Genomic DNA, 143,417 nt, shown 5'->3' with positions numbered 1-143,417 from the left:
AATGCTGTAGTCTACAGTTGACATCCCATAATAAGCGGGTGCAAACTTTTTCCCCTACTTTCCTCTCAGTGAAGCTGACACTGTCACAGAGCAGGACTGACATCTGAAAATGATGGGGGAAAGGGTGTGCGTATGGCACCTTTCTGCTTAGGACAGTAATTCCCGTCACACCTCTCTCTCCCCCTCCACTCAGCCTTTGTTTCGAACAACTCATACTGAGAGAGAGAGAGGGGGGGGGGTAGAGAGGGATAGAGAGGCAGAGGCAGCGGAAGAGGCAAGTTGCAAAGAAAGGAAGATAAAGAGAGATACGGTCATGTGAGCTCCTAGCTCAAGGAGTGACCAACAGACTCCCATGTCACTGTCCGTTTGGCAGGGGATGAACGTGGTGTTTCTGGTCTCACTAACGTCATGGTTTTACCTCTCTGACAAACTCTACATTTGGGACTCGTTATCTGGATTCTTCTTTCCTGGGTTTTCTGGAAAGATGAATTTGCCTTTAGACAGTGATCTAAGTAAGGTCACTTGTATGTTGTTGCCCACCCTAATGCCTGAGGGCAACTTCACTCAAAGTGTGTTTCTTTGTTCATGTGTGCAGTGGTCTCTGCAGCTAGAGCGTATTGCCCTCTGCTGGTCAGGTATGGGACATGTCGGGCGGGAGGGCATGAGTTGAATGGGAGGTTAAAGGCCTTATTTCCCCATCAATAAACTGGAACACAATGTAATGAGGGCAATACCTACCACTTACATTTCACAAGTCGATCATGCACTATAGAAATCGATAACTACTTATTGATAATGGCGCATCAAGCCCACAAGAAAAACTACCCAATCAAAATGGGTTAAAAGAGGTCAGAGGATTCAATGGAACATTCTAAACATAGTTCTCATAAACCCTGAAACAAATTCCAAATATTAGATGCATCCAATTCATCAATCAAATCCAGACTTTGTCATACCACTAGCCTGTGATGGATGAAGTCTTGTCCACTGCCTCAAACCAGGACTTGATTTCCTGAGAACATTTAGTTGAAAACGGACCAGAACTCATTAAACCATTACAAACACAACAAACTGTTTTGGCCATGGTGTAATGGAACAGGTGAGGACAAAACATTGTCTGCTGGCAATAACTCGTTATGTAATGAAGTGGGCTGGTGATTTCCAGAATAAAACCATTCAAACTGATTCATTCAGTAATGAACCGTTCCACTGTGACTCTCTTTCCAAGGCTGAGGACATGGGAGCTCGTTGGGTTGTTGTCGGGGTTACAGGCCCTGTATCTCTGATGTCATCTGTGATTTGGGTATTATGATGAGGTAATAAACCAGGCTTTCCACTCTCTCAGCTATGTGCTATTACCTTTGATCTCTCTCTCTCTCTCTCTCTCTCTCTCTCTCTCTCTCTCTCTCTCTCTCTCTCTCTCTCTCTCTCTCTCTCTCTCTCTCTCTCTCTCTCTCTCTCTCTCTCAATTCAATTCAATTCAAGGGGTTTATTGGCATGGGAAACATATGTTTACATTACTAAAGCAAGTGAAATAGACAATGAACAAAAGTAAAATAAACAATAAAAAATGAACACTAAACATTACACTCACAAGAAGTTCCAACGGAGTAGAGACATTTATAATGTCATATTATGTATATATACAGTGTTGTAACGATGTGCAAATAGTTTAAGTACAAAAAGGAAAATAAATTAACATAAATATGGGTTGTATTTACAATGGTGTTCGTTATTCACTAGTTGCCCTTTTCTTGTGGTAACAGGTCACCAATCTTGCTGCTGTGATGTCACACGGTTGTATTTCATCCAATAGATATGGGAGTTTATCAAAATTGGATTTGTTTTCAAATTCTTTTTGGGTCTGTGTAATCTGAGGAAAATATGTGTCTCTAATATGGTCATACGTTTGGCATGAGGTTAGGAAGTGCAGCTCAGTTTCCACTTTATTTTGTGGGCAGTGTGCACATACTGTTGCCTGTCTTCTGTTGAGAGCCAGGTCTGCCTATGGCAGTGTTTGTGAACAGAGCCCCAGGACCAGCTTGCTTAGGGGACATCTCCAAGTTCATCTCTCTGTAGGTGATGGCTTTGTTATGGAAGGTTTGGGAATCGCTTCCTTTTAGGTGGATGTAGAGTTTAATGTCTATTTTCTGGATTTTGATAATTATCTGCCTAATTCTGCTCTGCATGCATTATTTTGTAGTTTACGTTGTACACTGAGGATATCTCTCTCTCACGCTCTCCCTCCCTCTCTCTCTCAATTCAATTCAATTTCAATTTAAGGGCATAATTGTTACGGGAAACATATGTTAACATTGCCAAAGCAAGTGAACTAGATACTAAACAAAAGTGAAATAAACAATAAAAAGTAACAGTAAACATTACACCCCCCCCCTCTCTCTCTCCCTCCCTCTCTCTCTCTCTCTCTCTCTCTCTCTCTCTCTCTCTCTCTCTCTCTCTCTCTCTCTCTCTCTCTCTCTCCCTCCCTACCTACCTACCTACCTCCCTCCCTCCCTCCATCCCTCTCTCTCTCTCCCTTTCTCTCTCCTTCCCTCTCTCGCTCCTCTTCCCTCCCTCCTTCCATCCCTCCCTCTCGCTCGCTCTCTCTCTCTCCCTCCCTCCCCCTCTCTTTCCCTCCCTCCATCCCTCTCTCTCTCACACACTCCCTCCCTCCCCCTGTCTCTCTCTCTCTCTCTCCCTACCTCCCTCCCTCCATCTCTCTCTCTCCCTTTCTCTCTCCTTCCCTTCCCCTCCCTCTCCCTCCCTCCCGCTCTCGCTCCTCTTCCCTCCCTCCATCCCTCCCCCTCTCTCTCTCTTTCTCTCGCTCCCCCCTCTCCCTCCTCTCCCCCTCCCTCCCTCCCTCCCTCCCTCTCTCTCTCTCTCTCTCTCTCTCTTCTCTCCCCCCTTCTCCCCCTCTCCCCCCTCCCTCCCTCTCTCTCTCTCTCTCTCTCTCTCTTTCTCTCCCCCTTCTCCCCCTCCCTCCCTGCCTCTCACACACACTCCCTCCCCCCTCTCTCTATCACTCTCTCTTCCTCTCTCCCTCTCTCTCTCTCCCTCCCTCCCTCCAGCCCTCCCCCTCTCTCTCTCCCTCTCTCCCTCCTCTTCCCCCCCTCTCTCCCTCTCTCTCACTCTCCGTCCCTCCCGCCCTCTCTCACTCCCTCCCTCCCCCTTTCTATCTCTCTCTTTCTCTCCCTCCCCCCCTCCCTCTCCCCCCCCCCTCTCTCTCTCTCTCTCTCTCTCTCTCTCTCTCTCTCTCTCTCTCTCCCTCCCTACCTACCTACCTACCTACCTACCGCCCTCCCTCCCTCCCTCCCTCCATCCCTCTCTCTCTCTCCCTTTCTCTCTCCTTCCCTCTCTCGCTCCTCTTCCCTCCCTCCTTCCATCCCTCCCTCTCGCTCGCTCTCTCTCTCTCCCTCCCTCCCCCTCTCTTTCCCTCCCTCCATCCCTCTCTCTCTCACACACTCCCTCCCTCCCCCTGTCTCTCTTTCTCTCTCCCCCTCCCTCCCTCCCTCCATCCCCCTCTCTCTCCCTTTCTCTCTCCTTCCCTTCCCCTCCCTCTCCCTCCCTCTCTCTCTCCTCTTCCCTCCCTCCATCCCTCCCCCTCTCTCTCTCTTTCTCTCGCTCCCCCTCTCCCTCCTCTCTCTCCCCCTCCCTCCCTCCCTCCCTCCCTCCCTCCCTCCCTCCCTCCCTCCCTCTCTCTCTCTCTCTCTCTCTCTCTCTTTCTCTCCCCCCTTCTCCCCCTCTCCCCCCCTCCCTCCCTCTCTCTCGCTCTCTCTCTCTCTCTCTCTTCTCTCCCCCTTCTCCCCCTCCCTCCCTGCCTCTCACACACACTCCCTCCCCCCTCTCTCTATCACTCTCTCTTCCTCTCTCCCTCTCTCTCTCTCCCTCCCTCCCTCCAGCCCTCCCCCTCTCTCTCTCCCTCTCTCCCTCCTCTTCCCCCCCTCTCTCCCTCTCTCTCACTCTCCGTCCCTCCCGCCCTCTCTCACTCCCTCCCTCCCCCTTTCTATCTCTCTCTTTCTCTCCCCCCCTCTCTCTCTCCCCCTCCCTCTCTCCCTCCCCCTCACCCCCTCTTGTGATATTTCCACCCTCCTCCATTATATTAGACTCCTGATTACACATTAACAGACCCTATGACTAGTGGGTTCTTCTGACCAAGGTAAAGGTGTGTCTTTATCTAGATGGGGACTTGCATAAAGTCCTCTCCCTGCTGCCCAGGTTACTGATTTGATTTGACAGAGTGAGTTGTGAGACCGGTTAGTAAAGGAGAGAGGGAACATGTTGATGATGATGCTGGGTCTGGGGTCTGTTGGATTGGTTCTGTTATCTCTGGCTGTCCAGAGTGGACATGGAGCCCAGGACAGGTGAGTCTAGGAGGGATACTGCAACTCTACTACTGTTAGTCTCCTATGAAGGATGACTTAACAAGTCAGACTAACAGGAATTTTATTCAAAATTCATACATCGGTAGCTGATTTACAACCAATTTCTAACCACCAAACCAAGATGTATTAATTTGATGTGCATACAGTATACAGTACGTGTGTGTCAATGTACAGTGCTGTCTGGAGTAGAGAGGAGACGACTGAGAGGAATTACTACACCAGGTACCACAATATGTCAGAGGTGAGAGAGAATACACACACACACACACACACACACACACACACACACACACACACACACACACACACACACACACACACACACACACACACACACACACACACACACACACACACACACACACACACACACACACACACACAGACACACAAAGAATGACTGAGTCCTCACTGCATAGAGACACTGGTACCTCTCCCTATAGATTACAGCATGGATGGAGCAGATGAAGAGGGAGAACCCAGATGTTGTGTCCTCCAGGGTCTACGGTCAAACCTATGAGAGGAGGAACATCACCTTACTGAAGGTTCTCCTCTCTCTCTCTCTCTCTCTCTCTCTCTCTCTCTCCCTCCCTCTCTCTCCATTCACTCTTCAGAGTTCCTGGAAAGCCAGGGTGGTGGAACATACCTGACCCTCTCTATAGACTCCAGGGGAGTTCCTCTAGTCCTAATATACTGTACGGTATCAGACGCACAATAGATGTCTCCTGGGAGACAAACAAAGGAGATGATGGCCACCACTCAGTTACTGAAAGATATAGAGCTTAGATGTACTTATCTCCTATTGGTTGTTGTGTTGCAGATTTTAGATGTACTTACCTCCTATTGGTTGTTGTGTTGCAGATTTTAGATGTACTTATCTCCTATTGGTTGTTGTGTTGCAGATTTTAGATGTACTTACCTCCTATTGGTTGTTGTGTTGCAGATTGGTCTGAGTTCTACTGGGAGGAAGAAGGCTATCTGGATGGACTGTGGGATCCACGCCAGAGAATGGATCGCTCCTGCTTTCTGCCAGTACTTTGTCAGAGAGGTGTGTGTCCCCATTACAGTGAACATATCCTTGTTTCTGTCAGTACTGTGTCTAAGGGAGTGAGTACCAATCATGGAAACCCCCTCCTTGATTTCTACCAACAGATCCTGAGAACGTACAAAACCGACACCAAGGTGAATGAGATGATGAAAAATCTGGATTTCTATATCACACCAGTCCTAAACGTTGATGGCTACATCTACTCTTGGCATAATGAAAGCGTAAGTACTGATTAATGCTACTTCAGACCAACTTTGACACATTCTGGGAAACTACTGGAGATATGACAAATTGTGTCTTTAATTGTGTCACATCTCTGCCAGGTGTTATCAGTACAGTCCATAGTCCACAATAGACCTAGACATGCTGGTACAATATGAGTAGACTTTACAAGTAACAAGAGCGCCATCTATTGGCTTGGATGACATATTGTAACAGAAATATTATTGATGACAGTATTATACATTTACATTTACATTTAAGTCATTTAGCAGACGCTCTTATCCAGAGCGACTTACAAATTGGAATTATCATTCCAGTTAGTGACTAGTGGTTCTTATCTCTGTAGACTCGACTGTGGAGGAAGTCCAGATCTCCAGGAACAGGAGGCTGTACCTGCTATGGAACAGACCTCAATCGTAACTTCTACGCTAACTGGGGCAGTGAGTATGGATCTTACTCTGAACCACACTCACTCACACACACCAGGGTTGGGGTCAATTCCATTGAATTCAGATAGTACACTGAAAATCCAATTCTCAATGCTTTTCAACATTTGGAATTGAAATGTGGTTTACTTTCTGAATTGGCTGGAACTGAGATGAAATTGACCCCAACCCTGACACACACACACTAACTGTGTTTTCCTCTCCTGTCTGTGCAGTGGTTGGTGTCTCGACAGACTGCTGCTCTCAGACCTACTGCGGCACCAAGGCTCTCTCTGAGTCGGAGGCCTGGGCCGTCACAGACATGTTGGGGAAGATGAGGGAAGACATCCTGGCTTTCCTCACCATCCACTCCTATGGCCAGCTAATCCTGGTGCCCTACGGACACCCCAACATCTCAGCACCTAACTACGATGAGCTGGTACGCCTGTTCCACACACAAGTAGACCAGCGTTTTTCAATTCTGCTTTTGGAGACGCACAGGGGTGCGTTTTCTTTTACCCTAATAACGTATGTCTCTGTGTTGCCAGATGGAGGTGGGGCTGGGAGCAGCCACGGCTATAAAGGCTGTTCATGGGATGGACTACACTGTAGGCACCTCACCTGATGTGTTGTGTAAGTAGTGAGGCTGAGAGGATATTGTGAATTCTAAGTGGCTATAGTTACATGAATATCCTGTGCACTGTTTACAATTCAACAAATCCTTTCTTGTGTTTCTATATTATTACATCCACTGGCCTATACTCTGTCTCCAGATGCCAACTCGGGATCGTCTCGTGACTTCGCCAGGCTGATCGGCATCCCGTTGTCTTTCACCTTTGAGCTGAGGGACAAGGGCGAACACGGCTTCGAGCTCCCAGAGGACCAGATCCAGCCCACCTGTGAGGAGGCCTACGCCGGAGCACATCACATCATCACCTACGCACACGACAAGGTCTTCTACAGCTATGCTGCTACCGTCACGGCAACACTGTGGACCACACTGCTGGCAGCCTGGGTCTCTAGCGCCATCCTGCTGTAAACTGGGAGAACTGCAGGAGTCAGGCCAGGAGATGGTGGCAGTTTATCACTATATTCAGAAATGAGACTTTGGACAAAAGTGATAAACTGTCAGATAGACTTTATTAATCTGTTCAATCACTTATTTTATCAACTGTGCTTTGTTATTTGTTTCTCTACAATTCTGCTGTAAAATTTAATGGTCGTTAAAAGTGACAAAACACAAACACGTTTGTACAGTAGTATATTTTGAATGAACATTTCAGTGATATAAATATACTCAACTGCTATGTAATGTTGTCGTAACGTCCTGCTTCTGTTATTGAGCCCCATGAGTTCAGTAAAGGTCCAGTTCAGCATTAGATCAACCTCTGCTCCGGATGAAAGATTGTACTGTTTAACTTGATTAGATCCAACAGCACCATTGTGTCCAGTTGCTTTCACCTCTGTCAGGTTTCTAGTTTTTAATGTCACGTGCCCAAGTACAGTGAAATGCCTTTCTTGTTTGCTCATTCCCAACAATGTGCTAATCAATATCAGTAGTCCTATCATTTGTTTGTATAAAAAAGGTAAAGTAGAAGAAAAACACACTGTTCCTGTGTAGCAGAAGGTTACATTGACCCCCTCTCCCCTGTCCATGTGGAGCTGAGGACCATTAAAGGTGCTGCATGGTCAATCTGTTGTCTGCATTGGCCATGCAGTATTTACGGTGATACAGCCTCTGCAGAAGTCAGGGCATTCATACTTATTGCACTTCGCAGAGCTGTTGTGAGGGAAGTTGTCAAGGAAGCGAGCTTGTGTTCATACAGGACCTCCCACCCCCACCTACCGTCAACCAATCATGTTAATGAATGAGAGCTATATGAAGCTATACGGAGCTATACGGACCCCTCCGCATCATTACAACATTTGGGAGGTGCACAGTGATGTGGTACAGAGCTCAATTTGGCTTCTGTTTAGTTTAGTTTATTAATTTGACCCTTTTAAAAAACAAGCACACATTAAACTTAAAAAGCCATACATGCACTTGAGTGAAATCATGGAGGATAACACCCAATAAAGTCTGGGACTTATTTCCATTGTGGTCCTCTTGAGACAAGATGGCTAGGCAACATCGAACACAGTTAAACACAGTATGGCATTGAGATAATCAAACATAAAAACAAAGAAGAAGAACATCTATCTCATCATTGTCGTTACATCATAGGGGTTATTCATATGGGCACAGAAGACATCAAACATATGTTTACTTTATGTTTAAAGCTGCCCAGAGAGGACGTCGTTTTTATGGGCAGAGGCAACTCATTCCATTCTGAGGCTCCAGTATACAAGAAAGTACCTTTCCCAGCATTACTCCTGAACCTGTATAAGCACACATTAGCAACACCTGATCTGGTGCTGTGATTATGTGCATCCCTAACACGGGGCAAGTAATCACTTAGATATCTGTGGGCAGAACCATAAATACTCCTGTAAACCAAACCCAGTCTAATCTGGGACACCCTAGTCTCAACAGGCAGCCAGTTTCTGAAGCAGCTCCTGCCTATGGGAGTACGTGGACTCACCTTCAATACTACCCTGATCAGCTTATTCTGGTCTATCTGGAGCTTCCCCTTCATAAGCTTAGATAAGCCCCCAAACCAGGAAGTACTAGCGTAGTCAAAATGGCATTGATTGAGGGCAGTGGCTAGCACTTTCATGGAGTCCTTATCAACATATCTCCAGATGCTCCGCAATTTGCATCACACCCTCTATACAGAACTTCCTAACATTCTTTTGGATCAAGCATAAATTGTCTTTTCGTGCTTCTGAGATAATCACAGTCATCAGACTAGTGAGTTCTTCTGATCAAGGTGAAGGTGTGGCTTTAAATATTGATTTTATGACCACTAGATCAGCGCCATTCTATCTTTCTTCTCTCTTTCTTGTAATGACATAACAGAGATAACAGAGATAACAGAGATAACAGTTTCTTACATCATGTCTTTATCTAGATGTGGGGCTACACGTGTCTTCATCTAGATGGGGACTTGTATAAAGTCCTCTCCCTGCTGCCCAGGTGACTGATTTGACAGCTGGAAGACACAGTGAGTTGTGAGACCTGTTAGTAAAGGAGAGAGGGACATTGTTGATGATGATGCTGGGTCTGGGGTCAGTTGGATTGGTTCTGTTATCTCTGGCTGTCCAGAGTGGACATGGAGCCCAGGACAGGTGAGTCTGGGAGGGATACTGCAACTCTACTACGGTTAGTCTCTTATGAAGGATGACTTAACAAGTCAGACTAACAGGAATTGTATTAAAAATTCATACATCGGTAGCTGATTTACAACCAATTTCTAACCACCAAACCAAGATGTATTCGTTTGATGTGCATACAGTATACAGTACGTGTGTGTCAATGTACAGTGCTGTCTGGAGTAGAGAGGAGACGACTGAGAGGAATTACTACACCAGGTACCACAATATGTCAGAGGTGAGAGAGAATACACACACACACACACACACACACACACACACACACACACACACACACACACACACACACACACACACACACACACACACACACACACACACACACACACACACACACACACACAAAGAATGACTGAGTCCTCACTGCATAGAGACACTGGTACCTCTCCCTATAGATTACAGCATGGATGGAGCAGATGAAGAGGGAGAACCCAGATGTTGTGTCCTCCAGGGTCTACGGTCAAACCTATGAGAGGAGGAACATCACCTTACTGAAGGTTCTCCTCTCTCTCTCTCTCTGCATTCACTGTCTTCAGCATGCCTGGCCCTGGCTAGGTCAGTCTTACAGGGAAACCACTAAGTAGCTTTCATCACTAGTGTTCTTCTGCTTTGACTAGACCCAAGAGGCCAATGTCTGCAGCTCAATGGAGATCTCCTGTTGGTTGTTATGTTGCAGATTGGTCTGAGTTCTACTGGGAGGAAGAAGGCTATCTGGATGGACTGTGGGATACACGCCAGAGAATGGATCGCTCCTGCTTTCTGCCAGTACTTCGTTAAAGAGGTGTGGACGTGTTTAACTATTCTTGTGGGGACCAGAAGTAAACGAACAAGAATAGTAAACGAATTCTGTTGGTCCCCACGAGGTCATATGCTATTTCTAGGGGGTTTAGTAACCCTAGTAACCCTAACCCTAGGTTAGAATTAGTGTTAGAATTAGGTTTAGGCGCCAGGGTTAATTTTAGGGTTAGGAGCTAGGGTTAGGTTTAAGGTTAGGTTTTTGGGTTAAGGTAAGAGTACAGGTTGCGAGTTAGGCAAAATAGGATTTTGTGTCCCCCCACAAGGTTAGCTGTACAAAACCCGTGTGGCTCAGTTGGTAGAGCATGGCGCTTGCAACGCCAGGGTTGTGGGTTCATTCCCCACGGGGGGACCAGGATGAATATGTATGAACTTTCCAATTTGTAAGTCGCTCTGGATAAGAGCGTCTGCTAAATGACTTAAAATGTAAAATGTAAAAACATTGTGTGTGTGTGTACTATCATAGAAATGAAAGAGCATGAAGCAGCACTGGTGAGAATCACCTCCTTGATTTCTACCAACAGATCTTGAGAACGTACAAAACCGACACCAAGGTGAATGAGATGATGAAAAATCTGGATTTCTATATCACACCAGTCCTAAACGTTGATGGCTACATCTACTCTTGGCATAATGAAAGCGTAAGTACTGATTAATGCTACTTCAGACCAACTTTGACACATTCTGGGAAACTACTGGAAATATGACAAATTGTGTCTTTAATTGCATCACATCTCTGCCAGGTGTTATCAGTACAGTCCATAGTCCACAATAGACCTAGACATGCTGGTACAATATATGAGTAGACTTTACAAGTAACAAGAGCGCCATCTATTGGCTTGGATGACATATTGTAACAGAAATATTATTGATGACAGTATTATCATTCCAGTTAGTGACTAGTGGTTCTTATCTCTGTAGACTCGACTGTGGAGGAAGTCCAGATCTCCAGGAACAGGAGGCTGTACCTGCTATGGAACAGACCTCAATCGTAACTTCTACGCTAACTGGGGCAGTGAGTATGGATCTTACTCTGAACCACACTCACTCACACACACCAGGGTTGGGGTCAATTCTATTGAATTCAGATAGTACACTGAAATTCCAATTCTCAATGCTTTTCAATGAGGAACATTTGGATTTTGGTTTACTTTCCGAATTGACTGGAACTGAGATGGAATTGACCCCAACCCTGACACACACACACACACACACACACACACACACACACACACACACACACACACACACACACACTAACTGTGTTTTCCTCTCCTGTCTTTGCAGTGGTTGGTGTCTCGACAGACTGCTGCAATCTGTTCTACTGCGGCACCAAGGCTCTCTCTGAGTCGGAGGCCTGGGCCGTCACAGACATGTTGGGGAAGATGAGGGAAGACATCCTGGCTTTCCTCACCATCCACTCCTATGGCCAGCAGCTCCTGGTGCCCTACGGACACCCCAACATTTCAGCACCCAACCATGATGAGCTGGTACGCCCGCTCCCAAAAATAAGTTGTGTTGTAATAGACCAGTGTTTTAAAATGGGGATCAACAGGGGTGCACGTGTTTTCTGACCATATTAACCTTCAGTATGTCTCTGTGTTGCCAGATGGAGGTGGGGCTGGGAGCAGCCACGGCTATAAAGGCTGTCCATAGGATGGACTACACTGTAGGCACCTCACCTGATATCCTGTGTAAGTAAGGCTGAGGGAAGACAACGAGTCACCAAACACTGGAGTGAGCAATGCCTGTTTAATCCCATTTTATCAAGACCCACATCTATACTCAGACACATGGCAATCCAATGGGAAGAGACTATACAACTACTGGCCTATAAAACTCTCTCTCTCTGTCTCCAGATCCCTTCTCGGGATCGTCTCAGGACTTTGGCAGGCTGATCGGCATCCCGTTGTCTTTCACCTTTGAGCTGAGGGACAAGGGCAAACACGGCTTCAAGCTCCCAGAGGACCAGATCCAGCCCACCTGTGAGGAGGCCTACGCCGGAGCACACCACATCATCACCTACGCACACAACAAGGCCTTCTACAGCTATGCTGCTACCGTCACGGCAACACTGTGGACCACACTGCTGGCAGCCTGGGTCTCTAGCGCCATCCTGCTGTAAACTGGGAGAACTGCAGGAGTCAGATGAGACCCACTTATTGTGTCAAGTGTGGTATGTTACTTGTGTCTTTAAAACTCTACTGTAAAACTGTTAAATTATCATCTACTTCTAATGTTACTTTTAATATTGACAAAACACATACTGGTTATTTGTAGTACAGTGTGTTTTGAATTAACATTTCAGTGATATAAATACATTCAACGATTTGTTGTCATAACTTCCTTCTTCTGTTAGATCCATGAGTTGTCCCCTCATAAGTCCAGCAACCGTTGCCATGTTTACCCAACCAAAGGTGCTGATCAACATTAGTTCAACCGTTACCATGTATACCCAACTGCCTGACTTGATTAGGTCCTACAAAGCAGTTCTAATGTATCCCTGTGCTTCGCCCCTCTCTTCTCTGTTTCTGGGTAGCTGCAGTGTTATGTGGCGTTGAACGGCTGGAAGCCCTGTTGTCTCAGGCATGCCAGAGGCAGGAAGAGTTGGTCCTCTTGAGGAAACTGATCCCACCGTGTCCATGTCCAACCTGGGACAGACAGACAGAGAGGCAAAAATATCTACATAAACTCAGAAACAGATCATTAACTTGCCAGTGTAGTAAATAGTGCAGGCCAAATACAGTAATACCATTGGAGTTCCTGGGAACCTAGGAGACTGGGATAGCCAGGTTTCTCACCTTCATTTTTCTCTGGTTCGAGGTTGACTGGCTCTGCTGGGTAGCTCCTGTCCACTTCTCCTTGCATGATGATGGTGATGTAGTGGTACTGCTCATCGAGCTTGATGGAGTTCACCACGGATGCGAACCTGACTTCTTTCAGGCGCACTCCTGCCTCTTCCATCACCTCCCTGTGTGCGCATTCTTCCCAGGTCTCTCTTCAAATGAAAAAGACAACTATTGGTCAACTTTAATATCAAATGAATACCACACACTTGTTCACATTAGGAAATACTTAGCTACTCACCCAAATTCCAGATGGCCGCCAGGTAGCTGATACGTTCCTTTGCCCATTGCACTTTTTCGCTTCCCTACGAGGACGCAGTTGGAGTGAGCTGAATCTGTGACAAGAACCCCTACTCCGACACCAGGGCGCTTGAGGGGTCTGCAGTTTTGTGTCATCTCGTAAAATCAGACCACGGTAATTCAGTTAGTAAAACTATAAGCAAATAGCTCTACTATAAACACATGCTATGGCATATGCTCTTCTATCGTTTCAGGCAACTTCACCACGCACAGCTCCACCTCAGCAACGAACAGAACGAGCCGGGTTGACACGTGAATATCACTTCCGGTACATTTTTTGTTGTTGCTTATCAGGCAAAGTTATCTGGGTAGCTTAGAAATGTAGATACATTAAACAATGCAGATGGAAATATTTACAAACAAACGTGTATGCTATGATTCCCAATCTATAACCGTCCCTTTATTGCCCTGATGTGATATTACATCAAAATGTTATTTTGGAAGTGTAGGGCGACCACCACGACAGATAGTCCATAGTGTAGCCAGAGATAGTTTATTATAGTTTTAATAGTAGCCTACAACAGTGGACTAGACAAAAATTGAACCACAGATTGTTGGCTGCTTTGCATCAGTCACATTTGTCAGAGCAAGCTACCCCATTTTAGGCAGCCGCCAGCTAACAGAAACTGCATAGCCTTGCCAACTATGTGAACAATGAAAAAGTCTCACATAAAAAAAATGTCTGAATTGATGGCAACATAAACACAACGCCTTATTAGGCTACACACAGTATACTAATACTGTTATGTATTTTGTGTGTGGCAGATCATATTTGCTTGCTGTTCACTCGTTTTGACAAGAAGGGAAACAGTTTGTCAGAATTGACCAGAATGGGTTTTTCGTAGTAGGTTAGGAGAATTTACGCAGCAAGTTAGATTAATTAACGTAACGTGTTATAAGAATTAGGTTAAGGTTCTGAAAAGGTTTAAGGTTAGCTAAAATCAGTGGTGTAAAGTACTTAAGTAAAATTACGTTAAAGTACTACTTAAGTCGTTTTTTGGGGTATCTGTACTTTACTATTTATGACAACTTTTACTTTTACTTCACTACATTCCTAAAGAAAAGTATGTACTTTTTACTCCATACATTTCCCCTGACACCCAAAAGTACTCGTTACATTTTGAATGCTTAGCAGGACAGAAATGGTCCAATTCACACACTTGTCAAGAGAACATCCCTTGGTTTGTTTCTGAATGTCTGAGATTTGGGAGTCTACCCCTGGCTATCCGTAAATTTAAAAAAAAAACACGAACAAATGTGCCAACTAATTTGCTTAATATAAGGAATTTGAAATGATTTACACTTTTACTTTTGATACTTAAGTATATTTCTGAAATTACATTTACTTTTGATACTTAAGTATATTTCAAACCAAATACTTTTAGACTTTTTCTCAAGTAGTATTTTACTTGGTGACTTTCACTTTAACTTGAGTAATTACCTATTAAGGTATCTTTAATTTTACTCAATAATGAAAACGGCGTACTTTTTCCACCACTGGCTAAAATGCAAAAGAAACATCTACTTTTGTCGTCAAATTCACTGTATCCCATCTAGCCACAACCCTGTTCACTGCGCTCAAATACTTCCTATCTGCTATTTTCCCACAAGGTGTTAATTTCCCGCGCTTTTGTAATATTTTGTAATGACATCATCGAAATAACGAGAGAAACGCCCATTTCATTTTACAGGCGGGTGCGCCGAGAAAATTCACCAATCGCTTCGTGGTTGGAGTTTTACTGTCCAATAAGAACAATACATATACCAAACACCTATCGTCTACGTTTATCCCTATATATCTAACCAATCTACGAGGGGTAGCTTTGATAATAGAGGCCAATCAGGACCTGGGGTGTTTTGTGTCCGGTGCAAGGGGTCGCAACGTCTGCCGGCTTTCCTTTCCGCGGTCTCTCTTGGCTGAGCGTTTTCTGGATCTCACTGCAATGGCGGAGCAACAGCAGTTCTACATCTTGCTGGGCAACCTGATGAGCCCTGACAACGAGATCAGGAAACAGTCCGAGGTAAGGTCTCAAAATATACTGTCTAGGTCGAGAGCACCGCGCTGAGGCTACTCGCTAGAATTAGCCAATTTGCGATTTGCCCAGCCCACGTGTGAAGCCGAAATGGACTAGTCTACGGCATAGCAGCTAACGTTAACTAGTTGGCTAACAATGTAGCATGTGGAAATGGCACAATTCATTTATCCATGAAACTTTGTTAGTAAGCAAGTCATTAAGGCTTCAACGAATTTTAGAAGGCCCTTCTCTAGTTATAGCTAGCTAACACTACAGTCGTGCTAATTAGCTAGTTACATAGATATTTAGCAAGTTACAGAGACACACATTGATATGCACATCACCACGTCGGTTACGGTAACTACTACTAGTTTAACTAACTATGTTTTAGGTAGTTAAATATTTTGGTTCCGCACCTGAAGACTTGAGAAATCGACTTAAGTAACGCTATCTAAAGCAACGTTAATCAGGGCCCGGGTCGGAAATTTAGCTAACGTTAGCTAGTTAGCCAGCTATGTTGCAATACATTTAGTCCGAAGCTACAAACCACTGTTAGTTAGATCGCTTACTCCCTAGGTAATGTCAGCTGGTGTGACGATGCATAACTTTAGTTATGAGATGGCTAACAACCTAGTTAGTTATACACTGGTTACGTCCGCTAACTAATCTACATTTATAATAGATTAGTCAGTCAAGACCTGTGGGCTTTTTGTTTCAGGTGCAAGGTGTCGCAACTAGGTCGGTATCTAACACGATAGCTAGCTTGGTAAATATACAGGTCATATGAGCACGCCTGTATTAGCATGCGTGTAATCCACACATCTACCTGGTCAGCTGTGTCACTAGTTGGTAATCTTTATGGATAGCCTGGTCTCAGACCTTTTGACACTAGCTACCAGGATTAGCAGCTAACGTTAATTATCTTGTTTCCCACTGACTAGACATACTTATCCGTGATCAAGCCGAGCTTGGGATCCGTAGCGCATTGTTATGGACGGTCTCATCAGGGCTCTGGATTTGAGTTTCACTTGAATCTTATCGCACTCATCACCCACCAGCGGTCAGCACTTTCCTTTATGAAAGACAATGAGTGTCTGCTGATGGTTAAGCTCATCGGAATCCTTTAGTCACACAGAGAGAACGTCATGGAGATCAGGATTATATCTACCAACCTACTGGACAGCAGGGATAGAATAAAACAAGTTCAGATTCAATGAGTCCATTTTAAATATTGTCGTTTGTCAATGCTATGGGTATTGTAATCTACTGTGAAGATATTGATACTGATTCTGAGCTAGATGTAATCGCACTCATTAACCTAAAACTATATATAGCACCAATAAATCCAAACCATCCTGTGGTGGGCTTATGTGCTCTTATTTGCTGACTCTGTCAAGGTTCCGAGTGCAGAAACTAAAAGATTAGATGCCACCTATGAACCAGAACTAATTCAGTGTTTCCCCATGATATTTTTTTTTAGCAGCAGTGGCAGAGTTAGCAGGAATCTTGAAAGGGGGGGGGTTGTCCTTGGGCATCCATCAACATTGTTGGAGAGAGAAAATGTGCAGTGGCAGTCACAATTTAGCACCCCCCCCCCCCCCCATGTCACCAAGCATCCAGCAACTGCCCTAGTGGCATCGTGTTAATAACCAGATGTCGGACAGCTGCCGCATTAGACAAACAACTAATGAGTATCTTCTAGTTAGCCTAATACGAGTTGTCATTCTAACTTCCTTTGCCCCAAGGGAGATTTTCATAATCCTGAATTTCAATCTATGACCCCCACGCACCTCTGTTATCAGGCCAATGGCTCTCAAGAGAACACGTTAATGCTTCCTCTAACTGACTCATTCTCTCTCTTTGCAGGAAGCTTATGACACCATCCCCGGTCAGACAAAGATCACATTTTTGCTGCAGGCCATCAGAGATGCAGCCTGCGCAGAAGAGGTTTGTTACATTTTAGTCATTTAGTAGACTCTTAACCAAAGCAACTTACAGGAGCAATTAGGGTCAAGTGCCTTGCTAAAGGGCACATCGGCAGATTTTTCTCCTTGTTTGCTCAGGGATTTGATCCAGCGACCTTTCGGTTACTGGCCCAACTGCTAGGCTACCTGCTGCCCATTGACTCTTAAAGATGAACAATGTCTCTGAGGGGGAGAATGAGTTCATGTAAACAAGTCTTGGAAGGAATTTTAGTCACAAGACAAAGCTGTGTCACAGTACTTCTGTAGCCAGATTCTTATTGCGTAATACCTTTGTCGTGCAGCATCCATTCTATCCTAGGAATCCTGTAGTCATTTCAGCTTCCGGAAGTAGTCCTTTTGCATTGCATCAGCTCCAATACCCTGTTTTGATGCGCTAACACCAACCTGCACAGTAATAGTGTAATAACTCATACATGGCAGTTGTCACTTTGGTCATGCTGCCCTGCTCGGACGTTGCTGACAAATGGCAGATCTTACAACGCCTGGATAGGTATTTTACCTGGGATAACCCCACATAAGTTATAGCAATCTGGTGCCTGACAGCATAGTCGGTGGCATGTAACCATTGGTCGACGCATGCAGCGTCTGAGCAGGGGAACATGACCAGTGTGACAGTCATGTCGTAGTGTCAGTGAGTCGTCCTCTTGACATTTATTCAGATTAGGGTGTGATTGCTGAGCAGCATCTGTTAGCTGTTCCTCCGTCTGCGTCACTAATGGCTCCCTATATAGTGCACTACTTCTGACGATGGGCCCTGGTTAAAAGTAGTGCACTGGATGGGCTTGGCGGCCTGGCCCTCCATGCCCCTCTCTCGCGTGACAGTATTTATAGAGCGGTGAAACGGGAGCAGGACGGGGAACTCGACCGGGTACAGCATACCTCTGCTGGCTACGTGACATGTTTAGATCTTTGTTTCAGAGATCTAGGCTTTGCTCAGGGGGATGTCATTGTCTCGATGTCCGACGTATGTTGAGAGAAGTTGTTTTGCTTTTCCAATTGTCCCTTTGGGATATCTACATGGCCGGGTTAAGGACTGGTTGCCAAGGGAGACTTAATGTGACACACCTTTGACCGACTGAAACGGTGGACTTTAATCATGTTAAACTTGTTTGATCAAATGGAGGCATTGACCTCTGGTGTAAGCATGAAATGTGTCCCCACCCCCCAGGTCAAGACGATGGCGGCGGTGCTGCTGCGGCGGCTGCTGTCGTCCTCCTTCGAGGAGATCTACCCCGGCCTGACGGTGGACATGCAGACGGCCGTCAAGACAGAGCTGGTCACCAGCATCCAGACAGAGGCCTCGCCCAACATTCGCAAGAAGGTCGCCGACATCGCTGCAGAGCTCTGCCGCAACCTCCTAGGTTGGTTAGGGGACAGCTGCAGTTGACCTCTTGGTCCATGCATAACCTCGGTGGTTTTCACTGTTGAAAACCATGAAACACTTTGGCTGTGTCCTCTTGGGGAGTGATATGGACATGCTCCTTCAGCTCAGTCTGGTATACTACATTCTCTTGTCTTTACATGGTTCCTCTAGATGATGATGGAAACAACCAGTGGCCAGAACTGCTCAAGTTCCTGTTTGACTCAGTCAACTCTGACAACGTTGGCCTGAGAGAGGCTGCCCTGCATATATTCTGGTGAGAAACCCAACCCAATATCCCCCTAAGACTTCAGGATTTATTCTGAAAGCAAAGTAATCATGACTATTTGTTGATCTGTTCTTCTACAATGACGTGAGTATAGCCTAAGCTTTGCGTATGCAGCCTTCGTCATAACTCCCACTATGCTCTGGTTTTCCTCTGTAGGAACTTCCCAGGTATCTTTGGCAACCAGCAGCAGCACTACATGGAGGTGATCAAGAGGATGCTGGTCCAGTGTATGCAGGACCAGGAGAACCCACAGGTGAGTGCAATGCAGCGGTAACACCCCCACACCTCCATTTGAATAGAAAATGCCAACTCTGCAGACACGTTTTCAGCTTTCAAAGTCACTCCAGCTCCTGTCTTGGAAAGATAGACGAAGGTTAACTCTAGTCTTGTCTAAACTATTTTGACCTGAACTGGTCTTCAGGTGGTAGCGTCATTGAGTCTCCCTTATTCCTCCCTGTAGATCCGTACCCTAGCTGCCCGCGCTGCAGCCTCCTTCGTCTTGTCCAACGAGGGCAACGCTGTCCTGCTGAAGCACTTCTCTGACCTGCTGCCAGGCATCTTGCAGGTGAGACGGGCCCCCACGTCTGCTCTGGGGAAATTGGCTTCTTCCAGTCAAATCACTAACAGATGTACCCTTACATATTGTCTGTTGGCGATTTTCAATAATGAATCCTTCTCAGATTAATCTCTAAATGTGATGTCAGGTGCTCTTTTATTGTAATGTAGCTTTACCCATTCCGCTGGTGTAACGGTCTCTCTCGGTCTCTGGTAAGGCGGTGAATGAGTCATGCTACCAGGGAGATGACTCTGTGCTGAAGTCTCTGGTTGAGATAGCTGACACGGCCCCCAAGTACCTGCGACCCAACCTGGAGGCCACCCTGCAGCTCAGTCTGAAGCTGTGTGCTGACACCACCCTGACCAACATGCAGAGGCAGCTGGCCCTGGAGGTTATCGTCACGCTGTCCGAGACCGCCGCCGCCATGCTGAGGAAACACACCGCCATCGTGGCATCCAGCGGTGAGTGATGGACAAAGCGCCCCGTCTCATCACCCCAGTCTGCTGACTGAGGTGTACCGATTCATTCGGATGTATTTTTGTAAGAGATGGCAGGAAGCAAGTACATTTTCTCTCATGCCAGTGGAGAAGCAGTCAATCTGTTCTCTTCAGAGGTAAACTGGATGCAGCTAAAGGAAATGTCCTTTTGGGAAGTGTCTAAATCAACTCACTGCCGTGTGCTGTAGCACTTCAAAGTGCTATTTCAGTCTGACTCCTTTTGCCTGCAGGCTGAAAATGCAACTCAAAAGCTGTTTGAACAGTTCTCTCATTTGAGGGTTGTTTCAGCAGCAGGAGCTAGCATTTAGTTTGGAGGTTTGTCACTATTGGGTCGTTTAGTCCAAATGTAGAAAAGTTTTGGTAGTTTGCTGTTGACTAAGTGTTCACCATTGTTTGTGTCCTCAGAAGTGGTCGCAGTAAAGTCAGTGATGTATTGATGTGATGTTTGTCTGTGCAGTTCCCCAGATGCTGGCTATGATGGTGGATCTGGAGGAGGACGAGGAGTGGTCTATGGCTGATGAGCTGGAGGATGATGACTTTGACAGGTACAGCCTAGCTACTATAGAAATGGAATGAATAGAATGGGCGTCCCCGTTCAAGTCAATGGTGGGTGGTCTGGTGGCCATTGTGATTCTACTCATAGGGGAGCTAAGCAGGAAGTGTACCATCAATCTGATGTGGTTTAGTTCAACTCAACTGACATTACAACAAATGCATACCATTGCATGAGCCACCAATTAGCATAATTTGAATAAACCTACATTACCATGGAAATTATTGCATCACAATACCAGGCAGCCATTGTGAATGTACCCATAAGTTTACCAGTCAAATTGCTAGGGTTAGAGGTTCCAAGCCTGTTCTATTCATTCCATCTCTATGCCAGCTACATCACATGCACACAATCGTCAACTGGTACAGCCTACAGAACCTGTATTTCCTGCACTGCTGATGAAGCATACTGCAAGATCATTTACCCCAGCAAAAATGGTTCAAAGGTGATTGGTGGAATGCATAATCTGTCCATGGAAATACAGGATGGGGTTGTTAACTTGTTGTATTTTTGCGTGTGTTTCACAGCAATGCAGTTGCAGGAGAGAGTGCTCTGGACAGAATGGCCTGTGGGCTGGGAGGAAAGATGGTGCTGCCCATGATCAAACAGCACATCATGACTATGTTGCAGAACCGTACGTCTTATCTTTGATTTCAAACACTTCTACTACATCTGTCATATGCAGAACCACTAACAACTGCATATTGTAGACCCTATTCGACATGGCCTCGCTCATGAGGATCATGTACCATAGGGTGGCAGGTATGACCCAGCTGTGATGTTACCTAGCAACACGTCATTAACTGTATGTTTGTGTGTCAGCTGACTGGAAGTACCGCCACGCCGGCCTCATGGCTCTGTCTGCCATCGGGGAGGGCTGTCACCAACAGATGGAGGCCATCCTCAACGAGATCGTCAGCTTCTTGCTACTGTTCTGTCAGGACCCTGTGAGTTTATTCAACCAATCAAATACCTTCAAATATAATATACGTGCCATCTAGCAGACGCTTTGATCCAAAGCGACTTAGTCATGTGTGCGTGCGTAACTTAATAATGGGTGGTTGCGGGAATCAAACCCACTATCATGGCGTTGCAGGAAAACCCCTGCTGTACCAACTGAGCTACAGTCTGTAAATACCTTTTACATCAGCAGTTGTCACAAAGTACTTTTTAATTTGGTTTGATCTGTTTAACAGTGAAGTTGTGGTTTCTCCCTGATGTGATTTGTTGTTGACCCTCTGTCTCTGTTTCCAGCACCCCAGAGTCCGTTATGCTGCATGCAACGCCATCGGGCAGATGGCCACCGATTTCGCCCCCACCTTCCAAAAGAAATTCCACGATAAGGTATAATTGATTTTTCCACTCAAACACTGTTTGTCAAACTGATGCTAATTTATGTCACCTCAGCTGACCTTTGATCCTGTGCCCTCTCCCGCCAGGTGATCTCTGCCCTACTGCAGACCATGGAGGACCAGACCAACCCCCGTGTCCAGGCCCACGCTGCCGCGGCCCTCATCAACTTCACTGAGGACTGTCCCAAGTCCCTCCTGATCCCCTATCTGGACAGCCTGGTCCAGCACCTACATGTCATCATGGTGGCCAAACTACAGGAGGTCTGTCAATGTGTGCTGTTTTTCTGTGTGTATATTAAAAACATTTCAACCCACAGAGTATTTCTCTGCGAAAGTCCTTTATGGTTTAGCAGTAATACCTTTTGGGAGATTAAAGGTCTGTTCTCCACCACGGGTTTCTCTCGCTGTAGGAATCTGTTACTTAATGTCAGACTACATTTACAATCTAATGTGTATTTGATGTCATCAAATACGCGGCAGCTTTGAGTGTTACCCATCTGTTTAGGGGAAAATGCAACTCTTTGTTGATTTCGAACATGTCCGTCTGTAATCGGTTTTGCAGCACAAACCCTTATCAGACGTATGTCTTTGTTAATAGGCCTTGGTAGGTCATGATCAATGACCATGTTAACTTGTGAACACATTAAGCCACTGAATTACTCATCTAGGCAATATCCTAAAAAAGCCCTCTCTGTCCACCGTCCCAGCTGATCCAGAAGGGTACTAAGCTGGTTCTGGAGCAGGTGGTGACGTCCATAGCGTCTGTGGCGGACACGGCCGAGGAGAAGTTTGTTCCCTACTACGACCTGTTCATGCCCTCCCTCAAACACATTGTGGAGAACGCCGTGCAGAAGGAGCTGAGGCTGCTCCGAGGGAAGACCATCGAGTGTATCAGCCTCATCGGCCTGGCGGTCGGCAAGGACAAGGTACACACTGCTTTGTCTACCAGGTGTTCAGTACATGTTTCTTATGCAAGAGGATATGTCACACCAAGAATTGCATACATGCTCATACGTTAGGTGTTATATCTCCATCCATTTTGTATTTGTCTGTTTGGTGAAACGTTGACTGATTGCTCTTCTGTCTCAGTTCATGCCTGATGCGTCAGCTGTGATGCAGCTGCTGCTGAAGACCCAGACCGACTTCAATGACCTGGAGGACGACGACCCACAGGTACGTTTACAGATAGACATGTGTTGTCTAGAATGGATATGATTATCCATCAGAACGGGGAATGTTGTCTCTAATTGTTGCATTTCTATCTGCATTTTGAGAACTGAACTGCTGGGTTATGTTCAGTAGAGAACACTAGTGAAACGTTTTGCAACCGAAATCGGAGAAGGTCTGGTAGTTTCTCCCCATTGTTCCTGTTCATATTTTCTTAACTTCTTGTAAATATTTCTTAACTTCTTGGTGCGGAAATCCCGACAACATCCGGTTAAATCGGAGTGCGCGAAATTCAAAGTACAAAATCGTAATATTAAACATTTATGAAAAGCTCAACTTCTTGTTAATCCAGCCACCTAGTCAGATTTCAAAAAGGCTTTACAGCGAAAGCATACCATGCGATTATCTGAGGACGGCGCCCCACACACAAAAGCATTAAACATTTTCCAAACAGCGCAGGCGTGAAAAGTCAAATGGCGATAAAATAAATCACTTACCTTTGAAGATCTCCATCTGTTTGCAATCCCAAGGGTCCCAGCTACACAAATGGTCGTTTTGTTCGATTAAGTCCTTTATCTCAAAGTCAGTTTAGTTGGCGAGCTTGATTCAGTAATCCACCTGTTTCACTCGTTCAAAATGCATACAAAGGAATCCCAAAAGGTACCAATTAACTTTGTCCAAACAATGTTTCTAATCAATCCTCAGGTACCCTAATATGTAAATAAATGATCAAATTTAAGACGGAGAATAGTATCTTCATTACCGGAGATAAATAAAGAAGTCCACGCCCTCATTCGCGCGGGCCACAATACTACAGACAATGAGATCCACCTAGAAAAACTACAAATTCCAGCATTTTTCAAAAAACAACCCTGAAACTCTTTCTAGACTGTTGACATCTAGTGGAAGCTCTAGGAACTGCAATCTGGGGGGTATTCCTTTGATTTCCCATAAATCAGCATTTGGATGGGCAGACACCTAAAAATAAAATCTGGATGGATTCTCCTCAGGGTTTTGTATGCCATATCAGTTCTGTTATACTCAGACATTTTACTTGAACAGTTTTAGAGACTTCAGAGTTTTCTATCCAATACTACCAATTATATGCATATCCTAGCTTCTGGGCCTGAGTAACAGGAAGTTTACTTTGGGCACGTCAGTCATCCGAATTTCAGAATACTGCCCCCGGCCCTCAAGAAGTTAACTGCTTTGTTGGTTAAAGGCTTGTAAGTAAGGTCTACACCTGTTGTATTTGACAAATAAAATGTTTATTCAAACCGTTTTCTCCATACCGAACGAACCCTTGGTTGTCTGTTCCCTCAGATCTCCTACATGATCTCAGCCTGGGCCAGGATGTGTAAAATCCTGGGGAAAGAGTTCCAGCAGTACCTACCTGTGGTCATGGGGCCCCTAATGAAGACTGCCTCCATCAAGCCAGAGGTGGCCCTCCTGGACAGTAAGTTCTACGCTGGTTCGATGTTGGGATTCATTTTTGTATCACAGACTCGTATAGAACATTGCAGGGTTCCCGGAGTCCATTATAGAATCTCAATTATTGAAGTCTAAACCTGATGGGAAATGCAATTCAACTGGCTTGCTATGCTTGTGGGAAGGGTCCTGTCCTGTGGCTAACTAAGCCTTTTCTCCTGGCTTCCCTCCCCAGCCCAGGACATGGAGAACATGTCAGAGGATGACGGATGGGAGTTTGTGAACCTGGGAGACCAGCAGAGCTTCGGCATCAAGACAGCTGGGCTGGAAGAGAAGGCCACCGCCTGCCAGATGCTGGTGAGACTGGGCGAGGGGCAGTGCTGCTCACACAGCCATCTAACTTCATTTAAACATGGCTGCCGTATTGCTTTAGATTAGGAGTCATTTCCAGTTTAGGGATTAGATGAATTTCCATTTTCATCCTGGACACTACCCAAACTCTGCTTTCAGGCTAACCCTGTCTCCCTCCCAAGACAAAGAAAAAGCTGTCTTGTATTTTAATTAACTCAGCAGGTCTTCTTTCTAAAAGTTTGTCTCTGTTCTCCAGGTGTGCTATGCCAAAGAGTTGAAGGAAGGGTTTGTAGAGTACACAGAACAGGTGGTCAAGCTGATGGTTCCTCTGCTCAAGTTCTACTTCCACGATGATATCCTTTCAATGGGAGTTCTCACTGTGTTGAACACCATGTGTTCTATTGAAGACTGTTGTTGGCTGGGCTGTCTGTGGTAGGTCTGAATGGGACTGTTGTCATCCACTGTGGTTGGTCCTTGACTGTCCTGTCTGTACGTGTGCGGGTGGCAGCAGCAGAGTCCATGCCCCTGCTGCTGGAGTGTGCGCGGGTACGAGGCCCAGAATACCTCACACAGATGTGGCACTTCATGTGCGACGCCCTCATCAAGGCCATTGGCACAGAGCCAGACTCGGATGTCCTATCAGAAATCATGCATTCGTTTGCCAAGGTAACCAACCCCCCTCATCCCACATTTGCTCAGATTATATTGTCTGAAGAATGTAGTATTTCCACGCAAATTCAAACTTCTTATGCATTTAAGTTGTATTTAATTTATGATGTGGAAAGATGCTGACTGTGGTTGCCCTCCAGTGTATTGAGTTAATGGGAGAGGGCTGCCTGAACAACGAGCACTTTGAAGAGCTGGGAGGGATCCTGAAGGGGAAGCTGGAGGAACACTTTAAGAACCAGGAGCTGAGACAGGCTAAACGACAGGACGAGGACTACGACGAGGGCATGGAGGAATCTTTACAAGACGAGGTGAGCGTTTCTCACAACGGACCTTCTGAGCATTTTAATGAATTGTTAGATGTAATGTGGCTTGGTGTTAAATGTTCAAGTTTACAGCAATAGTGACTGCACTGATGTGAGCCATGTCAAGTTTGTACTGTCCAATAGCAGTGTTTGTGTTCACCTGCTTTTTCTAAGTGTTTATTCAGCTCTAGAATGAATCAACATATTTCTGCCTTGCATGATGTGTTTCTGCATGAACCAACTGTTCTGTTCCATTTCCCTGGCAGTGTTTCCTACCATGTGATTGTTGTGTGTTCTCTGCAGGATGAAAACGATGTGTACATACTGACCAAAGTGTCAGACATTTTGCACTCTGTGTTCAGCAGCTACAAGGAACAAGTGCTGCCGTGGTTTGAGCAGCTTCTACAGCTCATCGTACAGCTCGTGGTGAGGATCATTCCATCAGTCACTCCAAAGGACAGAAATTAACATGGTCCTGGGTTGTGTTCATTAGGGCACACCGTAACAAAACCTAGTGGAAAACTAGCATTTCTAGTCTTCACTGTCAGTTTTTTCTATTTGGTGCCTAATGAAACACGACCATGTAGGTGGTGTCACATTGGTGTGCAACACCATGTAGAATTTAATCAACAGAAGCTTGGTGCTGTTACAGAGCTGACCTTTGACCTCTTGCTGTTGTCTCCAGTGTCCTAGCAGGCCGTGGGCAGACAGGCAGTGGGGTCTGTGCATCTTTGACGACGTGGTCGAGCACTGCAGCCCCTCTTCCTTTAAATATGCTGAACTCTTCCTGCGGGCCATGGCCCTGTCGCTGTGTGACACCAGCCCTGAAGTGAGACAAGCTGCAGCCTACGGCGTGGGAGTCATGGCTCAGTACGGAGGAGAGAACTACCGACCCTTCTGCACCGGTACCTGACACAATCAGGGTCATGTTATCTATCTAGCTAGTTCCTTCAGAGTATTCACACCCCTTCACTTGTTACACTGAGTTACAAGGTGGGATTGAAATTGATTGTTCTTTTTTTTATTCAACAAAATTTGTGAATAAGTGGATTTATGAATACTTTCTGAAGGCACTCTGTATTTATCTAGGAATATGTCTCATCTAACTTGATTACATTGAACCTAGTCAGTGGGCAAATCATGATTTAGACTTGCTCACTTGGCTACAGCCCACTATGGATGGCCTGCTTGTTGCACTGTTGACTTGCGTCCCTTGACATTTGTCGTCCTCTTCTCCAGAGGCTCTGCCCACGCTGTTGGGCGTGATCCAGTCTCCAGACTCCAAGGTCAAGGAGAACGTCAACGCCACAGAGAACTGCATCTCAGCCGTGGGCAAGGTCATGAGATTCAGGCCTGAGTGTGCAAATGTCAACGAGATACTTCCCCATTGGCTCTCCTGGCTGCCACTCAACGAAGACAAGGAGGAAGCTGTGCACACCTTTGACTTCCTTTGTGACCTTATCGAAAGGTGGGTGACTGACTTTAATATTACTGATTTGGTTTGTGTTCATAGGCTCCAAACGGCAGGAAACTGACGAATGGGGAGTGGCCTAATGCTACTTGGCCAATAATACATTTTATTTAGTGTTCTGTTGCTTAGCTTTTAGACATTTTAAATTGTCACCTAATGAACATGACCCAAGTGTTACAGCTGATATGTCTATGGTATAGATGTTCTCTTTGTTAATAATGTATTTTCCTCCCAACAGCAACAATCCTATTGTCCTCGGACCAGACAATGCAAATATTCCCAAGATATTCCAGATCATCGCTGAAGGGGTCGCCAACGAGTCTGTCAAGAGTGAGGACGCATGCAGCAAGAGATTGGCAAATGTCATCCGCCAAGTACAGGTGAGGGAATGCTCTACTTGCCGGAGTTACATTTAGTTCAATCTAGAAACTTCCTCAATTTGATCGATCAAAAGCAGAATACTGAATCTTGGCTTGAACCAAACAGAAGTTAATTTGAAACACCTTGTCAGTGTCCAACATTGAAATGTCCTAGGTCTAGTAGTCAGTCAGCAGTTTCTTCATCTAAAAACTTCTTGTTCCTCTACCCCCCAGGGATCTGGAGGACTGTGGACACAGTGTGTAGCGATGCTGAATGAGACTCAACAGAAGGCCATCCAGGACCTCCTCAGCACTGCTTGAGAAGCCTTATCCCCTTCCTTTGTTTGTTGGAAAGTAACAAGACCATGTTTAAACATCTAGCTCCTGGATCTCCTCCCCACCCTCTTTTCCAGCTCTGATCTGTAGCGTGTTTGTGGACTTCACTGCAGCCTCCTGCCGCCCCACTCCCTATCAACTCAGTCTCCTGCACTCAACTAACTGTAGGGACCAGGTTGGTTTGTCTGTGAGCGACTGTCAATGAGACCCCGCCCCCTCCAGAGGATGACCCCTCCCCTTTAAGTCACTAATGTGTTGACGCCCACTGGAGCGGTCTATACCCTCTTCTTCCTGAATCCTGACGGTTGGAGCGTTGTTGGCCACACCTCCACAAAGGGAAAACAAATGAACACAAGTATTAATCCAGCTTCTCCATCCTGTTAAACTGTTCAGAATGATCTGGTCTTTTGATGAAATTGACTTAACCCTTTCCATGACAAGTTTAAGTGGTGTAGTTGTGCTCTGTGGAACCATGTGAAAATGTCATGTTTACCCAGGTGTAATAAACTCCTAGAAGTGTCAGACTTGGTAGGACCCAGCTGCTGTAGGAGGAGTCTTGACTGGAGGACTGGGGAATAGAAGAGGTGGGAGTGTGTACATGTCATGGGGTGACCACTTCCTGCCTCTGAATTTTTGTTTGTTTTTTGTCTAGGCTTATTTTGTTTCTCTTTCTGACGGAGCCCCACAGTGGCACCTGGAGGAAACTGCCTCTGTATGCCATCGGCTCACTGATCTGACTCTGTCTATTCTCAAGACTAACCGCATGTCCTAGTGGCTAACTCAAGCTCTCGTTTAATAAATGAGTGAGAGGAAATCATGATTGTCTGTCTAGGAGATTTAAAACAAACCCTTTCTAGGTGTTATTTTCCTTTCCCTGAAACTCTGTATGAAGGTAGGTTTGTTTTTCATGAAGCTTTACACCAATTGAATGAAAAGTTGGTTTAGGATTGTTAAGTGTCTGTCCAATGTGCTGGGTTATAGACATGTAGAAGCATGGAATAGAATTTCTTAAAACGTGTGCAACCATCCTCAGCTAAAATTTGGTTTAGAACCTTAGCACCCCTGCAGATTTTTGGTGGATATCAACAATAAATTTCAGATTGGCAGAATTTGTCATTAAAATGTAATGCATGGGTTGTCACTCACTGCAATATTGGTTTATTATACATTATTGAAATAAGGAAAGTTGGTTGATTTTTACCCTGAACGAAAAATAAACCACATGCAACAGTTAAATATTTTACAGAGTTACAGTTCCTATAAGGTAAACAGTCAATTGAAATAAATTGGGCTCTAATCTGGATTTCACATGGCTGGAATACGGATATGTGTCTAGTCAGATACCTCCAAAATAAATTAAAGTTAGGGGCGTGGATCAGAATGTCAGTATCTGGTGTGACCACTATTTGTCTCATGCAGCACGACACCGCTCGTTCGCATAAGAGTTGGTTGTAGAATGTTGTCCCACTTCAATGGCTGTGTGTTTCTGGCTATTGGTGCGAACTGGAACACGCTGTCGTACACATCTGAAACCCGTTGAATGGGTGACATGTCTGAGTATCCAGGCCATGGAAGAACTGACATTCTCAGCTTCCAGGAATAGCTTCCAGATCCTTGTGACATGGGGCAGTGTGATATCATGCTGAAACAGGTGATGGCAATGGACCTCATCACGGTATATTTTTGCTTTCAAATTACCATTGATAAAATGCATTTGAGTTTGTCTGTAGCTTATGCCTGCCCATACCATAACCCCAAAGCCACCATGGGGCACTCTTCACACTGAACAGAGTGGCCATCAAAGATGAACATTTGCACACTGAAGTCGGTTACGACGCTGAACTGCAGTCAGGTCAAGACCCCTATGAGGACGACGAGCATGCAGATACGTATTGTGGAGAGATTCTTCAGTTGTGCAAACCCGCAGTTTCATCGGGTGGCTGGTCTCAGACGATCTGCAGGTGAAGAAGCCGGTAATGGAAGTCTTGGCCTGGCGTGGTTACACTTCTGCGGCGTTGGAGGTGGCTTATGGTAGAGAAATTAGCATTCAATTATTTGGCAATGCTCTGGTGGATATTCCTACAGTTGGAATGCCAATTGAACGCTCTAGCATTGTCTGACAAAACTGCACATTTATGAATTAAGAATGAATGAATGGCCTTGCTATTGTCCCCAGCACAAGGTGCATCTGTGTAATGATCATGCTGTTTAGTCAGCTTCTTGGTATGGCACAAATGTCAGGTGGATGGATTAGCTTGGTGAAAGATAAATCCCCAATGACAGGGATATCAACAAATGTGTGCACGAAATCAGAGCTTTTTGTGAGTATGGAACATTTCTACTAACTTTTATTTCATGAGACCAACACTACGTGTTACATTTATATTTTGTTCAATATATTTAGTGAATAAGGGAAGTTGCATAGAACAAAATAGAACTATGGTTGCTAGGTTTCCAGGACCATTAAACCTAAACCATTTCAGCTTAAATACACTCAACCATGAGAGCCAGTAGTGCAGACAGACGTTGTGCTATCTGACGTAAGACAATGGAGTAAAAATGAGCTTCCACCACATTGTTTTCACCTGTCAAGGCTTTTCCTTTTCCAGTGAAGGGGACTAGAGGACAGATTTTTAAGCAATTGAGGCAACCAAACAAATTTAAATCTTGTTTGTTCGAACTACTATTATGTACTTTACCTTATACTAAATGGGCAATCTGTAATTGGTACGCTCATTTCTGAACTTAATAATGGCTGTATATATAATTCAAAAGACTAACTTATTGCACTATGAGTTTAGTTCAACTGCCGTACCCCATCAGAACCCCAAATATAAGCTTGTTTTACTCCATTGCTTTTAAATGTGTAATTGTGAACTAACACTGTATACTATAGCCTCAAAACATGGCTAAAACTATCATGTTGGTGTCATCGATGGATGGTCGGTCGGTGCCATGCCTTCATAGCGGTCACCTTTCTCCAGCCCCATCCCTCAGCTGTTTACCAAATATATGTCGAGTTTCTGCTTTGTTGTTTGAACTATAGTGACTTTCTAATAAAATAGCCTCCCCCCTTATCGGTCGTCACTAGATACCACAAACATAAAGTCATCAGCCCCGCCTATTTCTACAATTTATCTTTTTAAATTGTGGTTTTAAATATATTTACCCTAATCTTATGTCAAAGCTTAAATTAAGACCAAAAGGCACATTTTATTTTTCAATAATTTTTACGATATAGCCAATTTTGACTTTGTGGCTGTGATAACTAGTGGAAACCCCTTATTTATCGCATGGGGTTTAGTTTCACTTTCTCTTAGTTTAGCGATTGGGACAGATGACTTCAAACCACAACAGAAAATAATCCCACAGCTGCAGGTTAAATCTATTTTCCTCATTTCCTTTCATTGACAATTCATGTTCAATATGAATACCATAACTATAATTTACAGTTGGGTGGGTGTCATGAAAGGTTTTGTGATCATTTAATATTCTATGTTTACAACAGAAATAAAACAGTGCAGATGGTTAAGTGGAAACTGGTAGTGCAGAATTTAATGGAATGTTTTTTTAGATTAGTAATTCTATGAATGTAGAATAGAACAGAGGCAGTAAGTACATTTACAATAACACATTACTTTCACTTTCTAATTCCAAGAAATCATGTTGTTCAGTGGAAGGACTGAGGTGGTAAAGTACTCTAGAGCTGGATATTGTGAAAGATTAGAGCAAAAAAGTACATGTTTAGAATGTGAAATTGCCTCACGCTGCTGTACACAGTTTGCACGGTAGAGAAAGATAGTTTATCTTCATGGTTTGTACCCTGGTTGTAGTTTTCCTATCCTAAATGTATCTATCTACACTAATAAGCCCCTTTGTCTGTTCATTCACTTTCTATACATCCATGTTGGAACACAGAGGTCATTTAAAACACATTTCACATTTTGATTAAGAGGTGCACTATAAATGCTGGCTGAACTATGAAGCAAATATCCATTGTGCCAATTAATAAAATAATTTATACTTTAGTCAATGATTATTTTGACCTTCGTCTTTCATGTCTGTTTAAAATCAGTGGCACACAATATGAAGTACTACACAGTTGCGACTGGCAATACTTTGGATTCTCATATTCAGTTTATGAGACAAGTCAACAACACCACAAGATGTTTTACGGAAGTCGAGTTGCTGGTGGAGAGTGATGTCATCATGGCTTTCTGTCCCATCGTCTCCCGCGCCGGGACTGATATTGAAGCAGCACTGCAACAGATTCCAAGTACAGTAACTCATCCCAAATATGACTTCCCAAGCAATGTTATTTCCTTCTCTACCAGATATTCTCTTTCCACACCAGATTTACTCAAAATGTACCAACAGCATAAATTACATGACTAAATTGTTTATTTGAGAGGCTTATTGGTTTATTTTGACATATTCCCTCACCTTCTTGACAGCTGGAAAAAATGTCATTCTGGTAGTACTGCATCACACCTTCAACCCAGACTACACTGTACCTGACAGCAGCAGACTAGTGACCAGAAGTGATGTAATACTCACAGTGGACTGTCTGTTCCATGAGAGCCAGGGAGGACTACTGGACTGTCCTCACAATGATGCAGCAGTCAGCGTGATTCTGAGGAAGCTGAACATACAGCCAAAGGTAGCTAACCCTAATTCAAGGTTCAGGGAGGACCACTCTCCCCATTCTCCCTGCAACAGCCTCTGCTGTGTGGTTACAACCATGTTCAATAACTGTCAATCAATAACTTTAAATAGCACAAAATGCTAAACCATATAGTTAACCAAAGTATTTTATTACACAGGGTCTGATAGTGTAAGAGAAAATCAATGGTTGTAGTATGAGTCAAATATTAGTATTTGTAATGAGGGTTTCTATAGATTGGAGCTGAAGAATGAATCAGAATCCCTGAGCAGAGTCACTTTGTTACTGAACTCTATAGCTGTCACACAGATTGTGATTGGTGTTTTTGTATCAATGAGTCATAATTTTGAGTACAGCATCTCTCTGTATTTGATGTACTGTATAATCTTTCTTCTTTTTCTCTTCAAACAGACCAGACATCTTGCCGTTCTAGCTGTGATTCTGAGCTGTGTTGTAATGGTGTTGTGGCACAATTTGGGGTGAGCTGTTGTAACTTCTCAAGGGATATGTTCTGTGTTGGACTGTGATGTTATGCCTTTCATACAGTAGACTCCTGGTATGTCTGCACCCTAACACAAGGCCATTGTGTTCCAGAACTGTTGCTTGTATAAAGAACTGTTGTGTAAACAATATGATTGTATGATCACCTCCCACTATATAAGAAACATCTAACCATTTATTCTTTGAGTTCTTCCCTGTGAAATCAGAGATAGATCTCCCCTGCAGCTGCTTGACTAAATATGTTTCTATTATGTCATTAAATAGTCTCTGCCTTAATCTTTGGATTGAACACTGGTTGTTGTACATGTTTCCCTATCCTGAATGTACACTGCTCAAAAAAATAAAGGGAACACAATGTAACTCCAAGTCAATCACACTTCTGTGAAATCAAACTGTCCACTTAGGAAGCAACACTGATTGACAATAAATTTCACATGCTGTTGTGCAAATGGAATAGACAACAGGTGGAAATTATAGGCAATTAGCAAGACACCCCCAATAAAGGAGTGGTTCTGCAGGTGGTGACCACAGACCACTTTTCAGTTCCTATGCTTCCTGGTTGATGTTTTGGTCACTTTTGAATGCTGGCGGTGCTTTCACTCTAGTGGTAGCATGAGACGGAGTCTACAACCCACACAAGTGGCTCAGGTAGTGCAGCTCATTCAGGATGGCACATCAATGCGAGCTGTGGCAAGAAGGTTTGCTGTGTCTGTCAGCGTAGTGTCCAGAGCATGGAGGCGCTACCAGGAGACAGGCCAGTACATCAGGAGACGTGGAGGAGGCCGTAGGAGGGCAACAACCCAGCAGCAGGACTGCTACCTCTGCCTTTGAGCAGGAGGAGCACTGCCAGAGCCCTGCAAAATGACCTCCAGCAGGCCACAAATGTGCATGTGTCTGCTCAAACGGTCAGAAACAGACTCCATGAGGGTGGTATGAGTGCCCGACGTCCACAGGTGGGGGTTGTGCTTACAGCCCATCACCGTGCAGGACGTTTGGCATTTGCCAGAGAACACCAAGATTGGCAAATTCGCCACTGGCGCCCTGTGCTCTTCACAGATGAAAGCAGGTTCACACTGAGCACATGTGACAGACGTGACAGAGTCTGGAGACGCCGTGGAGAACGTTCTGCTGCCTGCAACATCCTCCAGCATGACCGGTTTGGTGGTGGGTCAGTCATGGTGTGGGGTGGCATTTCTTTGGGGGGCTGCACAGCCCTCCATGTGCTCGCCAGAGGTAGCCTGACTGCCATTAGGTACCGAGATGAGATCCTCAGACCCCTTGTGAGACCATATGATGGTGCGGTTAGCCCTGGGTTCCTCCTAATGCAAGACAATGCTAGACCTCATGTGGCTGGAGTGTGTCAGCAGTTCCTTCAAGAGGAAGGCATTGATGCTATGGACTGGCCCGCCCGTTCCCAAGACCTGAATCCAATTGAGCACATCTGGGACATCATGTCTCGCTCCATCCACCAACGCCACGTTGCACCACAGACTGTCCAGGAGTTGCCGGATGCTTTAGTCCAGGTCTGGGAGGAGATGCCTCAGGAGACCATCCGCCACCTCATCAGGAGCATGCCCAGGCGTTGTAGGGAGGTCATACAGGTACGTGGAGGCCACACACACTACTGAACCTCATTTTGACTTGTTTTAAGGACATTACATCAAAGTTGGATCAGCCTGTAGTGTGGTTTTCCACTTTAATTTTGAGTGTGACTCCAAATCCAGACCTCCATGGGTTGATGAATTTCCAATGATAATTTCTGTGTGATTTTGTTGTCAGCACATTCAACTATGTAAAGAAAAAGTATTTAATAAGAATATTTCATTCATTCAGATCTAGGATGTGTTATTTTAGTGTTCCCTTTATTTTTTTGAGCAGTGTATATATCTAGACTCATAAACCCCTTTGTCTCTTCATTAGCTTTCTATAGATCCATGTTGGAACACAGAGGTCATTTTCATATTTTGATTAAGGGGTGCACTATAAAGTAAATGGTTAAACCGACAATACTCTTATAGCTGACTGAACTATGAACCAAATATCCATTGTGCCAATTAACAAAAACATTTATACTTTTTTTCAATTACCTTTTTGACCTTCCTCTTTCTGTTCACAAATCTAAATGTGTATTTGAACCCAATAATGGTTCAATTCAAGAACTTTAAGCTGCTTATCAATCATTGTTTTTGAAACCAGTGGACATCCAGTGAAAAACGCACTCTTGCAACAGCTGCATGGCGCGGATCCCAGCCTATGGAATAAAAGTGAGGCTTTTATTGCTCAATATAATTCATGCCGCTATTTTTTTATTTTTTTCATCCATAGGCCTAATGGACACATACTCAAACTCGCACACTTTTGATAGACTTAAATCAAATCAAATCAAATGTTATTGATCACATACACATGGTTAGCAGATGTTATTGCGAGTTTAGCGACGTGCTTGTGTTTATAGTTCTGAAAGCAATATCTAACAAGTAATTTAACAATTCCACAACAACTACCAAATACACACAAATCTAAGTAAAGGGATGGAATTTTTATTATTATTTTTGTTTTTAAATTTTCACCTTTATTTAACCAGGTAGGCCAGTTGAGAACAAGTTCTCATTTACAACTGCGACCTGGCCAAGATAAAGCAAAGCAGTGCGACAAAATCAAACACAGAGTTACACATAAACAAACGTACAGTCAATAACACAATACTGACTTTTTCAGACATAACATAGGTACAGCAGATCCCCTTATTGTATGGGACACTTTTAAATGTGCCTTTAGAGGCAATGCAATTCAGTACTCATCTATAAAACAAAAGCAATTTAGATCAAAAGAGTCCATATTAACAAAGGAAATTGAAGGACTAACAGTACAGTTAGATAGCAATAAAAACGGTACTATAGAGGCACAGAATAAGTTAGAGGAAAAACAAAAAGAAATGGAGGAACTTATTCAAGAAAGATCCAGTGTAATATATTATAAAAATAAAGCGAACTGGATGGAATATGGGAAAAAATGCACCAAATTCTTTTTCAATCTTCAATATAGAAATGCTACCAAAAAAATGTATTAACTTGTTACAAATGATGGAGTCACGCATGATTCACCAAATTATATTTTGAAAGAGGAAGTAAAGTACTTTAAGAATATGTTTTCATTTCAGGCTCCTCCATCTCCACTAACTGAAACTAATTGTATGGATTTTTTCCCTAATAATAATGTAAAATTAACATCTGTACGGAAAGACTCATGTGAAGGCCAAATTACAGAGGAGGAACTGCTTGATGCAATTGGGGCCTTTAAGGATGGGAACTCCAGGGCTGGATGGCATACCAGTGGAAGTATACAAAACTTTTTTTGATATACTCAAAGGACCATTATTAGCTTGTTTTAACCACTCCTATATAAATGGTAGATTATCAGACACGCAACAAGAAGGTCTGATATCATTATTAGTGAAACAGGACCCAAGTGGTATATATAAAGACCTCTTACACTTCAGTGTTGTGATGCAAAAATCCTAGCAAAGTGCTTGGCACATAGAATTAAAAAAGTATTGTCAGATATTATTCATCCTAATCAGACAGGTTTTTTACATGGATGATACATTGGAGATAATATAAAACAAGTACTGGAAACAATAGAACACTATGAAATATCGGGACACCAGGCCTGGTTTTCATAGCTGATTTTGAAAAGGCTTTTGATAAAGTACGACTGGAATTTATATATAAATGCCTAGAACATTTCAATTTTGGGGAATCGCTTATAAAAATGGGTTAAGGTTATGTATAGTAACCCTAGGTGTAAAATAGTAAATAATGGCTACATCTCAGAAAGTTTTAAACTATCTAGAGGAGTAAAACACGGTTGTCCACTATCGGCATATCTATTTATTATTGACATCGAAATGTTAGCTGCTAAGATTAGATCAAACAATAATATTAAGGGATTAGAAATCCGTGGCTTAAAAACTAAGGTGTCATTGTATGCTGATGATTCATGTTTTCTTTTAAAACCACAATTAGAGTCTCTCCACGGCCTCTTAGAGGATCTGGATACTTTTGCTATCCTCTCTGGATTAAAACCAAATTATGATAAATGTACAATAGTACGTATTGGATCACAAAAAAATGCACATATCAAATTTTATTTGTCACATACACATGGTTAGCAGATGTTAATGCGAGTGTAGCGAAATGCTTGTGCTTCTAGTTCCGACAATGCAGTAATAACCAACGAGTAATCTAACCTAACAATTCCACAACTACTACCTTACACACACAAGTGTAAAGGGATAAAGAATATGTGCATAAAGATATATGAATGAGTGATGGTACAGAACGGTATAGGCAATATGCAGTAGATGGTATAGAGTACAGTATATACATATGAGATGAGTAATGTAGGGTATATAAACATAAAGTGGCATAGTTTAAATTGGCTAGTGATACATGTATTACATAAAGATGGCAAGATGCAGTAGATGATATAGAGTACAGTATATACATATACATATGAGATGAGTAATGTAGGGTATGTAAACATTATATTAAGTGGCATTGTTTAAAATGGCTAGTGATACATTTTTACATACATTTCCATCAATTCCTATTATTAAAGTGGCTGGAGTTGAGTCAGTATGTTGGCAGCAGCCACTAAATGTTAGTGGTGGCTGTTTAACAGTCTGATGGCCTTGAGATAGAAGCTGTTTTTCTGTCTCTCGGTCCCTGCTTTGATGCACCTGTACTGACCTCGCCCTCTGGATGATAGCGGGGTGAACAGGCAGTGGCTCGGGTGGTTGTCCTTGATGATCTTTATGGCCTTCCTGTGACATCGGGTGGTGTAGGTGTCCTGGAGGGCAGGTAGTTTGCCCCCGGTGATGCGTTGTGCAGACCTCACTACCCTCTGGAGAGCCTTACGGTTGTGGGCGGAGCAGTTGCCGTACCAGGCGGTGATACAGCCCGACAGGATGCTCTCGATTGTGTATCTGTAGAAGTTTGTGAGTGCTTTTGCTGACAAGCCGAATTTCTTCAGCCTCCTGAGGTTGAAGAGGCGCTGCTGCGCCTTCTTCACAACGCTGTCTGTGTGGGTGGACCAATTCAGTTTGTCTGTGATGTGTACGCCGAGGAACTTAAAACTTACTACCCTCTACACTACTGTCCCGTCGATGTGGATAGGGGGGTGCTCCCTCAGCTGTTTCCTGAAGTCCACAATCATCTCCTTTGTTTTGTTGACGTTGAGTGTGAGGTTATTTTCCTGACACCACACTCCGAGGGCCCTCACCTCCTCCCTGTAGGCCGCCTCGTCGTTGTTGGTAATCAAGCCTACCACTGTAGTGTCGTCCGCAAACTTGATGATTGAGTTGGAGGCGTGCATGGCCACGCAGTCGTCGGTGAACAGGGAGTACAGGAGAGGGCTCAGAACGCACCCTTGTGGGGCCCCAGTGTTGAGGATCAGCGGGGTGGAGATGTTTTTACCTACCCTCACCACCTGGGGGCGACCCGTCAGGAAGTCCAGTACCCAGTTGGACAGGGCGGGGTCGAGACCCAGGGTCTCGAGCTTGATGACGAGTTTGGAGGGTACTATGGTGTTAAATGCTGAGCTGTAGTCGATGAACAGCATTCTCACATAGGTATTCCTCTTGTCCAGATGGGTTAGGGCAGTGTGGTTGCGATTGCGTCGTCTGTGGACCTATTGGGTCGGTAAGCCAATTGGAGTGGGTCCAGGGTGTCAGGTAGGGTGGAGGTGATATGGTCCTTGACTAGTCTCTCAAAGCACTTCATGATGACGGAAGTGAGTGCTACGGGGCGGTAGTCGTTTAGCTCAGTTACCTTAGCTTTCTTGGGAACATGTGGGAACAGCAGACTGGGATAATGATTGATTGAATATGCCCGTAAACACACCAGCCAGCTGGTCTGCGCATGCTCTGAGGACGCGGCTGGGAATGCCGTCTGGGCCTGCAGCCTTGCGAGGGTTAACACGTTTAAATGTTTTACTCACCTTGGCTGCAGTAAAGGAGAGCCCGCAGCTTTTGGTAGCGGGCCTTGTCAGTGGCACTGTATTGTCCTCAAAGCGAGCAAAAAAGTTATTTAGTCTGTCTGGGAGCAAGACATCCTGGTCCGCGACGGGACTGGTTTTCTTTTTGTAATCCGTGATTGACTGTAGACCCTGCCACATACCTCTTGTGTCTGAGCTGTTGAATTGCCACTCTACTTTGTCTCTACACTGGCACTTAGCTTGTTTGATTGCCTTGCGGAGGGAATAGCTACAATGTTTGTATTCGGTCATGTTTCCGGTCGCCTTGCCCTGGTTAAAAGCAGTGGTTCGCGCTTTCAGTTTCACGCGAATGCTGCCATCAATCCACAGTTTCTGGTTTGGGAATGTTTTAATCGTTACTATGGGTATTACGTCACCGATGCACTTTCTAATGAACTCGCTCACCGAATCAGCGTATTCGTCAATGTTGTTGTTGGACGCAATGCGGAACATTTTTTACAATTATTTAAACTTTTTAAATTATATGAAAAAAAATATTCAATTTTATTTGGAACGGCAAGCCAGATAAAATTAAAAGGGCCTATTTATATAACGAATATGAATTCGGTGGGCAGAAATGATTAAATATTAAAGCATTAGACCTCTCACTAAAGGCATCAGTCATACAAAAGTTATAATTAAATCAAAACTGGTTCTCTAGTCAATTGGTACGAATGTCTCATCCTATATTCAGGAAGGGACTTTTCCCCTTTATTCAGATTACACCTGCTCACTTTCGGTTGTTTGAAAAGGAAATAATCTCCAAAATATCTTTATTTTTTAAACAAGCCTTAGAAATTTGGTTGCAATTTCAGTTTAATCCACCTGAACGGACGGAACAAATAGTACAACAAATATTGTGGATAAATTCAAATATACTAATTGATTAAAAAAAAACTGTATTTATCGATGAAATTATTTAAAAAGGTATAATTTTAGTGAATGATATCATAAATAGGACTGGTGGAGTTATGTCACACATGCAGCTAACACAGACATATGGAAATGTCTGCTCTACCGAAAAATTACAACCAACTAATTGCAGCATTACCACAAAAATGGAGGAGGCAAGTAGAAGGGGTAAAAAGTAAGGAACTTGTATGTCGGCCCTGTATTAAAGAACATAAATGGTTAAAGAAAAGTGTGATAAATAAAAACATATACCAATTTAATTTAAGGACCAAAAAACTGACAGCTGTGCCATATAAATTTCAAAATAGTTGGGAAGAGATTTTCGATGTACCCATTCCATGGCACATGGTTTATGAATTGATACGCAAAACAACGCCGGATTCAAAACTTCGAATTTTTCAATTTAAATTACTATACAAAATTCTTGCAACTAATAGAATGTTATATATATGGGGGATACAATCTTCCCAGCTCTGCAGATTCTGCTGTGAGGAGGCAGAGTCATTAGATCATTTATTTTGGTATTGTCCATATGTAGCTCGTTTTTGGTCACAGGTCCAGGAATGGCTGAAGAATTGCAACATTTGCCTAGAACTAACGCTACAGATAGCAATACTGGGGGATTTGAAAAGCCATAGTCAATCAATCAATCAATAACATAATTATTTTAGCAATTTTTTTTATTTTTAATCTGTAGAGGCTATGAGAATAGGAAGGTTCAATTCTTTTGTGAAGCATCACAGCACAGTTGAAAAATATATGGCAAATAGAAATCCGAAATGGATGATGTTGAGAGATAGATGGGAGGGGTTGAATGGAGCTGAAGGGTGGGACTAATAACAAGATAAACAATGTAAAACATACGGGATCTGTAAAATGTATATAGGTTCGGAACTTTTGTGAAATGGCGTAGTTACAAATAGAAATCAAACTGGATGGACATCAGAAAGAGGAAGGACTAAGAACAAACAAGAGAGAACTATTGTAAAGTAGACTGTCTGTAAAATGTGTATAAGATGTATAAATTGAAGGGAAAAGCAGAAGTGTTTATTAGTTTACTCCAATTGGGGGATCGGTGGTAGGGTTTGCGGGGAATAATAATAAAGGTATATTATCTTTAAAAGTATGTATGTCTATATAGGTATGTGTTTGTATATATGTGTATATGTATGCATGCGTGTATGGATATATATATTTACCCCAAAAATATGGGGGATTGGAAATGATGCAGACAATTACATTGGAAGCAACATTATCTTTCCGCAATATTAAGCTGATCCACCCCTTAAATTTTTTTTTTTTTTTTTTTTAACAGAATAGAAAAATCTATGTACAGTGTGTGCAAATGTAGAAGAGTAGGGAGGTAGGCAATAAATAGGCCATAGAGGCGAAATAATTGCAATTTAGCATTAACACTGGAGTGATGGATGTGCAGATGATGATGTGCAAGTAGAGATACTGGGGTGCAAAAGAGCAAGAGGGTAAGTAATAATATGGGGGTGAGGTAGTTGGGTGTGCTATTTACAGATTGGCCATGTACAGGTACATTGATTGGTGAGCTGCTCTGAAAGCTGATGCTTAAAGTTAGAGAGGGAGATATAAGACTTCAGCTTCAGAGTTTTTTGCAATTCGTTCCAGTCATTGGCAGCAGAGAACTGGAAGGAAAGGCGGCCAAAGTAAGTGTTGGTCTTGGGGATGACCAGTGAAATATACCTGCTGAAGCGTGTGCAACGGGTGGGTGTTGCTATGGTGACCAGTGTGCTGAGATAAGGCAGGGTTTTACCTAGCAAAGACTTATAGATGACCTGGAGCCAGTGGGTTTGGCAACAAATATAAAGTGAGGGCCAGCCAACGAGAGTGTACAGGTCGCAGTGGTGGGTAGTATATGGGGCTTTAGTAACAAAACGGATGGCAATGTGATAGAATATGTACATATAAATAAATGGATGAGCAGTGACCGACCTGCATAGGCAAGATGCAATAGATGGTATAAAATACAGTATATACTGTACATGTGAGATGAGTAATGCAAGATATGTAAACATCATTATTAAAGTGGCATTAATAAAGTGATATGATCCATTGTTAGAGTGGCCAATGATTTCAAGACTGAACTTAAAGGGGCAATCTGTAGTTGCTACATTATATATACAGTGGGGAGAACAAGTATTTGATACACTGTCGATGTTGCAGGTTTTCCTACTTACAAAGCATGTAGAGGTCTGTAATTTTTATCATAGGTACACTTCAACTGTGAGAGACGGAATCTAAAACAAAAATCCAGAAAATCACATTGTATGATTTTTAAATAATTAATTTGCATTTTATTGCATGACATAAGTATTTGATCACCTACCAACCAGTAAGAATTCCGTCTCTCACAGACCTGTTAGTTCTCCACTCATTACCTGTATTAACTGCACCTGTTTGAACTCGTTACCTGTATAAAAGACACCTGTCCACACCTGTCCTTAGCTAGCTAATGTTATCTATTGTTGCTGGGGTTTTTTACTACACCGTTTTCGAAATATTAGGCTATTCTGGAGATGGATTTGTCATAAGCATTTAGGGAAAAGCATTGCCACATATGGAAACCAGTATCTTTGACTTCACGTTATATTGTTATCTCTGAAGATTGGGCATCTTCAATAAGAGATATATGTTTTTCTCCATTGTAATGGGCACAGTGGAACATTTGGTAGGTAGTCGTTGAGCAAAGCTTAGTCATAGATAGTCATTGTGTCACACCCTGATCTGTTTCACCTGCCTTGTCCTTGTCTCCACCCTCCACCAGGTATCTCCTATTTCCCCCATTGTACCTTGTGTATTTATTCCTGTGTTTTCTGTTTGTCTGTTGCCAGTTCATCTTGTTTTGTCAGGTCTTACCAGCATGTTTCCCATTTTCTCCAGTTTTCAAGTCTTCCTGGTTAAGACCTGCCTGCCTGCCGTTGTGTCCCTTTTTGGCTCTGCCTTTGACTACGAACCTATGCCTGCCCTCGACCTGCCCCTTTGTTATATTAAATATTCTGAGAACCGAACTATCCGCCTCATGTGTCTGCATCTGGGTCATATCCTGAGTCGTGATATATTGAGCAAAGCCATATATACAGTCATTGAGCATGGCCAAGTCATACAGTCATTTAGCAAAGCCAAGTCAGCCCATGGACTGGAGTTTAAAAAAAAATGTTTTCCACAATTGTTTATACACGTTTTGTGCTGCCATTCATTTAGACGGTAACATATTATTTTATTACGGTGGTTAAAATGGCTTTTCATTGTCTTCCATGGTGTTTTTTGCCCCCAAGTGGAGCTTTCTGGTACTTAAAGACTACAGCAACAGGAAGTAGAGTAGTCGTTCTGCACCCAGAGAAGCAGCAAAAGCTAGTGATGATAATCTTGTAATTGATAGAATTGCTTACTTAATGTTAGTTGGTTGCATTTACTCACACAAATTGCCTTGCCTTTCATGTATGCCGTCAGCTGAATTAGTTTGCTCAAGCGTCATGTAAGCGAATTGTAAAACGTACAATACTGTAGTTTTGTTACTGTTTCTAGTGTACTGTGCTTTGTTATTGTACAGAGGTGTTTGCACATTATTAGTGTAATGAAAGGAGTTGGCTAGTTGCTGCTCATATGGTAATTGGCTCTGGTTTGGTATAATGCCAGATACATGGGACCTTGGCACGTGCTTCGTATTTATGCAACTTCAACTTGAAATGTATAATGTACAGCTACAGTATGTCGATGGGAATTGAATAATAAAGTATATTCTTTTCTGTATTTAGCATTTTCACAACATAAACCTTTTCAATATATTCATTCAATTAAAGTCGAGCCTTGGGAGTTTTATTGAGGACTTAGTTATCTATCTGTCTAGTTTTGCATGGGAACGCAATTCCAGGGCAGAATACGTTTGCTGATTGTTTGGGCCATTTCCCCAAAACTCTAAACGCAAAACCACAAACACAAATTGCAAAACTCCAAATCTCTAGCTAAAGCAAACACTTCATTCAAAATGTTTTGTTGCATCAAAATGACACACATATGTGTCATATGAATAGAGATGTCTACCAACCAACAACACACTGATGTGCTCAACACAAAACACTACTATGAATATCCCATTAGTAGGTTTATGCCTTTTGCATTTAAAGTGTTACACTGTAGCCAGTTGTAGAAGACTGTTACAGTATACCTACTCAAATATACATAAATAAACACACACAAATGCAATACAGTAACAAAAACATTAAGACCAGGAAAAAGTGTACACACACACAATGAAGTCTGCTGCCTGGGTTGTCAGACACACAAACTTAATTAATTTGTTGTATTGTATTTATTATGGATCCCCATTAGCTGCTGCCAAGGCAGCAGCTACTCTTCTTCGGGTCCAGCAAAATTAAGGCATTTATACAATTTTAAAAACATTACAATACATTCACAACACATTAAGTGTGCCCTCAGGCCTCTACTCTACTACCACATATTTACAACACAAAATACATGTGTACGTGTGTGTACAGTGCGCATGTTATCGTGTGCATGCATGTATCTCTTCACAGTCCCCGCTGTTCCATAAGATGTATTTTTATCTGTTTTTTTTATCACATTTTTCTGCTTGCATCAGTTACCTGATGTGGAATAGAGTTCCATGTAGTCATGGCTCTATGTACTACTGTGCACCTCCCATAGTCTGTTCTGTTTAGGTTGGTGTGTAGTCAAGGCTTTGTCATTAAAATTATATTGTGCCTATTCTTCATTTTTCAAACTGTTCGGTGGGTGACAAGTAACCGTCTTTCCACCAAGCTGTTCCAGGCCTGGAGTGGCACACTGGAACTTCCAGAGGCTTGTAGACCTGAAGCAGTGTAATGTGGTCCAGGTAATTATCAAACACACGTATACCCACTCACTCTGTTTTGTTGTATAATTATTTTAACTTAAGAAAATTGTTCCTCCCTCTTTTACATCTGACACCCCTATTAGCTCAACCACAGTCTTCACAGCTGCAGTCGTCTGCCCCTGCACCTGCTACACCGGCTGTGACAGGTGATACAGGTAATTATCACATGCATGTATACACACATGCACACTCTCCCTCACTTGGGGCTCTATTCAATCACATCTGCTTTAGCCGACATCCACATAGCGGTTGTTTTAGCAGTGTCTGAGGTGGAACTGTGTTAGAGCTGTCAAATCCACAAGCGACTGCTGGCATTATACCTAAATAGGAAATTGCCATTGGCTGCACGGAGTCCCATTAACAGAAATCTCACGCAGCCCTGTTTACAAGTTAGAACACTGGGATTTGATATGTAATCTACACCTCGTTTAGGCTGATAGAAATCCTCATTATTTAGTTGAATGATTTTAAGCGTCATTATTTCTATAACCTACACTTTCTCCTTCTGAACTTGTAACGCGAGTAGGACGGGTGTAGTTTTGGGACAATGATCAAGAGCTGCTGCTTACTAATTTGACAGATCCAACGCAGTTATACCTCAGAAACGGCCAAAACATCAGCTATGTGGGTATCGGCTATCGCCGGTTAACGCTTGATCTGATTGAATCTAGGTTCCTATTCAGTCTATTTAGTTGTATGATTATTGTCAGTTAAGAAAATTGTGCCTCTCTCTTTTAGATCTGCCACCCCCAGCAGTTCAGCTGCAGTCACAGCAGTCCTCTGCTGTGGTATTTAATTTACCGGCTGCACCAGTTCCTACTACACTGGCCGTGAAGGGAGAAACGTTTTCTGGATTCCCAGATGGATACAGGTAATTCAGAATTCTATTGCATATGCTCACTCACACCAACAGATGTACACACAGACATATTGTTGATCTGTACACTTACTGTCACTTTGTGCCTCTCTCTTTCAGATCTGCCATGCCCTCCACCACTGGCTGACAGTATATAAATAAAACACAACATTCACACACATTATCCACAATGTAAATAAGTTGTAATTACTTGTTTATTTTATGTATGCTCCATTTTATTTGAGGATTGTGTGCAATAAAGTACATTCACAGTTAAAGCAACAGTTTGGTTTATTGGATATTTCTCTGATTAAAATGAATGACCAAAAGGAAGTCTGCAGACCTGCAACCCTCTGGACGTGTGTGCAGGTTTTGTCATCTGGAGCTGAGATGGGGAGAGATAGGGAGGGAGGGGAGGAAGAGTGCAGTTTAAAGGTTTATCATTAATAACTGACACAATTCTATAATGAATACATATCAGAATAATAATCCATAATAGTGACCAATAGTTACTGTATTATGATTGCTTAGTGTTTAATTTACTCAACAAGTAGTGCCCCAAGGAGGGATTGAACCGTGTCTCAAAAGCAGCAGAAAAGGTCAACAAAATTTCCATTACGGCTATATACGACTGGCCCTCGCGTGGACACAGTGTGTAGCGATGCTGAAAGAGACTCAACAGAAGGCCATCCAGGACCTCCTCAACACCGTTTAAGAAGCCTTATCCCCTTCCTTTGTTTGTTGGAAAGCAACAAGACCCTGTTTAAACATCTAGCTCCTGGATCTCCTCCCTCCCCACCTCCTTTTCCATCTCTGATCTGAAGCGTGTTTGTGGACTTCACTGCAGCCTCCTGCTGCCCCCCTCCCTATCCCCTCAGTCAGTCTCCCCTGCACTCGACCAACTGTAGGGACCAGGTTGGTTTGTCTGTGAGCGACTGTCAATGAGACCTCGCCCCCTCCAGAGGATGACCCCTCCCCTTTAACTTCTTATGGCTGCAGGGGAAGTATTGAGTAGTTTCAATGAAAGGTGCTCAGAGTAAACTGCCTGCTCCTCAGTCCCAGTTGCTAATATATGCATATTATTATTAGTTTTGGATAGAAAACACTCTGAAGTTTTAAAACTGTTTGAATGATGTCTGTGAGTATAACAGAACTCATATGGCAGGCAAAAACCTGAGAAGAAATCCAAACAGGAAGTGGGAAATCTGAGGTTGGTCGATTTTCAACTCATCACCTATCGAATACACAGTGGGATATGGATCAGTTTGCACTTCCTATGGCTTCCACTAGATGTCAACAGTCTGTAGAACCTTGTCTGATGCCTCTACTGGGAAGTGGGGCCGAAGGAGACAGGAATGAGTCAGGTCTGCCATGAGCTGACCATGCTCTGACCATGCGCGTTCACATGAGAGGGAGCTCTGTTCCATCGCACATCTAAAGTCAATGGAATTCCCCGGTTGGAATGTCATTGAAGATTTATGTTAAAAACATCCTAAATATTGATTCAATAAATCTTTTGACATGTTTCTACTGACTGTTACGGAACTTTTTGACATTTCGTCTGCTTTTAGTGAACGCGCTTCCTGACTTTGGATTTGTTCACCAAACACGCTATCAAAATAGCTATTTGGACATAAATGATGGACATTACCGAACAAAACAAACATTTCTTGTGGGAGTCCTGGGAGTGCATTCTGACGAAGATCAGCAAAGGTAAGTGAAGATTTATAATGCTATTTATGAGTTTTGTTGACTGCACAATTTGGCGGGTTACTGTATGGCTTCCTTTTGTGGCTGAATGCTGTTCTCAGATTATTGAATATTGTGCTTTTGCCGTAAAGCTTTTTTGAAATCTGACACAGCGGTTGCAATAAGAACAAGTGTATCTTTAATTATATGTAAAACATGTATCTTTCATCAAAGTTTATGATGAGTATTTATGTTATTTGACGTGGCTCTCTGCAATTTCTCTGGATATTTTGGAGGCAATTCTGAACATGGCGCCAACGTAAACTGAGGTTTTTGGATTTAAATATGAACTTTATCGAACAAAACATATATGTATTGTGTAACATGAAGTCCTATGAGTGTCATCTGATGAAGATTATCAAAGGTTAGTGATTCATTTTATCTCTATTTCTGCTTTTTGTGACTCCTGTCTTTGGCTGGAAAAATGGCTGTGTTTTTCTGTGATTTTGCGGTGACCTAACATAATCCTTTGTGGTGCTTTCGCTGTAAAGCCTTTTTGAAATCGGACACTGTGGTGGGATTAACAAGAAGTGTATCTTTAAAATGGTGTGAAATACTTGTATGCTTGAGGAATTTTAATTATGATTTCTGTTGTTTGAATTTGGCGCCCTGCACTTTCACTGGCTGTTGTCATATCGATCCCGTTAACGGGATTGCAGCCATAAGAAGTTTTAAGCCAATAATGCATTACCGCCTCCTGGAGCGGACTCTACCCTCTTCTTCCTGAATCCTGACGATTGGAGCGTTGTTGGCCTCACCTGCACAAAGGGAAAACAAACAAATGAGCACAAGTATTAATTCAGTTTCATCTCCATCCTGTTAGACTGTTCAGACATATCTGGTCTTATGATGAAATTGAACCCTTTCCATGACAAGTTTGACTGGTGTAGTTGTGCTCTGTGGAACCATGTGAAAATGTCATGTTTACCCAGGTGTAATAAACTCCTAGAAGTGTCGGACTTGGTAGGACCCAGCCGTTGTATGAGGAGGCGTCTTGACTGGGGAATAGAAAAGGTGGGAGTGTGTACATGTCATGGGGTGACCACTGCCTGCCTCTATGAATTCACGGTTATTAATTTTTTTGTGTGTCTTTTTGTGTTTCTCTGTCTGACGAAGCCCCACAGTGGCACCTGGAGGAAACGGCCTCTGTATGGCATCTGCTCACTGATCTGAATCTGTCTATTTTTAAGACTAATAGTATGTGTGTCCGTGGCTAACTCACACTCTCCTTTTAATAAATGATCATGATTGTCTGTCTGGGAGATTTAAAACAAACACCTAAAGCGGTTATTTTCCTTCCCTTGAAAACCTGTCTAGAGGTTGAAAGGTAGGTTTGTTTTTCATGAAGGTTTACACCCATTGAATATGAATGAGGAAAGTTGATTTAGGCTTGTTAATAGTGTCTTTGTCACAATGTGCTAGGTTATTGACATGTAGAATTTCTTAAACGTGTGCAACCATCCTCAGCTAAGATTTGGTTTAGAACCTTAGCACCCCTGCAGGTATTTGGTGGATTCCAACAATATCAACAATAAAATTCATATTGACAGAATTTAAGAATTTCAGTATACATGCATGGATTTTCACATTCACTGTAAAGTTGGTTTATTATACAGTACCTGTCAAGTTTGGACACACCTACTCATTTAAGGGTTGTTCTTTATTTTTACTATTTTCTACATTGTAGAATAATAGTGAATACATCAAAACTATGAAATTACACATATGGAATCATGTTGTAACCAAAAAAGTGTTAAACAAATCAAAATATATTTTAGTTGAGATGCTTCAAAGTAGCCACCTTTTGCCTTGATGACACCTTTGCACACTCTTGGCATTCTCTCAACCAGCTTCATGAGGTAGTCACCTGGAATTCATTTCAATTAACTGGTGTGCCTTGTTGAAAGTAAATTTGTGGAATTTCTTTCCTTCTTAATGCGTTTGAGCCAATCAGTTGTGTTGTGACAAGGGATGGGTGGTATACAGAAGATAGCCCTATTTGGTGAAAGACCAAGTCCATATTATGGCAAAAACAGCTCATATAAGCAAATAGAAACGACAGTCAATCGTTACTTTAAGTCAATTCGGAAAATTTCCAGAACTTTGAAAGTTTCTTCAAGTGCATTTGCAAAAACCATCAAGCACTATGATGAAACTGTCTCTCATGAAGTGTCAGGGTTGTGTGCGGCGAAGTAGCAGAGTCAAATGCAGGACACAGGTGTTGAGCGAAACACAAAACGTTTACTCAAATCACAGCAAAATTCCACAAAGGGAATAATTACAAAACGTATAAGAAATAACAACAACCACTAACGTAACAAACAATCACGGACAAAACAGAAATGAAAGCCAGAGGGTTAAATAGGGAACATAATAGGGGAATTGAAACCAGGTGTGTATAATACAGACAAAACAAAACGAAACAGAAAAATGGATCGGTGGTGACTAGAAAGCCGGTGACGTCGACCGCCGAACACCACCCGAACAAGGAGAAGGGCCGACTTCGGCGGAAGTCGTGACATGAAGACCGCCACAGGAAAGACCCAGAGTTACCTCTGCTGCAGAGGATAAGTTCATTGGAGTTAACTGCACCTCAGATTGCAGTCAAAGTAAATGCTTCACAGAGTTCAAGTAACAGACACATCTCAACATCAACTGTTCATAGGAGACTGCGTGAATCAGGCCTTCATGGCCGAATTTCTGCAAAGAAACCACTACTAAAAGACACCAATAACAAGAAGAGACTTGCTTGGGCCAAGAAACATAAGCAATAGACATTAGACCGATGGAAATCTGTCCTTTGGTCTGATGAGTCCAAATTTGAGATTTTTGGTTCCAATCGCCGTGTCTTTGTAAGATGCAGAATGGGTGAATGGATGATCTCTGCATGTGTGGATCCCACCGTGAAGCATGGAGGAGGAGGTGTGATGGCGTGGGGGTGCATTGCTAGTGACACTGTCTGTAATTTATTTAGAATTCAATGCACACTTAACCTGCATGCCAACCACAGCATTCTTCAGCGATATGCCATCCCATCTGGTTTGCGCTTAGTGGGACTTTAATTTGTTTTTCAACAGGACAATGACCCAACACACCCTTAGGCTGTGTAAGGCTATTTTACCAAGAAAGAGAGTGATGGAGTGCTGCATCAGATGACCTGGCCTCCACAATCACCCAACATCAACCACTGGAGATGGTTTGGGATGAGTTGGACCGCAGAGTGAAGAAAAAGCAGCCAACAAGTGCTCAGCATATGTGTGAACTCCTTCAAGACTGTTGGAAAAGCATTCCAGGTGAAGCTGGTTGAGAGAATGCCAAGAGTGTGCACAGATGTCATCAATGGAAAGGGTGTCTACTTTGAAGAATCTAAAATATATTTTCATTTGTTTAACACTTTCTTGGTTATTACACAATTCCGTATGTGTTATTTCATATTTTTGATGTCTTTACTATTATTCTACAATGTAGAAAAGAGTAAAAATAAAGAAAAATCCTTGAATTAGTAGGTGTGTCCAAACCTTTTACGAGTACTGTACATCTACTGAATAAGGAAAGTTGGTTTATGATACACTGATTAAAAATATAATATAAACAATATAAACAATTTCAAAGATTTTGCAGAGTTACTGTCACGGCCGTTGAATGAAGTGGACCAAGGTGCAGTGTGGTGAGCGTACATGTTCTTTTTATTAGAAAAGACGCCGAACAAAACAATAAACACTACAAAACAAACCGTGAAGCTTAAGGCTATGCGCCACAAACAAAGTCAACTTCCCACACTGAAAGGAGGGAAAGGGCTACCTAAGTATGGTTCCCAATCAGAGACAACGATAGACAGCTGTCCCTGATTGAGAACCATACCCGACCAAAACATAGAAATACAAAATCATAGAAAACAAAAACATAGAATGCCCCCCCCAAATCACACCCTGACCAAATCAAAATGAGACATAAAAAGGCTCTCAAAGGTCAGGGCGTGACAGTTACAGTTCATATAAGGAAATTAGTCAATTGAAATAAATTACTTGGTCCCTAATCTGAATTTCACATGACTGGGAATAGAGATATGTCTAGTCACAGATAAAAAAATAAATAAAAGTATGGGCGTGGATTTAAACACTAGTCAGCATCAGGTGTGACCACCATTTGCTTCATGCAGCGAGACACATCTCCTTCGCATAGAATTGACCAGGCTGTTGATTGTAGCCTGTGGAATGTTCACCCATTTTTCAATGGCTGTGCAAAGTTGCTGGATATTGGCGGGAACTGGAACGCGCTGTCTTACACGTCGATCCAGAGTATCCTTCTCAGATAATCCTGCAGGTGAAGAAGCCGGATGTGGAGGTCCTGGGCTGGTGTGGTTACACGTAGTCTGCGGTTGTGTGGCCGGTTGGACATACTGACAAATTCTCTAAAATTATGTTGGAGGCAGCTTATGGTAGAGAAATTAACATAAAATTATTTTGATACAGCTCTGGTTATCAAGGCACAAGGCGAGACCCAAATGCAGACACAGGAGGCAGATGGTTGGAGTCTTACAATGTTTATTATTCCAAAGGGGTAGGCAAGAGAATGGTCGTGAACAGGCAAAAGGTCAAAACCAGATCAGAGTCCAGGAGTTACAGAGTGGCAGACAGGCTCGTGGTTAAGGCAGGCAGAATGGCTAAGCAGGTGTAACAGTATAACTTTAGACCGTCCCCTCGCCCCAACACGGGCGCGAACCAGGGACCTTCTGCACACATCAACAACGGTCACCCACGAAGCATCGTTACCCATCGCTCCACAAAGACCGCGGCCCTTGCAAAGCAAGGGGAACCACTACTTCTAGGTTTCAGAGCAAGTGACGTAACTGATTGAAATGCTATTAGCGCGTACCCGCTAATGAGTTAGCCATTTCACATCCGTTACACTGGCGGCTACAAAGTCCAGAAACAGGCATGGGTCAAAACCGGGAGGACTAGAAAAAGGAGAATGCAAAAAGCAGGAGAACGGGAAAAACACTGTTTGACTTGGAAACATACAAGACGAACTGGCACAGAGAGACAGGAAACACAGGGATAAATACACTGGGGAAAATAAGCGACACCTGGAGGGGGTGGAGACAATCACAAGGACAGGTGAAACAGATCAAGGCGTGACACTGGTGGGCATTCCTGCAGTCAGCATGCCAATTGCACACTTCCTCAACTTGAGACATCTGTGGCATTGTGTTGTGTGACAAAACACACATTTTAAAGTGGCCTTTATTGTCCCCAGCACAAGGTGCATCTGTGTAATGATCATGCTGTTTAGTCAGCATCTTGAAATGCCACACCTATCAGGTGGTTGGATTATCTTGGCAAAGGAGCTGACTGCAGGAATGCCCACCAGTGTCACGCCTTGATCTGTTTCACCTGTCCTTGTGATTGTCTCCACCCCCTCCAGGTGTCGCTTATTTCTCACTAACAGAAATGTAAAAATGTGATGCAAAAATCCCTTGTGATGCAAAAATCCGAGCAAAATGCTTGGCGCATAGAATTAAAAAGGTATTGTCAGATATTATTCATCTTAATCAGACAGGTTTTTTACATGGATGATACATTGGAGATAATATAAAACAAGTACTGGAAACAATAGAACACTATGAAATATCGGGACACCAGGCCTGGTTTTCATAGCTGATTTTGAAAAGGCTTTTGATAAAGTACGACTGGAGTTTATATATAAATGCCTAGAATATTTCAATTTTTGGGAATCTCTTACAAAATGGGTTAAAGTTATGTATAGTAACCCTAGGTGTAAATTAGTAAATAATGGCTACATCTCAGAAAGTTTTAAACTATCTAGAGGAGTAAAACACGGTTGTCCACTATTGGCATATCTATTTATTATTGCCATCGAAATGTTAGCTGTTAAGATTAGATCAAACAATAATATTAAGGGATTAGAAATCCGTGGCTTAAAAACTAAGGTGTGATTGTATGCTGATGATTCATGTTTTCTTTTAAAACCACAATTAGAGTCTCTCCACGGCCTCTTAGAGGATCTAGATACTTTTGCTATCCTCTCTGGATTAAAACCAAATTATGATAAATTTACCATATTACGTATTGGATCACTAAAAAATGCACATTTTACATTACCATGTAGTTTACCAATTTTTTTTATTTTTTATTTATTTAACCTTTATTTAACCAGGTAGGCAAATTGAGAACACGTTCTCATTTACAATTGCGACCTGGCCAAGATAAAGCAAAGCAGTTCGACACATACAACAACACATAGTTACACATGGAGTAAAACAAACATATAGTCAATAATACAGTGAAAAAAAATAAGTCTATATACAATGTGAGCAAGTGAGGTGAGATAAGGGAGGTGAAGGCAAACAAATATATGTATAAATAAATAAAAATATAAAAGGCCATGGAGGCGAAGTGAGTACAACACAGCAAGTAAAATAAAAACTAAAAAAACAATGGAATGGTTGGTTTGCAGTGGAAGAAAGTGCAAAGTAGAGACAGAAATAATGGGGTGCAAAGGAGCAAAATAAATTAATTAATAAATACAGTAGGTAAAGAGGTAGTTGTTTGGGCTAAATTGTAGTTGGGTTATGTACAGGTGCAGTAATCTATGAGCTGCTCTGACAGCTGGTGCTTAAAGCTAGTGAGGGAGATAGGTGTTTCCAGTTTCAGAGATTTTTGTAGTTCGTTCCAGTCATTGGCAGCAGAGAACTGGAAGGAGAGGCGTCCAAAGGAAGAATTGGTTTTGGGGGTGACTAGAGAGATATACCTGCTGGAGCGCGTGCTACAGGTAGGTGCTGCTATGGTAAATGGTCTGACGGAGATGTGGACATACTCGGTATACAAATCCCAAAAGAAAGAAATGATCTCATTCCAATAAATTCTTATAGAAAGTTAGCAAAAATAGATAAGATCTTGCTACCATGGAAAGGAACATACCTGTCTCTTTGTGGAAAAATCACCCTGATTAACTCTTTAGTCATATCACAGTTTACCTATTTGCTCATGGTTTTGCCTACACCTTGTGACCTGCTTTTTAAATTATATGAACAAAAAACATTCCATTTTATTTGGAAAGGCAAGCCAGATAAAATTAAAAGGGCCTATTTATATAACGAATATGAATTCGGAGGGCAGAAATTATTAAATATTAAAGCATTAGACCTCTCACTAAAGGCATCAGTGAGAGATGCTATGCCATCTTCCAAGATGGCATAGCAGTTCAGACGTTCTTTTTTTGTCCTCGTCTTGTCGTGTCCTGTATATATATATATTTACACCTTTCTTCGCATATCTTTATATATTTTATTATCCAAGAACTCAACTACAAAAGCTTTCCTGCAACCCGCCTCACAAATTACAAAAAAAAGTATTATTTACCTCAAATCTGAAAATCCACAGTGGAAGCTAGCCAGAGGCTAGCCAGAGGCTAACCAGAAGCTAACCAGTAGCTGATCTGAAGCTGCCTAGAAGTTAGCCGGTTTGCTGGCTAGCGTTGGTGTTTCAGCTGCCCACGTTTGTGGTCTTCAGCTATTCCTTTAGCTCGATAATCTATCGGCACTTTTGTGCAACGCGACTCGGACCGGAGCATACCGGGACTATTTTTCTCAGTGTCCCCGGATTTCAGCCGCAGGCTCTGGACGTTTGCACCTTGATTTCACAGCTAGCTAGCTGCAAACCGTGTGACTATTGGCTTATGTCGATCCCGGAGCAAACTTAAATTTTTCCGGAACTAGCCAGCTGAGGAGTTCCATCAGCCACTCCTGGGCTACAGTCACCTATCCGGACCCGTTTTTTTTGTTGTTGTTGCTGCAGATGCGGAGCCCCATCGGGCCTTCACGACTGACTGCCGACATTATCTGCCCGAGGGAGTTATCCAACTGGCACCTCCGTCGCAACGTTACCTGAACGCTCATCTGGGGCCCGCTAATCGTTAGCTGTCTTATCGGCTGCTATCTGAATAAGTATATCGGACAATTTTTCTTGGGTCACTATAACTATTTTGCCAATTGGATTGATCCCCTCTACCACACGGAACCCCACTAATCTACCGACGGAAACGCACGAGGTGTCTAAAAAATAGACTTCCATCCTATGCTATCTTGCTACTGATAGCCATCTACCCGGCCAGCTGTCTGGATCGCCGTGACCCCAACCAACCTCTACTCACTGGACCCTTATGATCACTCGATTAAGCATGCCTCTCCTTAATGTAAATATGCCTTGTCCATTGCTGTTCTGGTTAGTGTTTATTGGCTTATTTCACTGTAGTGCCTCTAGCCCTGTTCACTATACCATATCCAACCTCTCAGTTCCACCACCCACATATGCGATGACATCACCTGGTTTCAATGATGTTTCTAGAGACAATATCTCTCTCATCATCACTCAATACCTAGGTTTACCTCCACTGTATTCACATCCTGCCATACCTTTGTCTGTACATTATTCCTTGAAGCTATTTTATCGCCCCCAGAAACTTCCTTTTACTCTCTGTTCTAGTCGTTCTAGACGACCAATTCTCATAGCTTTTAGCCGTACCCTTATCCTACTCCTCCTCTGTTCCTCTGGTGATGTAGAGGTGAACCCAGGCCCTGCAGTACCTAGCTCCACTCCTATTCCCCAGGCGCTCTCTTTTGATGACTTCTGTAACCGTAATAGCCTTGGTTTCATGCATGTTAACATTAGAAGCCTCCTCCCTAAGTTTGTTTTGTTCACTGCTTTAGCACACTCTGCCAACCCGGATGTTTTAGCCGTGTCTGAATCCTGGCTTAGGAAGACCACCAAATATTCTGACATTTTCATCCCTAATTACAATATTTTCAGACAAGATAGAACGGCCAAAGGGGGCGGTGTTGCAATCTACTGCAAAGATTGCCTGCAGAGTTCTGTTTTACTATCCAGGTCTGTTCCCAAACAATTTGAACTTCTACTTTTAAAAATCCACCTCTCTAAAAACAAGTCTCTCACTGTTGCCGCCTGCTATAGACCACCCTCTGCCCCCAGCTGTGCTCTGGACACCATATGTGAACTGATTGCCCCCCATCTATCTTCAGAGCTCGTGCTGCTAGGCGACCTAAATTGGAACATGCTTAACACCCCAGCCATCCTACAATCTAAGCTTGATGCCCTCAATCTCACACTAATTATCAATGAACCTACCAGGTACCACCCCAATTCCGTAAATACGGGTACCCTCATAGATATCATCCTAACCAACTTGCCCTCCAAATACACCTCTGCTGTTTTCAACCAAGATCTCAGCGATCACTGCCTCATTGCCTGCATCCGTAATGGGTCAGTGGTCAAACGACCTCCACTCATCACTGTCAAACGCTCCCTGAAACACTTCAGCGAGCAGGCCTTTCTAATCGACCTGGCCGAGGTATCCTGGAAGGATATTGATCTTATCCCGTCAGTAGAGGATGCCTGGATATTTTTTTAAAATGCCTTCCTCACCATCTTGAATAAGCATGCCCCATTCAAGAAATTTAGAACCAGGAACAGATATAGCCCTTGGTTCTCTCCTGACCTGACTGCCCTTAACCAACAGAAAAATATCCTATGGCGTTCTGCATTAGCATCGAACAGCCCCCGTGATATGCAACTTTTCAGGGAAGCTAGGAACCAATATACACAGGCAGTTAGAAAAGCCCCTTGGCTAGCTTTTTCAAGCAGAAATTTGCTTCCTGCAACACAAACTCCAAAAAGTTCTGGGACACTGTAAAGTCCATGGAGAATAAGAACACCTCCTCCCAGCTTCCAACTGCACTGAAGATAGGAAACACTGTCACCACCGATAAATCCACTATAATTGAGAATTTCAATAAGCATTTTTCTACGGCTGGTCATGCTTTCCACCTGGCTACCCCTTCCCCGGTCAACAGCACTGCACCCCCCACAGCAACTCGCCCAAGCCTTTCCCATTTCTCTTTCTCCCAAATACAGTCAGCTGATGTTCTGAAAGAGCTGCAAAATCTGGACCCTTACAAATCAGCCGGGCTAGATAATCTGGACCCTTTCTTTCTAAAACTATCTGCTGAAATTGTTGCCACCCCTATTACTAGCCTCTTCAACCTCTCTTTCGTGTCGTCTGAGATTCCCAAAGATTGGAAAGCAGCTGCGGTTATCCCCCTCTTCAAAGGGGGGGACACTCTTGACCCAAACAGCTACAGACCCATATCTATCCTACCCTGCCTTTCTAAGGTCTTCGAAAGCCAAGTTAACAAACAGATTACCGACCATTTCGAATCCCACCATACCTTCTCCGCTATGCAATCTGGTTTCAGAGCTGGTCATGGGTGCACCTCAGCCACGCTCAAGGTCATAAACGATATCGTAACCGCCATCGATAGGAAACAATACTGTGCAGCTGTATTCATTGACCTGGCCAAGGCTTTTGACTCTGTCAATCACCGTATTCTTATCGGCAGACTCGACAGCCTTGGTTTCTCTAATGATTGCCTCGCCTGGTTCACCAACTACTTCTCTGATAGAGTTCAGTGTGTCAAATCGGAGGGTCTGTTGTCCGGGCCTCTGGCAGTCTCTATGGGGGTGCCACAGGGTTCAATTCTTGGACCGACTCTCTTCTCTGTATACATCAATGATGTCGCTCTTGCTGCTGGTGAGTCTCTGATCCACCTCTACGCAGATGACACTATTCTGTATACTTCTGGCCCTTCTTTTGACACTGTGTTAACAACCCTCCAGGCGAGCTTCAATGCCATACAACTCTCCTTCCGTGGCCTCCAATTGCTCTTAAATACAAGTAAAACTAAATGCATGCTCTTCAACCGATCGCTGCCTGCACCTGCACGCCTGTCCAACATCACTACTCTAGACGGCTTTGACTTAGAATATGTGGACAACTACAAATACCTAGGTATTTGCACGCCTGTCCAACATCTCCAATCCAAAGTTAAATCTAGAATTAGCTTCCTATTCCGCAACAAAGCATCCTTCACTCATGCTGCCAAACATACCCTTGTAAAACTGACCATCCTACCAATCCTCGACTTCGGTGATGTCATTTACAAAATAGCCTCCAATACCCTACTCAATAAATTGGATGCAGTCTACCACAGTGCCATCCGTTTTGTCACCAAAGCCCCTTACACTACCCACCACTGCGACCTGTACACTCTCGTTGGCTGGCCCTCGCTTCATACTCGTCGCCAAACCCACTGGCTCCAGGTCATCTACAAGACCCTGCTCGGTAAAGTCCCCCCTTATCTCAGCTCGCTGGTCACCATAGCAGCACCTACCTGTAGCACGCGCTCCAGCAGGTATATCTCTCTGGTCACCCCCAAAACCAATTCCTCCTTTGGCCGCCTCTCCTTCCAGTTCTCTGCTGCCAATGACTGGAACAAACTACAAAAATCTCTGAAACTGGAAACACTTATCTCCCTCACTAGCTTTAAGCACCAGCTGTCAGAGCAGCTCATAGATTACTGCACCTGTACATAGCCCATCTATAATTTAGCCCAAACAACTACCTCTTTACCTACTGTATTCATTTATTTATTTATTTTTGCTCCTTTGCACCCCATTATCTCTATCTCTACTTTGCACTTTCTTCCACTGCAAACCAACCATTCCAGTGTTTTTTTTACTTGCTATATTGTATTTACTTCGCCACCATGGCCTTTTTATATTTTTATTTATTTTTATATATATTTTGTTTGCCTTCACCTCCCTTATCTCACCTCACTTGCTCACATTGTATATAGACTTATTTTTCACTGTATTATTGACTGTATGTTTGTTTTACTCCATGTGTAACTATGTGTTGTTGTATGTATCGAACTGCTTTGCTTTATCTTGGCCAGGTCGCAATTGTAAATGAGAACGTGTTCTCAATTTGCCTACCTGGTTAAATAAAGGTGAAATAAATAAATAAAAAATCAGTCATACAAAAGTTATAATTAAATCAAAACTGGTTCTCTAGTAAATTGGTACGAATGTCTCATCCTATGTTCAAGAAGGGCCTTTTTCCCTTTATTCAGATTACACCTGCTCACTTTCGGTTGTTTGAAAAGGAAATGATCTCCAAAATATCTTTATTTTTTAAACAAGCCTTAGAAAGTTGGTTGCAATTTCAGTTTAATCCACCTGAAAGGACGGAACAAATAGTACAACAAATATTGTGGATAAATTAAAATATACTAATTGATTAAAAAAAAACTGTATTTATCGATGAAATTATTTAAAAAGGTATAATTTTAGTGAATGATATCATAAATAGGACTGGTGGAGTTATGTCACACATGCAGCTAACACAGACATATGGAAATGTCTGCTCTACCGAAAAATTACAACCAACTAATTGCAGCATTACCACAAAAATGGAGGAGGCAAGTAGAAGGGGTAAAAAGTAAGGAACTTGTATGTCGGCCCTGTATTAAAGAACATAAATGGTTAAAGAAAAGTGTGATAAATAAAAACATATACCAATTTCATTTAAGGACCAAAAAACTGACAGCTGTGCCATATAAATTTCAAAATAGTTGGGAAGAGATTTTCGATGTACCCATTCCATGGCACATGGTTTATGAATTGATACGCAAAACAACGCCGGATTCAAAACTTCGAATTTTTCAATTTAAATTACTATACAAAATTCTTGCAACTAATAGAATGTTATATATATGGGGGATACAATCTTCCCAGCTCTGCAGATTCTGCTGTGAGGAGGCAGAGTCATTAGATCATTTATTTTGGTATTGTCCATATGTAGCTCGTTTTTGGTCACAGGTCCAGGAATGGCTGAAGAATTGCAACATTTGCCTAGAACTAACGCTACAGATAGCAATACTGGGGAATTTGAGAAGCCATAGTCAATCAATCAATAATATAATAATTATTTTAGCTTCTGTAGAAGCTATGAGAATAGGAAGGTTCAATTCTTTTGTGAAGCATCACAGCACAGTTGAAAAATATATGGCAAATAGAAATCCGAAATGGATGATGTTGAGAGATAGATGGGAGGGGTTGAATGGAGCTGAAGGGTGGGACTAATAACAAGATAAACAATGTAAAACATACGGGATCTGTAAAATGTATATAGGTTCGGAACTTTTGTGAAATAGCACAGTTACAAATAGAAATCAAACTGGATGGACATCAGAAATAGAGGAAGGACTAAGAACAAACAAGAGAGAACTATTGTAAAGTAGACTGTCTGTAAAATGTGTATAAGATGTATAAATTGAAGGGAAAAGCAGAAGTGTTTATTAGTTTACTCCAATTGGGGGATCGGTGGTAGGGTTTGCGGGGAATAATAATAAAGGTATATTATCTTTAAAAGTATGTATGTCTATATAGGTATGTGTTTGTATATATGTGTATATGTATGCATGCGTGTATGGATATATATATTTACCCCAAAAATATGGGGGATTGGAAATGATGCAGAGAATTACATTGATGGAAGCAACATTCTTTCCGCAATATTAAGCTGATCCACAAAATAAAATAAAAAATACATAAATAAATAAAATAAATAAAATAAAACAGGGATGTAAACAAATTTGTGCACATAATCTGAGAGAAATAAGCTTTTTGTGCATATGGAACATTTCATGGAACAAACACTTTACATGTTGCATTTATGTTTTTGTTCAGCACAAGGTGCATCTGTGTAATGATCATGCTGTTTTGTCAGCTTCTTGATATGCTATTTATGCTAGAGACACTAGCTATTTGTGCATATTAAACATTTCTGGGAATGTGTATTTCATGGGACCAACACATGTTGCATTTATATTTTTGTTCAGTATTCATCTACTGAGTAAGGAAAGTTGCATAGATCAAAATGGAACTATGGCTGCTAGGTTTCCAGGACCATTAAACCTAAATGATAGGCAATAAAATGAATCATGATCTGTGGTTGAATATAATTCCATATTTCAGCCTAAAGACATTCATGGCCATTGTGCTATCTGACGTAAGACAATGGACTAAAAATGAGCTTCCATCATATTGTTTTCATCTGTCAAGTCTTTTCCAATCAGGGAAGGGGAGAAGAGGACCGATTTTTAAGTAATTGAGGCAAGCAAACATACTGAAATCACGCTTGGACTAACTACTGTTATGTACTTTACCTTGTATTAAAAGGGCAATCTGTGATTGGTACATTCATTTTTTGGACTTAAGAATCAATGGGTATATATAATTAATTCAAAAGACCGTAACCTATATTGGACTATTGTAGTATCTGTGATCTACATCTGTTTATATGAGTTACTATGCTGTTACTACGCAGTAATGTATTACGGCAGTGTTACGTTACTGCACCTAATAGGAAATGCACATGCGCACTATTGGGCTGGGGGCTGTAGAGCACGAGAGGTTTTGACTGAATGAGACCAACTACTCCCGTCTCCTGCCTGGTCATTTCTCCACAACACAAATATTATGAGCTGAGTTCAACTATCGTACCCCACCAGAACCCCAAATAACAGCTTGTTTTTCTCCATTGTTTTTAAATGTTTAATTGTAAACTAACACTGTATAGCCTCAAAACATGGCTAAAACGTAAATGTTGATGTCACGGATGGTCGGTCTTTCCATGCATCCATAGCTCTGTCTATTAATGTCAGAGTGGACACCTTTCTCCAGCCCCATCCCTGAGATGGTTACCAAATAAGTGTTGGGGTGTCCGCTTTGTTGTTTGAATTTTAGAGTGCCCATATAATATATATTGCCAAAGTGACTAAGTGATAAAATAGCCTTCCCTCCATATCGGTCGTCACTAGTTACCACAGCCCAAAAGTCATAAACCCCGCCCATTTCTACAAAACATTTTTTTCTATTGTGATTTTAAATCTAACCTTTATTTTAACCACACTGCTAATCGTATGCCTAACCTTAAATTAAGACCCCAAAACGAATTTTAGTTGACATTTTTACGATATAGCAAATTTTCATTTTGTATTCGTGTTAATTAGGGGACACCCTTCTTTATCGCATGCTGTTTAGTTTCACTTTCTTTTAGTTTAGCGATTAGAACCGATCACTTCAAACTACAGTCAACAGAAAATAATCCCATAGCTGCAGGGTAAATCTACTTTCCTCATTTCCTTTCATTGACAATTCATGTTCAATATGAACCACCATAACTATCATTTACAGTTGGGTGGGTGTCATGAAAGGTTTTGTGATCATTTAATATTCTATGTCTACAACAGGAATAAAACAGTACAGATGGTTAAGTGGAAACTGGTAGTGCAGAATTTAATGGAATGTTTTTTAGATGAGTAATTCTATGAATGTAGAATAGAACAGAGGCAGTAAGTACTTTTACAATAACACATTACTTTCACTTTCTAATTCCAAGAAATCATGTTGTTCAGTGGAAGGACTGAGGTGGTAAAGTACTCTACAGCTGGATATTTGTCACGATCGTAAGAACATTCGGACCAAAGGAATCATACCAGGCCAACATAGAAGTAAACAACCTAGATTACCCACCCTAGTCACACCACGACCTAACCAAAATAGAGAATAAAAAGCCTCTCTATGGTCAGGGCGTGACAATATTGTGAAAGATTAGAGCAAAAAAGTACATGTTTAGAATGTGGAATTGCCTCACGCTGCTGTACACAGTTTGCACGGTAGAGAAATATATTTTATCTTCATGGTTTGTACACTGGTTGTAGTTTGCCTATCCTGAATGATCTATCTAGACTAATAAACCCCTTTGTCTGTTCATTTACTTTCTATAGATCCATGTTGGAACACAGAGATAATTTAAATCAGGGCTCTTTTGTGTAATTTCACATTTTGATTAAGAGGTGCACTATAAATGCTGGCTGAACTATGAAGCAAATATCCATTATGCCAATTAACAAAATAATTTATACTTTTATCAATGACCATTTTGACCTTCGTCTTTCTTGTCTGTTTAAAATCAGTGGCACACAATATGAAGTACTACACAGTTGCGACTGGCAATACTTTGGATTCTCATATTCAGTTTATAAGACAACTCAACAACACCACAAGATGTTTTACGGAAGTCGAGTTGCTGGTGGAGAGTGATGTCATCATGGCTTTCTGTCCCATCGTCTCCCGCGCCGGGACTGATATTGAAGCAGCACTGCAACAGATTCCAAGTACAGTAATTTATCCCAAATATGACTTCCTAAACAATGTTATTTCCTTCTATACCAGATATTCTCTTTCAACACCAGATTTACTCAAAATGTACCAACAGCATAAATGACAATACTTAATTGTTTATTTGAGAGTTTAATTGGGTAATTTTATTCCCTCATTCTCTTGACAGCTGGTAAAGATGTCATTCTGGTAGTACTGCATCACACCTTCAACCCAGACGACACTGTACCTGACAGCAGCAGACTAGTGACCAGAAGTGATGTAATACTCACAGTGGACTGTCTGTTCCATGAGAGCCAGGGAGGACTACTGAACTGTCCTCACAATGATGCAGCAGTCAGCATGGTTCTGAAGAGACTGAACATACAGCCAAAGGTAGCTAACCCTAATTCAAGGTTCAGGGAGGACCACTCTCCCCATTCTCCCTGCAACAGCCTCTGCTGTGTGGTTACAAATATGTTCAATAACTTGAATAGCACAAAATGTAAAACCATATAGTTAACCAAAGTATTTTATTACACAGGGTCTGATAGTGTAAGAGAAAATCAATGGTTGTAGTATGAGTCAAATATTAGTATTTGTAATGAGTGTTTTCTATAGATTGGAGCTGAAGAACGGATCAGAATCCCTGAGCAGGGTAACAGCCTGGTAAGTACATTCACAATGAAGACTTTGTTACTGAACTCTATAGCTGTCACGCAGATTGTGATTGATTGTATCAATTAATCATCATTTTGAGTACAGCATCTCTCTGTATTTGATGTACTGGATACTCCTTTTTTTCTCTTCAAACAGACCGGACATTCTGGCATTCTAGTTGTGATTCAGAGCTGTGTAACGGTGTTGTGGCAGAATTTGGGGTGAGTTGTTGTAACTTCTCAATGGATATGTTCTGTGTTGGACTGTGATGTTATGCCTTTCATACAGTAGACTCCTGGTATGTCTGCACCCTAACACAAGGCCATTGTGTTCCAGAACTGTTGCTTGTATAAAGAACTGTTGTGTAAACAATATGATTGTATGATCACCTCCCACTATATAAGAAACATCTAACCATTTATTCTTTGAGTTCTTCCCTGTGAAATCAGAGATAGATCTCCCCTGCAGCTGCTTGACTAAATATGTTTCTATTATGTCATTAAATAGTCTCTGCCTTAATCTTTGGATGGAACGCTGGTTGCTGTACATGTTTTCCTATCCTGAATGTATTTATCTAGACTCATAAACCCCTTTGTCTGTTCATTCACTTTCTACAGATCCATGCTGGAACACAGAGGTAATTGTCATATTTTGATTAAGGGGTGCACTATAAAGTAAATGGTTAAACTTACTAAAATCTTATAGCTGACTGAACTATGAACCAAATATCCATTGTGACAATTAAATCCAACATCAATACTTTTATAAATTACCTTTTTGACCTTCCTCTTTGTTGTCTGTTTAAAATCAGTGGAACACAAGATGAAGTACTACACAGTTGAGACTGGCAATACTTTGGATTCTCATATTCAGTTTATGAGTCGACTCAACAACACCACAAGATGTTTTACGGAAGTCGAGTCGCCAGTGGAGAGTGATGTCATCATGGCTTTCTGTCCCATCGTCTCCCGCGCCGGGACTGATATTGAAGCAGCACTGCAACAGATTCCAAGTACAGTAACTTATATGACTTCCCAAGCAATGTTATTTCCTTCTATACCAGATATTCTCTTTCCACACCAGATTTACTCACAATGTACCAACTGCATACATTACATTACTAAATAGTTTATTTGATAGTTTTATTGGTTTATTTTGACATATTCCCTCACCTTCTTGACAGCTGGTAAAGATGTCATTCTGGTAGTACTGCATCACACCTTCAACCCAGACTACACTGTACCTGACAGCAGCAGACTAGTGGCCAGAAGTGATGTAATACTCACAGTGGACTGTCTGTTCCATGAGAGCCAGAGAGGACTACTGAACTGTCCTCACAATGATGCAGCAGTCAAACAGATTAGGCAGAAGCTTGACATGGTATGATGTCAATTAATCATCATTTTGAATACAGTATTTCTGTATGTGATGTACTCATTTTTCCTCTCCTTTATTTTACAGACCAGAAGTCGTTGCTATGTAGCTTGGATTCTAAACTTTGTCATGGTATATCAAATTATTGCAGTAACTATACATCATCAACTACTATAAAGGACAAAAATATAAAAGCAACATGCAACAATTTCTAAGATTTACAATTCATATAAGTCATTATTCTTTGATTCTATTGTGTTCATTAATGTGGTCAATGTAATACAGTAATCATCACAGGTCATATCCCTAACATCTAGTGTTTTACGTTTCCTAATCTTTTCAAGATCCACGTCCCTCTACAAGACCTCGTTCTGGCAGTCTATCTGTGATTCGGATATATATACTGGTTTGTCAAATCATTGCAAATGATTAAACTATACATCATCAACTACAGATGTAGGATCATAATTTGATCACTCTTTTGTTGCTGAAATGCAAACGTGTAGTGCATTTGACTTTTAAAATGTCTTCTAAAGTTTAATTTACACTTTTACATTTCAGACTTGATTTGCCTAACGAAAAATATATCAACCCTTACAAAAATGTTAATTAATTATAATCCACATAAAAATGCACATTTCTTGTTGCTGCAGGATTATTTTCCTGGTGCAACAAACTGGCTCAAATTAAGATCCTACATCTGTATACAGTGGTGGAATATTCTAATCAAGTGAGAGAGACTTTGTCATTTCTTCAAACAATCATCTTGTCGTGACGTTGCTATCATTAATGTGATAACATGCTATTTATTGAATAATTAACTATGTGTAATTATTACGTGATTCAATGAATAATGTAACAATTAACTCATTAGTAACCTGGGGCACCACAGGAAAAGTTTGTTTAATGAGTTACTATTTCCCAAATTAACTCTAAGAATATCAGAATCTCGATATCATAGCAGTCAGTCATTTCCTCATATCAGTCTCATTCTGAACGTTGCATAATCCATTAAATCTGCACAAACCCTAGTCTACATGATGACTCAGCGATACACAAATTAGCTTATTTATTTACTAACTAACTAAATAATCACACAGAATTACATAAGCACACACACAGGATAGATTATACATTGATTACTAACATAATGCAATGAAACGTCCCTAGTGGACTAACCCGATATGACAGCTGGTTACATAATGAAAGGGCTGGGGAAAGAAAGAGCGGGAGAAGGAGAGAGGAAGGAATTCAACTATCGTACATACAGTTCAATAATACACTCATCGTAAATATGGATATTTAGCACCCTAACAACCGCTCATTAGAAATGCAACACATATTTACGCTTGTATGTCTTTGTCGTCTCCCTGTTGAAATCGCCCTGTCCGTCTACGGGGAGTACTTCTACAGAAAGTCTCGGGTTGTCCATTAGACTGGATCCTTCAGACGTTCCAATGGTCGTTTGATCGGCTCTCCCTCGTGTATTTGGTCAAAGTTCTAGACTACTTTACATTTTCCAGCTACAGACTGAAAATGTTTGATATAGTCTATATCTGTCTTCACTCGTCAAGTTTCAGAGGGTCTTACCATTTTCTGGTCTTGTAGTTTTTAAAAGTGTGGCTCAAATCCTCACGTTCTCTGGTCTCAATGGTTGATTATTCATGGTACAGCTAAGACCACTTTCCACACCGGCAGCAATCCGGCATGTTTTGGTCAAATGTAAATTTAGTTAGGAGTCCTTTATAAGCACTCTGGAAAAAGGGGCGTTCCATCCTTTTGGCATAAGGTCTGTGCTCACGTGGGCGTGGTTACTGACTGGGTAAAACTTTACATGAAAAACAATTATCTAATTTAGAAGGCTAAAATCACATTTCATCTTCTCACAAATAGTTTCATTTGATTTCATTAAAAATCATATGATTTTTACAACATTTAGATGTAAATCTGATAACTTGGACATATACATTTGTAGGGTTACTGTTATTTAGTTATACCGTACTTAATGATATAACAAAACAACAACTGATTTGACATGATTATTGTTTGAAGCCCCACCAACCATTTCACACATTATTTACGTTAGAAATATTGTTTCAATGTCCAACCTTTTGATGTTAAAGTACTGCAAAATCTCTAAGAACCCTACTCGTTTGCATAAAACAACCATTCGGTGTATAAACATTATTACAACATCATCTTGTCATTTTTCTACCATACGACACTAAGTATACCAAACATTAGGAACATCTTCCTAATACTGAGTTGCTATATAATGGTATGTCAAATCATTGCCAAATGATAAAACTATACATCATCAATAATGTGTCTCTTCGGGACGACACTTTAAAATTTAAATGTAATATAAGTCAAACTTATGGATGGTGTCTGTCATGATGTAGCTGTTAAACAAGAGTCAGTACTACTGTGGATCTCACACAAGTCATTCTCTTTCCAGTGTCCAGTGTCTTCAGTCTACAACTACTTTTTCAATCACAGTAGGTTCTATTGTGTGGTCATTGTAATTAGAGTAACCGTCACAGGTCAAATCAGGACCACTAACATGTTGTGTTTCATGTTTCCTAATCTTTTCAAGATCCACGTCCCTCTTCTAGACCTCGTTCCAGATGTGATGAAATCAGTTCCACTTTTGTACCAACAATGAAGACATGTTAATTGTTTTTATGGATTACATCTTTAATTCCATTACATATTTAAGAAAAAGTATTTACTTTTGATGTTAAGAGCACTTGCAGTTGTAATGTATAGAAATTGGGGACAATATTAAACATGCTCATCAAAATGAATGGAAAATAATAAAGAAGAAACAGGATCTGTGGATCTCAACATCACTGCTAGTTTACACATGCATCATACTTCTGACACCAGTGTAGCAAACAGTCGGGGGTAATCCGGGTTGCTTGACGCAAGAAAAACTTGCTAGCCACAAACACAATACGGATAGCTTTCTCTTTTTGAGGAGTTTGTAACAGGCATACAAAGGCTTAACTTTTTGCAATAGTTCAATGACAAAGCTGAGCTCAAAAGTGAGGGAAAAGGCATTTGAACAAAATATTGCGTTCTGGGACATGTCCCCTGGTTGGGTTGTTGAAGTCAAGGTGGCTGTAAACACAAAACGGAGGCTAGAGCATGAAATATGCCTTAAAATTAAGTTCCTTATTCAATCAAATCCTTAAAGAGCAACTCCACCACTTTTCAACCTCATTGTCATTTTCTCCAGCACAATACAAGAACAATACCAGTGTCAACATACACTATATATACAAAAGTAGTAGTGGATTCCCTTCAAATGAGTGGTTTCGGCTATTTCAACCACACCCGTTGTCATGACTTCCGCCGAAGTCGGTCCCTCTCCTTGTTCGGGCGGCGGTCGACGTCATTGGCCTTCTAGCCATCGCCGATCCACTTTTCATTTTCCATTTGTTTTGTCTTTGCCTTACACACCTGGTTTCAATCCCCCAATTACTTGTTCATTATTTAACCCTCTGTTCCGCCGTGTTTGTTTGATGTATTTCGGTCCTTAGTGGGGGCTTAGTATTTACTTCATGTATTTTGATTATTTGAGTAAAATTACTTTTATTACTCATCTCTGCTGTCCTGCGCCTGACTCCTCTGCACCAGCTACGCACAGACTTACTCGCCACCGAATGGAGTCAGCAGGAGCATACGCCCTCCCTGTGGCGGTAGAGGAGCGCGTCCAGCAGCACGTGACCATGTTGCAACGTCTGGGCACCGCCATGGATCGCGTGCTGCAGACGATGGATCGTTGGGAGAGAGGAGGAGGTCGTCCAGCGCCTCCACCAGCCCCACTACAGCAGGCCCCACTGTCCACCCCTCCTTCACACGGTTCCTACTCCAGGGGTTCCTACTCCAGCTGGAGCTCTACCTGGCAACCGTCCACCCGGCTCCTTCGGGACGTGAGAGCGTGTCCGCCCTCGTCTCCTGCCTCTCAGGCAAAGACCTGGAGTGGGTCAATGCCGTATGGAGTGAAGGAGACGCGGCGTTGGACCATTACGCAGAGTTCACCCGCCGCTTTCGGGCAGTTTTCGACCACCCGCCTGAGCACCCGCCACCCGACCACCCGCCTCCCATCCCCCATCATCCCCCAGCGCTTAGGGCGACCGGAGGAGGGGCCATTCCCTGCACCATCTGTGGCCACAGAGGGCACACTGCCGGTCGGTGCTGGGAGGGTTCCTCAGGGAGTCGAGGCAGCAGGCAGGGCACTATTGTGTTGCCCCAGGCTCACCCAGAGCCCCCTGTTGCTCACATGCATGTGTTTATTACATTCCCTGAGTTTTCCCCGCATTCCCAGCATAAGGCGCTCGTAGATTCAGGCGCAGCTGGGAATTTTATTGACCGTTCATTTGCTCATAGTTTAGGGATCCCCCTTGTTCCTGTGGCTATGCCCTTCCCTGTGCACGCCCTAGATAGTCGACCATTAGGGTCAGGACTGATTAGGGAGGCCACCGCTCTACTAAGCATTGTTACGCAGGAGGGTCACAAGGAGAAAATCAGTCTCTTTCCATTCCTCTTCCATCAAATGGAAAGGGAATGGTTGTCAACTGAGGTTTAGCTGTGGCGCAGGCATAACATTCTTCTTTCGCTACTGATCTGGCTGTATACTGATCTGGCTGTATACTGAATCCATTCTAAACATAGATTAGAATCCCCATAACCAGTTTCCACCTCAATCACTTCCTTAAGATCTTTCGTCTGAACTATCCGCATCGGCCCTTGGCTCTGGACGACTCAACGGTCAGTAGCTGTTTCGTCAGGGGCTCTGCTTGTATTCTGACTGGTTGTAGAACTATTACCGGCCCTAACCTCTTCTACCCGGAATGGTACTATAGTGTCAACCGAAACCTGATCAAACCCAACATACCATAACCCTAGATACTCTGTCTTTACGTTTTTTAATGGTAATTCGTACCTTTATGCAATACTTCTCTCGCTCCGGATTACAGTCAAAAACCCTCACCTTCACTATACTCCACCTCCTTCCATACTGGGTATGTGGATTTATATAGCCCTCTCTCTGTGTGAGCTATGACCTGTTTCCATGAACTACACGGGGACCTGCACAGATATCTTCCATAATGGCTCATAGTTCTAGACTGCCAAGGGGTCAGAGACCCCATTTGGTCTACATAGAACTCAACTGAGACATCCTTCCCGATCTCCACTCTAACTTCCTGTTTACCCAGATCAAGTGACCTCTTATGCTTGGTAAATACAAAATCCTCATCGTCTAATATTTCAGTTACCATAATCGTGTCCACCAAGTAAGTTGGGAACGCTATAAAAAAAATATTTTTTATTATTATCCAATAGGCCACAAAGTGTCCTATCCTAAAAATATATATTTTTATAGCGTTCCCAACTTACTTGGTGGACACGATTATGGTAACTGAAATATTAGGTCAAGATATTATCCCTGGAGGTGGTTTACTCTTACCTAAGTCATTGTTTAGATATGCGGCAATATTGATACATGGGCAGGGCCATGTATCAAAGGGATACATGGCAGGGCCATTCTGTTTCACTCCTAACTTCTCCGTCTGCCCTTCCTCCTATCTGTCTGTCACTCTTTCTCATAACAGTCAAATATGGGTTGTTTCCAAATATTGACTAAGTGTCTCACTGTCTTCCTGTCTGAACTCATGGATTTTAGAAAATCACCTGTCTATGGTGGCAATCTCTAAGGTTATTACATAGTTTGATTATTAAGGTTATCTCGATGCTTTCAATAATCCCGAATCACCACAGATGTCATATATCCCTGTCCTGTTGGTTTGGATTAGGTTCTAAATACTGAACATAAGTCTACCATTAATCCAAGGCTATGCCCTTTCTGTCTTCTCATTGGTTCAATTTACAACTATGTCAAAGAACTATAAATTCATAATTACCAATTACTCAATTTACCTTAAAATCAGTATCACAAATTACCGTAAATTCATTATCCAAATGGCCCTCCCATGAGGCTGATCAGACCACAAAGGAAAGCTATGATAGAGGTCAAAGGTCATACCACCCTTTTATAGTCGTGTTTCATACTATATTATACAAATCAAAGAAAAACCATCCAACATTTTCTACATGTTGTATCCCAGGTTCCCAGAACATTCCCTTTACCTAAAGAATTCACGTGTTTAATTAAAACTCAGAAAATAAAACTTCTAATATTCAATATGTGTGTGTACCCCTTTAAGATTTTGTCTCTCTAGGAAAAATGGAAATCTCCTCAAACGCTAACGCTTCGAACACACCGACTGCGTCATTGCGCTTCGATACACCAGAAGTACATTCATTTCCAATGGAACGCTGCATTTGCCTTGCAGCATTGCGTTGCAGAGGCAGTTGCAGTGCGTTCTGTGTGGTGCATACGTTCGATCAAATTGTATGAGTGGACTTGACAGAAAGTAGCAAAATATGAATGTCGTTTTTTTTTTGCATACACATTCAGTAAAAATTTGTGATTACATAAAAACAGTTTGATTGCATAATTTCTTTACATTTTTTATAAATTTATTTGCCAAGTATATTATTTATTCGATGACATCCTCAAATTAATTGTGAGAGCCTATAATATAATTTCCCTCAAATGCAGTTTTGGAGCGAAATGCAATAATAAATAGTAAAGATAGGCAGAGTAGGCTCTTTCAACAATGAGACCAACGTTGAGGAAGGTGGTCTTGATCGCGCTGTTGGGCCGGGACCAGCCCCGCCGAAAGCGCAGGTCTGTGTGGGTCTGCTAGCTAACGCTAACTAGCCATATCTAGCACAAGCTCACTACTAAACTGACCTGGCAATCCTACTATCGTGGACACTTGTCTCCAAGCAGTATTTTTTGTGTTTATGTCCCTGTAGCTGTCAGCAGTTGTGTCAAAAAGACACGGTTTTGAAGATACTGCGAAAATTATTCTCTCCTCCATGTGTCCAACCGCATGCGACCATTTGCAAAAGGTACCTGCATCAGTATAGTTGCCTAGCTGCGCAAAATGTTATGCAGCAGTGATGCAATGACACAGTCGGTGTGTTCGAAGCGTAAGGCTTAAAACAAACAAAACATATCCAGGCCTTTTCAATTTTGGTAGAAACATGCCTCTATCTCACCCGCTCCCTTCATGATTACAGCCCCGGAAAACATTTCCAAAGAAAGACAATGAAGCACTCCTTTTCCCAGAAAAAACACTTCGTCAGACTACCCCGTTTCAGAAACCCAAACTTTGACTACAAACAAAACCTAATGATCATTTCATTGTACTCCTTCCAATCATTAGTTTTAAATTTCCTCAATGGTTATATGTAAAACCCATTCAGTCTGTCTGCAAACAGTCCCCCAAAATGCTTGATAGGAATACCCTGCCATTAGACACACACAACTATGATTAATGTGCACTGTTCCTTTAAAATAAAATTAACCCAACCGTCAATCCCCTTTGCCGACCTGACATGGTTCCACGTAATGAAAACGGATTATAATGTTAGAATACTTGAACTTTCTGTTCCAATTCACTGGTGTTACCTAAACAATCAAACCAAAAATCAATAACCAGAACTATCACAAAAATTTTACGATTCAACTATTCAGACCTGAATCGCTTACAGCCAAATATAGCCCAGTGAGCGCACAACCAACCAGTGATGCCCACCTAGCAATTTTGTTGCTTGATTTAGCAACTTTTCAGACTACTTTAGTAACTTTTGAAAAGTGACTCAAAGCTATAATGCACGCATTTTCCCTCTAAATGACACAAAATATTTTCTCTGTCACACCCTCAGTCACAACACCATTGCCTGGCTGCAAAAGTGCATTGTGAGTGACGTCAGCAGCAGGCGCTCAGCCCGTGCCCAGGCCGCAGCAATTTCAACGAATGGCAAATCATTGTTGGCTGACTGCAGCAGCAGTAGTACGGGTTCGACAAGCCAAACCCAATGAATATAGTTGGTCACGAATGTTTGATCTTGAACAGAACTTACAACATCAATCAACATCTCTCAATCAATATTGTACTGCCAGAAGTACAGAACAGAGTGGGAGTCTGTACCTGAACAACTGTCAAATGATTTGAGTAACGTTATTGTGTATTCTACGTAATGACGCAGTTTTACGTTATCACGCAATGATATCACAATGTCATTTAGCAACAAATCAACCTGCCTCCAGCAACTTACCTTGAAAATTAGTTGGCAACACTGCAACCAACTCTCTTATTCCTGCCTCTAGGCAAAAATATACCCCCTACTCAAACTGAGTTCTGCTTTAATTCTATCGTAAGAGTAAAACCAAACTTTCCAACTTTTTCTTCCCTTTCGGCTTCACCCTGATGAAATGTCCAAACTTTAAAAGTAATCTGTAAATCGACAAAATGTATAACCTACATCAGTCAATCCATAAGAATAAAAACATTTCGGTGGGCACCACTCTATCGCCATTATCTCTCCGCTATTATTTAGAATTCATTAGATGTAGGTAACTGTCTCTTCTATGATTCAGTAATTTAAATACGACTCCATTCACAATACGTTATTCCAGCAGATCATTCAGGCAAGACAACGTGTTACATCGAAGTCGCCTCACCATTATTTAGAATGAATTAGTCTTTCAATTTAACCTAAACAAGCTATTAAAACGTTCAGTTTATATCTTAAACAAACGTATCTCTCCAGGCAAAACCTATAAATAGTTGAATTACAATCAGAATGAATTTTAGTTCATTGGTGCCCAGGCTGAGATGCGAACCCAAGTCTCCTGTGTTGTAGGCAAGAGTTCTACCCTTCGACCACCAACGATATTGAAATTATTGAGACGCAAATAGTCATAAACTCCGGCGCGCACTACTGAGACAATTCCCAGAAAATAGCCCTAATTTAAAGGTCCAAGTGTTTCCCCAGCGAGTATTCTCCTTACTCTCTCTCTCTTTGTATGTCCCCTTATCTTATAACTTTCTCTCACCCTTTCTCTACGCTTGCCTTCTTACCTTCTTTTCCGGGATTCAGACAGCCAGGTATTTAACCCTTGACCTGCTGTTTCCCTTGACTATCTACACATTTCTTTTGACTGTATCCACTTTTCTCGACTTTCTCCCTTTCTCTACCTCTATCCACTTTCTCAATAAGTTTGCTAAATCCTGTCCTAGTTCGGTTAAATCTTTCCTGACTTTCCGTAGGGCAGCTAGCTCTCTCCTTTCCTCCTCCTGCTCTACCCCTCCCTCGGCTCCAGGAGGTTCCCCATATGGGGGTGGTGGTGGTGGGACGGGAAGCACTAGCTGCCGTCTCCGCACCCCCACTGTTTCATCATCAGGATTCTCTCTCCACGTCTGGTCTATCTGGGTGGAATATAATTTCGGCTTATGAGGGACCTCCAAAGGAGCCGTGGGAGTTATTGCTCTCTGTTGCTGGCTACTTACATCTTCCTTCTTTTTTACTTCCTTTTTCTTTTCTCCCCCTGCTCTCTTCCTCGCCTCGGCTAACCATACCCTCGCTGTGTCAAGCCCCTCGGCCTGCTGTTTATCTGCCATGTCTCCACATTCGTCGTATCAATAGTTCCAACTTTTCTACGTCCAAACTTCCATCAAATTCATACTTCTTCCTCCACTTTACACAGAAATAGAGATTTATTTTATCTTTTAACTGCATATACCGCACATTGCCGGTTAATTCCGGAACCTCCACCTTATTGTGGCTATGCTTATTCTCAAAGTCACTCTAGGTGTATCTATTTCTATGATCTATGTATGTGTTTTTTACAGTTGTCCAATTACTATAGCTGCTCTCCTGCCTGACTACGTGTGTGGTCTCTTTAATCTCTTACTCAATTGCTATCGACCTTTTCTAATGTGTATCTCTCCTTTTAGTTAGTTTACATAGGTAGTGGCCACAGATAGTTTGGTAGTAGCCCCTGATACCTCGCGTCATTTACGGACCCTCTAATATATTCTTGATCAAGTTACAATTAGATTAGATTTAGTTTAGTTTGGTACTGCAGATACCCGGTGTCATTACGGACCCCCTTCTACTGCTGCCTAGGTGGCTCTACACCCAATTCCTATCTTCCATTTGCATAGAATACTTCGTTGCCTTTAATAGTTTTCTCTACACTAAAGATAGGTAAGAATGCCCTATGGCAATTTAAAATCAACACCTAAACTACACAAAAACAATCAAATATATTTCTGAATGTAGCCCAAGCGTCAATTCCCCAAATTCGTGAATAAAGATTTACTGACCTTCGTCTCGTAGACTGGGAAAAGCAATGTTGGTTAGATTCCGTCACCGTCTCTGCCGACCTTAGATATATACCGGCCTGTTATAGAACCCCAATGTCAGGGGACAGGTCTTTAATTTACTGGTCAACGACCCGTCCGTGCACGGTTTTCGGCGTGGTACCTTCGGACGGCAGGGACAGGTATTGGAATCCGGCTCTCGAAGGACCAAATTGTTACGAGAATTATGTTCTCAATGTTCATAAACCCAATTCAATTAACTACTCAATCTGAAACCCAGGATTTGTAAGAAACTGGTTGAAATGAATCAGACGGAGGCCCAGCTACGATAGTCAGAAAGTTTATTTACGAGAGCACTCCCCTATTGTACAAGACAATTCATTTTATACTGGCTTCTCATGCACACACATTCACACTAACATATGCACACACATTTGCACACAAACATTAGGTATGCACACACTCTCCTGCTACCCAGCCGACAAAGATTAGGGACCGTGAGAACACCGTGAGAATCACTCCCTGTCTTCTCCCCAATCTCTCAGTGGCCCCCAGCCAAGGTCGGCCCCAAATCTTGCTCAGACAGTCTGTGCTCAAGACACTATAATAGACATATTGTTTGACTGACTAAAACTACACACATCATTATTTATAACTTTATGATTCTAGTAAATATCTACAATTATATGGTTTCAGAGTGGAGTATTCTAATCATTCCTTTAAAGCTATAAATTCCATCAACACCGTCTCCTTCCCAGGGGTGGAGATGGAGTGACCGCATTTCAGCTGTGCGTAATTGGCCGACTCCCACCACGGTAAAGGAAGTGCAGCGGTTTCTAGGGTTTGCCGACTACTACCGGAGGTTTATCCGGGGTTTTGTTCAGGTAGCGGCTCCCATTACCTCACTGCTGAAGGGGGGACCGGTGCGACTGCAGTGGTCGGCTGAGGCGTACAGGGCTTTTGGTCACCTGAAGGCTCTGTTTACCTCGGCTCCCGTGCTGGCTCATCCGGATCCCTCTTTGGCGTTCATAGTGGAGGTGGACGCGTTCGAGGCTGGGATAGGAGCCGTGCTCTCTCAGCGCTCGGGCACGCCACCAAAGCTCCGCCCCTGTGCTTTCTTTTCGAAGAAGCTCAGCCCGGCGAAACGAAACTATGATGTGGGGGACCGGGAGCTGTTGGCTGTTGTGAAGGCTCTGAAGGCGTGGAGACATTGGCTTGAGGGGGCTAAACACCCTTTCCTCATCTGGACTGACCACCGCAATCTGGAGTACATCCGGGTGGCGAGGAGACTGAACCCTCGCCAGGCAAGGTGTGCCATGTTCTTTACCCATTTTGTTTTCACTCTGTCCTACAGACCAGGTTCCCAGAACGCTAAGGCAGATGCACTGTCCCGGATGTATGACACAGAGGAGCGGTCCATGGATCACACTCCCATACTTCCAGCCTCTTGCCTGGTGGCACCGGTGGTGTGGGAGCTGGATGTGGACATCGAGCGGGCGTTATGCACTGAGCCCACTCCCCCCCAGTGTCCAGCTGGGCGCCTGTACGTTCCGTCTGCTGTCCGCGACCGTTTGATCTATTGGGCCCACACGTCACCCTACTCTGGTCATCCTGGGATCGGTCGGCTGGTGCGTTGCCTTAGTGGGAAGTACTGATGGTCCACCTTGGCCAAGGACGTGAGGGTTTATGTTTCCTCCTGCTCGGTGTGCGCCCAGTGCAAGGCTCCCAGGCACCTGCCCAGAGGGAAGTTACAACCCCTACCCGTTCCACAACAGCCGTGGTCGCATCTGTCGGTGGACTTCCTGACAGATCTTCCTCCCTCACAGGGCAACACCACGATCCTGGTCATTGTTGATCGGTTTTCTAAGTCCTGCCGTCTCCTCCCTTTGCCCGGGCCTCCTACGGCCCTACAGACTGCGGAGGCCCTGTTCACTCACGTCTTCCGGCACTACGGGGTGCCTGAGGACATAGTCGCTGATCGGGCTCCCCAGTTCACGTCCAGGTTCTGGAGAGCGTTCATGGAACGTCTGGGGGTCTCAGTCAGCCTCACCTCAGGTTTTCACCCCGAGAGTAACTGGCAGGTGGAGAGAGTAAACCAGGATGTGAGTAGGTTTCTGCGGTCATATTGCCAGGGCCGGGGGAGTGGGCGGCGTTCATCCCCTGGGCAGAGATGGCCCAAAACTCACTCCGCCACTCCTCCACTAACCTCTCTCCCTTCCAGTGCGTACTGGGGTATCAGCCGGTTCTGGCACCTTGGTATCAGAGCCAGATCGATGCTCCTGCGGTGGATGAATGGTTTAAGCGCTCGGAGGAGACCTGGCAATGCGCACCTGCAACGGGCCGTGAGGCAGCAGAAGGCGAGCGCCGACCGCCACCGCAGTGAGGCCCCGGTGTCCGTAGAAACATGTCAAACGAAGTATAGAATCAATCAGTAGGATGTTTTTAACATAAATGTTCAATAATGTTCCAACCGGAGAATTCCTTTGACTTCAGAAATGCAATGGAACTCAAGCTAACTCTCACATGAACGCGCATGGTCAGCGCATGGTCAGCTCATGGTAGACCTTACTCAATCGCCTCTCATTCGCCCCCACTTCACAGTTGAAGCATCAAACAAGGTTCTAAAGACTGTTGACATCTAGTGGAAGCCTTAGGAAGTGCAACATGACCCTATTTCCACTGTATCTTGGATAAGCAAAGAGTTGAAAACCTACAAACCTCAGATTTCCCACTTCCTGGTTGGATTTTTTTCCAGGTTTTTGCCTGCCATATGAGTTCTGTTATACTCATAGACATTATTCAAACAGTTCTAGAAACTTCAGAGTGTTTTCTATCCAAATCTACTAATCATATGCATATCCTAGGATCTGGGCCTGAGTAGCAGGCAGTTTACTCGAGGCACGCTTTTCATCTGGACGTGAAAATACTGCCCCCTACCCAAGAAAGGTAGGATATGGATATGCACCTGGTCTCCGTGGGACTGGCCTGGGATGAGTGCGTCGGTGTGACCAATGATGGGGCAGCTGCCATGACGGTTAAGCACTCCAGGGTAGTAAAGCGAATCCTGGAGAGAGCACCAAGTGTGACGTGGAACTACTGCTTCCTACACAGGGAAGCATTGGCAGCGAAGGACATGGTGTTTGAGGTCCACACCACTCTCCAGGATGTGATCAAGTGTGTCAACTATATCAAAAAGAGTTCCAGGAAAAGCAGGTTTTCCAGGCGTTCTGCAGGTATATGGGGAGCGAGCACCAGCAGGTGCTTTATCATGCAGTGGTCCGCTGGCTTTCCAGGGGTAAAGTGTTGGGTCGCTTTTATGAGCTTCGAGCGGAGATTGCTGCTTTACTTCCAGAAAACATGTCACTTCTGGCCAAACATTTCGATTGTGAGGAATGGCTCGCACAGGTTGCCTACCTGGCAGATATTTTTGATCATCTGAATTCGCTCAATGTGTCAATGCAAGGAAGGGGGCACAATAGATCTGAACAGAGGGACAAAGTGGATTCCTTCAAGATGAAGCTTACCGTTTGGGCAAATCATGTTTCTAACAGGAGTATTGACACGTTTCCCAATGCTGATTTTGAGATTCAGAATCTGATCAACAAAGCTCACGGCGGCACACTGGGAAAAAAACGTTAAACAATATCTTGTCAAGCTGCAGGGAAAGTTTTGCGACTACTTCCCGGAGGAGAACAGGAGGCCACTCGATACGGGACCCTTTTCGAGTGGAGATGGGAAGAGTCACGTTGCCAAGCAATGAAGAGGATCAGCTGGTGGAGCTGTCATTTGGTCGCGGACTGAGCATGCGCTTCCCGGAAATGACACTGCCACAGTTCTGGTGCAGCGTAGTGGGAGAATATCCTGCTCTCGCCTGTCATGCAATCAGAATCATGCTACCGTTCAGCACTACCTATCTGTGTGAAAGTGGCTTCTCTGCTATGGCTGTGCTGAAAACTTGAAGCAGAAACAAACTGGACAGCCAGCATGACCTTCAAGCTGCCCTGTCAACCATCACCTCAGACTTCAATAAACTTATCAAACTGACGAAACACCCCAAGCTTTCCCACTGATAGGCCACACACGCGGGCGCGCACAGACACACACACAATAAATTAAACAGGTTAATGAGTTATTGTTCACTATGTTAATTATTATTGTTAATTAATACTGACATTCATTCATATTACATTTTATTGAACTAGTTAAAAACGTACACCTTTAAAAACTTTAAGGTTGTGAAACTATTCACATGGTAATTGATGATTAAGAATTCCTAATGATTGCGTTTTTTTCTATTTTGAAAACTGTGTTACTGTTCATTAACATTATTGGACTGGTTTTGATGTCATGTTCTGAGTCTGATAATGTATTACACCCCACTCCTGAACTGGTCTCCTAATTAAAATGGCCTATTCTCTTGAATTTATAATAAATGTTTTCTCAGTTAATATGGCTGCGTACTGACTTTCTTTAATACCATAAGAGTAGACCGTGAGATAGAGTCTATTTTGCAATTGAAGCCTGCCCAAGAAGGCAGCTGCCAGCTCAATTGTCATTGTCAAATTTGGGTCCTCAGACATAACCAATTGAGAACCACTATTCTAGATAATTCTGTGCTTCCAACTTTGTGGCAACAGTTTGGGGAAGGCCCTTTCATGTTTCAGCATGACAATGCCCCCATCCACAAAGCAGGGTCCATACAGAAATGGTTTGGAAGAACATGACTGGCCTGCACATAGCCCTGACCTCAACCCCATCGAACGCCTTTGGGATGAATTGGAACGCCGAATGTGAGTCTGGCCTAATTGCCCAACATCAGTGCCCGCCCTCACTAATGCTCTTGTGGCTGAATGGAAGCAAGTCCCTGCAGCAATGTTCCAACATCTAGTGGAAAGCCTTCACAGAAGAGTGGAGGCTGTTGTAGCAGCAAAGGGGGGGGACCAACTCCATATTACAAAGGGGGGGACCAACTCCATGCCCACGACTTTGTAATGAGATGTTCAAAGAGCAGGTGTCCACATACACTACATAACCAAAAGTATGTGAAAACATCGCATTTGTACATTTTGTAGGAAAAAATATAACGTTAAATAGTTATACCCGATGACATCATAAAGCACATTTTAAAAACACTGCTTTTCAAACACGTGGGCGGCAAGAAAATACCCTCCCTTGGGCTAGAAACTCACTGCAGGTTTTGAAAATCACAGTTTTTTTACTTTTAATCCTACCCTATGTTGTCACAGACAAGCCTTTTTTAGGGTCTTATCTTTCTAATCACAGAAACACTGTTTTCACCACTGGTTTGGTGATGATGAATATGTGGAGGAATTGCCCTTGAAATTAAGTTCCTTGTTCAATAAGAGTGTTCAGCAGTAACATAATGTTTTGCTGAAATGTTATCCATACGTTCATACAGATGTCTGATACTGTCACGGTTTTCTTCCTGGGGTGAAGGAGAGGACCAAAATGCAGCGCGGCTAGTGTTCAACATGTTTAATTAGATTAATAAACGGTAACACTACTACAGAAACAAAATAACAAATGTGAAAACCGAGACAGACCTATCTGGTGCAGAACACAAACACAGAGACAGGAAACAGACAAACTAGACACACAACATAGAATTCCCACCCAGCTCACGTCCTGACCAACACTAAACAAGCAAAACACATAAGAACTCTGGTCAGGACGTTACAGTACCCCCCTCCTGAGGTGCGGACTCCGAACGCACCCCTAAAACTCAAGAGTCTCTAGTTCAGGACAGAGAGGTAGCTCAGGACAGAGAGGTAGCTCAGGACAGAGAGGCAGCTCAGGACAGAGAGGCAGCTCTGGACTACTGGCAGCTCTGGGCTGAGGGGCAGCTCATGACTGGAAGGCAGCTCCTGACTGGCTGGCGGCTCTGGCGGCTCCTGACTGGCTGGCGGCTCTGGCGGCTCCTGACTGGCTGGCGGCTCTGGCGGCTCCTGACTGGCTGGCGGCTCTGGCGGCTCCTGACTGGCTGGCGGCTCTGGCGGCTCCTGACTGGCTGGCGGCTCTGGCGGCTCCTGACTGACGGACGGCTCAGATGACGCTGGGCAGACGGATGGCTCAGATGGCGCTGGGCAGACGGATAGCTCAGATGGCGCTGGGCAGACGGATGGCTCAGATGGCGCTGGGCAGGCAGGCAGTGCAGGCGGCACTGGGCAGGCAGGCAGTGCAGGCGGCACTGGGCAGGCAGGCAGTGCAGACGGCGCTGGGCAGGCAGGCAGTGCAGACGGTGCTGGGCAGACGGCCGATTCTGACCTGCTAAAGCGCACAGTATGCCTGGTACGTGGTGCCGGAACTGGTGGTACCGGACTAGAGACACGCACCTCAAAGCTAGTGCGGGGAGCAGGAACAGGGCACACTGGATTCTCGAGGCGCACTATAGGCCTGGTGCGTGGTACCGGCACTGGTGGTACCGGGCTGAGGGCACGCACCTCAGGGCGAGTGCGGGGAGAAGGAACAGTGCGTACAGGGCTCTGGAGACGCACAGGAGGCTTGGTGCGTGGTGCCGGAACTGGAGGCACTGGGCTGGAGACACGCACCACAGGGAGAGTGCGTGGAGGAGGAACAGGGCTCTGGAAAAGCACTGGAAGCCTGGTGCGTGGTGTAGGCACTGGTGGTACTGGGCTGGGGCGGGAAGGTGGCGCCGGATATACCGGACCGTGCAGGCGTACTGGCTCCCTTGAGCACCGAGCCTGCCCAACCTTACCTGGTTGAATGCTCCCCGTAGCCCGTCCAGTGCGGGGAGGTGGAATAACCCGCACTGGGCTGTGTTGGCGAACCGGGGACACCATGCGTAAGGCTGGTGCCATGTACACCGGCCCGAGGAGACGTACTGGAGGCCAGATATGATGAGCCGGCTTCATGGCACTTGGCTCAATGCTCAATCTAGCCCGGCCAGTGCGGGGAGGTGGAATAACCCGCACCGGGCTATGCACACGTACAGGAGACACCGTGCGCTCTTCCGCATAACACGGTGTCTGCCCGTACTCCCGCTCTCCACGGTAAGCATGGGAAGTGGGCGCAGGTTTCCTACCTGCCTTCGCCACACTACCCTTTAGCCCCCCCCCCCCAAGACATTTTTGGGGTTTCTTCACGGGCTTCCAGCCACGCTTCCGTGCTGCCTCCTCATACCACCGCTCCTGGGCTTTAGCTGCCTCCATCTCTTCCCGAGAGCGGCGATATTCTCCAATGTGAGCCCAGTGTCCTTTTCCATCCAAAATTTCCTCCCATGTCCAGGAGTCCTGTGTAGCTGGCCGCTGCTGCTGCTGTCGCTGCTGCCCATTGCCACGCTGCTTGGTCCGGGTTTGGTGGGTGATTCTGTCACGGTTTTCTTCCTGGGGTGAAGGAGAGGACCGAAATGCAGCGCGGCTAGTGTTCAACATGTTTAATTAGATTAATAAACGGTAACACTACTACAGAAACAAAATAACAAATGTGAAAACCGAGACAGACCTATCTGGTGCAGAACACAAACACAGAGACAGGAAACAGACAAACTAGACACACAACATAGAATTCCCACCCAGCTCACGTCCTGACCAACACTAAACAAGCAAAACACATAAGAACTCTGGTCAGGACGTTACAGATACACAGGATCACCAACAACTGAGGGATAGTCTTGTATGAACTGTTATGTGCATGTAACTCCCAAAATAAAGGAAACACTTGAGTAAATGATGGATACAAAGTATATTGAAAGCAGATGCTTCCACCCAGGTGTGGTTTCTTAGTTAATTGAGCAATTAACATCACATCATGCTTAGGGTCATGCATAGAAATGCCCAGTTTCCCATTGTTTTGGCTACCATGGCTAGAAGAACAGATCTCAGTGATTTTGATCAGAGAGGAAGAAGTGAAGAGAAAGGATCCAATCCCATCAAAATCTGTCCATGTGGGAAAACTACGTTCTGTTTATTAAGCATACCTCCTGCCTTCTCACCTTTGGGACATCGACTCCCATTGTTAGGGCGTAGACAAGAACATCTCTTCATTATACACATATATATTCTGCTTTGAAAGAGAGGTCTCAAAGGATTATGGTGGGTTTAAAGGGTATTTGTGTGTCTCAGTCACCAGGCTCAACCCCATTGGACACTTGTGGGAGATTCTGGAGTGGCGCCTGAGCAGGGTTTTCCATCAACAAAACATCAAATCATGGAATTCCTCCAAAAGAGTTCTACACACTTGTACAAGCTATGCCAAGGCGCAATCAAATGGTTATGTTGGCTTGTGGTGTCCCAACGCCCTATTAAGACACTTTATGTTGGTGTTTCCTTTATCTTGGCAGTTAGCCACCTGTACTTGACCTTATATTAAAGGACCCACCAGAGGACAATGCTGCCCTCATTTCGACGTAATTCCTGCCTAATTGCAGGAAATGCTTGTTTTGGATCCACCTCTGAAGAATGACGCAGACAATTTACATGCCTACATATTCACAAATTGTGGGTGGGAAGAAATGTGGTGACTGGTGATTTCCCCGTGGAGTGGATAAACATCAACAAATGGGTAACTGACAGCTGTTAGTGTAGCTACTTAGCTAGCACGCTAACCTTAGCTAGTTATCTTGCTAACCTTAGCTAATGTTATCTATTGTTGCTGAGTTTTTTACTACACCGTTTTCAAAGGATTAGGCTATTCTGGAGATGCATGCTTTTCCCTAAATCCATACTGGAAACCAGTATTTTTGACTTCATATTCTATTGTTATCTCCAAAGTTTGGGCATCTTCAATAAGATACATGTTTTTCTCCATTGTAAAGGGCACAGTGGAACCTTTGGTAGGTAGTTATTGAGCAAAGCCAAATCATCTTGTTATTGAGGAAAGCCAAGTAATATATACAGTCATTGTGTCACACCCTGATCTGTTTCACATACCTACAAAGTATCTAATATCTAGTATCTCGCCCAACATACCTACAAAGTATCTAATAAGTTACCTGTAAACTTGGTCCAAACAACTTTCCTAATCCAACCTTAGGTACCCTAAAACGTAAATAATCAATACAATTTAAGACGGGAAATACTGTGTTCAATACCGGATAAAAACGTGAAGCGAGTTCCAGCTCACGCGCACCAAACAGTAGAATCCATCTGGAGTGACACTCACAAAGAACAGCCGTACTTCTTCATTTCTCAAAAGAAAAACATCAACCAAATTCTAAAGACTGTTGACATCTAGTGGAAGCCATAGGAACTGCAACCAGATTCCTATTAAAAAGGACTTCCCATAGAAACTAATGGAAAACAGATTGACCTAAAAATGAAAATCCCTGGATGGATTGTGCTCGTGGTTTTGCCTAAAAAATCAGTTCTGTTATACTCACAGACATTATTCAAACAGTTTAAGAAACTTCAGAGTGTTTTCTATCCAAATCTACTAATAATATGCATATCCTAGCTTCTGGGTCTGAGTAGCAGCAGCTTACTTTGGGCACACTTTTCATCCGGATGTGAAAATAGTGCCCCCTATTCAAGAGAGGCTAAGACCTGCCTGCCTGCCGTTGTCCCATTTTGACTCTGCCTTGGACTACGAACCTATGCCTGCCCCTTTGTTATATTAAAAACTCAGAGAACCAAACCATCCACCTCATGTGTCTGCATCTGGGTCATATCCTGAGTTGTGATATATTGAGCAAAGTCATACATAGTCATTGAGCAAAGCCAAGTCAGCCCATGGACTGGAGTTAAAAAAAAAAATGTTTTCCACAATTGTTTCCACATATTTTGTGCTGCCATCCATTTAGATGGTAACATATTTTATTACGGTGGTTAAGATGGCTTTTCATTGTGTTCTACGCTGTTTATCGCCCCTAGTGGAACTTTCTGGTACTTAGAAAAACTACAGAAACAGGAAGTAGACTAGTTGTTCTGCACGCAGAGAAGCAGCTAAAGCTAGTGATGATAATCTTGTAATTGATAGAATTGCTTACTTAATGTTAGTTGGTTGCATTTACTCACACACTGCCTTGCATGTATGCCATCAGCTGCATTAGTTTGCTCGTGCATCATGCAAATAAATGGTAAAACATACAATACTGTAGTTTTGTTACTGTTTCTAGTGTAATACGCCTTGTTTGCACATTAGTGTAATGAAAGGAGTTGGCTAGTTGCTGCTCATATGGTAATTGGCTCTGGTTTGGTATAATGCCTGATACATGGGACCTTGGCACGTGCCTTGTATTTATGCAACTTAAACTTGAAATGTATAATGTACAGCTACAGTATGTTGATGGGAATTGAATACTAAAGTATATTCTTTTCTGTATTTTGTAGTTTCACAACGTTTAATATATTCATTCAAGAAAAATACAACGCCCAAGGCTTGACTTAAGACTAGTTTTGCATGGGAACAATTCCAGGGCAGAATACGTTTGCTGAATCTTTGGGCCATTTCCCCAAAACAAAAAATGGCCCAGTTTGCTAAACTCAAATCTCTAGCAAAAGCAGACACTGCATTCAAAACGGCTTTATTTCCTACATGTTTTGTTCCATCAAAAAGGCACACGCATCATATGAATAGATCTGTCTACCAACACACTGATGTGATCAAAACACTAAGAATATCCCATCAGTAGGTTTGCCTTATGCATTTAAAGAGTTACACTGTAGCCAGTTGTAGAAGACTGTTACAGTATACCTACTCAAATATACATAAACAAATGCAATACAGTAACACAACAGTCATTTCCAAAATGCAGTATTTTTGAATACTTATGTTATATGTAACACTTTCCATACACAACAGGAGAAAACCAGGAAAACATTCAGTAAGATAAAGGGTTTTCTGTACAAAAATGAAAGTGGCTCATTATTTCAAAAACACATGCAAAATGTAAGACATTAGGCTGCATCCTATTTTGGTCTGGCCACAGCACCTCATCTACATCACAAGCGATGTTCTCCCTGGCTAAACAGCGGGGAAAGAATCTTCTGGAGTGATGGATCCGAAAGCCCCCACATCAACTTCACCACATGCATCCTCCAATTCCTGGAGAAGGGGCATGCGGACGAGGGGATAGCGGTCATACATCCAACGCAATGCCGGAAAAAACTCTTCAATTGGGTTTAGGAATGGGGAATATGGTGGGAGGTATAGAACAATAAATTGTGGGTGGTCGATGAACCAGTTGTGGACCAGAGCAGCCCGGTGGAAACTCACGTTGTCCCAGATGACAACATACCTGGGCTGCTCTAGTCCACCCCTCTGCTCGGCTGGAATGAGGACGCCATGTAGTGTGTCCAGGAATGTGATAAGGGCAGTGTTGTAGGGACCAAGGTTGGCATGCTGATGGAGGACGCCTCGCTGGCTAACGGCTGCACAGTGATATTCCCTCCACACTGTCCAGGGACATTCACAATGGCACGGTGGCCAATAATGTTCCGTCCTTCTTTTGGCTAGGTTTGTTAGGCTGAGCGACACAGGGGAACCCAAGAGCAGACTCAGATGAGGAAACAGGGATGAAAGAACCAAGATAATTATTGTTGCAGAGGAAGATAAGGAGTGCAGTTCCGGGGATGCTCGGATGAGTTGTAGAAAACCAGATGTAGAGACTGAGGTTGGAGTTAGCTGAGTAGAACAGGATATACAGGTCCGGAGGGGAATCCAAGGTAGTGGTGGTGAACTGAATCCAGAGCAGGGTAGTAGGGTGGTGAGATGTGGAGCGGGAGACAGGAGCCAGAGAGGTAAACTACAATGAGAGGCTAAACAGCATCAGGCAGGGAAACAGGCAAAGCAGAGTAACAGGATCTTGAATAATCATAAATGGCTAGAATCATGAACTGACTGAGCAGAAATTATAATCTGGAAGAGTAGAAGTGGCAGGACTGAGTATTTGTAGAGGTCTTGATAATGGAACGAGTTGCAGCTGGTATGGATCTGCTCTGACTCCAGCACACCTGTCTCGAACCACACAATCACACAGAGGGAGAGAGAGAGAGTGTACTGGGGGAGTAACTGCAGGTCAAGAAGACACCGGATGAACACCAGAGGGTGTAGCAGGAGCAGATGTGACAAGGTTGAAGCCAGCCTCAATGTAAATATAAACGTGCTGAATTGCAGCGGCATCCAGCTCCAAGACTCTCTGAAACAGATAACAAGACAATGTGACATAGACCTAGAGCAGTCAGTATGGTGAGGCACAATACACTTGATTACATTGCTGTAATGTGTCTATTATGGTGGAAAATTGCAAGATGTTATAATACTCAAATGGTTGTTATATGCAACATAAGAGGATTCTTATAACTATTGTGTGTGTTTTCTGAGAAAGGCCTCTGGGAGATAACACTGACAGAAGATTTACGATGTATTTTGGGTGATAAAACCTAAAGAGCATGAGTTAATGTTTCTGTTTTATACGGTACCAGGAAGACATGGCTCCAGTATGGAGTCGGGGGGCCAGACACTGGTCTCTACACAATGAAGACTGTTGACACAGCAGATACTGTCTTTTATGAATTATAGGTATCTTTCATACAAATCTTAACCTTGTGACCCATTCTATACATCTGTTGTTCGTCATGTAGGTTGAAAGGTGGGAGGTGGCTATAAAAAGACCTTTGTACTTTTGTCTCGGGGCTCTCAAGGAATCGTCGACCAGCCATTATTATCGTAGAGCACTCAATCAATTCACTTTATATGTGTGTGTTGTATTGACTTGCTCCCGTATTAATAAGTCATTCAAGATTTAGTTTAAGTATAACTCTGACATGTGATACATTTCTCTCATTTAATAGTAAAGAAATTAATCACACTATACAGTGCTGATATGATAGTAAATTCACAGTATAGTACTTACTTGCACATTTTCATAGCGCTGTTCTTTAACCCTCTGAGTTTTGCTCAAATGGCATCCTGTACATCTGTTTCATCATACAGTAAGCTAAAATAATCTATTTTCTTTCAATATGAAATGATATTACTGTAACATTGGCCATCAATCACTGAGTAACATAGGCCTACTGATATGTTGGACTGCAGTATACATACATAAAGAGCATAGTGTAGATGGTAGGTAACTTACCAGTTGTCATTTCTGAATGTACGGATGATAGATGCAACCGTGTAGCGGCTCAGGTTGTGCTGAACTCTCTGCCCAGCCTCTCTTATACTCAATCCATGGTTGAGCACATGGTCAACCAATGTGGCCCTGATCTCATTGCTACATACATTTCTGGACTTTTGAATTAATTATATATACACCCATTGATTCTTAAAGACTATAAATTCTAATTGCACTGTGAGATTACTTCAACTGTCAACCCCATCAGAACCCAAAATATAAACTTGTTTTATTCCATTGTTTTTAAATGTGTAATTGTAAACAAACACTATATAGCCTCAAACCATGGCTAAAACTATAATTCTGATATCATGGATGGTGGTGCATCCATAGCTCTGTCTATAAATGTGAGTGTGGTTACATTTTTCCAGACCCATCCTTCAGCTGTTTACCAAATCAGTGGTGCCCACTTTGTTGTTTGAACTATAGATTGCCTAGATGGTTGTGTTCATACAGGCAGCCCAATTCTGATGTTTTTTTCAGATCAGCTCTGAAAAAGATCTGTTGTGAAAAGATCTGATGTGATTGGTCAAAAGACCAATTAGTGGAAGAAAAATCAGAAAGCAGCTGCCTGTGTAAACTCAGCATTTGTGACTTTCTGAAAAAATTGCCCCCTCCCCTTATCATCTCATGCTGTTTAGTCTCACTTTCTCTTTGCTCTTAGAACAGATCACTTCAAGCCACAACTGCAATACAGTCAACAGAAAATAATCCCATAGCTGCAGGGTAAGTCTATTTTCCTCATTTCATTTGACAGTTCATGTTCAATATGAACACCATAACTATCATTTACAGTTGGGTGGGTGTCATGAAAGGTTTTGTGATAGAATATTAAATTATGTCTACAACAGGAATACAACAGTACAGATGGTTAAGTGGAAACTGGTAGTGCAGAATTTAATAGAATGTTTTTTAGATTAGTAATTCTATGAATGTAGAATAGAACAGATGCAGTAAGTACATTTACAATAACACATTACTTTCACTTTCTAATTCCAAGAAATCATGTTGTCCAGTGGAAGAAGTGAGGTCTCAAAGTACTCTACAGCTGGATACTGTGAAAGATTAGAGAGTGAATGTGAAAGTTTAGAATGTGAAATAGCTTCATGCTGATGTATGCAGTTCGCACCATGGAGAAAGATCAAATCAAATGTTATTGGTTGCATACATATATTTAGCAGATTTTATTGCGGGTGTAGCGAAATACTTGTGTTCCTAACTCCAACAGTGCAGTAATATCTAACAATTCACGACAATCTAAAAGTAAAATAATGGAATTAAGAAATATATAAGACAGATGGTTTGCACACTGATTGTTGTAAATGTTTTCCTATCCTGAATGTATCAATCTAGACTAATAAACCCATTTGTCTGTTCATTCACTTTCTATAGATCCACGTTGGAACGGAGAGGTAATTTTCAACAGGACTCTTTTGTATAATGTAATATTTTGATGAAGGGGTGCATTATAAATTAAAATGTTAAACCTACAATATTGTTATAGCTGTCTGAACTATGAACATTGTTCCAATTAACACCAACATTAATACTTTTATCAATGACTTTTTTGATTTCTCTTTCTTGTCTAAGTAGCACTCGAGATGAAATACTACACAGTTGAGACTGGAAATACTTTGGATTCTCATCTTCAGTTTATGAGACGACTCAACAACACCACAAGATGTTTTACGGAAGTCAAGTCGCCAGTGGAGAGTGATGTCATCATGGCTTTCTGTCCCATCGTCTCCCGCGCCGGGACTGATATTGAAGCAGCACTGCAACAGATTCAAAGTACAGTAACTCATCCCAAATATGACGTCCCAAGCAATGTTATTTCCTTCTATACCAGATATTCTCTTTCCACACCAGATTTACTCAAAATGTACCAACAGCATAAATTACATTACTAAATTGTTTATTTGAGAGTTTTATTGGTTTATTTTGACATATTCCCTCATTCTCTTGACAGCTGGTAAAGATGTCATTCTGGTAGTACTGCATCACACCTTCAACCCAGACGACACTGTACCTGACAGCAGCAGACTAGTGACCAGAAGTGATGTAATACTCACAGTGGACTGTCTGTTCCATGAGAGCCAGGGAGGACTACTGGACTGTCCTCACAATGATGCAGCAGTCAGCAGGGTTCTGAAGGGGCTGAACATACAGCCAAAGGTAGCTAACCCTAATTCAAGGTTCAGGGAGGACCACTCTCCCCATTCTCCCTGCAACAGCCTCTGCTGTGTGGTTACAACCATGTTCAATAACTGACCAAAGTATTTCATTACACAGGGTCTGATAGTGTAAGAGAAAATCAATGGTTGTAGTATGAATCAAATATTAGTATTTGTAATGAGTGTTTTCAATAGATTGGAGCTGAAGAACGGATCAGAATCCCTGAGATGGGTAACATGCTGGTAAGTACATTCACAATGAAGACTTTGTTACTGAACTCTATAGCTGTCACACAGATTGTGATTGGGGTTTTGTATCAATGAATCATCATTTTGAGTACAGCATCTCTCTGTATTTGATGTACTCTTTAATCTTTCTTCTTTTTCTCTTTTTACAGACCGAACATTCTGGCTTTTTAGCTGAGCTTCAGAGAATTGCAATGGTATGTCAAATCTTACAAACTATTCATCATCAACTGCAGATGTAGGATCTTAATTTGATCACTCTTATGTTACTGAAATGCAAACTTGTAGTGTATTTGAGTTTTAAAAATGTAATTTCCACTTTGAAATTTCAGACTTTATTTGCCGTAACAAAAAATATAAAGTGGGGAGAACAAGTATTTGATACACTGCCGATTTTGCAGGTTTTCCTACTTACAAAGCATGTAGAGGTCTGTCATTTTTATCATAGGTACACTTCAACTGTGAGAGACGGAATCTAAAACAAAAATCCAGAAAATCACATTGTATGATTTTTAAGTAATTAATTAGCATTTTATTGCATGACATAAGTATTTGATCACCTACCAACCAGTAAGAATTCCGGCTCTCACAGACCTGTTAGTTTTTCTTTAAGAAGCCCTCCTGTTCTCCACTCATTACCTGTATTAACTGCACCTGTTTGAACTCGTTACCTGTATAAAAGACACCTGTCCACACACTCAATGAAACAGACTCCAACCTCTCCACAATGGCCAAGACCAGAGAGCTGTGTAAGGACATCAGGCTAAAATTGTAGACCTGCACAAGGCTGGGATGGGCTACAGGACAATAGGCAAAGCAGCTTGGTGAGAAGGCAAAAACTGTTAGCGCAATTATTAGAAAATGGAAGAAGGTCAAGATGACGGTCAATCACCCTCGGTCTGGGGCTCCATGCAAGATCTCACCTCGTGGGGCATCAATGATCATGAGGAAGGTGAGAGATCAGCCCAGAACTACACGGCAGGACCTGGTCAATGACCTGAAGAGAGCTGGGACCACAGTCTCAAAGAAAACCATTAGTAACACACTACGCCGTCATGGATTAAAATCCTGCAGCGCACGCAAGGTCCCCCTGCTCAAGCCAGCGCATGTCCAGGCCCGTCTGAAGTTTGCCAATGACCATCTGGATGATCCAGAGGAGGAATGGGAGAAGGTCATGTGGTCTGATGAGACAAAAATAGAGCTTTTTGGTCTAAACTCCACTCGCCGTGTTTGGAGGAAGAAAAAGGATGAGTACAACCCCAAGAACACCATCCCAACCGTGAAGCATGGAGGTGGAAACATCATTCTTTGGGGATGCTTTTCTGCAAAGGGGACAGGACGACTGCACTGTATTGAGGGGAGGATGGATGGGGACATGTATCGCGAGATCTTGGCCAACAACCTCCTTCCCTCAGTAAGAGCATTGAAGATGGGTTGTGGCTGGGTCTTCCAGCATGACAACGACCCGAAACACACAGCCAGGGCAACTAAGGAGTGACTCCGTAAGAAGCATCTCAAGGTCCTGGAGTGGCCTAGCCAGTCTCCAGACCTGAACCCAATAGAAATCTTTGGAGGGAGCTGAAAGTCCGTATTGCCCAGCAACAGCCCCGAAACCTGAAGGTCTGTATGGAGGAATGGGTCAAAATCCCTGCTGCAGTGTGTGCAAACCTGGTCAAGAACTATAGGAAACGTATGATCTCTGTAATTGCAAAAAAAGGTTTCTGTACCAAATATTAAGTTATGCTTTTCTGATGTATCAAATACTTATGTCATGCAATAAAAGGCTAATTAATTACTTATTTTCTGGATTTTTGTTTTAGATTCCGTCTCTCACAGTTGAAGTGTACCTATAATAAAAATTACAGACCTCTACATGCTTAGTAAGTAGGAAAACCTGCAAAACCGGCAGTGTATCAAATACTTGTTCTCCCCACTGTATAAACCCCAACAAAAATGTCCATTAATTATAATCCACATAGTTCACATTTCCTGTTGCTGCAGAATAATTTTCCTGATGTAGCAAACTGGCTCAAATCAAGATCCTACATCTGTATACACTGAGTATACCAAACATTAGGAACACCTGTCTAATGAGTTGATATATAATGGTTTGTCAAATCATTGCCAAATTATAAAACTATACATAATCAATAGTGTGCCTCTTCGGGGCGAAACTTTAAAAGAAAGAAAAATAGAAGTGAAACGTATGGAAGGTGTCTGTCATAATGGAGCTGTTAAACAAAAGTCAGTACTGCTGTGGATCTCACACAAGTCATTATTCTCTTTCCAGAGGGCAGTGTCTTCAGTCTACAGCTGCCTCTGTAAAGGGCTGTCATGTGTGAAGTGGCGCTTCTGGGACAATAATTAGGTTCCAATAGGTTCAAAGTAGGTTGTCATTCATGTGGTCATTGTAATTAAAGTAACCGTCACAGGTCAAATCAGGACCACTAACATGTTGTGTTTCATGTTTTCTAATCTTTTCAAGATCCATGTCCCTCTTCAAGACCTTGTTCCAGAAGTGATTTTTAAAGCAGTTCCATTTTTGTACCAACAATGAAGACATGAGAATTGTTTTTAGGGATTACATCTTTAATTTCATGGTCTACTTAAGAAAATGTCTTTACCTTTGATGTTAAGACAATTTGCAGTTGTAATGTATACAAATTGGGGCCGATATTAAACATTTTCATAAAAATGAATGAAAAAGAATAAAGATACAGGATCTGTGGAAGGGCACACATCTTAACATCACTGGTAGTTTACACATGCATTCCACTTCTGACACCAGTGTAGCGAACAGTAGGGGGTAACCTGGGTTGCCTGACCCAAGGAAAACTTGCTAGCCACAAACGCAATACAGATAGCTTTCTCTTTTGGAGGAGTTTGTAACAGGCATACAAAGGCCTCACTATATTTGCAGTAGTTCAGTGACTGAGCTGAGCTCAAAAGTGAGGGGAAAGGCAATTGAACAAAACATTGCATTCTAGGACGTGTCCCCTGGTCGGGTTGTTGAAGTCAAGGTGGCTGTAAACACCAAACGGAGGCCTCCCGGGTGGCGCAGTGGTGTAGGGCACTGCATCGCAGCGCTAGCTGTGCCACCAGAGACTCTGGGTTTGCGCCCAGGCTCTGTCGCAGCCGGCCGCGACCGGGAGGTCCGTGGGGCGACGCACAATTGGCCTAGCGTGGTTAGGGAGGGTTTGGCCGGTAGGGATATCCTTGTCTCATCGCGCACCAGCAACTCCTGTGGCGGGCCAGGCGCAGTGCGTGCTAACCTGGTAGCCAGGTGCACGGTGTTTCCTCTGACACATTGGTGCGGCTGGCTTCCTTGGAGGCGCGCTGTGTTAAGAAGCAGTGCTGCTTGGTTGGGTTGTGTTTCGGAGGACGCATGGCTTTCGACTTTCGTCTCTCCCGAGCCCGTACGGGAGTTGTAGCAATGAGACAAGATAGTAATTACTAACAATTGGATACCATGAGATTGGGGAGAAAACAGGGGGTAAAAGTTATTTAAAAAAAATAATAATTAAAAAAACTCCAAATGGAGGCTACAGCATCAAATAGTTCTTAAATGAAATTCAACAATCAAATCCTTAAATGGCAACCACCACTTTTCAACCTAATTTTCATTATCCCCAGCACAATACAAAGCACAATGCCAGTGTTAACATATGTTAAGTTCTACCCGATGACATCAAAGCACATTTTAAAAACACATTTTCAAACACTGAGATTCACGGTGATGTGAAAATACCCTTCTTTGGGCTAGAAACTCACTGCCGGTTTTGAAAATAACCGTTTTTTACTCTACCCTGTGATGTCATAGACAAGCATTTTTTTAGGATATTATTTTTGTAACCACAGATCATAGAAACACGCTGGTTTGTAGACACTGGTTTGGTGACGATGAATATGTGGAGGAATTGTCCTTTACATGAAGTTCCTTATTCAAAAAGAGTGTTTAGCAGTAACATAACATTTTACTTGAGTAAAACGGGGCATACAAAGTATATTGAAAGCAGGTGCTTCCACACAGGTGTGGTTCCTGAGTTAATTAAACAATTAACATCCCATCATGCTTAGGGTCATGCGTAGAAATGCCCAGTTGCCATGGCTAGAAGAACAGATCTCAGTGAATTTGATCAGAGAGGAAAAAGCGAAGAGAAAGGGTCCAATCCCAGCAAAATCTGTCCATGTGGGAATACTACATTCTGTTTATTAAGCAGACCTCCAGCCTTCTCACCTTTAGGACATCGACTCCCATTGTTAGGGCGGAGACAACATCTCTTCATTATATACAGTAACTGTTTTGAAAGAGGGGTCTCAAAGGAGCATAGGGTGTTTTAAAGGTATGTGTGTCTGTCTCAGTCACCAGGCTCAACCCAATTGGACACTTATGTGAGATTCTGGAGCGGCGCCTGAGCAGGGTTTTCCACCACCATCAACAAAATGATGACATTCCTCCAAAAGAGTTCCAGACTCTTCTACAATTTATGCCAAGGCGTACGGAAGCTACGCCCTATTAAGACACTTTATGTTGGTGTTATCTTTATTTTGGCAGTTAGCCACCTGTACTTTACCTTATATTAAAGGACCCACCAGAGGGAAATGCCGCCCTTATTTCGATGTAATTCCTGCCTAAGAGCGGAAATGCTTGTTTAGGTTCCATCTCCGAATAATGAAGCAGACTACTTATAGGCCTACATATTCACAAACTGCGGGTGGGAAGGAATGTCATGGTGACTTCCACCTGGAGTGGACAAATATCAACAAATAGGTAACTGACCGCTGTCAGTGTAGCTAGCTACCTTGCTAAGCTAATGTTAGTTAATGTAATATGTTGCTGTTTTTATTTTTTACTACACCGTATTCAAAAGATTAGGCTATTCTGGAGCTGGATTTGTCATAAGCATTTAGGGAAAAGCATTGCCACAGATGGAAACCAGTAACTTTGACTTCACATTCTATTGTTATCTCCAAAGTTTGGGCATCTTCAATGCGAGATGTTTTTCTCCATTGTAACGAACACAGTGCAACCTTTGGTAGGTAGTCATTGAGCAAAGCCAAGTCATATATATATATATACTGTATATACATACATGCATGCATTAATTTAGTCAAGTCCTATGTAGTCATTGTGTCACACCCTGATCAGTTTCAGCTGTCTTGTGCTTGTCTCCACCCCCCACCTGGTGTCTCCTATTTTTTCCCCATTATCCCCTGTGTATTTATACTGGCATTTTCTGTTTGTCTGTTGCCAGTTTGTCTTGTTTTGTGAGGTCTTACTAGTGTGTTTCCTGGTTTTCTCTAGTGCTTGTTTTCTAGACTTCCCGTTTCCAACCTTTCTGCCTGCCGTTCTGTCCCGTTTTGACCCTTCCTGCCCCTTTGGATGCCCCTTGGTTATAATAAATATTTTGAGAACCGAACCATCTGCCTCCTGTGTCTGCATCTGGGTCATATCCTGAGTTGTGATACATTGAGCAAAGCCAAGTCTTATAAACTCAGCAAAAAATAAACGTCCTCTCACTGCGTTTTATTTACACTTAACGTGTAAATATTTGTAAGAACATAAGATTCAACAACTGAGACAAACTGAACAAGTTCCACAGACGTGACTAACAGAAATTGAATAATGTGTCCCTCAGCAAAGGGGGCGTGAAAATCAAAAGTAACAGTCAGTGTCTGGTGTGGCCACCAGCTGCATTAAGTACTGCAGTGTATCTCCTCCTCATGGACTGCACCAAATTTGCCAGTTCTTGCTGTGAGATGTTACCCCACTCTTCCACCAAGGCACCTGCGAGTTCCCGGACATTTCTGGGGGGAATGGCCCTAGCCCTCACCCTCCGATCCAACAGGTCCCAGACGTGTTCATTGGGATTGAGATCCGGGCTCTTCGCTGGCCATGGTAGAACACTGACATTCCTGTCTTGCAGGAAATCATGCACAGAACGAGCAGTATGGCTGGTGGCATTGTCATGCTGGAGGGTCATGTCAGGATGAGCCTGCAGGAAGGGTACCACATGAGGGAGGAGGATATCTTCCCTGTAACGCATAGCGTTGAGATTACCTGCAATGACAACAAGCTCAGTCCGATGATGCTGTGACACACCACCCCAGACCATGACGGACCCTCCATCTCCAAATCAATCCCGCTCCAGAGTACAGGCCTCGGTGTAACGCTCATTCCTCCCACGATAAACGCAAATCCGACCAGCACCCCTTGTGAGACAAAAGCACTTTTTGCCAGTCCTGTCTGGTCCAGCAATGGTGGGTTTGTGCCCATAGGCGACGTTATTGCCGATGATGTCTGGTGAGGACCTGCCTTACAACAGACCTACAAGCCCTCAGTCCAGCCTCTCTCAACCTATTGCGGACAGTCTGAGCACAGATGGAGGGATTGTGCGTTCCTGGTGTAACTCGGGCAGTTGTTGTTGCCATCCTGTACTTGTCCCGCAGGTGTGATGTTTGGATGTACCAATCCTGTGCACGTGTTGTTACACATGGTCTGCCACTGTGAGGACGATCAGCTGTCCGTCCTGTCTCCCTGTAGCGCTGTATATCTCGCAGTACGGCAATTTATTGCCCTGGCCACATCTGCAGTCCTCATGCCTCCTTGCAGCAAGCTTAAGGCACGCTCACGCAGATGAGCAGGGACCCTGGGCATCTTTCTTTTGGTGTTTTTCAGAGTCAGTAGAAAGGCCTCTTTAGTGTCCTAAGTTTTCATAACTGTGACCTTAATTGCCTACCATCTGTAAGCTGTTAGTGTCTTAACGATCGTTCCACAGGTGCATGTTCATTGTTTATGATTCATTGAACAAGCATTGGAAACAGTGTTTAAACCCTTTACAATGACGATCTGTGAAGTTCTTTGGATTTTTAGGAATTATCTTTGAAAGACAGGGTCCTGAAAAAGGGACGTTTCTTTTTTTGCTGAGTTTAGGTATACAGTGTCCCATTATCAGCAACCATCACTCCTGTTCCAATGGCACGTTGTGTTAGCTAATCCAAGTTTATCATTTTAAAAGGTTAATTGATCATTAGAAAACCCTTTTTCAATTATGTTAGCACAGCTGAAAAGTGTTGTTCTGATTAAAGAAGCAATAAAACTGGCCTTCTTTAGACTAGTTGAGTATCTGAAGCATCAGCAATTGTGGGTTCGATTACAGGCTCAAAATGGCCAGAAACAAAGTGCTTTCTTCTGAAACTCGTCAGTCTATTCTTGTTCTGAGAAATGAAGGCTATTCCATGCGAGAAATTGCCAAGAAACTGAAGATCTCGTACAACGCTGTGTACTACTCCCTTCACAGAACAGCGCAAACTGGCTCTAACCAGAATAGAAAGAGGAGTGGGAGGCCCCGGTGCACAACTGAGCAAGAGGACAAGTACATTAGAGTGTCTAGTTTGAGAAACAGACGCCTCACAAGTCCTCAACTGGCAGCTTCATTAAATGGTACCCGCAAAACACCAGTCTCATTGTCAATAGTAAAGGGGCGACTCCGGGATGCTTGGAAGGCAAAATGCAGGAACTTCCTGCGACGCGGAGGCACCGGCACATGGAAGTACGTGTCATTTAGGTCTATGCTTATACAAAAGTCTTTGTTGTGTACACATTCCAGCAGACGTTTTGTCGTAAGCATTCGAAAGGGCCGTTTGGCTAGATCCAATATTGGCCTCATTCCCCCCGTCTTTTTTGGCACTAGGAAGTAGGGCGAATATAGCCTGTGGAGCGGCTGCTCTCTCTGGTGCTGTAGGAGGCGCGGGAGGTGCTGGAGGGGCGGAGCCCATCCGGGCCACCGAGGTGCTGCGGTTCGACGGGCTCTCCGTCTGGCTGTAGACCCAGGTCTACTAGAGACAGTGAAGCTGGGAGGCTCTCTGGGAAGTGATCTAGACCCTCCTGCCAATGGCAGGTGTATAGATAGCTGCTTCCTCTGTCTTCCCAAAACGCTCTGTCGTGGGGGCGTTCTGCAGGGCGGCTTTGTCGGATTCCTTCATGGCCGTCAAAGACAGCCAGAGGTGTCACTCCGCGACCACCGAAATGGCCATGGACCTCCCCACACACACAGCCGACGCCTGGGTGAGATGAAGTACGGCGCCGAGAATTCTTGACGCCTCTTATATCTCCTCTCCTGACAGCTCAGTCTTACCCGTGGTGAGAAGGGACAGAGAGGCTGCCAGAAGGGCAATATTATTCGCTGCTGCTACAGCCTGGACATCTAGTGCAAAATACTTATTTACCAGCTGAGCTGTGAGCATGTCCTTTGTTGTAGGTAGAGTGGGTTTTCTGGGCGACGGCCAGGAGCTCGTACCCGGGACGAGGTACACAGCCATGGTGTCCTCGAGCCTGGGGATCCCCCGGGGTCGTCTGCCGTCCACTCTGGTGAATGGGGTGTAAGCTTTTTGCCGGCTCCCAGTGGCACCACCGCCATTTTTGGTCTAGAGTAGGGGCCGCCCTCCATCATATCTACTTCCGGGTTGGAGGGAATGGGGGGGGAAGTGTGATCTCCAGCCGGCTCGCAGCGCGCAATGAGCCCTAGAAAATCAGAGCGCAGAGAGGCTGTTGCGTAGGAGGGGGCTGCTGAAATTTCAGAGCCCGTCTCTTTCTCGCCCAAGGATGAGAAAAACCTTGCACTCTCTATAGGGAGGGGGGGTTTGAGAGAAAAATCCACACACTTCCCAATATCCTCGTCTTCTCTAGAGGCGACATGCTAGGGCATTCCGGGGGATCTGTGAGGCCGCCCCTAGCGTGCTGTGATCCTAGGCACAGGAAACATAAGTTGTGTGAGTCCACAGTCGCCATAGTGGAGCAGCGACACTGAGCTCATAAAAGAGCTTTTGGGTCGGGTGGAAATGGTGTGCTCATTTAGACTTATCTTCTCTCTTCTCTTCTCGCCTTCAGTCCAGTTGCTGAAGATAATGGGAGGCTGATTGAGGGGAAGCATCTCCTTATATAGACATCTGTACTCCCATTTCCTGCAGTTGTGTGCATAGTTTTCTCTCAGGCTATTCGCTGCCTAGGCAGCAGGGAAAACCACAAGGAGCAGAGCTCCCCTATGGGGTGGAGCTCCACGATTTAGAACATGAATCATGATCTGTGGTTGAAAATATGCTGCGTTCAAAACAACTGGGAATTCGAAAAAATACAAGGTCAAACCATGATGTCGAGACATCATTATTATTATTATTATTGATTATTTGAATCAGATGTGTGGTGCTGGGGCAAAGAACAAAACGTGCACCCAGGGAGGGCCCCAGCACCGACATTGGGAAACCCTGAGGGAAGGCATTAAATCGCATTCCGGGTCCTTGCTCCTTACTCTGTTATAGTATTAACTCTGTAACTGATGACACACATGCTTATTTACTTTCAAAAGCTATATTATGATGGCACTGTCTCACACTCAACACTCTTAGAAATGAAGGTGAAGGTGCTATGGAAACATAATACACTCTTTGGAAAAAGGGTTCCAAAAGGGGTCCCACCTGGAACCAAAACGGGTTCTACCTGGAACCAAAAAGGGTTCTCCCATGGGGGAAGGAACCCGGGATGGTCTCCCGGGTGGCGCAGTGGTCTAGGGCACTGCATCGCAGTGCTAGCTGCGCCACCAGAGTCTCTGGGTTCGCGCCCAGGCTCTGTCGCAGCCGGCCGCAACCGGGAGATCCGTGGGGCGACGCACAATTGGCATAGCGTCGTCCGGGTTAGGGAGGGTTTGGCCGGTAGGGAGGGTTTGGCCGGTAGGGATATCCTTGTCTCAGTATGTAAAAATGTAATAAAAAAAATGTATGCGCTCTACTGTAAGTCGCTCTGGATAAGAGCGTCTACTCTTGGCCGGTAGGGATATCCTTGTCTCAGTATGTAAAAATGTATGCACTCTACTGTAAGTCGCTCTGGATAAGAGCGTCTGCTAAATGACTAAAATGTAAAATGTAAATGATGTCAGTGATCCTCAGGTCGGAAAGTCGGAGCTCTAGAAATAGGCCCGAGTTCCCGAATTGGAAGAGTTAAATGACCATTCAGACCATTTCCCCCCCCATTTCTTTTCAGATTACCCGTTGTTTTGAACGCACTGAAGTCTGAGATTTCCTAGTTCCAAGCTCTCAGTAGTTTTAAACGTGGCATTAATTCTACATTTCAGCCTAATGACATTCTACCGTGGGTGCCAGGAGTGGAGACGGCCAGTGTCACTATCAAATCAAATTTTCTATCAAAGACATTTTTTTTGTCACATGTGCGGAACACAACAGGTGTAGACCTTGCCGTGAAATGCTTACTTACGAGCCCTTGACCTACAATGCAGTTCAAGAAATAGTTAAAATATTATTTACCAAATAAAGTAAAAAATACAATAAAAAGTAACACAATAAAATATCAATAACGAGGCTATATACAGGGACTACCGGTACCGAGTCAATGTGCGGGGATACATAAGTCAATGGACTAAAGATGAGCTTCCACCATGTTGTTTCACCTGTCAAGTCTTTCCAATCAGTGCAGGTGAAGGGGACGAGAAGACAGATTTTTAAGTAATTGAGGCAAGCAAACAAATTGAAATTGTGCTTGGTCTAACTACTGTTACGCACCTTATTAAAGTGGCAATCTGCTATTGGTACATACATTTTTGGACTTTTGAATGAGTTATATATATGTAAGAAATTGTAATAGACACTGGAAACTTGAAATAACAACATCTCAACATAAGCTATCTTTTATACAAAATGCACACAACCCCCTCTTTCTCTTGGACATATGCTGGACTCATTTAGACATATACACGACACCCACAACTCCCCTCTCCCATGACAATCACACACACACACACAACTCAAGGTTGGAGCACCAGACAAAGAACTGTGGGAAGAGCCAATGGAATGTCGACATCAGGCCCGGACAGGACAACCCACGACCCAGATCGACCAATCGGAAGGCCAGACTACCAGATCAACCTACTTTGCTAGTTGCCTATATAATCTGTATGAACTGCCTAGAGCGGTCCTTTTTCCCGACGATTTCATACAAATCAGACAGGAGGGGGCCGTGTACACGATGTACTAAGATATTTTTACATGTAATTAAACGGCCTTGTTATACAAATATCCACCTCGTCCTATGTCTCCACTTGGTCTCCTGTCTCCAGTAAACGTATTATTAACATATACACCCATTGATTCTTAAAGACTATAAATTCTAATTGTACTATGAGATTACCTCAACTGTCAACCCCATCAGAACCCAAAATATAAGCTAGTTTTATTCCATTGTTTTTAAATGTGTAATTGTAAACAAACACTGTATAGCCTCAAACCATGGCTAAAACTATCATTTCTATATCATGGATGGTGGTGCATCCATCGCACTGTCTATAAATGTGAGTGTTACATTTTTCCAGCCCCACCCCTCAGCTGTTTACCAAATCTATTGGTGCCCACTTTGTTGTTCGAAACTGAATATGATGGCTGCGTTCACACAGGCAGCCCAATTCTGAACTTCTTTTCACCAATTGGTCTTCTGACCAATCAGATCAGCTCTGAAAAAGATATGATGTGATTGGTCAAAAGACCAATTAGTGAAAGAAAAATCAGAATGCAGCTGCCAGTGTAAACTCAGCATTTGTGACTTTCTGAAAAGATTGCCCCCTCCCTTATTATCTCATGCTGTTTAGTCTCACTTTCTCTTTGCTCTTAGAACAAATCACTTCAAACCACAACTGCAATACAGTCAACAGAAAATAATCCCATAACTGCAGGGTAAGTCTACTTTCCTAATTTAATTTAATTTAAAATTCCTGTTCAATATGAACCACCATAACTATCATTTACAGTTGGGTGGGTGTCATGAAAGGTTTTGTGATAGAATATTAAATTATGTCTACAACAGGAATTAAACAGTACACATGGTTAAGTGGAAACTGGTAGTGCAGAATTTAATGGAATGTTTTTTAGATGAGTAATTCTATGAATGTAGAATAGAACAGAGGCAGTAAGTACTTTTACAATAACACATTACTTTCACTTTCTAATTCCAAGAAATCATGTTGTTCAGTGGAAGGACTGAGGTGGTAAAGTACTCTAGAGCTGGATATTGTGAAAGATTAGAGAGTGAAAGTGAAAGTTTAGAATGTGAAATAGCTTCACGCTGATGTATGCAGTTCGCACCATGGAGAAAGATCAAATCAAATTTTATTGGTTGCATACATAGATTTTATTGCGGGTGTAGCGAAATACTTATGTTCCTAACTCCAACAGTGCAGTAATATCTAACAATTCACTACAATCTAAAAGTAAAATAATGGAATTAAGAAATATATAAGATATATGGTTTGCACACTGGTTGTTGTAAATGTTTTCCTATCCTGAATGTATCAATCTAGACTAATAAACCCATTTGTCTGTTCATTCACTTTCTATAGATCCATGTTGGAACGGAGAGGTAATTTTCAACAGGACTCTTTTGTATAATGTAATATTTTGATGAAGGGGTGCATTATAAATTAAAATGTTAAACCTACAATATTGTTATAGCTGTCTGAACTATGAACATTGTTCCAATTAACACCAACATTAATACTTTTATCAATTTTTGATTTATCTTTCTTGTCTAAGTAGCACACGAGATGAAATACTACACAGTTGAGACTGGCAATACTTTGGATTCTCATCTTCAGTTTATGAGACGACTCAACAACACCACAAGATGTTTTACGGAAGTCAAGTCGCCAGTGGAGAGTGATGTCATCATGGCTTTCTGTCCCATCGTCTCCCGCGCCGGGACTGATATTGAAGCAGCCCTGCAACAGATTCAAAGTACAGTAACTCATCCCAAATATGACGTCCCAAGCAATGTTATTTCCTTCTCCCAGATATTCTCTTTCCACACCAGATTTACTCAAAATGTACCAACGGCATAAATTGTTTATTTGAGAGTTTTACTGGTTTATTTTGACATATTCCCTCATTCTCTTGACAGCTGGTAAAGATGTCATTCTGGTAGTACTGCATCACACCTTCAACCCAGACTACACTGTACCTGACAGCAGCAGACTAGTGACCAGAAGTGATGTAATACTCACAGTGGACTGTCTGTTCCATGAGAGCCAGGGAGGACTACTGAACTGTCCTCGTAATGATGCAGCTGCCAGCGTGATTCTGAACAGACTGAACATACAGCCAAAGGTAGCTAACCCTAATTCAAGGTTCAGGGAGGACCACTCTCCCCATTCTCCCTGCAACAGCCTCTGCTGTGTGGTTACAACCATGTTCAATAACTTTAAATAGCACAAAATGCTAAACTATATAGTTAACCAAAATATTTCATTACACAGGGTCTGATAGTGTAAGAGAAAATCAATGGTTGTAGTATGAGTCAAATATGAGTATTTGTAATGAGTGTTTCTATAGATTGGAGCTGAAGAACGGATCAGAATCCCTGAGCAGGGTAACAGCCTGGTAAGTACATTCACAATGAAGACTTTGTTACTGAACTCTATAGCTGTCACGCAGATTGTGATTGATTGTATCAATTAATCATCATTTTGAGTACAGCATCTCTCTGTATTTGATGTACTGGATACTCCTTTTTTTCTCTTCAAACAGACCGGACATTCTGGCATTCTAGTTGTGATTCAGAGCTGTGTAACGGTGTTGTGGCAGAATTTGGGGTGAGTTGTTGTAACTTCTCAATGGATATGTTCTGTGTTGGACTGTGATGTTATGCCTTTCATACAGTAGACTCCTGGTATGTCTGCACCCTAACACAAGGCCATTGTGTTCCAGAACTGTTGCTTGTATAAAGAACTGTTGTGTAAACAATATGATTGTATGATCACCTCCCACTATATAAGAAACATCTAACCATTTATTCTTTGAGTTCTTCCCTGTGAAATCAGAGATAGATCTCCCCTGCAGCTGCTTGACTAAATATGTTTCTATTATATCATTAAATAGTCTCTGCCTTAATCTTTGGATGGAACGCTGGTTGCTGTACATGTTTTCCTTTCCTGAATGTATTTATCTAGACTCATAAACCCCTTTGTCTGTTCATTCACTTTCTATAGATCCATGTTGGAACACAGAGGTAATTTTCAACAGGGCTCTTTTATTTGATTTAATATTTAGATTAAGGGGTGCATTATAAAGTAAATGGTTAAACCTAAAATACTCTTATAGCTGACTGAACTATGAACCAAATATCCATTGTGCCAATTAACAAAAACATTAACTTTTATCAATGACCTTTCTGACCTTAAAATCAGTGACACACAAGATGAAATACTACACAGTTGAGACTGGCAATACTTTGGATTCTCGTATTCAGTTTATGAGACGACTCAACAACACCACAAGATGTTATACGGAAGTGAAGTCGCCAGTGGAGAGTGATGTCATCATGGCTTTCTGTCCCATCGTCTCCCGCGCCGGGACTGATATTGAAGCAGCACTGCAACAGATTCCAAGTACAGTAACTCATCCCAAATATGACTTCCCAAGCAATGTTATTTCCTTCTATACCAGATATTCTCTTTCCACACCAGTTTTCCTCAAAATGTACCAACGGCATGAATGACATGACTAAATTGTAAAATTGAGTTTTATTGGTTTATTTTGACATATTCCCTCATTCTCTTGACAGCTGGTAAAGATGTCATTCTGGTAGTACTGCATCACACCTTCAACCCAGACTACACTGTACCTGACAGCAGCAGACTAGTGACCAGAAGTGATGTAATACTCACAGTGGACTGTCTGTTCCATGAGAGCCAGGGAGGACTACTGAACTGTCCTCACAATGATGCAGCAGTCAAACAGATTAGGCAGAAGCTTGACATGGTATGATGTCAATGAATCATCATTTTCAATGCAGTATTTCTGTATTTGATATACTCATTTTTCCTCTCCTTTATTTTACAGACCAGAAGTCTTGGCTTTCTAGCTAGGATTCTAAACATTGTCATGGTATGTCAAATCATTGCAGATGATAAAAGTAACTATACATCATCATTTTGAATACAGTATTTCTGTATTTGATGTACTCATTTTTCCTCACCTTTATTTTACAGACCAGAAGTCGTGGCTTTCTAGCTTGGATTCTAAACATTGTCATGGTATATCAAATCATTGCAAATGATAAAAGTAACTATACATCATCATTTTGAATACAGTATTTCTGTATTGGATGTACTCATTTTTCCTCTCCTTTATTTTACAGACCAGAAGTCTTGGCTTTCTAGCTAGGATTCTAAACATTGTCATGGTATGTCAAATCATTGCAGATGATAAAAGTAACTATACATCATCATTTTGAATACAGTATTTCTGTATTTGATGTACTCATTTTTCCTCACCTTTATTTTACAGACCAGAAGCCGTGGCTTTCTAGCTTGGATTCTAAACGTTGACATGGTATATCAAATCATTGCAGATGATAAAAGTAACTATACATCATCATTTTGAATACAGAATTTCTGTATTTGATGTACTCATTTTTCCTCACCTTTATTTTACAGACCAGAAGTCGTGGCTTTCTAGCTAGGATTCTAAACATTGTCATGGTATGTCAAATCATTGCAGATGATAAAAGTAACTATACATCATCATTTTGAATACAGTATTTCTGTATTTGATGTACTCATTTTTCCTCACCTTTATTTTACAGACCAGAAGCCGTGGCTTTCTAGCTTGGATTCTAAACGTTGACATGGTATGTCAAACCATTGCAGATGATAAAAGTAACTATACATCATCATTTTGAACACAGTATTTCTGTATTTGATTTACTAATTTTTCCTCACCTTTATTTTACAGACCAGAAGCCGTGGCTTTCTAGCTTGGATTCTAAACATTGTCATGGTATGTCAAATCATTGCAAATGATAAAACTACAGATGTAGGATCTTAATTTGATCACTATTTTGTTGCTGAAATGCAAACTAGTAGTGTATTTGCGTTTTAAAACGGCTTCTAAAGTTTGTAATTTCCACTATGAAATTTCAGACTTGATTTGTCCTAACAAAGAATATCAACCCCTACAAAAATGTCCATTAACTATAATCCACATAACAATTCACATTTCCTGTTGCTGCAGGATTATTTTCCTGCTGTAGGTAACTGGCTCAAATTAAGATTCTACATCTGTATACACTTAGTATACCAAACATGAGGGACACCTTTCTATTATTGAGTTGCTACAGTATATAATGCTATGTCAAATGATGAAATTATACATCCTCTTCAGGGAGACACTTATAAAAAGAAAAGAAAAACAGAAGTGAAACGTATGGATGGTGTCTGTTATAATGGAGCTGTTAAACAAAAGTCAGCACTGCTGTGGATCTCACACAAGTCATTATTCTCTTTCCAGTGGCCAGTGTCTTCAGTCTACAGCTGCCTCTGTACATGGCTTTCATATGTGAAGCGGCGCTTCTGGGACAATAATTAGGTTCCAATAGGTTCAAAGTAGGTTGTCATTCATGTGGTCATTGTAATTAGAGTAACCGTCATAGGTCAAATCAGGACCACTAACATGTTGTGTTTCATGTTTTCTAATCTTTTCAAGAATCATGTCTCTCTTCAAGACCTCGTTCCAGAAGTGATTAAAGCAGTTCCATTTTTGTACCAACAATGAAGACATGCTAATTGTTTTTATGGATTACATCTTTAATTTCATGGCCTACTTAAGAAAATGTCTTTACTTTTGATGTTAAGAGCACTTGCAGTTGTAATGTATAGAAATTGGGGCCGATATTAAACATTTTCATAAAAATGAATGGAAAATAATAAAGAAGAAACAGGATCTGTGGAAGGGGATGATCTCAACATCACTGCTAGTTTACACATGCATCATACTTCTGACACCAGTGTAGCAAACAGTGGGGTGTAACCCGGATTTCTTGACGCAAGAAAAACTTGCTAGCCACAAACACAATACGGATAGCTTTCTCTTTTTGAGGAGTTTGAAACAGTCATACAAAGGCTTGACTTTTTCCAATAGTTCAATGACTAACCTTTTTTTTTTTCACCTTTATTTAACCAGCTAAGCCAGTTGAGAACAAGTTCTCATTTACAACTGCGACCTGGCCAAGATAAATCAAAGCAATGCGACAAAAACAACAACACAGAGTTACACATGGCGAGGGAAAAGGCATTTGATCAAAACATTGCATTCTGGGATGTGTCCCAGAATGCATGTGAAATATGCCTTAAATTAAGTACCTTATTCTATAAAATCCTTAAAGGGCAACTCCACCGCTTTTCAACCTCATTTTCATTATCTTTAGCACAATACAAACACAATACCAGTGTCAACATTCACTATATATACAAAAGTATGTGGACACCCCTTCAAGTGAATGGATTCGGCTATTTCAGCCACACCCATTGCTGACAGGTGTATACAATCAAGCACACAGCCATGCAATCTCCATGGGAAAACATTGGCAGTAGAATGGCCTTACTGAAGAGCTCACTGACTTTCAACATGGCACCACCATAGGATGCCACCTTTCCAACAAGCCAATTTGTCAAATGTCTGCCCTGCTAGAGCTGCCCTGGTCAACTGTAAGTGCAGTTATTGTGAAGTGGAAACGTCCAGGAGCAACAACGGCTCAGCCTTGAAGAGGTAGGCCACACAAGCTCACAGAATGGGACTGCCAAGTGCTGAAGCGCTCACTACCAAATTTCAAACTGCCTCTGGAAGCAACATCAGCACAATAACTTTGTCAGGAGCTTCATGAAATGGGTTTCAATGACCGAGCAGCCGCATAGAAGCCTAAGATCACAATGCGCAATGCCAAGCTTCGGCTGGAGTGGTGTAAAGCTTGCTGCCATTGGACTCTGGAGTAGTGGAAAGGCGTTCTCTGGAGTGATGAATCACGCTTCCATATCTGGCAGTCCGACGGACGAATCTGGTTATGGCGGATGCCAGGAGAAAGCTACCTGCCCCAATGCATAATGCCAACTGTAAATTTTGGTGGAGGAGGCATAATGGTCTGGGGCTGTTTTTATATGTCGCGCTAGGCCCCCTAGTTCCAGTGAAGGGAAATCTTAACGCTACAGCATACAATGACATTCTAGACGATTCTGTACTTCCAACTTTGTGGCAACAGTTTGGGGAAGGCCCTTTCCTGTTTCAGCATGACAATGCCCCCGTGCACAAAGCGAGGTCCATACAGAAAAGGTTTGTCGAGATCGGTACTGTTGTTTGTTGTCCACATACTTTTGGTCATGTAGTGTATGTGAAAACGGCGCATGTGTACGTTTTGTATGAAAAAATATAACGTTAAAAAGTTATACCTGATGACATCATAAAGCACATTTTAAAAACGAAGATTTTCAAACACTGATTCGCGGTGACGTGGGGAGCAAGAAAATACACTCCCTTGGGCTAGAAACTCACTGCAGGTTTTGAAAATCAATGTTTTTTACTTTAATCCTACCCTGTGATGTCACAGACAAGCTTTTATTTAGGGCCTTATCTTTCTAGATCATAGAAACACTGTTTTCACCACTGGTTTGGTGATGATGAATATGTGGAGGAATTGCCCTTGAAATGAAGTTCCTTATTCAATAAGAGTGTTCAGCAGTAACATAATGTTTTGCTGAAATGTTATCCATACGTTCATACAGATGTCTGATACACAGGATCACCAACAACTGAGGGATAGTCTTGTATGAACTGTTGCACGTAACTCGTAACATCTCTGTAAGCACAACCCCCACCTGTGGACGTCGGGCCCTCATACCACCCTCATGGAGTCTGTTTCTGACCGTTTGAGCAGACACATGCACATTTGTGGCCTGATGGAGGTCATTTTGCAGGGCTCTGGCAGTGCTCCTCCTTGCACAAAGGCAGAGGTAGCGGTCCTGCTGCTGGGTTGTTGCCCTCCTACGGCCTCCTCCACGTCTCCTGATGTACTGGCCTGTCTCCTGGTAGCGCCTCCATGCTCTGGACACTACGCTGACAGACACAGCAAACCTTCTTGCCACAGCTCGCATTGATGTGCCATCCTGGATGAGCTGCACTACCTGAGCCACTTGTGTGGGTTGTAGACTCCGTCTCGTGCTACCACTAGAGTGAAAGCACCGACAGCATTCAAAAGTGACCAAAACATCAGCCAGGAAGCATAGGAACTGAGAAGTGGTCTGTGGTCACCACCTGCAGAACCACTCCTTTATTGGGGGTGTCTTGCTAATTGCCTATAATTTCCACCTTTTGTCTATTCCATTTGCACAACAGCATGTGAAATTTATTGTCAATCAGTGTTGCTTCCTAAGTGGACAGTTTGATTTCACAGAAGTGTGATTGACTTGGAGTTACATTGTGTTGTTTAAGTGTTCCCTTTATTTTTTTGAGCAGTGTATATTCTGCTTTGATAGAGAGGCCTCAAAGGATTATGGTGGGTTTAAAGAGTGTTTGTGTCTGTCTCAGTCACCAGGCTCAACCCATTTGGAAACTTATGGGAGATTCTGGAGCTGCACCTGAGCAGGGTTTTCCATCAACAAAACACCAAATCATGGAATTCCTCCCCAAAGAATGGTGTCACATTCCTCCAAAAGATTCCAGACACTTGTACAATCTATGCCAAGGGGTTTTAAAGCTGTTCTGTCGGATTGTGGTGTCCCAACACCCTATTAAGACATTTTATGTTGGTGTTTCCTTTATTTTGGCCGTTGTTCTACCTGTACTTGACCTTATATTAAAGGACCCTCCAGAGAGCAATGCTGCCCTCATTTCGATGTAATTCCTGCCTAATAGCGGAAATGCTTGTTTAGGTTCCACCTCCAAAGAATGACGCAGACTGCTTTACAGGCCAACATATTCACGAATTGTGGGAGGGAAGAAATGTGGTGACTGGTGATTTCCACGTGGAGTGGACAAACATAAACAAATAGGTAACTGACAGCTGTTAGTGTAGCTACCTAGCTAGCATGCTAACCTTAGCTAGCTAATGTTATCTGTTGTTGCTGGTTTTTTTTTAATACACCGTATTCAAAAGATTAGGCTATTCTGGAGCTGGATTTGTCATAAGCATTTAGGGAAACGCATTGCCACAGATGGAAACCAGTATCTTTGACTTCACATTCTATTGTTATCTCTGAAGATTGGGCATCTTCAAAAAGAGATGTGTTTTTCTCCATTGTAATGGACACGGTGCAACCTTTGGCAGGTAGTCATTGAGCAAAGCCAAGTCATAGATATACAGTCATTGAGCAAAGCCATATCATCTATACAGTCATTGAGCAAAGCCAAGTCATCTATACGGTCATTGAGCAAAGCCAAGTCATCTATACAGTCATTGAGCAAAGCCAAGTCATCTATACGGCCATTGAGCAAAGCCAAGTCATCTATACGGTCATTACAACTCTTAATGATCGGCTATGAAAAGCCAACTGAAAATTATTCATGATTATTTGACCATGCTTGTCACTTATGAACATTTTTGAACATCTTGGCATAGTTCTGTTATAATCTCCACCCGGCACAGCCAGAAGAGGACTGGCCACCCCTCATAGCCTGGTTCCTCTCTAGGTTTCTTCCTAGGTTTTGGCCTTTCTAGGGAGTTTTTCCTAGCCACCGTGCTTCTACAACTGCATTACTAGCTGTTTGGGGTTTTAGGCTGGGTTTCTGTACAGCACTTCGAGATATTAGCTGATGTACGAAGGGCTATATAAAATAAACTTGATTGATTGATTGATTGAGGAAAGCCAAGTCATCTATACGGTCATTGAGCAAAGCCAAGTCATCTATACGGTCATTGAGCAAAGCCAAGTCATCTATACAGTCATTGAGGAAAGCCAAGTCATCTATACAGTCATTGAGGAAACCCAAGTCAAATATAAACTCAGCAAAAGAATAAATGTCCTCTCACTGTCAACTGTGTTTATTTTCAGTAAACATAACATGTGTAAATATTTGAATGAACATAATAAGATTCAACAACTGAGACATACACACTAACAGAAATTGAATAATGTGTCCCTGAACAAAGGGGGGGTCAAAATCAAAAGTAACAGTCAGTATCTGCCACCAGTAGGGCTGGTGGCATTGTCATGCTGGAGGGTCATGTCAGGATGAGCCTGCAGGAAGGGTACCACATGAGGGAGGAGGATGTCTTCCCTGTAACGCACAGCATTGAGATTGCCTGCAACGACAACAATCTCAGTCCGATGATGCTGTGACACATCGCCCCAGACCATGACGGACCCTCCACCTCCAAATCGATCCCGCTCCAGAGTACAGGCCTCAGTGTAACGCTCATTCCTTCGACGATAAACGCGAATCCGACCATCACCCCTGGTGAGACAAAACTGCGACTCGTCAGTGAAGAGCACTTTTTGCCAGTCCTGTCTGGTCCAGTGACAGTGGGTTTGTGCCCACAGGCGACGTTGTTTCTGGTGAGGACCTGCCTTACAACAGGTCTACAAGCCCTCAGTCCAGCCTCTCTCAGCCTATTGCGGACCGTCTGAGCACTGATGGAGGGATTGTGCGTTCCTGGTGTAACTCGGGAAGTTGTTGTTGCCATCCGGTACCTGTCCCGCAGGTGTGATGTTCGGATGTACCGATCCTGTGCAGGTGTTGTTACACGTGGTCTGCCACTGTGAGAACGATCAGTTGTCCGTCCTGTCTCCCTGTAGCGTTGTCTTAGGCGTCTCACAGTACGGACATTGCAATTTATTGCCCTGGCCACATCAGCAGTCCTCATGCCTCCTTGCAGCATGCCTAAGGCACGTTCACGCAGGTGAGCAGGGACCCTGGGCATCTTTCTTTTGGTGTTTTTGGAGTCAGTAGAAAGGCCTCTTTATTGTCCTAAGTTTTCTTAACTGTAACCTTAATTGCCTACCGTCTGTAAGCTGTTAGTGTCTTAATGACCTTTCCACAGGTGCATGTTCATTAATTGTTTATGGTTCATTGAACAAGCATGGGAAATAGTGTTTAAACCCTTTACAATGAAGCTCTGTGAAGTTATTTCAATTTTTATGAATTATCTTTGAAAGACAGGGTCCTGAAAAAGGGACGTTTCTTTTTTGCTGAGTTTATGTACTACTGCTGTAACGTGCTGACCAGAGTTCGTATGTGTTTTGCTTGTTTAGTGTTGGTCAGGACGTGAGCTGGGTGGGAAATCTATGTTGTGTGTCTAGTTTGTCTGTTTCTATGTTGGGTTAAATGTGTTGCCTGATATGGTTCTCAATTAGAGGCAGGTGTTTGACGTTTCCTCTGATTGAGAACCATATTAAGTTAGGCTGTTCTCACTGTTTGTTTGTGGGTGATTGTTCCTGTGTCAGTGTTGGTGCTACACGGGACTGGGACAGTTAGTGTGTTTTGTCAGTTTTGTACAGTGTCTTGTTTTGTTTGATAAAATTCATTATGTCTAATTACCACGCTGCGCATTGGTCCTCTGATCCTTCTCGCCTCTCCTCGTCGGAGGAGGACGACGTAGACTGCCGTTACAACTGCATCAAGTCCTAATGACATTCACATTCCTCAGCAACATGTGAGTCAACCAAACTTTTAAACTCCACCAAGGAAACAAGATCCAGGAGTTTAAAATGATCTGGAGAGAATTCCAGGACCACGGAGCTGAGAAGCTAATATACTTTTGCCATGATCCATTCTGATTTTAGGAACCGATAAAAGGAAGTAGGACAGAAACCATGACTGGTATTTATTTTCTGTCCTCATTAAAGATGAACAGCGATAGTGTTTTCACAAAGTGGCCTTATAGATCATAGTATTCCAATGTTAAAGCCTACGTAGAGTCAACGAAGACCAGCCAACAGCACTATAGAGATCACAGTGGTGTCAGACGCTTTTGGTTGGTAATAAACCTACATTTGAATGCCATAGATTATCAAGAAGATTCAAGTCAAAACTGTAACTCGGCCTCTCAGGAACATTCAATGTCGTCTTGGTATGCAACTCCACTGTATATTTGGCCATGTGTTTTAGGTTTTTGTCCTGCTGAAAGGTGAATTTGTCTCCCAGTGCCTGTTGGAAAGCAGACTGAATCAGGTTTTCATCTAGGATTTTGCCTGTGCTTAGTTCTATTGTTTATTTTTATCCTAAAAGACTCCCTGGTCCTTGCCAATGACCAGCATACATACCCATAACCAGTGATTGACTTGGACTGAAACAGGTTCTGGTACTCATTTTTGGTGCCGGTACTGTTTATATTTAGGTTCAGGAGCTCCACAATACTTTTGCGCTTATATTCTATAAAAGGAACAGGAGCTCAAGCAGTAGAGAATTTTAACGTTCCGGTACTCAGCTCGGGTGAGATCCTGCCCAAGTCAAGCACTGCCCATAACATGATGCAGCCACCACAATGCCTGAAAATATGAAGAGTGATACTCTGTGATGTTTTGTGCTGGATTTGCCCCAAACATGACACTAGTCAGTATATAAAGTTCATTTATTTGCCACAATGTTTGCAGTTTTCCTTTAGTGCCTTATTGCAAACAGGATGCATGTCTTGGAATATTTTCATTATTTACAGGCTTCCTTCTTTTCACTCTCATTTAGGTTAGTATTGTGGAGTAACTACAATGTTGTTGATCCATCCTCAGTTTTTTCCATGTCAGCCATTAAACTCTGTAACTGTTTTAGTCAATATTGACCTCTTGGTTTCTGTAACGGTTGCCTTCCCTCTCTTCACGAGCAGAGAGGGTGGAACAGGGATCGGACCAACACGCAGCGTAGCCAGTGCTCAACATATTTAATATAACGAACTGTGAACACTTAACACTACAAAAACAACAAAATGTGGCAAACCGAAACAGCCCTATCTGGTGCAGACAAAACACAGAGACAGGAAACATCCACCCACAAAATCCCAACACAAAACAAGCCACCTATATATGATTCTCAATCAGGGACAACGATTGACAGCTGCCTCTGATTGAGAACCATATTAGGCTGGACACAGAAACAGACGAACTAGACACACAACATAGAATTCCCACCCAGCTCACGTCCTGACCAACACTAAACAAGCAAAACACATAAGAACTCTAGTCAGGACGTTACAGTTTCCTTCCTCTCCGGCAACTGACTTTGGAAGGATGCCTGTATCTTTGTAGTGACTAGGTGTATTGATACGCCATCCAAAGTGTAATTCAAACTTCATCATGCTCGAAGGGATATTCAATGTTTCTTATTTTCCAAATTTTTTTCCCAATAGGTGCTCTTTACAAGGCATTGAAAAACCTCCCTGGTCTTTGTGGTTGAATCTGTGTTTGAAATTCACTGCTCGACTGAGGCACCTTACAATTATTTGTATGTGTGGGGTACTGAGATGAGGGCGTCATTCAGAAATCATGTTAAACACTATTATGGCTCACAGTGAGTCCATGCAACTTATTATGTGACTTGTTTAGCACATTTTTACTCCTGAACTTAGCTAGATAGCGTTATGGCAAGCCTAAATATCTAGCTAATCGAAAGGTGGGGGATAGACTTTAAAATTACTTACTTGGGTTGTGTTCATTAGGCTCTGAACAGTAGTTAACTGACAAACAAGGAGAGGCTACCTGGACTTTTTTTATTTAGCTTTCAGTTGCTAAGCGTTTAGACATTTTCCATTGTGTCGCCTAATGAACATGACCCAAGTGTTGCAGCTGATATGTCTATGGTATAGATGTTGTTCTCTTTGTTAATAATGTATTTCCCAACAGCAACAATCCTATTGTCCTCGGACCAGACAATGCAAATCTTCCCAAGATATTCCAGATCATCGCTGAAGGGGTCGCCAACGAGTCGGTCAAGAGTGAGGACGAGATTGGCAAATGTCATCTGTCATGTACAGGTGAGTGATTGCTCTTACCTTTGTGTTTTATCTAGAAACGTCTGCTTTTTAATCGATCAAATTGCGCAAAGCAATGAGGAATACTGAATCTTGGCTTGAACCAAACAGAGGTTCATGACCCAACATGGGGTTGTATACACAGGCTGTTCTTTAAACCCTGAGCCACATTACTCCTAGGAGTCTGCGGTGTAGGGTTTTTATGAGGTATAGCATGGCGGTTTATCTTGAGCGTCTTCTTTGCTGCCCTCTTATCATTCCCACTCACAGCGTCCTCATGTGTGTGCTCAGCTACGCACCCGTGGTGGGCTGTGCTACACTCAGAGTGGTGAGAGGAAGAGAGAGAGATAGAGAGAGAGGGAACCTGAACGGTCTCTGGTTTGTTATGGAAAAGAGGTTATCTTGTGACAAAGTCAATTGGAATCCAGTCTTTATTAAACAAACAACACGTTGGCTCCCCCATCCCTTTGCAGGGCTGGGGGGGGAACAGTGGGCGCCGTCGCACAGGGCGCTGCGCTCTCTCCTGTCCTCTCCCCCTCGTCCTGTCATGGTCGCCGTCTCTTCTGGTCACCCTTAGGGTGTCGCCAGGGTGACATCACAACCACCTCTCTCGCCGGTGGAGCGGCTGCTCTTTCTGGTGCTGCAGGAGGGGCGGGAGGTGCTGGTGGGGCGGGGGCGGGGCCCACCCTTGGTAGGCCGGATGCTGTGGTTCAACGGGCTCTCCGTCTGGCTGTAGACCCAGGTCTACTAGAGACGGTGAAGCTGGGAGGCTCTCTGGGAAGTGATCTAGACCCTCCTGCCAATGGCAGGTGTCTAGATAGCTGCTTCCTCTCTTCTTTATCTTTGTCAGATTCCTTCATGGCCATCAAAGACAGCCAGAGGTGGCCGTGGACTTCCCCGCGCACACAGCCGGCGCCTGCGGGAGATGAAGTATGGCGCCGGAAATTCTCGACGCCTCTTATATCTCCTCTCCTGACAGCTCAGTCTTACCCGTGGTAAGAAGGGACAGAGAGGCTGCCAGGAGGGCAATATTATTCGCTGCTGCTACAGCCTGGACCTCTAGTGCAAAGGACTTCTCTACCAGCTGAGCTGTGAGCCTGTCCTTTGTCGTAGGTAGAGTTGGTTTTCTGGGCGACGGTCAGGAGCTCGTACCCGGGACGAGATACGCAGCTATGGTGTCCTCGAGCCTGGGGATCCCCTGGGGTTGTCTGCCGTCCACTCTGGTGAATGGGGTGTAAGCTTTTGTCGGCTCTCTGGCCATCAAAGGTGACCCCCATGAACCCTCCACATATTTATTGAGCGAGGGCATAGCTGGTGCCAGTGGCACCACCGCCCTTCTTGGTCTAGAGTAGGGGCCGCCCTCCATCATATCCACTTCCGGGTTGGAGGGAATGGGGGGCAGCGTGATCTCCAGCCGGCTCGTGTAACCGGTGTGAAATGGCTAGTTAGTTAGCGGGGTGCGCGCTAGTAGCGTTTCAATCGGTGATGTCACTCGCTCTGAGACCTTGAAGTAGTTGTTCCCTTTGCTCTGCAAGGGCCACGTCTTTTGTGGAGCGATGGGTAACGATGCTTCGAGGGTGGCTGTTGTCTATGTGTGCAGAGGGTCCCTGGTTCGATCCCAGGTAGGGGCGAGGTGAGGGACGGAAACTAAACATTGATGCTGTTGACCCGGATCACTGGTTGCTGCGGAAAAGGAGGAGGTCAAAATGGGGGTGAGTGTAACCGGTGTGAAAATGTTTTCACCAATTTGGTCTTCTGACCAATCAGATCAGCTCTGAAAAAGATCTGATGTAAAAAGATCTGATGTAAAAAGATCTGTTGTGATTGGTCAAAAGACGAATTAGTGGAAGAAAAATCAGAATGCAGCTGCCTGTGTAAACTCAGCATTTGTGACTTTCTGAAAAAATTGCCCCCTCCCCTTATCATCTCATGCTGTTTAGTCTCACTTTCTCTTTGCTCTTAGAACAGATCACTTCAAGCCACAACTGCAATACAGTCAACAGAAAATAATCCCATAGCTGCAGGGTAAGTCTATTTTCCTCATTTCATTTGACAATTCATGTTCAATATGAACACCATAACAATCATTTACAGTTGGGTAGGTGTCATGAAAGGTTTTGTGATAGAATATTAAATTATGTCTACAACAGGAATTAAACAGTACAGATGGTTAAGTGGAAACTGGTAGTGCAGAATTTAATGGAATGTTTTTTAGATGAGTAATTCTATGAATGTAGAATAGAACAGAGGCAGTAAGTACATTTACAATAACACATTACTTTCACTTTCTAATTCCAATAAATCATGTTGTCCAGTGGAAGGACTGAGGTGGTAAAGTACTCTAGAGCTGGATATTGTGAAAGTGAAAGTTTAGAATGTGAAACAGCTTCACGCTGATGTATGCAGTTCGCACCATGGAGAAAGATCAAATCAAATGTTATTGTAACGGTCGTCTTGTGGTGAATGAGCGGACCAAGGCGCAGCGGGTGATGAGTACATAATGAATTTAATAAACAAACAACGAAACACGAAATAACACTTGAATAATACAAAATAACAAAACGACGTTGACTGACCTAAAACATGAGAACTTACATATACACGAAGAACGCACGAACAGGTACAGACTACAAACAAACGCTACAGTCCCGTGTGGTACGAACATACATACATACATACAGACACGGAAGACAATCACCCACAAACAAACAGTGAGAACATCCTACCTTAATATGGTTCTCAATCAGAGGAAACGTCAAACACCTGCCTCTAATTGAGAACCATATCAGGCAACACATTGAACCCAACATAGAAACACAAAACATAGAATGCCCACCCCAACTCACGTCCTGACCAACTAAACACATACAAAAACAAGAGAAAACAGGTCAGGAACGTGACAGTTATTGGTTGCATACATGTATTTAGCAGATTTTATTGCGGGTGTAGCGAAATACTTATGTTCCTAACTCCAACAGTGCAGTAATATCTTACAATTCACGACAATCTAAAAGTAAAATAATGGAATTAAGAAATATATAAGATATATGGTTTGCACACTGGTTGTTGTACATGTTTCCCTATCCTGAATGTATCTATCTAGACTAATAAACCCCTTTGTCTGTTCATTCACTTTCTATAGATCCACGTTGGAACGGAGAGGTAATTTTCAACAGGACTCTTTTGTATAATGTAATATTTTGATGAAGGGGTGCATTATAAAGTAAATTGTTAAACCTACAATACTGTTATAGCTGACTGAACTATGAACATTGTTCCAATTAACACCAACATTAATACTTTTATCAATGACCTTTCTGATTTATCTTTCTTGTCTAAGTAGCACCCGAGATGAAATACTACACAGTTGCGACTGGCAATACTTTGGATTCTCATATTCAGTTTATGAGACAACTCAACAACACCACAAGATGTTTTACGGAAGTCAAGTCGCCAGTGGAGAGTGATGTCATCATGGCTTTCTGTCCCATCGTCTCCCGCGCCGGGACTGATATTGAAGCAGTACTGCCACAGATTCAAAGTACAGTAACTCATCCCAAATATGACTTCTCAAGCAATGTTATTTCCTTCTCTACTAGATATTCTCTTTCCACACCAGATTTACTCAATGTGCTAATGTTATAAATTAAATTACTAAATAGTTTATTTGAGAGTTTTATTGGTTTATTTTGACATATTCCCTCATTCTCTTGACAGCTGGTAAAGATGTCATTCTGGTAGTGCTGCATCACACCTTCAACCCAGACTACACTGTACCTGACAGCAGCAGACTAGTGACCAGAAGTGATGTAATACTCACAGTGGACTGTCTGTTCCATGAGAGCCAGGGAGGACTACTGGACTGTCCTCACAATGATGCAGCAGTCAAACAGATTAGGCAGAAGCTTGACATGGTATGATGTCAATTAATCAGCATTTTAAATACAGTATCTCTGTATTTGATTTACTCATTGTTCCTCTCCTTTTTTTACAGGCAAGAAATCGTGGCTTTATAGCTTGGATTCAAAACTTAGTCATGGTATGTCAAATCATTGCAAATTATAAAAGTAACTATACATCAGCAACTACTACACTGAACAAAAATAAAAACAATATAAACAATGCAACCATTTCAAAAATGTTACTGAGTTACAATTCATATAAGGAAATCAGTCAATTGAAATAAATTCATTAAATCCTAATCTATGGATTTTACATGAATGTTCAAAGATACCTTAAAAAAGGTAGGGGCGTGGATCATAAAACCAGTCAGTCTCTGGTGTAACCACCATTTGCCTCATGAGGCTCAACACATCTCCTTCACATAGAGTTGATCAGGCTGTTGATTGTGGCCTGTGGAATGTTGTCCCACTCCTCTTCAATGGCTGTGCGAAGTTGCTGGATATTCTCGGGAACTGGAACACGCTGTTCTACACGTCGATCCAGAGCATCCCAAACATGCTCAATGGGTGACATGTCTGGTGAGTATGCAGGCCATGGATGAACTGGGATATTTTCAGCTTCCAGGAATTGTGTACAGATCCTTGCGACATGGGGCAGTGCATTATGCTGAAACATGAAGTGATTGCCGCGGATGAATGGCACAAAATGGGCCTCAGGATCTCGTCACGGTAAATTTGTGCATTAAAATTGCCATCAATAAAATGCAATTGTGTTTGTTGTCCGTAGCTTATGCCTGTCCATAACCCCACCGCCACCATGGGGCACTGTATTTACACTGTGAACAGAGTGGCCATCGAAGGTGAGAATTTGCCCACTGAAGTAGGTTACGACGCTGAACTGCAGTAAGATCAAGACCCTGGTGAGGACGACGAACACGCAGATGAGCTTCGCTGAGATGGTTTCTGAAATTCTTTGGTTGTGAAACCCACAGTTTCATCAGCTGTCTGGGTGGCTGGTTTTAGACGATCCCGCAGGTGAAGAAGCCGGATGTGGAGGTCCTAGGCTTGCGTGGTTACACGTAGAAATGAACATTCAATTCTATGGCAACAGCTCTGGTGGACATTCCTGTAGTCTGCATGCCAATTGCACACTCCCTCAAAACTTGAGACATTTGTGGCATTGTGTTATGTGACAAAACTGCACATTTTAAAGTGAAATTGTATTGTCCCCAGTACAAGGTGCATCTGTGTAATGATCGTGCGGTTTAATCAGCTTCTTGAAATGCCTGGTGGATGGATTATCTTGGCAAAGGAGAAATGCTCACTAACAGGAATGTAAACACATTTGTGCACAAAATCTGAGAGAAATAAGCCTTTTGTGCGTATGGAACATTTCTGGGATCTTTTATTTCAGCTCATGAAACTTTGGACCAACACTTTACATGTTGCGTTTATATTTTTGTTCAGTGTTTATTAAATATCTTCCTGTCTAGTGTTGGGGATACATGTTCCATAATGTAACTATTTAAAGAAAAGTCAGAACTGCAGCGTATCTCTGAAGCAGACAGGTCACTTTCAAATCATTATTTTATTTCCAGAGGTTACTGTCATGCTGCATCTGCCCTTGCGAGAAAGAGCCATCAGACAAAAGTAGGTTCCAGTAGGTTTGAAGCATTCATTAATATTGTCATTGTAATTACAGTAATCATCACAGGTCAAATCAGCACTAACATCTTGTGTTTTATGTTTCCTAATCTTTTCAAGATCCACATCACTCTGCAAGACCTCATTCCAGAAATGAAGACGATTCACTTTTGGCCCAACCATGAATACGTGATAATATTTAGTGTGATTTCTGTAAAAGTAATTATCAATTCCCTTAGAGAAAAATGTTTATGGATTACACCTTTAATTGCATGTAATTTAGGCCTACTTGAGAAAGTACAGATAATTTACACTGGTAATGTATGGAATTAGGCCTGGCTGTATCAATGTAACAATAATATGGAAATAATAAAGAAGAAACAGGATCTGTGGAAGGGTATGAGTCTCAAAATCACTGGTTATACCCTAGAGTCTATGTGTTAAACTAAGTAACAAAAATAAGGAGTTAAATACGGTGTGTAAAATATATATATTTCCTGAGTTTTCTTATATCTCTTAGATATAGGACAGACACTTCAAAACCTTATTTATGATTTATTTTTTTACTGTCTTTTTTTTGTTGCCATTTATTAATGTGTTATTCAATGCGTTACTATAGGCTATAGTAGTAAAGGCCAAATTCTATATTTTATCAAATAATTAAACAAAAATATTATATACCTAAAGGGGTATACAGCTTAGACGTTTAAGAATTAAAACGTTAGTGCATATGTCCCACTTCTGACACCGGTGTAGTAATTAGTGGCGGAAACCGGGTTGCCTGACTCAAGGAACAATTTTAATAGGGATAGCTATGTATTTTGGAGGCGTTTGTAACAGGCATACAAAGGCGGCACTATTTTTGCTGTTGCTCAATGACTGAACTGAGCTCAAAAGTTAGGGAAAAGGCTTTTGAACAAAACATTCCTACCGCAACATTGCATTCTGGGACGTGTCCCCAGTTCGGGTTGTTGAAGTCAAGATGGCTGTAAACACCAAACAGAGACTAGAGCATGAAATAGGCCTTAAATGAAGTTCCTTATTCAATTAAATCGCCCATTACCGTCAAGAGCCTTTAGCAGTAACATAACTTTTTGTCGAAAATATATCCAACCTGTGGAGAAAGTGTTCATTCATACAGTTACACAGGATCACGGGCAACTGCGGGAGAAAGTCTCGTATGAATTCCGACGAGAGGGACTGTGAGTGTGCGCTACCACAGGCCGAGACATCCCCTGCAGGAGGATACGACAGGTCGGCATGGAGATAAATAGAGTGTCGTGGTTTGGGGAAGGATGCATGTTTTTGTATCGTAGCAATAAAATGTTTCCCAACGTATGGTTTCTGGCTAGCTAGCTATGTAACTGACATGTAAAATGAAGTAAAAGTGCAACATTCCTGTAGATTTCCAGGTATGTAGGCAGCTAGCTAATGTTGCCCTCCAGCTAGGCTAGGCCTGAAAAGTGGATTTAGCAACCGCTAGTTGGCTAGCTAGCAATGCTACTTAGCTAGTTATTAACATAACTGTTAGATAGCTAGTTCGTTTGCTGTTCTGATTTCACGTTAACGTGCAGTTACGACGATGTATTGCTGAATTGTAACTATGTTATTTAAAACATTATCGCCTGAACGACTTTGCCTAGCTACTTAGCAAGCAAGCTGCACGGTCATCACTCTGTCTGCGTTAGCTAGCTAGCCAACGTTAGCTACTTGTATCGGTCTTTGCAGATTTATATTCGCTGTTCCTATAGCCATTTCATCATCAGTCAGAAATGTGTTTATATTAACCTAAGATTAACTAGCGTTCACTTACTGATAGTTGTGGCTATCTTAACTAGCTAGTTAGCTAACGCTACACTAGTAAAATTCGTTTCACTCGCTAGACAAGTTAGTTCATTTCTCTGCTATAGCTAGCTGTAGTAGGTAGTCTAGATGGTTCTGTCAACAGATTTAGCTACATATTCCTGACCTATGCTATTGATGTATTTTTTTTTTTAGAATACAAGAGGAGTCTGACATAGAAAACACTGAAGCAAGCCGAATGTAAGTTTATTTTAAGTTGTCAGTCATGTCATTCTGTGATTAACATACAGTAGCTAGCTACAGTACAGTAAGTTAATTTAATCACCTACCTCAGAACATGTTAATTGACTATCTATGGAATGCCCATTTCTATCTATGGAATGCTAATATTTAATAATATCTCCCTCCTTTCACTAACCAATGAATGTCCACAGCCATTCTGTCTAAGTGTCACCATCTATGCACCTTCATATTAATAATTTTCCTCTTTGGCTTCCACATACCATCCCTTCCTGCATGGTCTGCTGACTGCAGCAGGCACACAGTGGATGCTGAGTCCACAAGTTCCCAATGAAAATAAACGTTTTTGTTCTTAAAATTTAGGGTCTTATCTCATTTCCTATGTATTGATATTTATATATGACATTAAGTTCCCCTTGTTGTTTTTTTAAGTGTTACCACTTTGGATGTTGATATGACTGATTTCCGTGCTGTTTTGATTGAGACTGCAGCCATGAGTTTCATAACTCTATATGCTTCCAATCTGAACGACCTCCAATTCAGGAAGCGAGCAGCCGCCAAGCATCTAATAGAGCGCTACTACCACCAGTTAACGGAGGGCTGTGGAAATGACTCCTGCTGGAACGCGTGGTGCTCCTCGTCCCGGGGCTCCCACCGCTTGGACAACAATGCAGCCGCCGTCAAGGCCCTGGAGCTGTACAAGATCAATGCCAAACTGTGCGACCCACACCCCTCCAAGAAAGGCACCACAATGAATCATTGTGTAAGGGACGACTTCAAAGGTGTGTTGGCATAAGTGACTCATTCGTGCATCAATACTTTTCGGAGTGTTTCAATTTTAGTGCAGAATTTCAGAATCAGATCGTCGATCTTGACTGAACACTTAACTGAAACGGTTAACTTTTTAGCCGTAACTCAATATTACATGTGTTGCGTTAATTAACTGTATTACATTGATGTGTTTCCAGATGTGAATTACCTAACAGAGGAGAAAGTGAATGAGATACTACACATCTGTGGAGAAAAGGAGGACTACTCCCCTCTGATCCGGGTCATAGGACGGGTGTTCTCCAGCGCAGAGGGCCTGGTGCAGAGCTTCCGCCGGTCCAAACCACCCACCAAGGAGGAGCTCAAGTCCCTCCAGAGCAAGGACGAGGACAAAGACGAGGACGAGGAGGAAGCGGCCGCCTGCTCCGCTGCTGCTATGGAGGAGGACTCGCCCGGTTCCTCATCCCGGTTAGACAGCGCTGCATCAGGGGACAATGTGGGGAAGCTGGGTCCTGACGAGGTGTCTGTGGACATCGACGCGGTCAGGAGGGTCTACCAGAGACTGCTGTCCAACGATAAGATCGAAGCTGCCTTCCTCAACGCACTGGTCTACCTGTCGCCCAACGTGGAATGTGACCTGACGTACCACAACGTCTACTCCCGGGACCCCAACTACCTGAACTTGTTTGTGGTGGTGATGGAGAATAGTAACCTCCACAGCCCAGACTACCTGGAGATCGCCCTGCCCCAGTTCTGCAGGGCCATGAGCAAGCTGCCCCTACCTGCGCTGGCCAAGCTGGCCCGCCTGTGGTCTCACTACAGTGCTAAGCAGATCCACCGCATAATGGAGACCTTCCAGCAGCTCATCACCTACAAGGTAGCTAGATTCTCTTGGTATTTTGTATTTTCTTTGTTTCTTTTTGTTGGCCTACATAGAGTTGTGAGATTCCTCTGTAATGAAAAGCTCTATACAAATTAAATGTATTATTATCTTAATTGCTAAGGTGGTCAGCAACGAGTTCAACAGTCGCAACCTGGTGAACGACGACGATGCTGTGGTGGCAGCCACCAAGTGCTTGAAGATTGTCTACTATGCAAATGTCATGGGAGGGGAGGTGGACACGGAGCACAACGAAGAGGAGGACGAGGAGCCCATCCCTGAGTCCAGCGAGTTGACGCTGCAGGAGCTGCTGGGCGAGGAGAGGAGAAACAAGAAGGGCCCCCGGGTAGACCCCTTGGAGACTGAGCTTACCATCCGGACGTCCGACAGCCGGCGGCCCCTCATCCCCTTCGAGGAGTTTGTCAACGAGCCCCTGAATGAAGTCCTAGAGATGGACAAGGACTACACATTCTTTAAAGTGGAGACGGAGAACAAGTTCTCCTTCATGACGTGTCCGTTCATCCTCAACGCCGTGACCAAGAACCTGGGCCTGTACTACGACAACCGCATCCGCATGTACAGCGAGCGACGCATCACAGTACTCTACAGCCTGGTGCAGGGACAGCAGCTCAACCCCTACCTGAGGCTTAAAGTACGCCGCGACCACATCATCGATGATGCCCTCGTAAGGGTAAGTCCAAGGCCCCGTTTAGTTTCTACCACCCCGAAGTGTGCACTTGTTTTGTCTACTCCCCCTCAAGGATTTAAAAGCATTGGAGTGGTGTTTGTACTGACTGGAGAGAGTGTCCTCTATATTCCTCACACTAGTCTTAGATCATTATTTTACTTCTATTCTTCCTGTTAGCTTGAGATGATCGCCATGGAGAATCCTGCAGACTTGAAGAAGCAGCTGTATGTGGAGTTTGAAGGAGAGCAAGGTGTAGATGAAGGAGGGGTTTCCAAAGAGTTCTTTCAGCTCGTCGTGGAGGAGATCTTCAACCCAGATATTGGTGAGAAACCAAGTCGTCAGTCGGTCGATACGTTGCTGAACCGTCACTGTGAGACTGGGAATGGATGTGGTTGATTTGTGTTGCTGTTGTGTTTCATAAAGGTCCTCGTCGTTACTGCAGTGGATGTGGTTGGTTTGTGTTGCATATTGTAAAGGTTGTTCCTTGTCCTTAACACTGCTTCCTTCTCTTCAGGAATGTTTGCGTACGACGAGCACACCAAGATGTTCTGGTTCAACCCGTCGTCGTTTGAAAACGAGGGTCAGTTCACGCTGATCGGCATCGTCCTTGGCCTGGCCATTTACAACAACTGCATCCTGGACGTTCACTTCCCCATGGTGGTCTACAGAAAGCTCATGGGCAAGAAAGGAACCTTCCGGGACCTCGCAGACTCCAATCCGGTTAGTATGTGATGTCCTGTTTTATTAATAAAATGAGCTTAATGATCTTCATCTCCAGAGTGGTATTTAAACCAATGTGCTGCGACATGGCTGTCGACTCCTATGGTGTTACATTTCTTTTTACTTTCTTTCAGGGTAATAAATACCTTAACAGCTAAATACCATTGAAATGGTGGTATGTACGAAGGTGTTATTGATAACGTATTTGTCTGCTCTCCCCTGTTGTCTGTGTGCAGGTTCTGTACCAGAGTCTGAAGGAGCTGTTAGAGTACGAGGGTAGTGTGGAGGAGGACATGATGATCACCTTCCAGATATCCCAGACGGACCTGTTCGGAAACCCCCTCATGTACGACTTAAGGGAAAATGGTGATCAAATTCCAGTCACCAACGAGAACAGAAAAGTGAGTTTCAAGAATTTGTGAAAATGATTTCACTCAAAATCATGCTTTTAGACATTTTAATTATTAGGGTTTTTCTGTTTTAGATGTAGCTTATTTTACCAGTTGAATAGAGTATGAGGTAGCGTTCCATCCAGAGAATCATGCCGTTGTTTCATCTTGTGGTCGACAGGAGTTTGTAGCTCAGTATGCGGAGTACATGCTGAATAAGAGCGTTGAGAAGCAGTTCAAAGCCTTCAGAAGAGGTTTTCACATGGTCACCAACGAGTCCCCGCTGAAATATTTATTCCGGCCGGAGGAAATCGAGCTGCTTATCTGTGGAAGCAGGGTAAGCTGTAGAAAAGAGAATTTTGTCGTTTGTATTTATTTTTTAGTGGTTTTTAAATATGATTTTAACTCCATAATGTGTGTATCACACACAGAATCTAGACTTTCAAGCACTTGAAGAAACGACAGAATACGATGGCGGCTACAGCAGAGATTCACGCATCATTAAGTAAGGAATTGCTTTATTTTAGGGTGTGTGTGTGGAGGTGATGAATCATTACTTCAAAAGGGACTTGACTGCAGAAAGGACCGTCCAAAAATGTTGAAATTCAGCGGTTTGATCTGCTGCTGACATCAGGGACAGTGACCCAAAACCCTGAATATGACACTAATATAAAGCCTTGTCTGTACTTGACCCACCAGGGAGTTCTGGGAGACGCTGCACTCGTTTGCTGAGGAGCAGAAGAGGCTGTTCCTGCAGTTCACCACGGGCACAGACAGAGCCCCTGTCGGAGGCCTGGGAAAGCTCAAGATGATCATCGCCAAGAACGGCCCCGACACAGACAGGTGAGGATGTCTTCCTTCTGCAGGCCCACAGAGCTCACTCACATCACTTTGGAAACATGCAACTAGCAAATGTGTGCAATTGTGTATATAAAAATAACCATGTACTTTGCATGCATTTGGTTTGAGGGGAAATTGATGAATTGTCTTCAGGTTACAGTTCAATGTAATCCCATTCCAAATGAATCGCCTGTTGACCTTGACAATTGGAATGGCCTTTGGCCCATTCCCTCTCCTCTGCCCCTTTCTGCAGGTTACCCACATCTCACACCTGCTTCAACGTGCTTCTGCTCCCGGAGTACGACACCAAGGAGAAGCTGAGAGAGAGACTGCTCAAAGCCATCCTCTATGCCAAAGGGTTTGGCATGCTCTGAGGCCATGGCTGCCACACTGAAAAAGTACTCCTTTTCACAATCTCCCTCTTCCCCCATATCAGAAAAAATAAACGAAAGATGACCAACCAACACAAAATCGTTTTAAGATTCGAGATGAGAAAAGCCGAAAACCAACACAATGGTTAATCTAAAGGTAGAGCGCTCTAGTAGTGGAGTTTGTCCGTGCCAGCGTCCCGATCTCTTGGAGCAGCTTCATTGAACTTCATGTGATCAAACGTACGTTTCCTTTCCCACGTTGTGTGAATGTGTTCTGAACACATCCTTTATCTTATTTCATTGTTTTATGTACAGAGGATTGTTTCCCCCTTACTATTTATTTTAAGGTTGAAATCGGTTATTTTGATGCTTGACTGGATGAACAACTTTTCTTGTTGGGAAAGGGGAGGCCTGGGATTATTTAATAATCTGGATTGTGACAATGACAATGTAGAAACCTTTTACCATTTGTGAGTCAGAAAAGGCTACATCCATTCATGCATCGCAGTCCTCATTGCAGTCTGTTACTTGCGATCTTTCGGTTGCATCGCTGTAGTCAGAAGCTGATGTGACGAGGGAAACCGTGAGCTCTTGGAGTTTATATGATGTCCTGGCCCCCCCCCACCTTCCATATTATTTATCCAATCGAACCAGACTCCGTTTTTCATGGAAGTGTTTGGAACTTGGAAAGTAATTTCATTCAGACAGCATCTTCAGAAAATGTTTACCTTGAGCATCTGTCCTAAATGACGCCCTATTCCCTATCTAGTGTTCTACTGTTGACTAGGGCCCATTAGGGTGCCATTTGGGACACACAATTATTTTCACCATTGGAGCACTGAGAGTAGACTGAAACTTTGTCGGAGCTGTTGTAAGTGCACTTAGACATTTTCAGAATGTTTTTGTTTTTTTGGCCACAAGTACATGATTGTTCTCAAATATTTTTTTCTAAAGGCTTCCTGTGTTGCCCTTGTCTAACCGGTGTTATATTGTAATCCTCAGTACATTTATACAATCAGAATAGCATTTATTCTGGTTGTCTACACTTCTAGAAGACCAACCCCAAATATATCCCAGGTTTAGCTAGGGTATCTTCCTTTTAGAATCAAGGAATTTTGTACTAAATGAAATGTCTACAGACATTTGCCAAGTGTTACTGACAAATCTTTGCTCTCCAGTGATCTTCTTCAGCAATCTAGAAGATTTGTCTCTGTGTAGAAAAATAACTTACGACAGACCTTTTTTAAAAATTTTAATTTTTGATTTGGAAAAGTTAGCTGTGAAAATTCCTTCTGCACTGGCACAGTAAACAGTTGATTTGTTTCTTTGTCTTAGTTTCTGGACAATTCCATAGGGATGTAATCACTGAATATCAATGGATCCTGAATCCTGATGCCGTCTTTCAGTCTGTCGGGGCGTAAGCAGTCAGCCAGCTCGCGGTAATGCCACTTAACAACGGTGCTCAGGGCTGCTTGTGAAGAACCTGCCCCAACAAATACATTTCAGATATTGCGCCCTGAGCCTTCCCTTCCTCCATCGCTTCTTTGGGTTTCTGCTGTACCTCATTTATTTGTATCTCTGTTTTGTACTGCTGAAGTTGCTGCTCGCCTGTACATTTAAAAGGACTCCAGGGCCCAGAGAATGGAAAACTTTCACCCTGATCTTGGAATGGAAGCAGTCAGTTTATAGGTTGGTTTGAATTAACTGTTACCTTTAAAAATGTATGATAAAAAGGCTTAAAATCAAGTGTTGTGAAAACATGCTAAATAAAAGTGACTGCTTTTTTCCAACTTGTACTTTGTGAAGAATTCATTTAAACATATGCAAACAGATGGATTTGTAAGACTTTTGAGGATTGTATGTGTCATTTATGATTCTGAAGTACTTTTTTACTGTCTCGTACCCCAGTGAAGTTAATCAAGACATGTTAATTTATTCAACACCATACATTCAGTCGATTGGCTTAAAAGAGCCGAGATGTTCAACCACTGAAAAGAGAACATATTACTGAAAGTTCAAATAAATATGTTTGCATTTGATTTTACAGTTTTAAGCTTCTTAGTTTTAACAAGTACAGTACAATCTGAGTTGAAGTGAAAATGACATCCAATTATTTTCAGGTAATGTCCATTGCAACTGACCTAGACATTTCAAAAGCACACCAGCAGAAATATTCAAATACAGACCGATTTTGGATAATCTGTATTTATTACAAAATAAAAACATTTTGGTATCACTTTAAACCGATCAAACAAGCAGGACAAATAACTAAACTCAGCAAAAAAAGAAATTTCCTTTTTTCAGGCCATGTCTTTCAAAGATAATTTGTAAAAATCCAAAGAACTTCACAGATCTTCATTGTAAAGGGTTTAAACACTTTCCCATTATTGTTCAATGAACCATAAACAATTAATGAACATGCACCTGTGGAACGGTTGTTAAGACACTAACAGCTTACAGACGGTAGGCAGTTAAGGTCACAGTTATGAAAACTTAGGACACTAAAGAGGCCTTTCTACTGACTCTGAAAAACACCAAAAGAAAGATGCCCAGGATCCCTGCTAATCTGCGTGAACGTGCCTTAGGCATGCTGCAAGGAGGCATGAGGGCTGCAGATGTGGCCAGGGCAATAAATTGCAATGTCCGTACTGTGAGACGCCTAAGACAGCGCTACAGGGAGACAGGACGGACAGCTGATCGTCCTCGCAGTGGCAGACCACGTGTAACAACACCTGCACAGGATCGGTACATCCGAACATCACACCTGCGGGACAGGTACAGGATGGCAACAATAACTGCCCGAGTTACACCAGGAACGCACAATCCCTGCATCAGTGCTCAGACTGTCTGCAATAGGCTGAGAGAGGCTGGACTGAGGGCTTGTAGGCCTGTTGTAAGGCAGGTCCTCACCAGACATCACCGGCAACAACGTCGCCTATGGGCACAAACCCACCGTCACTGGACCAGACAGGACATGCAAAGAGTGCTCTTCACTGACGAGTCGCGGTTTTGTCTCACCAGGGGTGGTGGTCGGATTCGCGTTTATCGTCGAAGGAATGAGCGTTACACCGAGGCCTGTACTCTGGAGCGGGATCTATTTGGAGGTGAAGGGTCCATCATGGTCTGGGGCGATGTGTCACAGCATCATCGGACTGAGCTTGTTGTCATTGCAGGCAATCTCAATGCTGTGCGTTACAAGGAAGACACTCTCCTCCCTCATGTGGTACCCTTCCTGCAGGCTCAGTCTGACATGGCCCTCCAACATGACAATGCCACCAGCCATACTGCTTGTTCTGTGCGTGATTTCCTGCAAGACAGGAATGTCAGTGTTCTGCCATGGCCAGCGAAGAGCCCGGATCTCAATCCCATTGAGCACATCTGGGACCTGTTGGATCGGAGGGTGTGAGCTAGGGCCATTCTCGCCAGAAATGTCCGGGAACTTGCAGGTGCCTTGGTGGAAGAGTGTGGTAACATATCACAGCAAGAACTGGCAAATCTGGTGCAGTCCATGAGGAGGAGATGCACTGCGGTACATAATGCAGCTGGTGGCCACACCAGATACTGACTGTTACTTTTGATTCTGCCCCCCCCCCCCCCTTCAGGGACACATTATTCCATTTCTGTTAGTCACATGTCTGTGGAACTTGTTCAGTTTTTGTCTCAGTTGTTGAATCTTCTTATGTTCATACAAATATTTACACATGTTAAGTTTTCTGAAAATAAACGCAGTTGACAGTGAGAGAACGTTTCTTTTTTGGCTGAGTTTATGTTTGAATCTAGGTATACTTTTGACCAGTGGAGGCTGGTGGGAGGAGCTATAGGAGGACTGGCTCATTGTAATGGCTGGAATGCAAAAAATGTAACAGTATCAAACATATGGAAACCACATGTTTGACTGCGTTCCATTTATTCCATTGCAACCATTACAATGAGCCCGTCCTCCTATAGCTCCTCCCACCAGCCTTCACTGCTTTTGACTAGTCAACAATACAGTTTATGGTTATAATCCACTTGGATGGAAAGCTATTTAGATCTAACCAGATCTAAATTGTGAGTATGGGCTATATATTTACATTTAATGTCCGTGTCTGTCAAATATGTAGAGTAGATATTCTGCATGTGATTATTTGTCCTGCCTGATTATTTGTCCTGCCTGAGGGGTTTGACCCTGGCCTCCATGTTGCTGATGCGCTGCTTGACCTTGGCCTGGTATGTTGCCCACTCGGCAATCATTCTGGTGAACTTGATTGTCATGACCTCCATGTTGGTCTCCATCGTAAGGACTTTGTTCTCCATTTCTTTGGGGTCGGCCTTGTTTCCCAATTCCTCATCAATGAGGTTGTCTTTCATCAGGATGGCCTTGCCTTTCTCCTCCAGAGCGTACTTGGCGTCAGGGTACTCAGTGAGAGCATCCATCAGGTCGTCTTTAGACAGGGCGAAGAGGTCAGAGTAACCCACACTCCTGATGTTGGCTGTTCTTCTGTTGCCAGCCTTACTGCCCTTGATGCCCAGGATACTGAGATCTCCGAAGTACGCCCCATCGCTCAGCACACACCACTGTGTGACCCCATCGTCCGCCACCACAGCTAGCTTCCCTTCTTTGATGATGTACATCTCTCGGCCAATGTCACCCTTCTTACAGATGTAGTCTCCGGGGCTGAAGACCTGCGGCTGCAGCTTGAGCACAAGCTCAATCAGCAGGCCGGCTTCGCAATCCTGGAAGATACGCACTTTCCTCAGCGTCTCCATGTGGACGTTGATGGCAATCTCAGCTTTCAGCTTGTCCGGCAGGTTCTTCAGAACCTCCTTCTCGTCGCAGGTCTTCTTCTCCGTCCACAGGTAGTCAAACCACTTGACCACCCTGGCCTCCAGGACCTTGGAGACCTTACGAAACTCCATGTACTGCTTGATGGAGTCGATCTTGGCCTGGAACTCGGCGCGTGCCGCGTTCATGTTGGAGATCATGGCGCCCACGTTACCGACAATGGTTGCAAAAATCAGCACGCCCGTGAGGAAGTCGGCGACAACAAACAGGTACTCGATGTCTCTGACAGGGGGCGGGGTCTCTCCAATGGTGGTCAGGGTCAGCGTGGACCAGTAGAGACAGTAGACGTACTTCCTGGACAGCTGGCCCATCTCGGGGTCAGTGATGTTTGGGTACACCCAGGTGTCTGAGCCGAAGCCCAGGAGTTTGGAGAGGGCGTAGAAGACGCAGGCGTTCCAGTGGATGATGATCAGGATGTAAAGCACAAGGTTGCCGATTCTGAAAATGTTGGGGTAGTTTGTCCTGGTTTCCGTTCGGTCGAAGAACTCAAAGAGGCGAGCCATCTTGCCGAGGCGGTTGAATCTGAACTCTGGATTGTTGTAACCGTATGGAATGAAGGCAAGATCGGTAGGTATCATCGATATGATGTCATATTTAAATTGCTTCTGGGCTCGGTAGTGTTCTTTTAGTTTCACTGGGTCCTTCACGAGCAATCCTTGTTCCAGGAAACCTGTTGATGACATTCCAAAGCTTTATCGCAAATAATAAATTGTTAAACGAGGCTATGTTATGTCGAAATTATTTCAACAACCCTAAACAAGAATGGTTTTACCTGTCCTAGATCTCACAAACGTGTCAATGTAATAGATGACATCTGAAGTGTAGTCGAGAACCATCCACAGCATTACATAGTTGGCCTGCAGGTCATTGAAACTAGCCCTGGGAGACAAGCAGAAACACAAGAGTATTGATCATTCACAATTACTCAACAATATCTTGGGAAACTCTAAATCTGGACTTCTAAAACAGCACACACCTTGGCACCAGAAGCATTAAGTTGTAGAATGCTGGGACAGCTACTATTGTCAGCCATTGGTAGTACATATCTGTGGCGGGGTCAATGATCCACACTTCTTTACTGAAATAAACATAAAACACAAAGATTTTTCCTGTTAATTTATAATCCGTTTTTTTGGTTTATAAATATAAGACATCCATATAACCATAGAAACTGAATATATTTACGGGGGATCCGGTTTCTTGTCATCCGGTTTCTTATCAGGTGGCTTCGGGGGATCTGGCTTCTTCTCATCCTTCTTCTCGTCTTTTTTGCTGAACACATTATTTTTCCACACATCATTTTATCAATCTCAATGAAGCGTGTACTAACTACAGCACAGCACACTATTATACAAGGGGAAATAAGAGGATTATCTATAGCGGGTGTAATCAACCAAGCCTCGTTTGACCATCCTGATCTCGCAAGCTTACATTCTGTTTTCTATATGAAGCAGAGATGCTGGTGGGAGGAGAGGACGGGCTCATTGTAATGGCTGGAATGGAATAAATGGAATGGAGTTAAACATGTGGTTTCCATATGTTTGATGTGTTTGATACCGTTCCATTTATTCCCTTCCAGCCATTAAAATGAGCCCGTCCTCCTATAGCTCCTCCCACCAGCCTCCACTGATATGAAGTGAAAAGAAACAAAAGCGCAGCAGTCTGGATGGTGGATCAGGCTAATCAACTGAACTAACGTCACTCTTACACATTTGTTTGGTGATACTGGATTGTAATGTTCATGGAGGGTGTTATTTGGTTTCAATTAGATTTTCCATTGCATGAAACAATGTGCAATGATTTATCAAGACCAGAGGGGGGCAGCGTGCTGCTGTCGGGTCAAGAGAGTAGCGACAGGTCTCTTGGCTTTCTACTGGTATTTCTTTGTCATTTGTCATTCTTTGTCCTCCAGTATGACATTTAGAAAAACAAATATGTGTCTGATCACAATTATGTAACACAAAATACTTTGGAGAGTGACGGGTGGCAACAAAACCATATACAGCTATTCATTTACAAGAATTTTGCTACACCCGCAATAACATCTTCTAAATATGTGTGTGTGAGCAATAACATTTGATTTGATTAGATTAGTTACTACCTACATAGTAAATGAAAGGTTCTGAATACTTATGGAAATGTGATATTTCAATTTTTTATTTGTTATAAAACCACAAAAATGTCTAAAAACCTGTTTTTGCCTTGTCATTATGGGGTAGTGTGTGTAGATTGATGAGGGGGAAAAAAACTACATACATTTTAGAATAAAAAGTTTTAACGTAACAAAATGTGGAAAAAGTCAAGGGGTCTGAATACTATCTGAACGCTATAGTTGGTCCACTTACTCATCCTTGTTGTTGCAGTTGTTCATATTGTATCCTGCAAGGGGCCATTGACCATTGCTTGAACAAATATATAAATACACGCGTTAGCTTCAATTCTAAGTAGCTATTTCATTTCATAATAATAATAATTGCAACATGAGAGAAAGAGAAATTTTGCGAAACACACACACACACACACACACACACACACACACACACACACACACACACACACACACACACACACACACACACACACACACACACACACACACACACACACACACACACACACACACACACACACACACACACACACACACACACAGGAACTCACTTCCTCTTGCGGACTTGGTCAGAGAGTCTGGTGTTGGACATGCTCTCTGCCCTCCAGGCCTCTCTGAACTCTGTGTGTGACTTCATGATTGAGTCTAAAGGAAGGGCATCTGAGGGCTGACTACTGTGAGATGACCAGCCCTTTACCAACACCATGAAGCGAGACAGCCTGAGAGAAATGCGTTGTAATGTTGTTCAAACAATGTTCAAACATTGAGAAAACAACTAGACATGCATTATAAAACAATGAGAAACAACCATACATGCATTATAAAACAATGAGAAACAACCATACACACATTATAAATTATGAAGGATCAAAAAAACAAAGTCTGTTGACTTATTTCCATTCTAGTCCTTGAAATGAGCATAAATGTAAATAATGATATGGAAAAAAGACATCTGCACTGACCTGGACATGCCTCCTGTCCCCGTGAAGGAGGGGTCCAGTTGGTCCTCATGGCTGCAGCGTAGAGAGGACACCAGGAAGAGAGTGAGGCCTCCACCAGGCTAAAAATATACACTGAAATTGTACTAGCTTGGGACGTGTCAACGTTTGTGTTTCCTGTGTTTGGAGTGTCACTACACTGCAATAAATCATAATCACACAGAACGCTTACTGGCATTCAAAAATGGAGTCTGTGTGTTGTTGGCTCTTCAAAGTAAAAGCTTTCAAATCCTAAGCTAAACCCAAGCTGGTAAAATCCTGTAAATTTCTTACCTGCTGCCACTCTCAATCTGGTCCAGGTTGTCGGGGGTGTTAACCGAACAGCGGCCGTGGCTGGGATAAGACTGCTCCGTGCTGATCTTAGGCATCTTGGTTCACTCTATGGTCCCCAATGCATCAGGCAGGTGGACTGCTGTGAACAGAACAGAATAGTGAGGATACATTAGAGTATGAGTATATGTAGAGTATATGTAGGGTTTGATTATTTACATTGTTCACAGTCTCACAAGTAAGAACAACTGTTTGTTAAATATTAAATATACCTACAACTATAACAGAGACATTTCAATGTTGAAGCCTAGAAATTGAGGCTACAATGTTCATATCAGTAGTTATTTACCCCCACATTTTATAGTAATGTATCACAACTTTATAAAGTGTATGACTATGATTCAACTATCTATTCTAGGACAACTCTAGGTCTAGGATGACTCTGTGACTCTCCTAGAGGGGAGAAGCGTGAATAGGGATTTTAAGGGATGGTGAACCATATGTCTCACTGTGGATTTAGAAGGGATTTTTACAGACTTAACAATGGTCTGAGTAGCTGTTCTAGAATAAGGAATGGTTGAGTCTTAAATGTCACACAGGATCAACTCCCCACACTGTCTTCTAAGAAACAAGTGTTTAAAATAAGCTCTTGGAAGGGCAAATTGTTGTATCTTTGAATAGGTTTCAGAGATTACATCTATCTACAGATATTCACCTACACTGAGCGTACAAAACGTTAGGAACACTTGCTCTTTTCATGACAAAGTCTGAACAGGTGAATCCAGGTGAAAGCTATGATCCCTTATTGATGTCACTTGTTAAATCCACTTCAATCAGTGTAGATGATGGGGAGAAGACGGGTTAAAGAAGGATTTTTAAGCCTTGAGACGATTGAGACATGGATTGTGTATGTGTGCCATTCAGAGGGTGAATGGGAAAGACAAAAGATTGAAGTGCCTTTGAATGGGGTATGGTAGTAGGTGCCAGGCGCACCGGTTTGTGTCAACTACTGTAACGTTGCTGGGTTTTTCACTCTCAGCAGTTTCCTGTGTGTATCAAGAATGGTCCACCACCCAAAGGACATCCAGCCAACTTGACACAACTGTGGGAGGCATTGGAGTCAACATGGGCCAGCATCCCTGTGGAACGCTTTCGACACCTTGTAGAGTCCATGCCTCGACGAATTGAGGCTGTTCTGAGGGCAAAAGGGGGTGCAACTCAATATTAGGAAGGTGTTCCTAATGTTTTGTACACTCAATGGCTGTATTATTTAATGACATATTCGTATTTTTGTGTGTGTGTGTCATTCCCTTTTTATTTGGATACTGTCTTTGTGAATGGACTCATAAATCATTTTCACAATTTAAATTCATCCAAAATCTCACTTCATATAGACTGATTCACGATTTTTATGAATCTACATTATATTGATGAATGTGTGTTGGACCGTACTGACAAATAGATTTGATTAATAACAACAACAAAAAACAAAAATGTGATCTAAAAAATAAGATTTTTCTTGTTGGTCCACAACCACAATGCACGCAAGTGCATTACAGACTCCCACTGAAGTAAGTCATGCTTTGCTTTCCAAAGCGTTACATGCAAATGGTTTGGTGTATTGACATGACCTTCCCATAGTATGCCGTGTGTGATGTCTTTGAATGGCCCTGTCTGAACCTCAAATTGATCAATTAAATGAAACACGAGATTAGAGAAAGAATACTGATACAGTAGTAAGGCATGATTGTATTGTTCTGCGCAACATGTTTTATTTGAAATTAAAGAAAAAAAATATTGAAATGGAATATGTATTCGTACTTATTTTTAAAATGTCAAATAACGGATTAACACGCATTCAATCTAACATTTTACAACCTGCATGCAAGGAATAATTAATTCATTCATTAATCCACACATTTTACAACACTTTCGGGTAGGCTACATCTCTACTGTTAAGAATTACGAAGGAGACTGAATTAAATCCAATTGATTGACCTTTCCCCTTTCAGAATGTTTGATGTTTCCAATGTTTCAAATGTATCTATAATTTATGTCAACATGTCTTTATGGTTGATTATACATTATTTCAGCAGCTGGTGATAATAAAAAAAATATTCCAAAAAGGTTAGAATAAGGCCTACATCCTAGGTGTACTTTTTTTCATTACATTTTCAAACTTTGAGTTAATTCATTGTGACTTAATTTAGTTGTTTAGTTCATCCTATTTTTAACACAGTAGTCTGCTTAAATGTGATCTAATCAGAACGTCCTCACAAATTGCTTTACCAAGTAGCCATAGATGCATGGATCTATCCTTCATTGTTGGTCCCGATTAAATTTAGTCTATACGAAAACATTTTATCTAGCTATAACATTTGATGAATCCTATATTATTTGCAACAATACAGATAAATCAGTTATTTCTTTAGACTACCACACAATTTGTGCAAATCTCTAGTCTAAATGTACCTGAATATAGTTTAGGGAAGGATAGTCCTCAAGCAAATGTCTTCGTCAAAGGAACTCTCGATGTGATATAATCCCATGTTTTCCTCCTTCGCTTCATAGGCTACACAAACGTTTTCAAATCATTAATTCCTCGGTAGACACGGCCTTACATTACTTTCAAATGATATACTACTGGACACAACGATTTGGAATTATATTTCAGCACCCAGGCCAACGGACAGCTCCCCCTGTGTGCTTTATTACCCAAGCAGCCTTCTTTAAACCGTAACGCACTTCCGTCACCTTCATGAACAGTCATTAACTGCTTGGGGGGCAGAAGAGAGAGAAGGGAGGGGTCTGTGAGCGCCACCGCTTGTTGCGAAGTGAAGTTTCTACAACTTTTAACGACTACCACATAAGGGCAGTATTCATTTAGTGTCGGAATTTTTGCCATTAGCCTACAGTTAGGTAAGATAGTACTTGTTCAGGTGGTGAAGTCATATCATTTATCATTAGATGTTATCTGAAATAAAGGGTTGTAGTGCAACAGAGTCCTTGCAATGAGCCCTAAATATCAGTCACCCCTGGACCAGATGTCAGCTCTTCCACCAGGTTCGACTAAACAAGGTTCAGACCAGTCTGCCATAAGTGCATGATCATGAGAGCATATTAAGAAGGGAGACGGATTTACTCTTTGGCCCCAGTGAATAATAGAGCAGGAGTCAGAAGGATGAGATTAACTGGGGCTTAAAGAGGCTAAAAAGCTCTACATTAGAAATGTAGAGCATAGCTCATACTCACCCCCTCTCCCTGTCTTCTTGAAAATGAGTCCCTAGACTCCCACTTACCAACACTGCTCCTCCGTTGGGACTGAAAGAGGTGCTATGTGTTGCTCCTTACCTGCATAATAACAGATAACAAGAAACGTCCCCTAACGGATTGGATAAGTGATCGAAATATGGCGTAAATTCCACCTAGCCTATCAGAGGGCAAGGTGAAAATATTATAATATTTCAGACACCTATCCCCTCCATTCATATCTACACAAGTGTCTTGTGGGTAGTGGGTCGGGGTCGATTTAGGACTGGGTGATTCGTATTGTGTCGTATCAGGCAGGTAGTTTACCTACAGTTTACAAATATAGGAAGAGCCACGTGCCCTTTTCTGCCCTTAGCTTGGTAGGACACGGTTGGCGCTTTTCTTTCTTTCCTTCAGCACAGCCTGGGCCATGAGCTCTTGTGAGATGTCACCGATGTTCAGAATGTCTCACCCACTAGGCTACTCTACTGCATGGCCACAGAGGCCCCACCCACCTGGGAAAAGAGGAGAAGACACAGGGGAAATCCTCCTTCTGTAGAACAGAAGCTCTAATCTTAGATGTAAGACTCCAGCATGTCCCTAGATCCACTAATGTGTTTCCCTGGTCCAAGTGTTAAGTCAGTGCTTGTCATGACGGACTTAAAGGAACCGCAGAGGCACCCGAATGAACGTGAGAGTAAAGCAATTAATTCGTTGTTCAGACAGTGTTTCTCCACTACCACAGCTATAAATACTTATCAAGGGCTCAGAAATAAACATTGAATTAACAGTCATTAATAAAAGGCTAATTCTGTCCAACAACAATTCCAGAAACTGCATAACCTGTCCTGTTGGTTGTGAGATGTAGCTGTTTACTGGCCATACAACGTTAGATAACGGGCCAGAAAAGTGATTGTGTGACTGGGGGACATGCATTCGTACCAGGCACCCTTTTCAAGTAGTAGACTAAATCTACACTGATATAATATTAGAGGCATAGATGGAGGTTCAGAGTCCATAGACTGAAATTGTCTCGAAGTCTTTTTGTTTGTGTTTTATTTGTCTTTACGTTTGAACCTTGTGTACTCCAAAAGCCTCCTTGTGGCCAGACTGCAGTCACTGTGGGATTAGTACTTACAAAGGAGATTGCCTCTAATCTTTTGATGGTATTTGGACGTTCACGAGAGAGGCAATGACAACTGCAGTCAGTTGGGAAGAAGTTAACAAGAAGAGTCTTCAGGGTGTTCTTCAGGGTCTCCCACAGTACAGTTTATCAAGATATCCAAATGTATCCTAATATGGAGGAGCCACTTCCTTTTCTGTCACATGAGAAATAATTGATCTTGTGAGATTGTGTGTGTAACCATGATACCAATGATTCACTCCATCCTAGGCGTCATTGTCAATGTGCTGAGGGATCAATTAAAAATCTCTTTGTGCTGGAATAAACAGGCCAATTCAAATCATACACTGCTGTCCTGGAGCATTTCCTAGTATGACCTGGAGCATTTCCTAGTATTTCCATATATTCCAGTTTATTAGGTACACCCATCTAGTACCGGGTTGGACCCCTCTGCCTCCAGAACAGCCTGAATTATTTGGGGCTTGGAAACATTGCTCAATGGGACCTAATGTGTGCAAGGAAGACATTCCCCAAACCATTACACCACTGCCACCAGCCTGTAATGTTGACACCAGGCAGGATGAGCGATGAACTCATGCTGTTATTCGCCAAATCCAGATTCTGCCATCAACATGACGCAACAGGAACTGGGATTTGTCGGACCAGGCAATGCTTTTCCACTCCTCAATTGTCCAGTGTTGTTGATAGCGTGCCCACTGGGGCTGCTTCTTCTTGTTTTTAGCTGATAGGAGTGGAACCAGGTGTGTGACAAGAACCGAGGAGTTGTGCGTTCCGAGATGCCTGTACTGCGCCTTTATTTTTCTGTTTGTGGCCCGCCTGTTAGCTTGCACGATTCTTGCTATTCTCCTTTGACCTTCCATCAACAAGTTATTTTCCCCCACAGGACTGCCGCTGACTGGATGTTTTTTGTTTCTCGCACCCTTCTCGGTAAATCCTAGACACTGTCGTGTTTAAAAGCCCAGGAGGCCGGCCGTTTCTGACATACTGGAACTGGTGCGCCTGGCACTGATGATCATACCATGCTCAAAGTTTCTTAGGTCACTAGTTTTGCCCATTCTACGTTCAATCGAACAGTAACTGAATGCCTCGATGCCTGTCTGCCTGCTTTTTATAGCAAGCCACACCCGCGTGTCTCACTGTCTATAGAAGCCAACCATTTTCGTGAATGGGGTGGTGTACGTAATAAACATCCCTACACATGGGCTACGCACATAAGACCCCATATGTGTTAACTAAGCCACACATTCAAAGACTCACAAAGGACACACATCAGGGAACTAAGACATTCATAGTAAAGTCTCTGTATAATACCCCAGATATAATAATAATAATACATTTGATTTGGTAGACACCTTTCAGGACACTCATGGACATCTTACATTAAAATGCCTACATCAAATCTAATGCATATCCTCAGCCAGATCTAGACAGGACTGTTAACATGAGAGGATGTAAATAGGGATTAGTGAAGAGGGCATGGCTTTTCCTTTGGGTTTCTTCATATTATCTCATAGGCTTAATCCACTTTTGCAGGTTTGGTAAAATGGAAAGACCCACAGGTAGGTCAGGGGTGGCCAACCGTCCTCCTGGAGAGCTACAGTACTGGGTGTCTGTAAAACAACAACCATTTGTTAGATATTGTGCTTCATTGTTGGCTCACCTATTTATTTATTTTAACATTTTATACAGATGACTGGTCATAAAGTTTAACATTTGTGGCATAATATAAATTATTTTGATGAACAAAACATTTTAGCTTTTTTTCACTGAGGATCAATCAAATTCATAATCTGTTATCTACATAATCTGTTATCTACTTGCCCTGTGTTGTAAAGCCTAACCCATCACCATCCGGTATGTCTCCAGCAGTGGAGGCTGCTGAGAGACATATAATAATAACTGGAATGGAGCATAATGGCTGGAATGGAATGAATGGTATCAAACACTGTTTGATACCATTCCAGTCACTCAATTCCAGCCATTGTTATGAGCCGTCCTCCCTTCAGCAACCTCCACTGGTCTCTAGGCAGTTGTTTATTTTATTGTGTTGTGGGTAAACGCAACAATAATTGCTAAACCCATGTGCATTTCTAATTGCTTAACCATCTTTCGCTTCACTCCATTCACTCCACTGGGTCCCTGATCTGCCCTACTAACTGTGCAGTTGTCAAGGTAGAGGAACACCTTTGTGTCCCGGGGGGCCTGTATTACCTCCCCTAGGACACAGCACTAGGGCATATGGACCTTGCACGGAAAACAATTGGCCATATATCAGCAAAACAAATTGAATGTCT

General features: G+C 42.9%; 7 protein-coding genes and 1 long non-coding RNA gene across 21 annotated transcripts; 6 read left to right on the top strand and 2 right to left on the bottom strand.

Moving 5' to 3' along the window:
* Positions 1-4,189: 4,189 nt before the first annotated feature.
* Positions 4,190-7,483, top strand: cpo (carboxypeptidase O). The gene is made up of 9 exons (XM_071330356.1): positions 4,190-4,361; positions 4,557-4,623; positions 4,826-4,927; positions 5,326-5,430; positions 5,535-5,651; positions 5,999-6,092; positions 6,314-6,516; positions 6,626-6,710; positions 6,851-7,483. The coding sequence occupies exons 1-9, from the start codon at positions 4,276-4,278 to the stop codon at positions 7,114-7,116; spliced, it is 1,125 nt and encodes a 374-aa protein (XP_071186457.1). The 5' UTR covers positions 4,190-4,275; the 3' UTR covers positions 7,117-7,483.
* A 4,395-nt stretch (positions 7,484-11,878) lies between these two features.
* nudt15 (nudix (nucleoside diphosphate linked moiety X)-type motif 15) lies at positions 11,879-13,582 on the bottom strand. The gene is made up of 3 exons (XM_071330359.1): positions 13,233-13,582; positions 12,947-13,143; positions 11,879-12,796 (listed from the first exon to the last, which is right to left on the bottom strand). The coding sequence occupies exons 1-3, from the start codon at positions 13,385-13,387 to the stop codon at positions 12,693-12,695; spliced, it is 456 nt and encodes a 151-aa protein (XP_071186460.1). The 5' UTR covers positions 13,388-13,582; the 3' UTR covers positions 11,879-12,692.
* A 1,545-nt stretch (positions 13,583-15,127) lies between these two features.
* On the top strand, positions 15,128-29,217 carry kpnb3 (karyopherin (importin) beta 3). Its single transcript, XM_071330340.1, has 24 exons — positions 15,128-15,312; positions 17,173-17,253; positions 18,460-18,652; positions 18,826-18,928; positions 19,097-19,193; positions 19,401-19,505; positions 19,714-19,957; positions 20,451-20,538; positions 21,074-21,180; positions 21,369-21,493; positions 21,801-21,890; positions 21,986-22,159; positions 22,606-22,824; positions 22,988-23,071; positions 24,389-24,521; positions 24,729-24,850; positions 25,101-25,197; positions 25,338-25,510; positions 25,654-25,821; positions 26,119-26,241; positions 26,501-26,720; positions 27,055-27,283; positions 27,525-27,666; positions 27,880-29,217. The coding sequence occupies exons 1-24, from the start codon at positions 15,235-15,237 to the stop codon at positions 27,964-27,966; spliced, it is 3,282 nt and encodes a 1,093-aa protein (XP_071186441.1). The 5' UTR covers positions 15,128-15,234; the 3' UTR covers positions 27,967-29,217.
* Positions 29,218-31,364: 2,147 nt separating this feature from the next.
* Positions 31,365-108,277, top strand: LOC139532565 (uncharacterized). Of its 13 annotated transcripts, none has more exons than XM_071330344.1 (21): positions 31,365-31,936; positions 32,057-32,257; positions 32,436-32,641; positions 33,056-33,123; positions 103,900-103,919; positions 104,096-104,293; positions 104,457-104,662; positions 104,888-104,935; positions 105,083-105,147; positions 105,544-105,563; positions 105,742-105,942; positions 106,119-106,315; positions 106,397-106,441; positions 106,546-106,590; positions 106,695-106,739; positions 106,844-106,888; positions 106,993-107,037; positions 107,142-107,186; positions 107,291-107,335; positions 107,846-107,940; positions 108,041-108,277. In XM_071330344.1, the coding sequence occupies exons 2-20, from the start codon at positions 32,068-32,070 to the stop codon at positions 107,921-107,923; spliced, it is 1,812 nt and encodes a 603-aa protein (XP_071186445.1). In that variant the 5' UTR covers positions 31,365-31,936; positions 32,057-32,067; the 3' UTR covers positions 107,924-107,940; positions 108,041-108,277. The 13 variants fall into 13 exon arrangements, 12 of the variants coding, with proteins under 12 accessions (XP_071186445.1, XP_071186444.1, XP_071186443.1 ...); XM_071330343.1 differs by having other exon boundaries at positions 104,093-104,293; XM_071330342.1 differs by lacking the exon at positions 103,900-103,919 and adding an exon at positions 35,076-35,095 and having other exon boundaries at positions 104,093-104,293.
* Positions 38,464-46,130, top strand: LOC139532571 (uncharacterized). Its single transcript, XR_011666616.1, has 4 exons — positions 38,464-44,975; positions 45,080-45,151; positions 45,735-45,867; positions 45,973-46,130. It is a non-coding gene; the product is annotated as an uncharacterized lncRNA (long non-coding RNA).
* Positions 108,278-113,743: 5,466 nt separating the features above from the next.
* Positions 113,744-122,223, top strand: LOC139532569 (uncharacterized). 2 transcript variants are annotated; one of them, XM_071330358.1, is made up of 10 exons: positions 113,744-113,975; positions 116,155-116,285; positions 117,883-117,994; positions 118,246-118,307; positions 119,425-119,444; positions 119,626-119,823; positions 120,000-120,196; positions 120,277-120,321; positions 121,783-121,834; positions 121,949-122,223. In XM_071330358.1, exons 3-10 carry the CDS (start codon positions 117,989-117,991, stop codon positions 122,011-122,013), a joined length of 645 nt encoding a protein of 214 aa, XP_071186459.1. In that variant the 5' UTR covers positions 113,744-113,975; positions 116,155-116,285; positions 117,883-117,988; the 3' UTR covers positions 122,014-122,223. The 2 variants fall into 2 exon arrangements, with proteins under 2 accessions (XP_071186459.1, XP_071186458.1); XM_071330357.1 differs by lacking the exon at positions 117,883-117,994.
* Positions 122,224-122,740: 517 nt separating this feature from the next.
* LOC139532564 (ubiquitin-protein ligase E3A-like) lies at positions 122,741-130,317 on the top strand. The gene is made up of 12 exons (XM_071330341.1): positions 122,741-123,082; positions 123,827-123,871; positions 124,415-124,653; positions 124,840-125,516; positions 125,644-126,210; positions 126,385-126,529; positions 126,722-126,927; positions 127,164-127,328; positions 127,498-127,653; positions 127,748-127,821; positions 128,016-128,159; positions 128,410-130,317. Exons 1-12 carry the CDS (start codon positions 123,009-123,011, stop codon positions 128,528-128,530), a joined length of 2,613 nt encoding a protein of 870 aa, XP_071186442.1. The 5' UTR covers positions 122,741-123,008; the 3' UTR covers positions 128,531-130,317.
* Positions 130,318-132,472: 2,155 nt separating this feature from the next.
* LOC139532567 (cyclic nucleotide-gated channel cone photoreceptor subunit alpha-like) lies at positions 132,473-134,223 on the bottom strand. The gene is made up of 2 exons (XM_071330355.1): positions 134,125-134,223; positions 132,473-134,022 (listed from the first exon to the last, which is right to left on the bottom strand). Exons 1-2 carry the CDS (start codon positions 134,195-134,197, stop codon positions 132,668-132,670), a joined length of 1,428 nt encoding a protein of 475 aa, XP_071186456.1. The 5' UTR covers positions 134,198-134,223; the 3' UTR covers positions 132,473-132,667.
* Between the last annotated feature and the right edge of the window lie 9,194 nt (positions 134,224-143,417).

Source organism: Salvelinus alpinus, chromosome 10 (assembly GCF_045679555.1).
Source record: "Salvelinus alpinus chromosome 10, SLU_Salpinus.1, whole genome shotgun sequence".
Classification (NCBI taxonomy): Eukaryota; Metazoa; Chordata; class Actinopteri; order Salmoniformes; family Salmonidae; genus Salvelinus; species Salvelinus alpinus.
Note: the sequence above shows the minus strand (reverse complement) of the source record. Positions and strands in the feature narration are given on the sequence as shown.

What these genes read in the sequence shown, in the direction of transcription:
- cpo (XM_071330356.1), top strand. Translation starts at nt 4,276, where the DNA reads ATGTTGATGATGATGCTGGGTCTGGGGTCTGTTGGATTGGTTCTGTTA. An exon ending in GCCAGTACTTTGTCAGAGAG is followed by an intron (nt 5,431 to 5,534) that starts GTGTGTGTCCCC and finishes TTCTACCAACAG; the next exon opens with ATCCTGAGAACGTACAAAAC. An exon ending in ACTCTTGGCATAATGAAAGC is followed by an intron (nt 5,652 to 5,998) that starts GTAAGTACTGAT and finishes TTATCTCTGTAG; the next exon opens with ACTCGACTGTGGAGGAAGTC.
- nudt15 (XM_071330359.1), bottom strand. Translation starts at nt 13,387, where the DNA reads ATGACACAAAACTGCAGACCCCTCAAGCGCCCTGGTGTCGGAGTAGGG. An exon ending in GGCGGCCATCTGGAATTTGG is followed by an intron (nt 13,144 to 13,232) that starts GTGAGTAGCTAA and finishes TTTCATTTGAAG; the next exon opens with AGAGACCTGGGAAGAATGCG. An exon ending in CGAACCAGAGAAAAATGAAG is followed by an intron (nt 12,797 to 12,946) that starts GTGAGAAACCTG and finishes TGTCTGTCCCAG; the next exon opens with GTTGGACATGGACACGGTGG.
- kpnb3 (XM_071330340.1), top strand. Translation starts at nt 15,235, where the DNA reads ATGGCGGAGCAACAGCAGTTCTACATCTTGCTGGGCAACCTGATGAGC. An exon ending in TACTGTTCTGTCAGGACCCT is followed by an intron (nt 21,494 to 21,800) that starts GTGAGTTTATTC and finishes CTCTGTTTCCAG; the next exon opens with CACCCCAGAGTCCGTTATGC. An exon ending in CCACCGCCTGCCAGATGCTG is followed by an intron (nt 24,851 to 25,100) that starts GTGAGACTGGGC and finishes TCTGTTCTCCAG; the next exon opens with GTGTGCTATGCCAAAGAGTT.
- LOC139532565 (XM_071330343.1), top strand. Translation starts at nt 32,068, where the DNA reads ATGAAGTACTACACAGTTGCGACTGGCAATACTTTGGATTCTCATATT. An exon ending in CTGAGCAGGGTAACAGCCTG is followed by an intron (nt 104,936 to 105,082) that starts GTAAGTACATTC and finishes CTCTTCAAACAG; the next exon opens with ACCGGACATTCTGGCATTCT. An exon ending in GGATTCTAAACGTTGACATG is followed by an intron (nt 106,889 to 106,992) that starts GTATATCAAATC and finishes TTTATTTTACAG; the next exon opens with ACCAGAAGTCGTGGCTTTCT.
- LOC139532569 (XM_071330357.1), top strand. Translation starts at nt 116,184, where the DNA reads ATGCAAATCTTCCCAAGATATTCCAGATCATCGCTGAAGGGGTCGCCA. An exon ending in ATCCACGTTGGAACGGAGAG is followed by an intron (nt 119,445 to 119,625) that starts GTAATTTTCAAC and finishes TTGTCTAAGTAG; the next exon opens with CACCCGAGATGAAATACTAC. An exon ending in GAAAGAGCCATCAGACAAAA is followed by an intron (nt 121,835 to 121,948) that starts GTAGGTTCCAGT and finishes AATCTTTTCAAG; the next exon opens with ATCCACATCACTCTGCAAGA.
- LOC139532564 (XM_071330341.1), top strand. Translation starts at nt 123,009, where the DNA reads ATGAATTCCGACGAGAGGGACTGTGAGTGTGCGCTACCACAGGCCGAG. An exon ending in CCTGCAGGAGGATACGACAG is followed by an intron (nt 123,083 to 123,826) that starts GTCGGCATGGAG and finishes TTTTTTTTTTAG; the next exon opens with AATACAAGAGGAGTCTGACA. An exon ending in TCGATGATGCCCTCGTAAGG is followed by an intron (nt 126,211 to 126,384) that starts GTAAGTCCAAGG and finishes TCTTCCTGTTAG; the next exon opens with CTTGAGATGATCGCCATGGA.
- LOC139532567 (XM_071330355.1), bottom strand. Translation starts at nt 134,197, where the DNA reads ATGCTGTGGATGGTTCTCGACTACACTTCAGATGTCATCTATTACATT. An exon ending in GTTTGTGAGATCTAGGACAG is followed by an intron (nt 134,023 to 134,124) that starts GTAAAACCATTC and finishes TGTCATCAACAG; the next exon opens with GTTTCCTGGAACAAGGATTG.